The sequence below is a fragment of the Varanus komodoensis genome, unplaced genomic scaffold (genome assembly GCF_004798865.1).
Source record: "Varanus komodoensis strain SLA01 unplaced genomic scaffold, ASM479886v1 scaffold1, whole genome shotgun sequence".
Classification (NCBI taxonomy): domain Eukaryota; kingdom Metazoa; phylum Chordata; class Lepidosauria; order Squamata; family Varanidae; genus Varanus; species Varanus komodoensis.
The window spans coordinates 15,810,128-15,918,650 of record NW_025335268.1 but is presented as its reverse complement, the minus strand read 5'-3'; the positions used below and the strand labels follow the sequence as shown (position 1 = coordinate 15,918,650).

At 45.1% G+C, this 108,523-nt stretch overlaps 3 protein-coding genes across 6 annotated transcripts in view; all 3 read left to right on the top strand.

Annotated features, from left to right (window-relative positions):
- CAPN11 (calpain 11) overlaps nt 1–11,573 on the top strand; it is a 42,500-nt gene extending 30,927 nt beyond the window's left edge. Inside the window, exons 15-22 of the mRNA XM_044445723.1 lie at nt 65–130; nt 769–826; nt 977–1,041; nt 2,437–2,505; nt 2,640–2,718; nt 4,637–4,753; nt 6,410–6,468; nt 8,777–11,573. Of these exons, the coding sequence (XP_044301658.1) occupies nt 65–130; nt 769–826; nt 977–1,041; nt 2,437–2,505; nt 2,640–2,718; nt 4,637–4,753; nt 6,410–6,468; nt 8,777–8,803 (540 nt within the window). The 3' untranslated portion in view covers nt 8,804–11,573. The remainder of the gene's footprint in view (nt 1–64; nt 131–768; nt 827–976; nt 1,042–2,436; nt 2,506–2,639; nt 2,719–4,636; nt 4,754–6,409; nt 6,469–8,776) is intronic.
- Nucleotides 11,574–35,031: 23,458 nt separating this feature from the next.
- On the top strand, nt 35,032–90,811 carry LOC123030759. 3 transcript variants are annotated; one of them, XM_044445050.1, is made up of 32 exons: nt 35,032–36,343; nt 40,011–40,115; nt 47,694–47,855; nt 49,516–49,647; nt 49,879–50,067; nt 52,405–52,488; nt 52,634–52,752; nt 53,064–53,178; nt 53,956–54,042; nt 54,975–55,090; nt 58,247–58,370; nt 60,039–60,139; nt 61,069–61,123; nt 63,383–63,520; nt 64,406–64,662; nt 65,052–65,175; nt 66,896–67,123; nt 68,122–68,277; nt 69,094–69,311; nt 70,973–71,150; nt 72,796–72,942; nt 73,983–74,390; nt 75,012–75,128; nt 77,804–79,570; nt 80,186–80,266; nt 82,537–82,623; nt 83,692–83,783; nt 84,094–84,179; nt 84,730–84,796; nt 85,920–86,083; nt 88,062–88,217; nt 89,669–90,811. In XM_044445050.1, exons 1-32 carry the CDS (start codon nt 35,927–35,929, stop codon nt 89,905–89,907), a joined length of 6,516 nt encoding a protein of 2,171 aa, XP_044300985.1. In that variant the 5' UTR covers nt 35,032–35,926; the 3' UTR covers nt 89,908–90,811. The 3 variants fall into 3 exon arrangements, with proteins under 3 accessions (XP_044300985.1, XP_044300895.1, XP_044301070.1); XM_044444960.1 differs by having other exon boundaries at nt 61,069–61,159; XM_044445135.1 differs by lacking the exon at nt 75,012–75,128 and having other exon boundaries at nt 61,069–61,159.
- Nucleotides 90,812–103,657: 12,846 nt separating this feature from the next.
- The window catches only part of SLC29A1 (solute carrier family 29 member 1 (Augustine blood group)), an 81,579-nt gene continuing 76,713 nt past the window's right edge, over nt 103,658–108,523 (top strand). The window contains exon 1 of one of the 2 annotated variants that reach the window (XM_044445586.1): nt 103,658–103,762. The gene's annotated coding sequence lies outside the window, so the exon portion shown is untranslated. Of the gene's footprint in view, nt 103,763–103,970; nt 104,171–108,523 lie in introns of those variants that run through there. The other variant, XM_044445254.1, reaches the window with a different exon arrangement.

Below are 108,523 nucleotides of genomic sequence, written 5' to 3'. Positions count from 1 at the left end.
GAGTTTGAGACCCCTGAGTTAGAGTAATGTCTCAGCCTGGTCCTCTTGGTTTGTGTTTTCCCAGGAAGAAATGACCGAGGATGACGTAGATGAAAACTTCAAGAACATGTTCCGGCAGCTTGCAGGAGAGGTAGGCTCTGTAACTCGACATTCCTGAGACTTCTTCCTCCTCCAGTTGTTGTGCTAAGCGAGCAGGCAAAATAGTGGCTGATAATGAGGAAGTGAGCAAATGACCAGAAATTGGTTCTTTAGATCCACTTTGGGGCACTGCACTCTTCCCCAGCCTGGTGCAACATGACCAGTGGTCAGGAGTGTTGGGAACTGTAATCCAAAACAACTGAGGATTGCCCCCAAGTCCACTCACCTCAAAGGGCCATTGTGCAGAGAAAATAAGAGGAGCGAGACCCACCACCAAGAAGTTAGAAAGTAGAGGAAGAACTGGATTGCATGCAATAAATTCATATCATGGAATAGCTATGCATATATCAGCAGGAATCATTTGGTTTCTGAAAATAATGTCACCAGTTAATTGGAAGAAGGCCTTCAGACTGGAGTGTTCTTTAGAGAGAATTCTTATGGTTGCACAACAGTGGTATGGCCTTCCTCAGTGTTGTCCAGAGCTGTCCCTTAGTGTCCTTTTTCAGGCTGTCCAAGAAGCCAGTACCTGAGAAGTTATACATATCCTACTTTTGCAAGATGATGTCATCCTTGACCTCTTTAGCCAGTTAGAAGTGACAGTGACTAATAACCTGCTCTCTCTTTTTCCAGGACATGGAAATCAGTGTCTTTGAGCTCAGGACTATCCTGAACAGAGTCATCGCAAGGCGTGAGTGCTTCTTATTCAACCATCCGGCCTTCACTGTGGGGAGTTTCACCTTTCCAACTTCCTTCTGCACACACACACAGGCCACCATGGAAATGTCAGTTTGGGAAGGGCTTCCTGAGTAACCATGCCCCTCTTTCCTCCCTCTGCCAGACAAAGACCTGAAGACTGATGGCTTCAGCATGGATTCTTGCCGCAACATGATCAACCTGATGGATGTATCCTTTGGGCTGGGCATGGGTCCCTGGAAGAATGGATGGGACTTCCTGGTCAAAAGGAAGCAGAAGGGGATCATTCTGTTCAGCGGGTAGAATTTCCAGCCTAGGCAGTGGCGAGACAGGAGGATGGCCTGGTGCCCTTTAAAGCCTAATACTTTGCATGCACCACAACTTTCCAAAGGGCATCTCCCGAGGCAACTGCATCTTCCTTTTAGTGCCAGGGCTCGGCTGCTGCTGGCTCTCATACAGAATCTGTGTGCGTGTGAGACATGCAATGATCTATAATGATACAGTCCTGGCTCCAAAGCAAGCCAGTAGTGCTTTGGAAGCTGAGGCTGTTGGCTGGCGAAGGGAGCCAGTCTCTATCAGAGATCATGTGTGCTCCTTAGCTGACTCTTGATCGAGCTGCTCACTAAAGCGACTGTATTTTGAGGTGATGTCCTGTGTCTTGTGTGTGAGACCTGCCTGGTTCTGTCCTGAACCCCTTGTTCCTTTTCAGGGCAGCTGATACTTTCAGCCCAAACCTTTTTGTAATGTTGTTGTTGCAGTAACACGCAGCAGTGGAAGAAACCAGGCAAAGTGAGCACAGCATGCTGCCCTCAGGAGTGAGGCTCAGCCAAGAGGAGGTGGTGGCAAAGCCCACTGATCTGAGACACGATGTGTTTTTATTTACCCCCCTTCTGCTTCCAGAGGTGCCTTGCTGCAGCACAAAGAATTCAGGAGGCATCACATGCAGGGCAGTGAAATTGAGCCATGAGCTGAAGCCCGGAGTGTGATTCCTCTGCCGTGAGGTGCTTCAGGGCTTACAGTCAGGAACTGCCCAGATCTTGACAGCACCAACATGATCTCACGTCAGAAGACTCCATAGCAGCGCAGTGTGTTGTTCTAATGCTTCACTTAAAGGGAGCGGCTGTCTCCCTTATGCCCGTCTGCAGAAAGTTTTTAAAAGCTACTGTTAATTCAGCGCAGCTCGTAAGGGTTTCAGTGATTTGTCATGTCAGAGCAGCTGCGTGTCTGCAGCTGTGTGTACATTTTATTAAAGTTGTGTACATTTTATTAAAAGTACACAACTTTTAAAAAAATATGGCTACCTTGTTTCTGGCTGTTGCTGCTGAGAGGGAGGTGTGGAGGGATGAACCCAGGAGCCTGGAAGCCAGCAAACACCGGTAGGGCTGCCCATGTTCCTCATCATTGGCCATGATGGCTGGGTCTGATGGGAGAGGGAAGGCCAAGGCATCTGGAGGGTGCTGTGTTGAGGAAGGCAGCTACGCATGCCGTGACATCTTCAGCAAGGCCGAGGCAGGGCTCCGCTTCCCTCATCTGCCCACTGTCTTGGGCTTTCAGATTGCAGACCTCTCTTGGTGTGAATCTCTCCTTGACGTTTCTGCCGATTAGAAAGATGGCAGTGCTCGTCTAGGCCTTTTGGAGTTTCAGACATTGTGGAACAAGATCAGGAACTGGCTGGTAAGAGGAACGAGCTTGGTGCGAGTGCTTGTGTGTGTTCAACACCACTTTTTTGGTGCTGGGGGAATAGAGAGGACGTAGTACTCAGGGGAAAGGAAGCCGTCTTCTCACAGTCTTCTCTTCTCTTGTGGCAGACTGTCTTTCGCCAGCATGACCTGGATAAGTCAGGTACAATGAGTGCCTACGAGATGCGTCTGGCTTTGGAATCAGCTGGTAAGACTGGAAGGAGAAATTACAAAATGTTGTGATGCTGGTGGGTTGCGGAATTCCCTGTCAGTGGATGTGGCTTGCTCATCGGCTCTGCTGAATGCTTTCAGTCTACGCCTGTCTAGCACAGTGGCCCTAATCTCCACCCAGGACCAAGCGTGGGAGCAGGGCAGTCTGTGAATAGGCTCAAGGCCCACTCTTACAATCTGAGGGCAGAGACAGTCAGCAAAGTCATCTGAGGGAGCAACTGTCCTGCATCCTGGATGAGCCCCATGAAGAAGTAGGGTTGGAATCTCTGGTTCCAGTTCCACCTCCACGCTTTGCATAGAGCACATTGCATTTAAGAGAATTCATGGGAACGGCTGTCCATACTGCAGCCAGAAAATATATTCTGCTGTCATCCAGTGATTCAGATACCAGGGGCAGTCTCTCCCCTGCCCAGCAGGAGGCAGGATCATTTTTAATTGCAGAAGACTAACCTGAAGAGCTGAGCTAGAGGGCACCTCCCTCACTTTAAGGCTAGTTTTCTCTTACCTTCATAGTGTTTGCTGCTGGGCCTGCCCTTCAGAGCATACCTGAAGGAAGTGCACCTTTCTGGCGGATGGGGGTCTTCTCCCTTTCATCCTGTCTTCTACCTCCACAGAGGCTTTGTCCTTAACGCTTGTTGAAGAGACAGGCTGTAAGGACAGCCTTGGTTGCCATGGGTTTGTTATAGTTGCAGAGCTCCAGAGTTCTGCAAGCAACTGCTAGGCTAACTTGCATAGTAGAAGCATCGAAGAGTCCCATCAGACAAAGGGAGTGATTGATTTCCTTCCTTCCTTTGTTCCTTACAATTCAGTGTTACCCAATAGCCAAAGCTCCTGGGTAGCTCACAACACAATATGTCATAATACCTTTAACAGACAAAATAAAAACAATTGAAATGAGTTAAAAGCAATTTACCAGGGCTCCACATGGCTGAAATTAAGAAGCTCCATCAAGTGCCATCTGGGAGTAGAGAAGTCTTACTGGATACCAGAAAGATGACAAAGGTGGTCCTGGGAAGACTTCACTGGGAAGAGTGTCGGGGATCAGGTTTCCTCAAAGGGGTTAAGGGAGGCAGCTGGGATAGTTCAAAGGCTTTCATCGTGGAGAGTGGCAAGTCTCCATTCAGGCTCTGAGAAACAGAGAGAACTGATCACCCAGGACCTTGGGCTGCATGGCAGTACTGCTATCTTGGCCCAGAGGTCCGATGATTCCCAAAGAAGGTGCTGCCTACCAGAAGAAAGCATGAGCTTGCAGCCTAATGCAGGAATTGTGATCCCTTGCAGTCGGAGACCTACAAGTGACTATTCAGCAGAACCTGTCTAGGTGAAGATACCTTACCTGGTTTATCTGACAATTCCCAAATTGTTCCACCCTGTGGTATGACCAGTATGGAGTTATTGGCAGGGTCAGGATTAGGCCAGATGAAGTAAGAATGATTGCTTAGACAGTAGTTTTTGTCCTTAGGGCGGAAGTGTGAGATGCCTGCTAGCTCAGTTCTTTAGTCTTTGATTTAAAAGACCCTGCCTTCTCCTGGATGAATGTCTGACTGACTGTTGATGGACAGGTAGAAGAAAAATGCACAGATTAAAAAAATCTGTTCAGTGACTTGGGATGATGTCCCTTCAGATGATCCTTTTTTGATCTGGACATTTAGCAATGTAAATCTAAATCCTAATCCAAGTAGCTGATAACAGGGCAGATTGGACTACAAGGAGATCACATCTGACAGTCTTGTAACCCTACGCTGCTGTGTTCCTCCAAGCTTAAACCATTTTTTTCTGGTCTGTTCTGGTCCTCGCATTTCTTTTGAATTGCATTAAAGTAGAGGCCTCCACCTTTGTACTGGTTTTCATTCTGGCAGGCTCAGTGATGATGTCTGTTCTTTCCTACTTTTCAGGCTTCAAACTGGACAACAAGTTGCATCAGGTGGTGGTGGCACGCTATGCTGACGATTCACTGGGTGTGGACTTTGATAACTTTGTCTGCTGTTTAGTCAAGTTGGAGACAATGTTCAGTAAGTGCTTCTGTAGCAGAACCCAAGGAGGCAGCTATCTCCAGGCATGGTTAGGGAATCTCACACCATTGTGGGGACGGGGTCTAGATAAGCTTGATGACCAGTTAAATTATATTCTGTTGGATCATATTCTTCTCCATAAGAGAAAAAGAAAGGAAAAGGTCCATTTTTCCTAGGCTACTGCTGTGTAGGAATATCAGGCTTTTAAGTTCCATCCAAAAGTTGTCCCCATCCTTTGACAATACTGGGATGGGCCCTAAGAGGAGACCATTTTCCTGCTTGACTGGCCAGAATTTCTGCAATGACTCTTTTGAAGGGCATCTGTAAACAGTGCAAATTAACTTAATGTTTGCTTAACTCTTTTAAGCTAACTGCACATAAAAACAAAAAGAGTATTGTTCAGAAAGGCACAGGAAAGGGGCAACTAAAATGATCAAGGGGCTGGAGCAGCTCCCTTATGAAGAAAGGCTACAGCATCTGGGACTGTTTAGCTTAGAAAAATGATGAGTAAGGGGAGAATGGATAGTATGTTAATACTGGAAGGCCTTCAGTAGCACATAGGACTGTCTGAGGCTTCTAGCCTTGATGGTTATGCGCTACCTCCAGGATTGGAGACAGTATGGTTGGGTGCACGAGTTGGGAAACAGGGATGGGGAGGGATGAGTTGCTGCAGCCATCTCAGCTCGTGGGTCTCCTGTGGACAGCTGGCTGGCCACTGTGTGAGCAGAAGCCAGGCTAGAAAGTCCTTCAGGTTGATTAATTATGGTGCCTTTAAGTTGCAAATGAATAGGTATTGCAGTTAAGTGTAGATCATTTTCTAGTTGTGGGGGTCGTTCCTTATTTAGCCCAGAGCTGATATTTGGGCAGGATCTCCAGCTTGCCTAGTGAAGGTTTCTTTATCAGCTCTTGCATATGCATTGAGCAATACAAGGCTGCAATCCTATGTACACTTTGGTGAGCATAGGCCCTGTTGAACATAGTGGGATTTCCTTCAGAGTAAATGTTCCCAAGCATATGCTGTAAAGAGTTTAGAAGACAATAAGGAGAAAGGCCCCAGATTTTGAGGGAAGAGTTTCCCTTTGGCAGAGATTAGGAGATATCTTCCATTTGATGCCAAGACCAAAGCAATATCTAGCTTAGAGCTATATTTTTCCCTTTCCTCATGGCAAGTAGGAAATCTGCCATGATCAGCAGGCTGCAAACTATTCAGCCCAGACGAATGAGGTTCAGTATGAAGGGAGCTCTTTTGAGAAGGAAATTGTTCTAGATTATGCCCAGAACTCATAACTAAGCTCAGTTCAGTGTTTACATTTAGATGCTGAAGCCCTACTCCAGGTGCTGCTACCTTTGGAGACAAGTTAGGTAACTATCAAGGCTAAACCATTTCTGTGATGGTGATCTAGCTCTGTTCCTTCCCAAGAGCCCCAGCTGAATCAAACCAAAGGTCTGTCTATTCCAGCAGTTTGTTCATACAGTGGCCAACCAAATGCCCATGGAAAGCCTACAAATAGGGCATGCCTACTTTATTACCTTTCAGACATCAGGCTAAAAAGAATCTTATTCTTCTGAGCTTGAATTGATATGCCCTTTTGGTAATCATATTGATAGGGAATGGTGGACTAACTGGATCGCCTGTCTTTTCTTGAAACTTTGCAGGATTCTTCCGTAGCATGGATCCGGAAGAGACAGGGACTGCTGTGATGAACCTCAGTCAGGTAAGAAAGCTCAGATAGGACCTGAAGGAGGTGAGAGAAGGCGTATTTGATTAAAAGCCTCTCCTGATCCAGAAGACAATAAGTAGATGAAAAGAGACAGATGTCTTCTCCTCTGTTAGGAGCTTCTTTATGAGACTGTCCCCTGTGACAGCTCCCATGGACAGGTATCAATAGGCATTGATCTTTCTTTGATATGTTCTTTGTCCTAGTCTCATGGGGAAAATGCAGGTGAACCAGGTCCCACCACTGCTGCTTTCTTTCTGTGTTAGCTGGAGAAACAGTGAGAAACATAGAAACAGCCAAGTCAGAAGGGGTCTCCCGGGCCATCTAGTCTGACCCCTGGCTCCAGCCGGCTCCACTCATGACATGCCCACCATATGCATGTCTAGCCTATCCTTGAACACCCTCACCGATGGGGCCTCACCAGCTCTCGTGGAAGCCCATTCCACACGCTCAGGGTCCTAACTGTCAGGAAGTACCTCCTGGCATCTAAGTGGAACCTTGGTTCCCTGAGCTTTGCTCTGTTGGTGCGCATCCTGAACTCTGCAGACAACAAGGACAGTATGGACTTGAGGGAACTAACTTGTGTATCACCCGGAGTGGAGGATCCTTGAATCTTCAGACCATTTAGTAATCCTAAATATCAATCGAAACAGAAATGCCATTGGAATAGTTGGAGAATTTCTAGGATAGAGAGAGAGCGCGAGAGCACACTGGAAGTCTGTGTAGAGGTGGTGCTGAAAGCCAGGAGACTGGGTGCCATTCGGGGTGGCATGAAGATGGAAAATTGCAGAAGGCTACAAACTGATCCCAACAGAGGGCAGGGAAGAAAAGTCAAATGCTAACTTTTAGATAGGAGCACTAGCCAGGGCATGTGGTGACGGGTTGTAAGAGTTTTAAATAAATAAATAGCTAAGGATAGTGCCACCTTGTGAGCCATTTGTTTGTACTCTAATAGCAGTATTAAGCTCCCTGCACAGAAACATGGGAGAAGCATCCTCCATGAGATCTGATCACTCAAATGAGTGGCAAGCTACTTTGCAGCATGTCCTGGAACATGGTTAGGCTCTCCAGATGTTGTTGGATTGCAAGTCTCACCTTTCCTCAACATTGACTCTACTGGGGTAGGGCTTATGGAGGTTGCCATCCAACATCTGAATGGTCACATGTTCCCCACGCCTGTTCTAGAATGTACCATAAGAAAAGCAGTTGGCATAAACTTACCCTTGATGACACGATTATAACAAACCTTGACCCATCTTCAGAATACTGCTGCAGAACTGAGTTTCTACTGTGCTACATCCTGGGAATGCTGTTCACTTCTGAGGAGTATGAGAGAGGTCTTTGTGCTCCATGCGCATGTGTGTTCCTTTGGCTTCACCATTGCTTTTCAGATTTTGCAAAATATTTTAACTAAGTTTTAAATTTAATAATAAGTGCAATGACATGAGTGCAGTGAGTAAACAATTCTCAACAAGATGCTTCTTGCACATGGGACTATTTGTATTAAGTGGCAAAGAGAAACACTCCCAGCGCAGCGTAGTGGTTAGAGTACTGAGCTGGAGGTCAGGAGATCTTGGTTCTCATTCCTACGCAGCTCTGAAGCTCATGGAGTAACTTTGAGCCAGTCAAAGACTCGCAGCCTTCCCTACCTCATAGGGTTGTTATGAGGATAAAATAAGGGGAGGAGCACTGTGGAAGCCACATTGGGTTCCTTGCAAAAAGAGGAAAGGTGGGGCAAAATATAATGTGGTGAGGATGATGCTGCTGCAGGGAGACAGCAGCTCTGAAAATAAGCCTGTGATATCGGTGGGCTGAGGTCACAAACCCCACCCTTGCCCCCAGCTCACATATGCTAAGAACATAAAGCAAAATCCCCTAAATTGGCTATGTTTACTTAAAGTCCTCTGGCCAACTTGCTCTGGTGAATCAGTTTTTCTGACAGGCCATTTGATAAATCCTGGCATGCCACCCCTGAAGTTTGGAGCTGGCTGTCCAATGTCTTGCAATCTTCCTACAAGCAGCAGTGAGCAAAAAAAGAGTGCAGCTTCTTTGTAACCCTGCTTGTGAGTGCAACCTCTCTTTCAAACACCTTTAGTTCCTTCTCTGGGGGAGAGGATGAAAAAACAAAGACAAGACTGGGAAGCCAGTCCTGTCCTCTCCAGCTTGCTCCCATGCCAGAATGTGGCAATCTTTTTCATGTGAATTCAAGACTTGGCTCTTAAATTCAAACTGGAGGGTTGGGAGTGAGAACAGATTATAGCTCAGTGCCTCCTTTGCTTTAACTCTTCCTTTCATTCCTCCACAGTGGCTGATGTTAACCATGTGCGGCTAGAGCTGAGGTGCAACTTCACTGAGAAGAGCCGGTTGGACTCAAGTGCCTCCGTCATGTCTGACTAAAGACCTGGGATGGCCATGCCACCTCCCTCCCTCCCTTACCACCCTGTTGCTGAGCCCCAAGCCCACCTTCCTTTTCCTCTTGGCCACACACACAGCTAGAGTTCCCCTTGATTTAAGCTCTCTCGCTTCCTGGGATCAAAGCTCCTGCTGGACAGAAGGGGAGGTGGCTCTTTTCCAAGAAGAATGCAGCGTGTGTTGCCACTTTGAGGAGCTGAGGAAAAGCAAGAGAGGCATGAATGCATGTTGGATCACCGCATGTAGGTTTAGCCTAGCCCCTTATCTAGAGGGACATCCTTTGGAGTTACCCAAGAGGGGGTCGGTGGGATTGTGCTTGTTCTCTGAAAGGTTGGCCTGTTCCTTCTTCACTGGCTGCAGCTGCTCTTGACTTAACCTTACAAACCACCCTTGCCTTCTCTCTCTTCTGAGCACTGGGCATCAACTGGCTTTTTCTCTAGTAAATGCAGTGCATCCTACCACTTTTCTGAATTAATGGAGTTCCTTCTGCCCCAAAGATGGTGAAGTCACGCATTCTCCTAGACCACTAAATGAGTTCACCTTCTCGTGCTGCTCACCCTCTCACTTGCAGAGCAGGGGTGGGCATCCAAGAAGCTGTGCAAGAGGCATCTCGCTTTGCACACCTGCCTTTGCCAGATTTATGGGATACTCTGAGGTGCCTTTGCAGAAGCTGTCCTCAATTCCTGGAGACTGAGCTCATGGCCTTGGCACCAAGAATGGGATGCCGCACATCTGGATTGCTGTGCTCTCCTCTCAAAACAGGAGGGGCTAGCCTAGAGAGAGAATGCAGAAGTTGTCCTGTTAGGTTGGGGATGTTGGATAGGCAACCTATTCTTTACTAGGAAACACACTGCTAAAAAAGGACTACTTCAGGTCCTAAAGTAAAAGAATTCTGGCATAATGAACACCAAATACATTATTTAGGGTGCAATCCTATGCATGTTTCATGGGCGGGGAGGGGAAATCCTACAGCTTCCAGTGTGTTGGCTGTGGAATGTGAGAGGTTTTTTCTGTTTAGGCATTCAAAGGAGTGTATCTTTAGCCTTTTGAGAAACATTTAAAAGTAATCACAACAGGAAAGCAGAATAACTCTGGCATGCTTTCTCATAGTTGCTTGTTAACTCTACAAGAGTTTGGGGAAGAACCCTGTGCTATTTTTTATTTTTAAGTGAAATTGTTCACTTTATTTTTTTTAAGGCCATGGAAATGCTTTCAAGATTCAATTAGGGTCCTGTGGAGGCTGCCTAGAGTGTTTCATAAACTGTAAGCTTCACACAGCCTAAATTATCTTCTCTAGTCTCCTGCATTCTAGATGTTAAGAATGAGGTCTCCTGGTTTTGGATATTTCTGATCCCCTTGCAACTGATGCCAGAGCTTTTTGTTGGGTTCATTAGATAGGCTCTTTGCATCTCTTAAGCTATAATGAACTGATCATGGCAAGCATCATGGAAAACACTCTTGGAAGAACAGGATAAATGCACTATAAATAAGCAGGCAAGGATAACCAAAGAATAAAGTTTCTTTCTGTGTACTGTTCCCAGCCTTAGCCCTGACTCGCTCTGTGGCCTTGGCTAATTCTTTTTTCTGAATTTGGCTTTTCCATTCTGCGGATTTCTGAATGGAAAAAAAATAAATTGGGGAGTGCATTGCTCATGGAGCACTTTTTAATTCTACTGAATTGGCGCAGTATCACTGCCCTGCTGTGCCTCTCCATGCCTGTAGATTTAGTAGAATCAAGGCAAAAATCCCAACTTAGCTGCAATTTCAGCTTTCTGCAAGAATCCCTCCTTGTTCCTTAGGCATCTTGTGCAGGCATGGCTTTTTTTGAGAAAGAAATCTGGAACATAACCTCATTTTGGATACATTCACTCTGGCAGGAATCAGGATTTTCACACCACCTTTCAATGTGGCTTTGGGAACACCTCTGTCTCTGGCTAAGCTAAATAAAGACAAAAGGGAGAATCAGGGTGCAGTCCTACATATCTCTACTCAGAAGTAAGTCCCTTGAAGGGTTGCATCCTTCAAGCCTTTTGAGTCATTAGCCTATTTAGGGAAATCACAGTTGCCTCCTGTACTTTCAGAGGTAAAGTCTGGTGCCACAGGGGGAGCAGAGATTCATTTTATTAGCTATTCTAGGTGCCACATCACCACTCTGTAATCTTGTCCTCACTCAAAAACTGTGTTTGCAGTGGTGAACTAAACTGTACAAATAAGGAAATACAAACCTGCTTTGCATAACCTGTTCCTGAGGTTCAGGTTTTCAGAGGCTGACAGCAGAATAGAAGTCAAGGGCTGTCCGGTCATGAATGTGCCACTTGAGTAGCTGTAGCAGAAGTGGATGTGCAAAAGGGAACCACAGTGGATCAGATTCGGCTGCTCTCTTTCTCGCTTTTCCTTCCTCTCCCTTTTTTCTCCCATGAGGACATTCCAAGGCCTGGAGAAGAGTCTCTCTCCACTGCTTTCCTGCTTCAGCAGCCTTGGGATACCCCCCTGCCCTGCAACAGCCCCAGCAGCCCCCATGCCCTCTGTCTGTGCCCCAGCCGGCCCTGGCCTGAGTGCTTTGTTACAGGGATCCACATCTCGCTGCCTTGGAATGCTTGCAGAACATAACCACTTCAGCTCAGAGAGCAGAGCTGCCTCCTCAGCCCAATTTGCAACATATGTGAAGTAATAAATGCAGATATATCTAATTCTTCCTCTGCAGTGTGTGTGTGTGTGTGTGTGCAGAAGAGAGCGTGTGTTCACATACTTATGGTATAGTTAGCACCCTTGGGGCAAATTTGCTTATTACAAACCATTTGTTTATTAAGGCGGTCTTCAAGTATCTTGTACAGGATACTTTAAAAATACAGTATTGTGTAAAACTGTTGAAATACACATTACTAATGAAAAATTGTTTGGTGCTGAGCTGTAGCAATAACCACGTTACCATGTGGATACCTGTGGATATGTTCCAGCTGAGGTTTGAGGTGTGAGCTTTACTCCATTTAGCAGAAGGGGAAGGATGGGGGGATATGGAGGCAGGACAAAGCAACCTTAAGGTAGGTGGGGCACCCTGTTTTTTCTTGCTTTTTGCTTTTTGGGGGGGGGTTACTTCCATGCACCTCAGTATTATATTTAACCCAAATTCACGGTTGGTCAATACCTTTACAGTGGTACCTCGGTTCCCAAACTTAATTCATTCCACGATTCTGGTCACAAACCGAATTGGTCACGAACCGAGTCAAATTTCCCCATAAGGTTCAATGTAAATAAGGTTACTCCATTCTGAACCATATGTAATTTTTTTTAACCACAAAAATATGAAAGTACAGTACAGTAATGAAGAGAGAGAACACTAACCTTGCTTGAGGCGATTTCTGGCATGGAGGACAGGAAGGTGGGTGGGGAGGAGGTTATTGTTTGGAGGGAGAGTCTGTGACCTCAATCCCGACTAGAGGAAGCCGCAACCATGTGTCAGAGCGGGGAAGATGGTTGTGATTGTGTTCGTCACCCAATGTGGAGTTCACGAACGGAAGCAAAATTTTGCCAAACTTCCCGTTCGCGAACAGAAGCGTTTGTGAACCGAGATATTACTGTATTGGGACTGACAGAAATGGCCCAGAATCGTGAACAGACTTTCAAGTTCTCAAAAATTTTCACCAGGCTTGACATTAATGGTGGGGGAAGGAGCATGGGGAGTGTGGAAGAGAGTAAAAGCTGGTTTGGCGTTGCTGCCATAAGCCTATCCCGTTATTATCCCCTAGTTTACATCTTAAGACTGTGATCAAAACAAACTTAGTGGGATTAAACTCTCCTAGCTGCTGTACAGGGTTCGAGTCACAACGAAGTATGCTGGCCTAGAAACCACACCATGACCAATTATTTTTTTAAATCTCAAATTGCCCAAGTCTGGCTCCAAATTTTATCCAGAATCAACTCTCCGGATAATCTCTTCTTTCCATTAACCACTAGATGGCAGGGCAGCTCTTTGCCTGCAGGCTGCTGGGCCACCATCCCAGCCTCCTCTTGCCTGCTACCTGGCAGTTGTACCAGGGCCCCTGAAGTGCCAACAGGCTGGATTCCAGCAAAGTTGTCCTGCTGGCTAAAACTCTGGAAGAAGCGTGTATTGGAGCTAGTGGAGGCGGCGTCAGTGGCTGACTTAAGACAGCAGGGAAGCAGTTGCTGGAATGAGCATCATCTGTCTCCCTCTCAAGCTTTTTGCAGCCTCGATGCCATGCTGTTTGGTCATCTATACAGCCCTGAAGAATACCAGGAAGGGGGAAAAGGGGACTAAACAAGCAGAGTTCCTTGGTTACCTTTTAATATCCCCCCTTTTAATCTCAAAAAGTTTGGAAGATAATTATCTGTCTTAACATATTGGTCCAATAGAAAAATTGCTAGTGTTTTCCAAAGTCAGGTGTGCTGCAGTTTTTTAAAGCCGCCCTAAACTCAGGCATCTCAAAGGGGTTGAAGTCTCTCTATTTTTAAGAGATTGCATCTTATAATGCAGGGAGTTGGATCCAATGACCTTATTTGGCCCCTTCCAACAATTAGGATTCTATGGTTTTACTTTAGGCAGCTCAGTTAATGCTCTCCTTTGTAGGGCAGGTAACAATTCTGCTCTGGCAAATGGAGACAGGAATGGCATATAGATTATTTCTATTAAACAAGAGGGACTATTTTCTTTCAGCTTTACTATGACACAAACCTCAACTCAGTTTTGGGGTGGAGGAAATGTTATACAATCAGTTCTTAAGGTTCACAGTTAAAACATTGTGGTATGAATCAGGAGAGTCTTTGCTAGAATTGCAACTTTGCCATGAATTTCTTTGCCACTCTTCTTTCTGCCTCAGCTTCCACTTATGCAGTAGAAGAAATGATACTGACTTACTTTACACAGTGGGCGTTAGGAGTAGAACTACATAACACAGCCTTCCCCAACCTGGTGCCCTCCAAATTGGCCATATTGGCTGGAAATTATGGGAGTGGAAGGTACTAAGATGGAGAAGGCTGAGACAATGCATCTGAAGTGTTTTGGAAGCTTTAAAGTGCAAGACAATTTTTAATTGTACTACACCCTATAGTTCCCCACAAAGTCTATAGAATAGTGAATTGCTTTCATGAGGCTTCTGGTCAAGGCACTCTCACTTGGATTACAAACTTTATTTTAAAAATGTAAAATTCTCAAATTGAGTTAGCGGGGGCAAGAATGCCTAAGTGTGAAAGTGCACTTTTCCATCTTAAAAATTAGTGCGTCTTATATTGTTTTAATAAAATTTATATCATGCCTTTCCACCCTAGGCAGCTCACCATAGATAACAGCAAAACACAATAGGCAACACAATTTTTAAAAAGGATTTTAAAGAATCAAAATGCTTGCCTTTGAAGAGGGCAACTTCTCCCCCTAAAAAAGAGCTTGTGGATTAGGCCAACTGATGACCAAGCTTATCAAATGTCTCCTTGGGCAGAAGGCTGCCCAACACTGAATAACTTCCTACCTGTGGATAGTACTAAAGATATGGATTGAGCTTGCTGATAGCTGGCTTGATTTATGCTTCCCAAGGCATCCCTCCTTTTACTTGCACATTCCCAAACGGTGCAGCTCAATGGCTTGTGTTCGGTTGTGGGTGTGAACTTGTTTCACACTGTCACTTACAGGCACTCAAGGCAGCCACGCTGAAGCATACAGCTGTGTCTTGCAGCTGTACCAGGTGCACTTCCAGGGGTTAATTTTGGCTATTCTAGCATAGCCTGAACCATAATTTTGGTTTGAGTAGAGAGATCCCAGGAGAAGGCATGTACATAGTTGCCAAGCCTCGGGAAAGCTTTTGTCTGACAATGCAATCTAGAACACTTGATCGTATCTGGCCCAGCAGGAGATCTAAAGGGGAGATGGCTTTCTCTTGTACATCAGGAACCAGCACCACAATGGGTGCTGGTTCTGGTCCAGAAGTGTGAATTAAAAATGCAGTCCAAAAGCCCTCGCTTGATAAAGATTGAAAGAAATTAGCTGTTAATGTTCACCCCAAGCATTTCTTCTCATGAAGAATGATCTCACATGGAATGCTGTTCCGGCTGGAATGTTTATAAGCCCTTGTAGGTCACCAGAAAACACTTTCTGTGTTCCTTTGGCAGCAAACACTGATCTGACTAGGCAGGCCCAAGCAAGAAAACCTGTGCCAAAGTTCCAACAAAAGTAGATGTTGTTCTTTTCCACCTGGCCGTCGCCTCTTTTCGGTTCTGCAGGCAGGGTGTTGTTTGATGATGGCTAATGGAGGCTCTGGGAAAAATCAAGAGTTTTCTCAAAAACCACAAGATTAACAAGGAGGGAGTAGAGAAATCCCTGTGCTTCCAGCATGCAAGACGTGAGAGGCTGGACCACACAAGGCACTCACCCTTGGGTAGGCCTTGGAGGGGAGGGGAGTTCTTTTCCTGTGTTGTTAGGCTGACTGTGTCTCACAGCTGGATATAAAAAGCTTCCAGGAAATTTGCAGAATGCTACAAATGAAGACGGCGGAGCTTTGCATTGCTCACCAAACATAATTTTGTGTTTGGTTAAATCATGTTACTCTGTGCCTGATTTTTTGTACCGAGAGCTTTGAACCATCCTGAATGTGAGCTTTTGATGGAGGGAGAGATCCATCAAGGTGCTGTCAGAGCAGGATAGGGGGCTAAAGAATCAAGTGTACTAATCAGAAGGAGACGGGTCCCCAGGCTCACCCATCTCACCACATTTTGAATTAATGAAATAATACATATGGCCATTGAAGTGTATTTGGGTGCAAAACCAGAGTCTAAAATTACTGAACTCTACCACTGTGGGCAGAAGAACAGTTCAGAGAGCCTCCCAGAAGAAGCCACTCTGCATACACCCCGATAAAACAGAAAGCAGGAGTGAGACTGGCTGTGATACTTCAGAAAGCCAGTTCTTATGGAAAGTTTACCATGTGAAGCTGCATTTTAAGAATCCCCACCCAGCAATAATACATGAAGAAATCAGCCCTTCGGGGAATGTCTAGTTTAGCAGCTAGCTATTTTAGACACTTTCTAAATAATAAGAAGAGGAAATGTAAGTCTTCATTTTGGAAAAGAAGAGAAAGCCCGTTCCATTTGTTTCTGAGCCCCTGAGCTTTTTTTACACAAGGAACTAATTGTGTATTTATCAGCCCCTACTCACAGATGTCATTGTGATTCTCTAGCTTAGCTTCTATTTTAAAGAGCACTTTCAGATAGATTTCTTAGAGCAAAGAAAATGCAGTATTATTCCTAAAAGCGTTTGTTGTTGTTGGGGGTGGGGTGGGGGACTGTGCAATTTCACTGTCCCATTATACCACAGTGCCACCTAGAGGTTAGGTCAGAGACCAGAAGGAAAGAAAATGCTCTGCATAGATTTTGCATCGCAATTCTGTGATGAAATTAAAAGCATATACAAGCAGTCCCCAGGTTACGAGCGAGTCCCAGTCTTGAGAAAACAGAATTTTGTCCTCAAGTCGCATATAGTTGGCCCTCCATATTTATAGGAGTTAGGGGGTGCAGCACCCCCATGAAAGTGGACAAACCCCACCTCATAACACAGTCAAAATTGTGGACCTGAAATACGATCAAAGCTGCTTATTACTGCTGCCTTCCTACCCTGATGTGCTTCAAGTGGGTTGGGTGGCAGCTTCCAACTAGAATAGCCCTGGATCATGACTGGGGATGAGAGATGTCTCCAAGCCATCAAAAGGGGCCCAAGCTGTGTGAGTCTAATTGGACATTTGTCATTGTTCCCAAGACAGTCTACATAAATTAAAGCAACATGCACTTAGAATAATCCAATGCAAATTAATTAGAGAAATCTACCCACACTTAGTTTACCTTAAACAAACTAATGCTTCAGCCCCCTTTCTTTAAAATACTAGAGGGGTTCTTCCCTCATATAGATTCTATTTGTGGTAGCAAAAAAAAAAAAAAAAAAAAGCTCAGCCTGTGGGGGATGGGGCAGGATGGGCTTTGAGGAGAAAGGGGGAGTGACTGGGGCAGGTTTGGTTTAGAGCTGACTTGGAAGACTCAGAGGCTGAAGGCCAACATCCATGCTTCCTCTGAGACAGGGCTGCTTGCCAGAAGACATCCATCAACAGCAGCACTGAGCTCTGGGATGGCCCCAGCTGAACTCAACCCCTAGGCACAGGGATGTGAGGAAAAATAGGTTGGTTCAATTTGTAGCACTCATAGTTTGATCTTGACTGGCCATGCTTTGTTCTTGTTATTGCAATGCTGGACACAATGGGTAAGATCTCACAACACAAGAAACCAGGATGAAATCTTACTATTGTTGGGTCTGTTGTGTCATCCAGACCCAGTTCAGCGGTTCCAACATGGTAGGATTAGTTTTTTTTAAACCATAGAGAGAATCAACAGCCTGCTCTAACATTTCTATGCTTCACTATGGCTTCTCTGGTTATCTAGCCCCAGGATTGCCATTTTATTATTCTTGATGCCAGCACACCATAGAGTTCTCTGGCAAGACTGGCCATGGAACAGTCCGCTTTTAGCCTCTGAGTTCTATTGCACTTAACTCCATAGCAACGGATGTGCCATTGTTCAGTTTACTCCCTTTGTTCAAATAATGTGTCCATCTTCCTGTTTACTATTGGTAACTGGGAGACAGTGCATAAATATACAAAGGGAAAAGGAGAAATAAGGACAAAACTGAATTTTATTTTCACTTGACAGAAACCTCTCTGATAGGCTGGAGCTCCTGGAAGCACCTCAGACACATAGATACATTCAGGAAGTGGAAAGAGGGATCCTGCCTCAAAACTGCACCAGAAGGAGGCTGCTGTGGTCCATAGGCAAGAAAGGGAAATGGCAGGGATTTCACTCACAGGGGCTGCTGGGGTGCATGGCAAGGCCAGGAGGACAGGGCAGGGAACATGGAAATTGTACCACCTGGGTAATTAGATGATAGTCTGATGGGTAAACTTGGGCAAAAATCCATGCACTGTGGAAACAGTGTTGTGTGAACCCAGCCAAAGTTTCAGACCAGTAGCCATCAGGGAATGAGATTTTTTTAGAAGGGCTATCTCTGTGAAAACAACCATGATCTAATTCTTCTCATGCACCCTGAAAAGCTCCATGTCTGGGTCAGGCACCTCTTCCTCAGAGTACAATGGCATATGAGCAAAAGCCTGGAAAAGAACTCGTTTGTGGCTGAAGTCAAAGCCTAGAAGCCCACAAGAGAGAAATCAGGAACTCACACTGCAATGCTTCGGAGGAGTAGCAAGGCAGCTCAGAACCTGTGTGCTTGTGTGTGAGTGCAGTCTGGTATTACTTCTTCAGTGAATAATGCAGTCAATCAATTTACTAGGATAGATCATGGGGAAGTTTGCCACACATTAGAATGCATAGTAAGATAAACTCACATTTTTCAGCCAAGTGCAAGCATGGTAGAAAAATTTGCACAGGTGTGAGCAACATACAGTCCATAAGTGACATGCATTCATACCCTAGTTTCCCCCAGAGTGACCACCCAGCCCTCAGCTGCTACAGAAATGTGTGGTGGTGACAAAAAATTGGCAGCACATCACTACCGAAGGCTACAATGGCCAAATGTAACTTGTTTTCAACTAAATCTGGCCACTGTACCAGTTTACAGTTTGATGCTGAAAATTGGCCAGAAGTGGTTTTGTGTCTGCCAACAGGAGTGTGGTCTGTGCATGGTGGTAGTGGGAAGCCTGAGGGGGCAAAAATGGCCCCTGGGTCTCCGAGAGTTGCTCATCCATCCACCACTTGGTAACGTGATTTTTCTGCACTGGACCCATACGGAGGTATGATCAACATTTTTCAAAGGACAGGAAAAGTTGGATTGATAGGAATTTTTGTTTAGTTTGTTTTTGTTGGGTTTGGTTTTACTGTCAAAGAATGTTGAATTCTGAGCAAATTCAAGTTATGATTATGAGTTTTTCAATCCACCCTTTTTGCATCCATTAGTCACTTTGGGTCTGATCATTTTTTAAAACTCATCTATTTTAGAACTCTTGCTTATATCTGCTCCATTGAAACCACTGGCATTTAAATACACTTTCTGAACCATACCTTTTAAAGCATTATTGCTAGGAAAAGAAACCCACAATCTCACTTCTCAGTCAAAAGTTGTACAGTCCAATCTGCTGTTAAATGTGCAATGACAGATTTGGTCAAATGGGCCAAAATGTATAACAAGATGGGCAGTAAATCTTACTGCAAACCAATATCTAGCAATTTGCATGGAGATATTTCATGATTTGGAACTGATTTTTCCTGTGCTTAAGTACAAGTGAGAAATAAATGTTTTTCAGAATTCTATACCCATGATATTTAATGCCACAAAATGCCTCCTTCCCTGCCATTTGGCTCCCTGTGGGCCATCAGCCCCCTTTCTTGCCACTTCAATCCGACCATGTTTCTGGTCTTTAAAATCCAGCTGCTTTGCTAGATCCCCCACCATTTGCTTCCCCTCCCAAGCAACTGCTTGCATAGCTCCCAAGTTTCTCCGGGACCAGTTAGCAGCTTCTGAGCACAGAGGGAGGGTGAGGGGGAAATCCACACAGCCTGTGCCCACCTGTTCATGCCAGCTGCTGCTGCCCATTGCACGCAAGCCCACAGAAGCTCCCGCTGCCCCCCCCCCCAAACATCAGATGTGGGTTTTCCCTTCCCCTCCCAATCCTACTGCTGCAGGAATTCCAAACATGCTGGCACAAAGGGCCTTTTGTATGGAGTAAGGTTGGGCAGGGACTGGGTGAGGCACCCAGGATGCTAAAGCTGGGGTGGTTTCAAATTTGGGACTCTTGCAAACGGGTCCTGGCTTTTTGGACTGGCTTTTTGGCTTTTTGGACTGGGCAAAGAGTCAAGGAAGACACCATGGTAGGAACAGCCTGAGTGTGGTGGCAAACTTGGGGGTCCCGGTGCCTTGGCTTTCGCTCAGGGATAACTGAGCCTTGTAGTCCAAGTCTCTTTCTACCTCTTGTGTGCCTCTTTCTACTGAATATATACTGTAGTTGCCAAAATTCTCATCTCTCTGGCCAGAAACACGAGCTAGAGCAGAGGGCTCCCCAACATGCTTCTGGAGGAGCCTCTAATGTTAGCTGTGAAGGCGTCTTTGGCATGGTGCCTGCAGAGATCCATTGGTCAGAGCAAGGCATAATGGCAGCAATCTTTGCTGCTACCTCACTTCCCCCCATGGCTTTCTAGATAAAGCATAAGCAAGGGAAAGGGAAGGAGGCTGGGACCCCAGTGGCCCAGGGACTGCCTCCCTTCCTGTTTCCTAGTCATCATGACCCTTTTCCTTCTCTCCAAGGTGCATTCGAATGGTGCTGTTCTGTTGGCACCAGCTGTGAGAAGGTGGATCAGGGGCTTGGCTTTCGGAGTCTTAGCAATAGGGTCACAGGATCCAGGAGCTGGTGCTTTGAAAAATCCTGTGCCCCTCCCAACAATGTCAGGAGGCCATGGGTTGCCCCCCTCCAATGTAATAAATAAATAAATAAATAAATAAATAAATAAATAAATAAATAAAACAGTACATTTTGTAATCAATTTCTTTTGCTAAATGTAAATGCCAGATCAACACCCCTGAGCAGTGAACTGTACGAGCTGAATCATTCACCCATATTGACAATGCACCATTCTGTCATGTATAAATTTTGAGAATGAAATCAACTGTCTCCTCTTGCACAGGCTGATTTCTGTGGTTGCCAAGTGCAGAGAACTCAGTAGAACTAGACTGTCCGCAGGCCTCCAAAGGGTGATCTCTGTAGAATTCATCACTTGCTATTATTGTGTGTCTAATTGTACTTTGATGGATTTTATCTTCACGCCACTTTAGAAGCCTTTTTTAAAAGTCTGAACAGAAATTCAGAAATGCATTAAATACATTCACAAATAGAGAACCCCTTCAGACCATCCTATTCTATTTGGTTTCCATTACCCAATGAGAGCAAAAGTCAACACTTGGAGAGGGAAAAAAATATTGTATGAATGCATCTATTGCTTCCATTCACCACCTGTTCCACTCCAGAGACCCAAGAGTGTTATCTGGCTAGTTTCCTGAGCAGTTTAGCTCAGTAGCAACTGTCTGTTAGATTTATATTTGAGTGTGCTTTTAAGCAGATTAAAGAAATCTGTGATTTGTTCTGTTCTGATGTTACCAACCAAATCAAATAACGGATAGATGGCTAGTTTTCAGGAGGTGCTTCTGTGTGGTGTGTATGGGTCATAAAGATGTTGGCATGATCTGGCCAGACTGGAACAGAGCAAGATGTGAAAAGGCACACTTTTCAACATCTCGTTCCAGGCCTCAGAAGGGGAGCATCAATTCCTGCTTTGAGGATGACATTAGGCTTAGTCCACAGAACCTTGGGAAGATAAGATGGAAGACCCACAGCTTGCTACCACCACCTGCCTCAAACAACTGCCATTTTAGAACTGGCAAAGTGAGCAAAGCACAGGACTTATTTATTTGGGCTATTTATAGTCCCTTAAAAATGAACAATAGACCATATTGTCCTTCCACAGGCATGGAAAGGGTGCGATTTCATCTGTCATGAGCTTGCCATACTTACCCCATCCCGGTTACAAAGCTATGGATGCCTGCTATGCAGCTGCTCTCAGTCATACCATGTAAGGGACACCTCCTTGATGCAAGGGAAATTTGGATACTGCTAGGAACCAGTGACTTCTATAGCTGTCTCACCAAAGGTTATTGTATTTGTCACTGGAGGGCAATGTACCTCTGAAAAGCTTCAACTTGCTTTGCCAGAGGTACCACCCATATTGGAGAGGACTCCCTGATTTGATCTGTCATTCTTAAGAGTAATAGAAAATGGTAACTCTTGCTGGCTGGCTGCCCATCATGGAGCCCAAGAAACACTTTGCCCTAGAGTTTGGCATGATACTGCCACTTTAAGAAGTTTGGTTGGCATCCAGTATAAAGATGTGCCTGGAAGGCTTGCATTTCCAGCTGAATAGGCAAGGAATCCTGCAAACATTCATGTAGTTATGTCATTAACAACTGGATGTATATTCAGGTAGAGTTTTGTTTCATTTCATGTACTGCAATTTCATACCACCCAATAGCCAAACCTTCTGGGTGGTCCACAATAATTACAAGACAGAAATGCAAGCACAGCATAAACAATATATAACAGCGTAACATGCAGCATTTTAAAATAATTTAAAACATTGATAGATCATAAGTGATACTGTTCAGGACTGCTGTGAGATATGAGTGTTGTCAAATTACTGCACTGCTATCCAATTTAATATTAAGTGGCAAATTGCCAAAGAAGTCCAACACAAATAACTTCAAACATAGAGACTTCTCTAAAATCAGAGAGTTGGTGGAAAAGGAAGGAAGGAAGGAAGGAGAAAAGGGGAGTCAAGAAGTTCAACTATGGAATTCATTTCCATGAAATGCTCTGCTGCCCACCAGTTTGGAAGATTTTAAAAGAGAATTGGACAAATTCATGGAGGAAGAGGCTAGCAATGGCTGCTAGTCCTGATGGCTGTATGATACTTCTTCTACCAACAGCAATCAGCCTACATACAACAGTTGTTCTGCAACATGGGCAGAAAGATGCTGCAGCAGATGTGTCCTACTGAGGGGTTCCTGTGGACAACTGGTTGGCCGCTGTGTGGGCAGCATGCCAGATTCCATGGACTCTCAGTCTGGTCCAGCATGGTTCTTCTTGTGTTTTTATGCTGTGCATTATGCAGATTTGTGATTAAGATAGGGCTGAGGGACATGATTTAAGCAGTTAGTCAACCCCCCACCCCTTTGTTATGGTGTTTTCAGATGAACGGTTCAAGTTTTCCCTGACTGCTTGATTCCAGACTGCTGCTTGCCTGCATTTATGTGATCGGAAATGCTCTGTGCGACATCAAAACCTCTTGCAGAGATTCTTATCAAGGGCTCATGAAGGTAATTAATTTCAACATCTATACACTGTCTCTGTACAACTGCTCCTCCTCTCTTAGCACATAAGTCCTTCAGCGACACCATTTGTGCATCTGGGTGATGTCATGAGGCAAAAGTCCCTGGGCTCCCTTGAACCATCTATTTCTCCCTGATTCTGTGCACCCATCTGGTCTACCTCCACTTTTGACTGCAGGGCAGGTTACACTTCATTTGGAGGTATTGTAGAAGATGGGTAAGAGGTCCATGGCACAGGTCTAAAACAGGCTGCAAATGACTATAGTGTAGCCTATCCTCCCCCAACCTTGTGCTCTCCAGATATGTTAGACTACAACTCCCAGAATCCCCCAGTCGTCGTGCCCAGTGGCCAGGAATTCAGAGAGCTGTAGTCCCTTTCTCTACAAAAGGGGCTGTCTCCACCCTCAGAGAGGTTTGCACTGCTTGTAGGCCAAGCAACAAGAATGCCAGACATTACCTAACTGGCCTGCTCCTTCACCTTGAAAACAAACCACTGGGTGATGAATTCACACCTTTCTCCTCTGACCCTCCTTGTTATACACTGTCTCCTTCCTGAACCAGTGCAAACTAAGGACTCATATGAGTTTAAATTTCTGAGACTCCAACTTGTGGATTCCACAGCAGACAAGCTTCATATAACTTCAAGTCACATGAATTTCATGAACCTTTTTACCTTTTTAAATTTTACATAGTTTGATGCACATTTAGTAGTAGACATGATTTAATAAAAATAAAATAAACAGCAGACTTACAATAATTAACCCAATGCAATTCATTTCCTTGTTGCAGTGTACTGACTTTTGAGCTTTGAAATATCAATAATCCAGAGACATTTCATTTACGCATATACAAAACAAATTAAATCTAGTCAAATAGCACTTTTTCAGACTTCAGGAAATCCCTGTTGCAAAGATAAAATGGAAGACCTGTGTGATATTTTTGTCTTGTCTCATGTTTATGAAAGCAATAAAAAATCTTAAAATAAATCACATGGAAGTGGCTCATGTGACCACTGTTGTAATAAGACTATTTACTGCAGTCCATTTCAGTTTCTTAATCTGGACACTGGATTGATCCAATTTCCTCAGGATGGAAAAGTGATGTACAAAGGAACTGAACTGAGCCAAAGAAATCTGAATGCTGAGTTTGGGATTTGTTCTTTGAAGCTCTTCCCTGAGACCTTTCCTTAATCATTTTTTCTCTAGGCTAAATATACGCTTCTCCTCCTTCAGCCTTTCTGAACATATTTTCCTTCTAGAATCTAGATTCTTTATCTTCTTGCTGGTTTTGATGTTTTGTTCTCTTTTCCTATTATGTAGGTTGTTCACTACAATCTCTTAAATTCTTTTGCATACTACAACCATTGCTGTGTGCACGCACATACACATTTGTGCCTCCATGTTACAACATTTTGCATTCTTTCTTGTAAAAGTCCACTCATTTCCACCCCAGCTCTCCAGCCGATTTGAATTATTTTGAATGTTTAGTTTATACCCTCCAAATGTTTATTTTTCTCAGCTTTTGCCTGATCTGCAACTCTGATAGATGCTTGACCCATTCTCCAAGTACTTCGTGAAGATCTTGAACAGCATTGGTCCCAGGAATGCCAAACAATGCATCTTTCCACTCTGAAGCCCATCTATTACCCTCCTTTATATAACCTACACAATTAGGAAACTCTTTCTCTTCAACTTTTCCCAAGCTTCCTAAAAAGAATTTCTCATAGGTCTTATTCAAAATAAGTACTGAAGTCTAAATAGATTGTGTTGACTAAAGCAAGCACTTTATCCAAGAAGAAGGCTATGTTTCGAGAGGGCCATGGCTGGGACTAACAGATACTTGGCTCCTTTCCCAGAATGCCTCCCACAATAGCCAGCAAACTAGTGGTCAGTGCATAACCATTATGTAAGCACTGGTATCTGACATGCCTTCTTTTTCTCTTCACACCTCATCCCCTTTTCTTCCTGAATCATGTCTATTCATTTGTAAGCCAGCATGAGTGCCATGCAGCCCTCCAGATGCTTCCCATCAGCTGTAGCCAACATCACCCTGGTGATGAAAATAATGGGAATTGTAGCTCAAAATATGTGGAGAACCACAAGTTGCACACCCCTTTTGTATGCCGTTCCAACAGAAAGTCCGTCTATTATCTTCTTTATACAGCATGTAGGAATATTTTGACACAGCTGCTATTGCTGCTACTGCTAATAGATTTGTTCTTAAACATTCTTGCTGTCAAGGAATTCAGCTGTTGCATGCTGTGGGCTCTCTCATGCTGACTCGATTCTTCACTGATTCATGTTGGTGCCGTACCAACCTCAGATGAGTATTATCTGCATGATCAAAATGACACTCAGTATATAGTAAGTGTGCAGAGGAAAAGGAGGGAACGATGAGTTCTTCAGCAGCTTTAAAGAATCAAGCGAGGCAGGGGGCAGCTAGAAGAGGAGCCCCACGGGACTTACGTCACTGATGACCCTTGTAGCTTTCTTGCTAATAAGAGAACTGCTGAGTGACTGTTTCTGGTTTTGGAGCATGATGTTGCTGTGCTGGGGCCAGGCCAGTCCCTCGGGTTGCTTTCTGCTTCCCCAAGAGAAAGCTGCAAAGGCTGGGAAAGGTCATCCCAAGCTGAGCTCATTGCTTCAGCCTTCAAAGGGCAAAGGATGGGTCACATAGTCAAGATCAGTCTGGAAGATGGAAAGAAGGGGATGATCTTTGATCTCTGTACAAACTTCCTCCACATGGAAGCAAATGAAGTGGGCTGCTTATACGTTCCCAGTCTTTTTTCTTATTTTGCTGCAGTTTCCCACCTTCATAATTATTCTCCAATGAAATCTTGAATGAGCTAATGGCAAAGCATCGTCCGAAGGATCCGTTTCCCAGCTCTGGGAATGTGGGCATGGCTTTGGTTCATGCTGCCATAAATAAGTTCCAGCTGGAAGCAATATATTAAATTCATTGTCCATTTTTCTCATTATTAACCCTATCTATAATGCAGTTAAAGCAGAATACTTGGATTTAAGCCAGGTAAGTCCCATTGGCTTCGAGAAATCTAAATCCAGTTGAATGTACACTGGTAAGAGAGGGGCCAATAAGTTCTTGCTGTTGTTGTTACATTGCATTTACATCCCACCTTTCTTCCTCTTGTGAGGGACCCAAGGCAGGTTACATAGCTCCAATTGACTGCATGCTTGGTGTGGATGGAAGGAGACAAGTCACCTAGCCTCAAATTCCTGCTCATCCCTAAATCACACTACTCTCTCTCAGCACAATGGGCAGCCCATGGCTCCTGTGCAGTAAGAATTCCGAACATGCTCCTGCAATGCTCCTCAAAAACCCAAGGATGGTTCTGGTTAGGAGTCAGTCAGATAAGTAGGAAAACCTCTCTGATGTTCACCCCATCATTTGCTCATAGGTAAAGACCTCAGATAAGACTAAAGCTGAAATCACACATCATCACCTTGGAGGCATCATTGCTGCTTTCCCCACTGATCAGCCTCCACATCAACACTGCAGACCTAAGCAGATTGACTTCAGTCCAGCAAATCCCATTGAGCTCAATGGAGCGTACACCCAAAGTGTGTTTAAGATGGCAGCCTTCATCAGTGAAACGCTGCTAGTGTTCTGGATCACTTGGGCAAAGGAGATTTGGAGAAACGTTTGGAATTACACAAAGACTTCCTCTTGCATGACCCAAATATCCCCCTGCAAATATTTCTCACAGCACTAGATGCTGATTCATGTGAGAAGTCCCTTATGCTCAGCCCTGTCTGCATGGTTGTGGTATTCCCAAATGTACATTTCTGCATAGGATTGTGCTGGCGGAAACTGAATCCCATGCAGCTGCATGTGGGGGTGGATGGGGCCTTGGCATGTAGGGAACTGGTTGCATTCTTTTGGCATTGCTCAGCCACCTTGCAATTCAGTCCATATTTCCTACCCCACCCCAATTTCAGTGGTATTGCGATATTTAGATCAGGCTTCCCCACCCTGGCACCCTCCTGATGGCAGGGAGTGTGGCCATAATTTCTCTGATCACAACGAGGCAGTCTTTGATAAGTAGATTGCTTTATAGCTAGGCACAGAGTGAAGCTATCTCACTTACCAGTGTGCTAAATCCAACCTGAATCCATTTAACCATCCACCATGCCACTTTTCCCCATAACTTTCCAGTTCTAGGATTACTGGCTGTCAGGTAAAATAGGATAATAAATGGCTTAGAAACTGATCCACCATAGAGAGTTAAATAGCTTTGAAGGGTACTTTCTATCAAAGGTTATCTATCCCTAGGTTAAAAAAATGAGTTCTGTAAAAGCAGAATTTATTTTAAAAATGGGTAAGTTTTATTTTAAAACTTTTATTTATTTTTAAAAATGGGTAAGGAGGAACATAGGAAGTTTCCTTAGATCAAACTGTTCTTCTGTCTAGTCCACAATTGTCCATGCAGATTGAGAGGAACTCTCCAAAGTGTCAAGCACTGAGATTTCCTCATACTGACTTCCTGAAGTTTTCAACTGGAGATGGCAAATAAAGCAGCTGAGCTATGGGCCCTTTCCTAAATAACACCAGAGTGGGTATACTTTGACTGAATGTATTTATAGTATATATAAGCCACCTTTCCTATTAAAATTGCCCAGTGATTCTCAGACCTCCTGAATAGCTAACTGAACTAAAATACAAGAGGACGATCAAATTACGCTTGCCAAACATGGGGGCATAAGCAGTTGTGCAACTGGTTGTTTATTATGGCTGCACAACCAGTCATGCATTAAGCTTTACATGTGCAAATGTAATGCGCAATCACTTGGGCAATGAAAAGAATTGTCAGAGCTCTGCTAGCACCGTTTACAGAATGACACTGCTGGAGGCTGCCTCATGATCACAACTGCATGATGGCGTATCCCCCTCAGTCGGAGCAAGCCGGTGAGTGGGCAGATGGCAACATACTTGCTCCCATACTCCCTTGTTACCAAGAACATGTTTAAAACCCAAGTAGCTCTGGTAAGTGAACTGGACCATGTAGAGACAAATGGCTTTACCATAAGATGCACATTGAAGAGGGAGTTACATGCCATCACATCTCCCTAAAGCATGTAGTTGCATCATATACATATTTATAAACATGTGTCTGTAACATGCACACATTATATTTTGTAGGTACACGCTTAAAACATCTAAGGTATGAAGCTAAAAATGAGATGAGTGAATTGCTCCCGATTCATTTCTTTGATCCATTGTCCCCAGTATCCCACTGCCTCCATTTCCTTCTGAAAGTGGGAACTATTAGTGGGTAACCTACAGACCCATCTCTTTCCACTGACAATGCAACATGTGTCTGTGTTATTCAGTCCCTTGAGGGAAACAGTTGTCAGTCATTAGCAAAGATAACAGTTGTGGGGCTGTCTTTTGAAGTTGGCTGCCTGTTCAGGGTTCAGTGGGGCCTTTCAACAGATGCTGCTTCTGCCAGATCATGAAATTGTGCAGCTCAGAAGCTCTGATCCCTAACCCCCACCCCTTTCCCCAGTTAACTCCCTCTGCATGTTCCAGAAGCCATCCCAACAGATGGAACCATGGGATTGGCAGCTATCACTTACGTGGAGCACGTGTCTCCTCACCATCCTTGTTTGCAGTAGGGGGAGAGGCAAAGCTGGGTGTAGGTACAGAGCTTAAAGGACAGCTGACGAGGAGGAGTCTTCGTTTATTATTAATGTGCCTTATTGTCTGGGCATATGTTTTCTCCTGATGCTGTAAGGACGTCGTTTTGTCCAAAGTGGCACAGAGAAGGGAGTGTGGCTGCTCTTGAAAACACAGGACCTTCCTGTAATTTTGGAAGAGAAGACCAAGTCAGGAGCCCAAAGACAGTAAGAGATGCTCTGGTTTCACACTTGTCTTCTGAGAATGACACTGGTCAGGGATATGTTCCATGGCAGAGATGAACTTGGGGAGTGGGAGCCACCTGCAGCATCAGAACTTCCTGTTTTATGTCATATGGAGAACACAGAAACAGAAAAAGACTAGTCATACAGTCCTCGTTGGTCATTCTAGTCTCAAGCAGAACTGGCTTTCTTCTCTAATCTCAAGTATGTGTAAAATTATGTATAAAAAGATTTAATCCTAGAACTAGCCTACTTCCATTGAGATCAGGGCTAATGTAAGCCTGACTGATCTGAATGTTTTTACTTTTGTAAAAGTAAATGTGATGCTTACTTTTAGTATCACTAAGTCTAGATCCATCCCAAAGTTTTTGGCACTGAGATGCCAAGATGGAGCACATGTAACACTACTGGGCTCCCATTGAGAACTATGGCCAGTTCTGGCTTCAGTCTGTGACATGAATTTCAAGCTGCCTATGACTCCAGTCTTCTTCTGTCTCTCTATGAAAGATCTCATGAAGATACTGAAGGGTGGGGGAAGGAAAATTGCTGGGAGCATAAGTGAAGAAGTACAATTTCTATTTCTTTCTCTTAACTTTAGTTATCTTTTAATCTTCTGTTAAGGTGCATTCTGAAACTGGATGCTTTCCTTCTGTTTTGATAAAGCCTTTGCTTGAGGTTGAAGGAAGCCACAGGTAAAAGGATGGGGCAGGGAAAGATATTTAGGGCTACTATTAAATGATAGCTTAAAAAGGGGTTGCTGCATATAAAGTGTAAATCTGAAAGCATTCCTAAACAGAATGATTACTTTCCTCCAATACTGCATGTAGTCTATACAATAATCACGTTTGATTTCAGACTTGCCTCTACAAAAGTGTAATTGGTGTTTGTGTCACTGCAGTAAACTATAAACATATTTTGATTCAGCAATGTCTCTGAAATGAATTACATGGGTTGTTTAAACAAGGAAGATCAGTATCATCATCAAATGTTCACAAATTAGTTGCATGAATTTATTGTCAGGATCCAACAGGACACTACCACTAGTGTCACTGTCATTGCACTAGCAGAAACTAGTGATTGTGCAGTATCAATAGCTCTTAGTGGCACAATAAGGATCTCTGCAAACATATCATGCTCAGGACTGTTAGTTTCCACTAGTGCAAGATCAACAGAGCTACTAGGTCCTTCCCATAATGTTTTAATAGGTTGATTAATTTGTTAACAGTTAAAGGACAAACCACAAATTTACTTTTAGGCGAGACATTGAAAACCCCAACATACCATTACTGAGATGACTCTCCAGGTTGCAATTTGGTGATGGATCAAAATGTTTATTAAAAGCATTTAAGAGCCTCTGGTGGCAATGAATGTACCTAACAGATTGCCAGAAATTTACATTTGACCTTTACCCAATTATAATTGCAATAGGACTACTGGTGATAATAATTTTGGCCCTAAATTTCCATCTGATACTGATGCCAATTTGTATCCTACCATCTGGCAGATGTTTTATAATACTTCCCCCACTGTTTTCCTGGATATATTCTTGAAACCAAGAAGCGCAACACTTCCTATTGAAGTAAGAAATTGCTATTAGACTTCTGGAAAGAGATACATGCTCTCCCACAGAATTGGCAAAATGTTGCAGTTAAGTAACTAGGGAAAGAGAAGAGAGTTGGTGTTTCATGCAATCAAACCTTTACTCATAAATCATAGCTTATTAACAAGCAGAGGGTTTTACAGAGCAATTCTATGCATGTGTCTTTGGATGGTAAAACCTTTGAACTCAGTGGAGCTCAGTCCTAGTTCTGTGGCTACAGGACAAGCACACACAAGGGTAGGAAAAGGAAGCTATCATTGCTTATTTTTCCTGCTGCTCATAAGAACCTGGTGAGCAAATAAGCTTGGATCAAACATATGGACCATCCGTTTATGATCCGAGTTCTCTTTTCCAGTTGTACGCTTTTTAGCCATTCAACCCCATTTGATAAATAGCTCTTCACTGAGCATTCCTTCAGGAATTAGTTAAGAAAAGTATATTTAGAATGAAAAAATATCATAATAACCCCCATAAAATGAATGTTCCTAGCTACATGTAAGTGCCATTCCCTGCAATTCTAATGAGTCTCCCACCTTATGGCTTTTCCCTCTAATTGCTTCCTGGGTAGCACTGCCATGGACTGACTAATTTTCCCTTAACTGGCCCTTAAACAGTCCAATTCCTCTTGCTGATGGGGGGTTAATTCCATGTTCTCCCATTGACATTTTTCATTTATTGTACAACTGCTTTTTACAACAAAAAAGGAAAATATTAATGCCTCCCCTCAGTAGTAAGTATCTGTATGTTCCCATCCTCCTTCCCCGCCCCAACAAAAATGAAATACTTAAAAGACACTAAAGATGCAATTAATCAATGGCAGCCAGCCATACTTGGACAGGAAGCAATTAAAGGCAGAACCCTAACTGAAAGGATAATAGCCTTGAATAACCTGGATAGTAGTTTGTTAGCCAGAGTTAGATAAATACAGTTGTATCATTTATGATATTCAGAATTATTAAGAGCAGCAGCAGCAGTGGCTTTAAAACTGCCTTTCAGGAAGCACTTCCTCACAAGGCAACTTAAAATATTACTCCAAAAATGTGCATATAATTACAGTTAAATACAAATACATACACACAAGACTGGAATATATGTAACTTTGTGGGGGTGGGGGTTCTGTTTTAGCCAGTAGTGATTAGCCATGTGCACTCCATGTGAATGGAGTTCTAAAAGGTTAAATGGCAAACAAATTACCACAATCAGGTCTAAATAAAGGTAGGAGGACAACATCGAAAACACTGGCCTATCATCTGGATTCTATGTAAAAAGCAAGTGAACAATTCCAGACTTCATGGAGAATGTGGAAGCAACTAGTCTCCTTTTCTCATGGAAGTATACAGTTTTTGATGGTGAGGATGCTGCACTGTGTAAAAAAATAATCTACAGTCCTGTTCACATACACAGAAATATATTGGTACTAATATGGCTCCAAATAGGTTTAGAATTCTGCTGGTATTCTGTTTACTGGCTTTATGTGTAATATACCAAGAATATAAACTGAAAACTAGTCTATCTACAGGGCAACACATTTAGGGTGTCAGAAACCCAATGGTTTCAAAATAATTTGATATTATGCGAGGAAGATTATGGTACAACAAAAAAATCCCAAATTTTTGTTTATCATAAGTAGGGCATCAGTCAGAATTTTTATACAACTCTCTACTAATTTCCATACTCACAGCCAAAACATCTAGATCTATCAATCTCACTATGTAATGTTTATTAAAATAGTAAATTGGCTACTGACATGTCAAAGAGCTGAAAACCTTGGCTGTATTCCATACCCTCAATGGGTTTGCTATTGAGTATAAATAGGATAGGATGCCTCAATCTTAGACACTTCTGCTCAGATGAAGGAATTGCCTTTCTTCTGTCTCCATCGTCCTGAAGTTTGAATCATGTGTTTATGCAGCAGAGGATGACCATTTTTTTCTCACTTTTAGAGGCAATTTACCACTTTCCCCAGTATGGATGTGATCGTTGCAACATAACAGCCTGTCTCAGAGGTTGATGTGTATTACTTCCTGTCCATTCTTGACTCAGCCACATATTCCTGTACACAAACAACCCAAACATTTGGGGGGTAAGCAATTCGAAGCCTTTCAGATGTTTAGCATACACTTTTCATCAGCTTTAGCCAGCATATTTGATGGAGAAGAATGATGGGAGCTGTAGGACAAAACATCTGGAGGCCAACCTCGTGTCGGGATTGATGTGTAACTGGTCTACAAATGGCCACATAGGGCAATAAGGCAGTTGCACACACAGTGCTTAATGTGCAGGCAATGCAACCTGTGCCAACTGGTCCTCCTACCCTGCTCAGCACATTTGACCAAACTTGTGAAAAAATCCCATATATGTACAAGTGCAAATATGGCATTGGACTGTTACCCCCCCCCACACACACACACAATCTACATGTGTTTGGAATAAAGTCAGGACAGTCCTCCATGATGACCTGCATGCAAGCTGTCAGTCAACTTCAACTGGTACAAAAGAGAGCAGCCGGACTATTGAAAGGGACTGGCATACATGACACCAGTCCTGTCCCATCTGCACTGGATACCAGTTCAAGTCTGGGTCCAATTTAAGGTGTTGACAACAACATATAAACCCCTAAATGGTTTCGGGCCTGCTTATAACAACTCATTCTGTACACACTTGCCTAGATGTTAAGATCTTCTACGGAGGTCCTTTTCCAAAAGCCCTCCTTGGAGGGTCACTACAAGAAGCACCTTCTCAGTGGTGGAGATTGGGGAATATGGTGCTGCCTCTATATTCTTTCCAGGCCTTTTTACTTAACCAGTATTTTAATTGTTAATTTTAATTATGTATCTGATTTAATTCTATTTTAATCAAGTACTGTTACTTGTTTTGGCATTTTATTGTAAACTGGTTAGAGATTTCCTAAGGAAATATATATGGTATAGAAAATAAATAAATAAATAAAATTCATTCACATTGGTGTCCTCGCTGTAGGGCGCTTCTAACGTGCGAAGCTGCTAAAAGCACCTCCTGGAGAGGACGGGCTTCAAGGAGAGCATTTTCTAAAGACGCAGTCGCACAGCAAAGCCTGCATTTGGCGGCAGGCTCTAAACGGGGCCTGTTCTGCTTCAGGACGCAAAGCTGAAATTCCAGGCCCTAAAACCACATTACTTTGAAGGTGCGCCTAACAGCTTTCCTTGCATTTCGCTTCTGCTCCAGAGTAGCTGCAAGGGCCCAATCCAGATCTTTACAACGCTCCATCCCGGGACTCGATCTGGATCGAGGCCCTTGCGTCTGCCGAGAGTAAAAATGAGCGGGGCAAGGGACGAGGGGCAGCTGCTGGAAACGCATGTGCAGTAACGTCTGTGTGGCGCTCGGCAAAGCAGGGGGAAGACGGCACGCGACGAGTCCCGAGGATGAGCCCGGGTCTCCGGCCTTCGGCGTTCTGGCGCCGCCTCCTCTGCCCAGAGGCCGCAGTCTGTCCCCTCCGTTGCCATAGCGCCTGGAGAAGTTTCCTTCCCGAGTCCGCGAGTGTTTTGAGCCTATCCTTGTGGAATTCAATTGCATCATCGCCTCCGACGCGCTCCGTTGCTAGGACGACTCCGGGCACTTGGGGAGAAAGTTGCACCCGCCCGTAGCCGACGTCCGCCTTCTCCAGATGCCGGCGGGAGTGAGAATCCGTAGCTCTGGCTTGGAAAGCCTCCCCGGATGCTCCGTGTGGGCGGGAGGAGGAAAGACCGCAGGGAACCTGTCGCTGCGTGCAGCCCTTCTCCTGTCTTACAGCCCCGTCCTCGAGCAACGGGCTGGGTGGCGGCGCCAGGCGTGACAAAACTTCCATGCCACTCGATAAGGCTTTCCGTTCAGATGTCTCCACACGCATTTTTGAACTCTTCCCCATTCCTGTACGGAAAAAACACCCGTGAGGTTGCAAAAAGTTTGGCCCGCCTCTTTTCGGCTTGCAGGTGCCTAAAAGTCTCTCTTTCCCTCTGTAACACACACACCCCCACACAAACATGCGCCGCCCTTTGGCCGCATTCGAAGAAATCCAACTCAGAATGCAAACTGGGGCTGGGGCTGGGCTCCCAACGACACCAGAAATGCAGCGCGCTAAGTAATTCTCGCAACGGAGAACGGGAGAAGAAAAGGCTTCACCCATCGAACTTCTCTCGTGTAGCTGCTAAAATCGCAGGAGCCCTGGCGGGAGTTGCACGCGGCGTGTTTGTTCTCCTTGCGCGCCCATCCCGTCTTTCTCTGCCTCCGCTTCCCCGATTTCCCTCCTCCAACCGCCCCAGACTCCAGTAGATGGTGGCGATGCCCTGGAGCGGAGGAGCCCACTGCCCTCCCCTTGCCCCGGTGGCATCGTGGAAGGCTACACGTTTTTTTGGAAGCCGTCTTTTTCCCCCTCTGCCCAAGCCGCATTACCTCATGCTAAAGAACTCCCTGCGTGAAGGGCTGGGCTAAATATAGGAACTGGGAGCGGGAGAAAGAGTTTAGGCTGTGCAAGGAGGGAAGGCTGCACCGGGCGGGAGGCGGGCAGGGCGGGATGCGCCCGCCCGCGCTGCTAACGCCGAGCACGAGGATGTACCCGCTCGCGGCTTCTGACCCCCCTGTGTGTCTCTGTGCCTCCCCCCCGCAGATTCCCGCCCGGCGCAGCATGCCCGCCCCGCTGCTCGCCCTCCTGCTCCTGCGCACCCTCCTGACCCGCTTGCTGCTTGTGGCTCGCAAGCGCCTCCTGCCGCTGCTTCGTCGCCTGGGGGCCCGCCTGACTTCCCGGCAGTCGCGCGAGGCCGTGCTCACCTGCCTGCTCTGCGTGCTCAACCTGCGCAAAAAGGTGGACGACGACTGAGGAGCCACGCTCTGGAGACGGAGAAGCGGGTCACCCAAGAAGAGGGCGCCGTTCAGGACTCGGCCTCCCGCAACTGAGCCTCACTGCCAGCCTTGCAAGTAGGTAGCACTGGCCACAACATCTGTCACCTGGAGCGCCCTTGGACGGGAGAGAGGAGGCGGTCACTCTGCAGAAGGCTCTTCTCAGGCAGGAGGGACTGAACTTCTCCGGAGAAGAAAGCATTCTGCCCGCCCAAGGAAGAGGGGAGACCGGGGAGTATTCTGCAGCTGCAAGGCTCTGGGGAGATTTCATTTCTGATCTCATCTCTCAAGGTCCACCCCCAGGCAAGCTCTGCCAGCTTCAAGGCGCTTAGAATGATTTTCTCCTCCTGGCTTTGAAGCCAAGACCAAACTCCCACCCTCAATCCTGCTCTTGCTGCCTTTTGTTTTCTGCCTATACTTTCCGGCAAGCTGTTGCCCAGAGGCCTGGAATGGTGGCAGTTCTTCTGTTCGGAAACCAAGGGGGATTGGAAGCCCGCTTCCTTAGGACATCTCACAACAAGCATCATATCCGAGAAGGCTCCTAAGCAAGGCCTTTCGAGAAGTCGCACCGGACAGGATCTGTGGGGCAAACTCCATGCATGTTTGTGGGGGCGCAAAACTGGCTGAACTGAAACCTCATCTCTGAGAACTTGGCCCTGCATTTTATCATCTGCTGCTAAAGTTCTTTTCTCTTCTGCTGCTTACAGCCGAGCCGTGCAGATTGTCAAGACTTGTGTGACCCCCACAGTCTCCTGTGGACCCTGCAGGGCCAATGCTAGGAGAACAATGTCCGGCAGCACAGCAAGGAAAGTCCAGCCATTCACAATTAGCACCAAACTTTCCCTGCCAAAGTGCTCCCTGGACTTCCCAGGGGATGGTTCCCCCAGTATGCCTATAAGCGCACTGGATAACCGGGACTTGCACCCAAACCTCAATGAACGCATGTCACTATATTTGGCGCATGCTTCTCCAGTGTCCCCTGGGGGTAGATGTGACAGCCCCAGCCCTGTTGAAGAGATGGACATCACTGAAGATGGTCTCAACCGCAATTCACTGTCCCGCTCCATCAAGAAGATCACCCTGTCCAATTGGCACAGAGTACCTGGTCCAGGTGAGGCAGGAATGAATCGAGGACCTTTCCACAACCCCTCTGAGAGGAACTGCAACAACAACAACTCCAGAACAGGAAAGGCACAATTCAAGGTAAGAACTTTAATATCCCCTCCTATTTGCTATAGGCTGCCATTCTGCATTCCACCTTTCTGAATTACATGGTCAGGACAGCTCTGGGTTCTTTTTGTCTTCATGTATTCCTTTATTTATAATTACACGTATATCCTGCTTTTTCCAAGGAGCCTAAGTCAGCTTATGTATCCTCATCTTCAATTTCTTCTCACAACAACCTTGTGAGGTAGGTTAGGGCCATTTTGTCTCCTCCATCATGTGAGAAGACTTCAGAAGTAGCTCTAGGGGTGGTTCTGGGGCCAGCCTGTGTTCTGGGAGGTTCTTGTAGTTCAGTATTTCCCTCATATTTTCGGAGAGGAAGACAAACCTCTTGAGAACTTCGATTGCACAAAACTAAAAAAAAAAACATTTCCCAAATCTTAGCAAAGGTAACTGAGCAAGGGACAGTTGGTAACCATGAGGTCCTTTTTTCTACAGTGCTAAAACAAAGCATTTGCTCATTCCTACGTGCAGCAAAGTTGCATTTGTACCATAATGCATTGTAGTGTCTGACAGTATTTTTTTGCAAATGGATTGGTAGAATCACTGCCACTTTCTGTGTCAGATGTAGTCATAGGCCCTATTTTGATAATAATGATCCCCATACAGCTCTTCCAAAAACTGAGCACCCAAGATGGGGATTTCTGGTTCTACCTTCACTTCTATAATATCATTTCTATTGCATTTTTTGTCTCCTGGGTTCATCTGTCTTTTTTTGCAAGGGAATGGGAATGAAGGTTGTTTGTAGTTAGAAAGCCGCTAACTGAGCTTGGTGAAATAATAATAGGAACACTTTTTATAGTAGCATCTCATTGCTGGGCAGGATTTATAAGAAAGTGATGTGTAGAATGATGCTGGTATGGACTGGAAGGAGCTGAAATAATTTCTGTAGAATGTGGTGCTGGTTCCTAGACTTGAATGTAACAGGGAACTGCGTACTGACTTAGGCTTCTATTTTTCTAATCCTGAAGTCTCCTCACTGAACTGTGTAACTGTCCTGAGAGTTTGAACTATTGTGCAGGATAGAAATAGACTTTATAATACTGATGCAATACTAATGATCTAAAAAACTCAGAGTTGCCTTCTGCTGCTGCTTAGTTTTTTTCTACATACCTAGTGCTACCCTACATTTCTGCTACACCTGTCCCAGGCTTGTTTTGTGGAGCATCGGAAAGCCAGTCCAGTAGCACTTCTGCCTAATTGTGTTTTTTTATGTTTAAGTAAAAGCCTTTCTTTTGTGTAGGAAAGGAGACTGGCTTATCTCTAAAAATAAGTGATTATCAAACAAATTCTCTGGCACCAAAATGTTCAGATAGATGTCACAGGATGACAGCAGAGCTATTTGCCCATTACGCAGGTGCATCGCTCCTGCAGCTTTCGAGCCTCTTTGGCACACAAATTTTACACGCTCAGGTTGTCATACGAGCACTCATTTCCATGCAATTAATAAGATACCCCAATAGGGTTAATAGAAGCCACAGCACTCATTTCAGGTTTGAGAGAAGTCAAAATTTTGTTGAGTTTCTCTGTAATGAATGGCAAAGGCATTACCTCATCATGCTATCTCATAGGCTCCAGGGAAAGTATCCTCTAAATTGACCTTGAAATCTTAGCCAAGAATCTGTCCATAAGGCCTTATGTGTTGCCTTGGCACTGAGCCCCTTAGGAGCCAGACTGTCCCTCCTTTGGGCAGATTAGTTTGCCCATCCCAACCCTCATTTGTGTGGTTTCCCACCAGCGAAGGTTTCTGTCCGTCCCTTCTCTGCTGCAACCTCCCACCTTCCAGAGCAATAGAAAGACTAACTCGTTTCTTGTTTTCTCATGTGCTCCCGGCTGCTGCTTGTTGGATGGGATGAGATAGCTGGGGGAGAGAGCCCTGCCTCCGCAATCCGAGCGAGCGGAGCAGCTCTGCAGGAAGGATGAGATCATCTTGTGCTGACAGCCTTGTTTTCCTGCAGCTGATGGACTGAGGGGGCTTCCAATGTAAATAAAGCACTTATGTCACCTGCAAGCTTATCTCCCATTACTGAGTTCTGGCTGGGGAAAGAGCCAACTGGGTCTGTGGTAGGGAAAATAGGTGAACAGGATTTAATGGTGAGCATCTCCAATCACAGGGCACATGCCTAAGGGGTAACGGCCATCCAGTGTTTCTAACAACCAGCTGTTCCATAAACAGGATAGGAGTAATGGATTATCTTATGGTCCTGTAGGCATTTGGCTTGAAAGGAAGTCTCCTTTCTCAGGTGTTAAGGTTTCAAGTCCTTTAAGTCTTAGTTAGACAATAAAATACACCAAACTTTCCCAGTAGCGTACTTGTCTTCAACCTCTAATTCAAGGCTGCAATATTTGCATTCACATGCAATTTGGAGAGGACTCACTTTGCTTCAAGGCACTAGCCTACATTCCCTGATTTTTATTTTTCTAATCAGCACCACCCTGATCTCAGACACATACTCGAACAATAGAGGCGATGGACAACCTTCAAAGAAATTGTGAAATGGTGATTCATACATTTAAAGAATACTTCCCCCCACCCACCGCCCACTAACTAAAGATCTTCTGAGCAACAAACAGCTTGTCATAAGCTACTTTTTCCTGTCAATGACCCCAAATTTACAAGGTCTGTTAGAAATCCCAGGGATTTGAGGGCTCCTTGAAACTGAGCCATTCAAGGTAATTTAATTTGTCCTGAACAAACCATTTCACAGAAAAAAATGGCATTTTGGCTGTAGCATAATTTATTTCATACCATTTGAAAGTAAGCCCAGTGGAACTTATTTCCAAGTAAACATGCTTAGGTTTGCACTGTTGGAAGCCCAAGAATAATAAAAGAAGTGAAAGTTTATTTAGAAGAGTACAAAATATTGGGTGTTGGAAAATATATAAATAAACAATGCAAAGTGTACATAAAGTACAATTTCTGCATAAGATGTGGTTGTGCATGAGTGCACTAAAGCATGAGCTGAAGCTGTACTTTTTGTTTAAGGTCCTGAGCCATATTCTGCCAGAATTCTAATATGTTTGGTTTAGGAGTCAGTGTTCATTGGATGCAATGCTGCAGCACCAGTCCCCAGCCTTAGGTCATTTCTCAGGAATGAGCTCGCCTTTCCACTGATACCCACATAGAGAATGTGTCAGTATAGGCAACGCGGTTTGGGGTAGGGGGGCTGACTCCCACAGAAGTGTGCAGCATTCTGTTTAGTGCTATGTTCTTGTATCTCTTAACAGAGTTTCTATTCCTAGAGCTAGTGCTTGTGTGCAAGCTGGGAAAGCACCTTTATCCTTTAATACGAAAGGAATGCAAAATATTCTGTGGTGCTCTCCTCTTTAGCCTTCCTGGTTACATTCAACCGTTTGTCATTGTGTGAGATCTGCTCATTTCTGTTTCACCTTGCAGGTAAAAATGAGGACTGGTGAGCTGCTGTGAGGAAGAGGAGGAAGAGGGAAAATCAAACTTCTGTTAATGTGACATTGCATTTAACTTAATATGTTATAGCCATATAAATAAAGCATTGGGGGTTGTAAGACTTGAGAAACTGGAGCAGTTGGTGGAGAATCCTTCCTGGCAGTGTGCAGCTCATCTCAAAGCCTTCTTTAGAGTTGGGTGATGCTGAATCTTCACTTTTTCCTTAATTTTCCTTTCTAGGTCTTCCTCAAAAAAGAAGTAAGAATTGGGGAAGAAAAGCAAGAAGCAAGTAAGCCCCAGGCTGGTTGCCATGCTTCAGTGGGCAGAGTGGCTCCTGGTCACATGGTATGTTTCTTTTTATCCTTTACTTTGGCCATGCTATCTAGGTTTGATGCAAGTCATAGTCCAGCACATTTGGACGGAACCAGGATGGGAAAGGCTGCTCTGATATTGACAGCCAGTGTGGTGTAGTGGTTAAGAGTGCTGGTCTAGGTTCCGGTCCCCACTCAGCCATGGAGCCAACTGGGTGATTTTGGGCCCCACTCTCAGCCCAGCTCGCCTCAAGACTGAGAGCAGGAGGAGCAGAATGACGTAAGCTGCTGGTAGAATGTTTTGGTTAGCTTGATGACATGTGAGGGTGACAGGAGGAAGTTCATCCTGGAGGGAAATCTTTTGCCTATGAAAGTGAATCTGAGCAATCTGTACCTGCAGGTAGCCTTTGGTGAATGTTTATATGCTCTTCCTCCCTGCCTATCTCTCAAGAAGTGGGAACCTTTTTTCAGCACCAGGTTAAGACCTTTTTATTTAATCAATATTTTAATAAGTTTTAATATTACATTTTATTACCATATTTTAAAGCAGTCAGAGTGGGTTGTCAATTTATTTATATTATATAGTTTATGTACTTAGGAATTTTATTTGTGTAAGCTGTCCTGAGGCTCTTGCAAAGGACGGCATGCAAAAATCTTAAAGAAAGAAAGAACGAACGAACGAACGAACGAACCTGGTAGGGATGGTAGATTAGACATTGAGGTGCTACTTGAATTTGTCTTAGTGGGCCTTTCAAACACCCATAGACTCCAATCTGGTGTTTGAGAGCTTGTTGGTTGCTGGCACTAGCCATGAAACCTGGATATCCATGAGATGTCCACCAAACAAAGAGAGAACACTTCCGGTATTTCTCTTGCATACAACTCCAATGGACTCCCAGCTCCGGCCATTCTTTTCATTTAACCCACAGCTGTGTTTTCAAGGAGTAGCATTGCCAGTGAAGCCCTTCTCCAAGTATCTGATTTATCAGCAGTGTGTTTATCTAGAACAAAGAAGAGGGTGTTTTCTGTAGTGACAGCCAAACTTTGGAAAGACCTTCCTAACAGAGGTTTGCTTGGCATCTGTTGTGAACTGTTTGGCTCTAAGCGTTTAACTTTTAATTCATAAACTTTCATTTGTTCTATTATTTTATCTGTTTTTGTATGGAATTATACTTTTTGGTACACCAGCCTGGAATCCTGAACAAGGCAGAGGACAGTATATAAAGGCTTTACAAAAAATAAATTAAAATAAAATAAAATATATTTTTAAATGCTAGTAAATGGTGGTGGAAGGTTACCTATGATATTAATTTACTCAGTCTTCTCTGTTGCACATGTATTGGGGTCCAGCTGGAAGGACCATGGGCTTTGGCTACATAGCATCTGTGTGACAAGGACCAATAAAATCTCTAGTTGGGTGCTGCTTCTTTGAAAAAATCTGAACTCTTGCATGTAGAAAGAAACCATGACTAACCAGCCTTTTTAGCTCTAGTGATCTTAATGATGATTTAGTGCAGTCTTTCCCAGTCTGAGGCCCTCCAGATCTTTTGAGCATCAACTGCCATCACTTCCAACCAGCACTGTACAAGAATTGCATTCATTTTTAAATATGCACTTATGCTAAAGTGGCCAGATTCCCCCAGAAGTAAAAACTGACCTGCAAGATAATGGAATCCATGCGACGCAAAAAAACTGGTCCACCTTGGAATCTTCAAGTCAAAATTAGAGAATCCCAGTATCATTTGAAACCATTGCAGATATCTCTGACCTACCTACCACCCACCATTAGTACTTCTATCTTGGCTGAGCTTCACTTTCTTGGCCCACATTTTATCCATTGCTGCATCATCAAGGTATAAAATACTATGCTCAGAAATGCTCATATTATGCAATAGCAGGAAAAGGACTGCTTAGAGGAAAGTAAGTGGGGTGTGGCAGGTTTGTGACAAAATCTGAGATTTTTAAAAAAATAAATAAACCTTCATATCTAGGGAAACTTTCATGAAAGGTAAATGCACCTATAGAAGACAGGTTGCATGTTCTCTTTTTTTGATTTCACTGAACTCTGATCTTACAGAGTTCTGTCATGATTATGCAATTAACACTTACCAATGGATGGTGGTATTCCATGTTTTTAGTGGTTAGCTAAAGAACCAAAAGAAGCACATGACCTTCTAGAAAAGCAAGGTTTCCTCTGTAGTCCGGCTATGCATATACATCTATAGAAATGGGTGGGCAAGTATACTTGTGGGATACGCTCCTTATTTTGAGAGTTCTCTTGGCTCTGTTAATGCCTACACCAACAATAACTTTGAAACTAGAAGTACTTTCTACTACTATGCAAGCCATATAATAGCTGCTTTGTATATGATGTGGAAGTGGTAGTAGAATGGAAACTCACAGTCCAACTGTATGCATGTTTGCATCCTAGGAAGTGCATTTCACTGAGTTCAATGGAACTTAGCCTTTCCAAGCTTCTGTAGACAGAGCTCTCACATACCGCCTGTGGGCAAATGTGTGCACTTCTGTAGCCAGTGCAGCATCTCAACATATAATCTGGGAGACGGTTAAGAAAGAGCGCATGCTGTTGAAGATCTGCCCCCAGGATAAAGAACGAAGGCACTACCTTCTGCTAGTTACTCGCCTAAGCAAGTTTTCCCAACCTGGTACCTTCCAGAGCTGTTGTGCTGCAACTCCCCTGGGCCCTGGGAATTGTAGTTCAACATACATGGAACACACATATTGGAGAAGGTTATTCATTCCTTGGGTCCCCATATACCTCTCTGAAGGCACAAGCTTAATCGAAAATGTCAGGGTACTTCTTCTGTCTCCCTTTCCTCAAAAGCTGTTCCCCATGATTACCTCCTTTTTGTGTGTCCCTGTGCAAACTGTCATCCTTGTTTACTTCCAGCCTCCTTCCCTCTCTTCTGCCAAGCAGTGATGCAAATCAGAAAATTCTGGGGGAAAAGTAATGGGAGGAAATTAGGTTACACCTGAGACAAGTTCAGCAGTCTGTCTCAGTGCAAAAATAAGCAGGACACAGCACAGGAAAATACAACAAAAGCGGATCATCAAGGCACCCAGGCACCTGTGTAATCTCTTATCTTTTAATGGCAGCACTTCCTGTACTTGGATTCAGTATGGGACTATTCTTGCTTTCTAAATTGTACCTAATAATGACTCAGTTATTGAAGTTTGGGACTGTCTCCAGTCTCTTAGGAGTCACTTTTCCACTGCAGAGAGATGGCCTTACTGACAATCCTATACCACTTGCTGTTTTCTGTAAAGCATTTTGTTTCATTCTCTCCAGTTCTGGCCCACCTTTGCATTCTCATGCTCCCCATCTCAGGCCTCTGATTTCATTTAGGGCTCACATGTGGACACATTTATAGTACAGCCGGTATGTTTTGCGAAGGTGTTGAGAATTTTCTGCTAGCTATTTTGTGCTGTTTCCCACTTGAATTCACAAATACCTTGCGAGAATTGTAATCTTGAGAGATCTTCAGAGATTCCAGGGAGCTGAAATTGAACAAGAAACTGGATTGGAACCAGCTTAACGTTTGAGTATAGATGTGCTCTTAGCATGAACGTGTTTTCACAGAATCGCAACTGCTTTGGGACAAATAGCCACATGTTCAGACTTCTGAGTCTTGTATCTTAACTTTGGTTTTTGCTCAGTTTGTGCCTTCACTCCTTGATGGGTTGAAGTCATATTTCGCAAAAGCTCTTGTGGTATGCTTGCTGTCAGTATTCTGCACATAGTAGCATTAAGCTTCATGTTCCATATTCTCACCATTTAAGAGCAGCCGGTATTGACCTCCCTTCCTGCAGTGGAATTTCAGATACCATGTTTACAAATTTAGCCCTCCATGGTAGTTTGCAGCTGGACCTTGGGCTGAGCTTGGAAGGAAGCCACTTCTGTAGCTGGCTGACCTTAGCTGTCTTGGAGCGCTGACAGAGCATTGCATCATTGCTGACCGCAAGAACAAAGCTTGGAAGAAATTCAGCATTTCTCCCATTTGATGAGTTACTTAAAATAAGTGTCTTTAGTCTGCCATTGAGGAAGAGGGTCTGAGCTCATTTGCAAGGGAGGCCGTCAAAAAGTCACTTTTGTTTTAAGGGTCCTTTTATTTGAGGGCTAGAAGTTTGGTGAAATTTCTTCTGGGCCTGAGGGAGGGGTAGAAGAACAAGATAGCAGCATGAAATGACGTAGGACCTCTCCTCTTCTGGAGTGTGGGCTGATTATATAATGTCTTGGGCTTGCTCTCCAACATCTTGAAACAAGGGATCTTCTAGAGTGTTTTCTTTGCATCCTTGCCACCAGTCATGCCTGTATGTACTGAGCCAGATGGACCATTCACTTCTTATAAGCCAGATGGTTGTAGTGAATGGACAATGCAAAAAGACTGGGATTTCAGTGGAGCCAAGTTATTTGAATGGACCATCTGATGGCAGAATAAATTGAGTTCAAGATTGGCCAGGGAGCCTATATGGGCCACATTCTTCTGCAGTGATGCAAGAGACAGATACTGTCATGGAACAGAAACTTGCCAAGAAGCAGGAGAGACACTGAATGAATAGGGCGGTCTTTAGGATGGCAATGGGGAACTCAGCCGTTTTGTGCTGGGAACATAATTCCTAAAGGGCAAACAACATGAAGAGGGAAGCTACCTTTGTTTCTTCATATTCAGCCCTATTTGCATATAAACCAGATGTGGCAGGGCTCCTTTTTACACTTAAAAGTTGCAGGGGATGTGCTGAATCCTCTTTTGCCTTGTCTTGCCTTACTATGCATTGCAGTCGAGGCTCTTTCCCTCCAACCCTGCTTGCTTCAGAGGTTCCAGAACAAGATCAATTCTGCTCACATGGACAACTTTTGATGTAAATCGTAGGTAGAAGGCAGTAAGCTGAGAAGTGGCTGAAAGCATGGAAATGCCAACAGCACAGTGTTAAGATACATGGTGTGTAAAGTAGCCCTCACCATGAAAAAGGTACTATGAGTCTGTCCCTAATTCTTTTCTTGCTGATTCTCTTGCTGATGTAGTACTAGTTTGTTTATTTGATATTCAAGCCATCTCATCCCAAACTGTGGGTAACTCCCTCAACCTGGCGTGGCATGGGAGAACCTTGTGGCATGGTAGTTAGAATGTTGCTCTGGGGACCTGGGAAATCCAGGTTCTGGTCCCCGCTCTGCCCAGAAGTTCATCGAGTGACTTTGAGCCAGTCATGGACTCTCGGCCTAACCTACCTCACAGGACTGTTGTTGTGAGGATAAAAAATAAGTGGAGGACAGTTAAGGAACCCACTGTAGATGCCTCACAAAAGGAAGAAAGGTGGGATATAAATGCAATCATCATCAACCTGCCTCTCCCAGAATCATTAATGATGGAAAGCCAATTATAATCAAGACATATTGCATTGTTTCTGTAAGGTGCTTTGCCTTGGCTTCCTCTTGGAAGGTTTTTAGACTGTCAGGGTAGCCACTGAAAAGTCCTTTCTGAGTGTCACATTCAGTATGGATTAGATTTAGATTTGAGCAAAGGCAACAGAGTTGAAGGAAGCTAATTTCCCCATCCCCTCTTTCCAATGATAGCACTCCCAACTCCCTGAAAATACTGCTCAGAGCATCAAAGCACCCTGCTGGATGGGAATGAACTGTGGTATGAAGAGGATGAGAATTGTGGAACATTTTCATCAGTGGAAGGCAGATCTTGAATCTAAACCATTAAATCTAAATGGACACCTGTCAGTTCTTTGGGATCATGGTAGATGTGATGGAAGAGTGGAAGAGGGCCAAAACAAACATCATCTTACCTCTGTATCTAGCAACTATTTTTTCCCATTTCTTGAGTAGGTGCAGACACCAATCCAGATAAGATACTAGTTTGCTGATGGGGGACCTTTTAGGATACAAATTGAGACTCCTGTGTGCAAAGTGCAGCTGCTAGACACATTTAAAATAATGTCTGTTTTGGCCCTGAGGTGTATTAGGCCATAGGCATTTGGGGCTGTGAGCAGCATCTGAGCTGGAAGGCAACTGGGAGCCACAGAGTTATTTTGCTGGCCTTCCAAATTGCAGACCAGAAGAGCTGTGAAAATAGATCTTCTGTGTATAATGCTTCATGCTAAGGCAGCAATAATTCAAGGACTATGGATAAGTGCAGATTGACCAAACACCTGTGAGACCCAGATCTGCAGATGTTATTAATTGTGGTGGCTTTCTGCAGGGAAGTATGGAGCGGGGGGAGGGGGGTGAGAAAGCCTATTAAACCCTCTACTGATAGAAAAAAGTCTTTTTTGATCCAGTTTTAAATGTACTCCAGGAAAGCTATACAAGAAAATGCTTGTTGGACCATTATTTGAAAATGGTTTAGTGCATAAACCATTTGCAAGTAAAATAAAGTTGTACTTCATTGAAAATTTTTCCCTTCCAGTTGCATATAAGTCACCAGGGTCAATAATACCACACAATGTAAAGTATATAAATCTACAAGAACAGTGTGTGGAGTCTGAAAGTACAGTTTTTAAAATAATATAACCTATTGCCCCATCAACATAAAACTGTTCTAACTATGTTTTGCGTATAAGCACAATAGTACAGTTATCATTAGTAAATTACTTGTAACTGCAAATCTCACAGACCTTGCAACCATAGCCCATGCTATTTGAGCAGCCGATCCACAACTGCTGCATCTCACAACTGCACAGTTATAGGACAGACAGTTACACAAAGCACTTTGTTGCTTCATTTTGCTTCAACCAAAGAGATGACACTTGCCCCTTTTGTCACTTGCCCCCTTGTCCAGTTCTGAGGCTGTCTTCATCTCCCAGGCAAATTGAAAAGGTTTTTAGACTCATTGCAGAGCTTCATCAGTTGCAGTCTGCTCCTGAAGATCAACTCCAGATCTATTAAGAAGATATATTTTGGGGAGACTGAATGCATTATTCAGTTTCTAATCAGTGTAGGGGTTTAAATAGGCAGTGATTTGAAGCACATGTAACACTAGCAAATGGTTTATTTAACCTATGGTGCATCCATGGTTTGTTGCCCTACCCAGGGTTTGTCTGGTGGATGATCGAACAAACCATGACTTGTTTTCTCAGTTCATGGGGTTATTGTTGAATTGGGCAAAGGTAGAGCTGGAAATAACTCTCTCAAGATGCTTCCAGACAAATGGTTCCTAGAGCTACTGATCTGAAGCCATCCTGCAGCAGTCGTGCTTAGCTTTCTTAACAGGTTTTCTGTGATAAGAAAAAAAGAATGGGATAACTATGAGTTACTGTAATCCTGAAAAGTTATGTGAATAAGGCAGAGTGATTGCTGTAAAAGCCTCATCTGGAAGCAGCTCAAATACCCCCCTACAAATATATCACATTTAGCAGGATAGTATACTATTAGCTTGTACTAATTGTGTTAGATTGGTATGGCAGTCTTACTCTAATTTGAATTTCCACAGCAACACATAGCTTTAGGATTGGACACTGAAGGATCAGTTGTGCTATTTTATACCCCAAGGCAGGTTTGGTTTTGGAGCTCAAGATCCATTAGGACATTGCTGTTCCCCTCTAATCTGACTCAGGATGAAGTGACCTGTCATTCTGTCTCCTCCAGATTGCAGGTTGTGCTGCTCCAGTTCACTGGAAGGAGGGTAGCAAGAACACACAAGCCAATGTCTTTATGGACCTGAAACCTGGCATCCAGAGCAACAGAGGACCAGCAGACCTCCACAAGCAGAGCCCTTTCAAAGCTCAGTTCAACTGTGACATTGTGCAGGTAGAGAAAAGCTTGGCAAAGGAGGATATTGGCTTCAGCATCTTTGTGAGGCAGAACTGTTGAAGACCATGGTCTGTTCTTCTTTCCAGAATTGCATGAAGGAGGAAGGGAGAGCAGTATTTTTGTTGCCAAGGTCTTTCCTCTGTTAGATGAAAAGAGGATGTGCAGACGGAAGGAGACAAGGTTCTTTGGCTAGAAGGAGGCATGAGGTCATCCTTGGCAAACTCTCTGTAGGACAAAAGTCCAGAGGACAGTGGGTTAGTCCACAGAGATCTGATTTCTTTCCCATCCTTTGTGGGAAAAGGGGCACAAACAGCCTCATGTTGGGCAGTGGTTCTTGAAATATAGGTGGGCAGATAAACATATGCCGTCTTTTGTTGTGTGACTTAGCAACGCTGTGAGTTAGATGACTATTATTCCTTTAGGTCAGGTATAGAATCACTTTCAGATGTGAGGTGGGATTGTCTCCACCACCAGGCCCACCATGTGAGATATGGAGAGCCAGTGTGGTGTAGTGGTGAAGAGCATGGGACTGGGACTCAGATGATCTGGGTTCTAGTCCCCGCTCAGCCATGGAGCCAACTGGGTGACTTTGGGCCAGTCACCGACTCTCAGCCCAACCTACCTCACAGGGTTGTTGTTGTGGGGATAAGATGGAGGAGGAGATGTAAGCTGCCTTGAGCCCTTTGTAGGAAAAAGGCAGGATATAAATCGAAAAATAAATAAATAAATAAATATAGCCCTGCCCTGATGCCATGTCACTGCCCTGTCATTTGTTTGTTTGCTTGTTTGTTATTCCTCTGGAGTCCAGTGTCTCCATACAGATGGAGCACCTGCACCTTCCAATGCCAGCCAAGTCCTTGGCTGCCCATGGTAACTTGGTCTGTGGGAGGATCCACAGGCCATATTAAGGAGCCTAGTGAGCCAGGGACTATGCTGGAGTCTGGAGTCAGGGATTTTAGCAATGGGACTCAGCCACTTTCCCCTTGCACTGCCGTGGTAGCTTGCCTTGGTAGTCAGAGCTGCTGGCTTTCTTCCTGCCGCCAACTCAGCATGAGTCAGGTGGCGTAACAGCCTAGCTGTGCTTCCCCTGCTCCTGTAACATTGCCAATTCTTGCCTAGCTCTTCAGCCTGAGTAATGCAAAGGTCAGGCACAGATTCAGCTTCTAGACTGGTTGCTTTTCTTGCCTGCTCTGCTTCTCAGCTCTTGCTGATCCTGGTAGCTCTGGCTGAAGATGCACATGGCCAGAGCATGTCTGGAGGTAGCCATTTAAGTGAGCAGCAAAGCCATGAGCTCCACAGGTGAAGAGCCACATAGATTAATAATCCATGTGAAGAGGAGTTTCAAGGTTGAGGTTAGGTCTGTCACTTCTCAGTGATCCAGGACTGACCATCTCACACAGCACTGTCTATTCTGACTGGCTGTGGCTTTCCAGGCATTTCCTCATCACCAGCAGCCTGATCATTTTAACCTGATATGTCAGCAGTTGAATTGGGGACCTGCTGCCTGCAAAGCACACGCTTTGGAAGCTCCACTGCCAGCACCCCTAATTAAAATGATCAGGTTGCAGATGATGGGGGAAAGCTGTGCTTGAGGCTGCAGCGCTTTTCCCAGCTGTTTGTCCCTTTTCCATCATCTTGATATTTTTCTGCATTTCAGGCTGAGAAGTGGGTGCAAGGAAAACTCCGAGACCTGAAGGATGGTTGCAGCATTCCAGAATGGGAGCGGGTAGCTCAAACCTTACAGAGAGACATGAAGGACTTTGAGAACGCCATGATCAAATTGAACCAGGTACAGTGACATGTCTGGACAGCACTTTAGCCCTGTAGGGAGCATACAGATGCAAAGAGACTGAATTCTGCTCACTACCTTGCTCCCTTTTCCATAGCCAAGTATATAGGGCTGCCTTTAGAAATCTCTTCATTTCTTCTGAGTTGTTTCCAGTGCAGTCAGTGCAGCAGCAAGATGAGATGGTCATAGATCCAACTTCTTCAGTATATTTCTTTTATATCCATGCTACAGATGGGTGAGGAACTCCTGGTCCAGCCGAACCCTGACGCAGAGATAGCCAGACGCCTGCAGACCCTGCGAGAACAATGGCAACTATTGAAACAGGCAGCAGCAAAGCAGAGCAAAGCAGTGGGTGGACTCAGGAGTCTACAAGAGTTCAACCAAAAAGCAGAGCAACTAGAGGCTTGGATCAGGCGGAAGGTACACGTCAGGGATGAGCAGGGCCAAGGCCAGACAGTGAAGGTCCCAAGTGGCTTTTCCTGTGCCCTGGCTAAGCTTCTGAAGACATGAATGGTACACTGATGCCTTATGACTCACTAGGATGCGGGTGAGCAGCATCGTATGGGCCAAGGGCCAGATGTACCACACATGTACACACTCTGACCTCTGGTGGGAAGAAGCCTTACCTTCACTGGAAAGATGGCGTGAGGGCGTGATTCTCTCTGTGCTCCCTCTTTCCCCGCGTGCTGGGAAAACAGCTGTTTGGAGAGCTAGTGGGGGCCTGGTTCTTCTGGGAAACGGAGCACATAGAGAAGCTCATCTTAACATACCTGTTTTCCAGCAGAAGCCTCTTCCACCAACAGTTAAGCTTGCAAAGTGTGCCTGAGGCCGCACTGGTTAGGTGCTCTGCTGCAGTTTAGCAGCAAGGTGGGCCACCCATAGTGGGCTGCCAGTAGGTCCTCTGGGGCCTTATGTGGGCTGTGTATTGCCTGCCCCAGCCGTAGGATCGGGGGGAGTCTGTCCCTTCATTACCATTACCTTCCTACCTTAGTTTTCCCAACTTTGGACAGTCCTTGGGCCAACATAGCAAAATGCAAGGGGTCTTCAAAAAGTTTCTGCACTTTTATATTTTATAAATTAATTTTTTTATTATTATTTTGCTGATGGCATTAAAGAGTTGGTACAGAGCTGGGAAAATGCAGCACAAAGGAAAGTGACTATGTAGAAAAGTGATGTCATTTGTTTTTGAAATTCTTAATAAATAGAGTTTTTAAATGTGTGGAAACTTTTTGAAGAACCCTAGTATGTATGTATGTATGTATGTATGTATAAATAAATAAATATTAGATTAATTTATTTGGTTTTGGGGATTTTTAGGAGGTAACCACATTTGGGGCCAATAAATAAATAAATATTAGATTAATTTATTTGGTTTTGGGGATTTTCAGGAGGTAACCACATTTGGGGCCAAGGAGGATCCCCCTGCCCTCACTTTGCTTGTAGTGAAAAGTTTGGTTAATCACCCTGGGTTACATCAACTGGTATCTAGGAAGGCATCTTCCAGAGATCTCTGCTTGTTGCCTGCGACAGTCTATCTTACCTGTGTCAGCCTGTGAGTAGCTGTGACTAGTTGTCTGGTTCTGCCTTTGTGCAGAGTGTTGGACCAGATGCCCTTTCACTCTTTTGGGTTCTGCAGCTCTTTCTTCTAACAGTTCTTACACTTAGCATCACTGGTACGTCAAGCAGGTTTGTTTTCCACAGGATGTAGGAACCACCCCTGGATTTGTTCACCCTTAGTTCCCACTCCAAACAGAATGCAGAAGCTTATAATGAGGGCAAGTTTCTGAGCATAGCAATATGAAACAGGAATTCACCTTTGGCACAGCCTTCCTGCTGATGTTGGAAGATAGACAGATTTGGTGCCCAGGGTCAATTTCTCCCCAGATCTAAACATAGTTATGTAGTAGGGTCTGCTGAAAATCTACAAGCTCAGCAGAGCTTGGTGAACAGGAGCTTTCATTGAACAGAAAGTGCTTTTTATTCATTTGTGATTGTGAAGAAAAAGTTGGAAGGATACTGAGAGCAACTGTTGAAGATTCAGAAAACAGAGTGGGAGCTGCAAAGGCCTTTTGGTGATCAGAGGGTATAGCATTAATGCCCTTCCCTTGCATCTCTCCTGCTTTATTTAATAATCAAACAACAATCTCTTGCTCTCTGTCCTTTCCTCATGTTACATTCCTTGACAGAAATTCTGAATTCCTCAGAATCTTGGGGTAGGGGAGAAAAGAAAACAATCCCCAGCACACACATACAGGCAAGCTTGTTTGATATGTGTACTTTCTATTGATTTCAGAATATGGGTTTCCTTGATCTATAAGATGGGTGTCAAACCTCAGGCCCCCAGGTTAAATCGAGCCCATTTGGGTTCCCAGTTTGACCTTTCAGGTTCCCCAGATGAGCCTGCCCTTTCCCCTGCCTTACTGATCATTTTGTAGTTTCCCAGATTTTGCATCTATTTCACATTCCATAAGTTTGAAATACCTCTCCTAAAGCAGCATTATTATCAGTAAGAACTTTAAGATAAAATATGCTGGTATTTTTAATAGCCCTGTTCCTTTGGCTTTCAGTACTACCCGCTTTTGTCCCAAGAGATCTTCCTGAAATTGAATTTCATGGGCTGAAAGAGGTTTGACACCCCCGATCTACAAATTCAGTTCTCATGTATTTTGAAGCAATACTTGCATCCTTTTGCAGGTGATCGTGATATTGCAGGCACTGGATCTCTCTTATTCTAATCATCTTTGTTCTCACCTCTAGGAAGAGAAACCATTGATAGACACCCTGCTACAAGAAAATGCAGACAAGATTCAGCTTACCCGGCGCATCCTTGACTTAAAACAGGTGAATAACTTTCTGACAAGCTTCATCCTGCTGGGAGTCAGGGGACATGCCAATAGGGGCCAATCTCTCATGAAGTCAAGGCTTTTATGAAAAGTCAATTTATGCTGTTTTTCTTTCCCTCTTTTTTCCCCCTCATTCTACCCAGGAAGAGCAGCAATTCCAGGTTCTTCTGGAGGAAATGAACAGCCTGGCTCACAAGCTTGAGAAGCAGGGGAAGAGTGAAAGTAGAAGCATCACGACTCGGCGAAAGCACCTCAATAAAATGTAAGACGGGGCAATAAAATGTAAGAGCAGTGGGCGCATGGGGTGCATCTAGTGACTGGCAGTGGCTCTCCTGGATTTTGGGCGGGATTTTTTCCTGCCCTGCCCAGAGATGCTGCAGATTGAATGTGGGACCTTCTGCACATAGAGTTGTTCCTCTGCCACTGATTTGCAGCCCCTCTTTGTGGGGCATGGATGGCATGAGGGTAGGTGGGAGCATCGTCTGACTTCATCTCCTTGACTTAAGATGTTGAAGATGCAGAGACCAAACTGCTTTGCCTGTTCCTAAGTCCCTGGGGCCCTTCTCCTTCCAGGTGGCTGCAGCTCCAGGGGACACTGAAGGAACATCACGAGACCCTGCAGCTGGCTCTGGAGGCAGCTGCTTTCCTCCAGCAAGCTGATGTTCTACTTGGGGCCATCCACGCAAAGGTACCGTGGACTGAGATTGTAGTCCAAGCCACCTTCTCCATGTTAACAGATTTAAAATAAGTAAACATGGCACTAGGTAACCCGGGAGAGTGTGCTTTGTTCAGCGAGATGCATCAGGCCGTGTTGACATTCTCTGCCCCCTGCTGTGTAGCACTGGCTGCTGTCACTCCACATCCAGTATGCCGGTCTTTGCAGAACCGCAGAGCACCGTCCATAGCCAAAGGAAGGCAGCCCCTCCCCTACTGATGACCAATTTCTGAGCTTGCCGTCCAGAGCTGATAGTTCTACCTTACAAAGGAGATTGGGTGACTCTTGCTAAGGGTGCGGGGTCAGCTATATTGTGGAATATGTACCAGGCTGTAGAATGTATTGCTGTGCAATACGAAGTTGTACAGTGATGTCACCAGCTCAGTTTTAGAGAAATCCAGAAATCTTGATCCAAGATAGGTATTTTTCAAAATGTACAGCACTAAGGAAAATTAAGTTTTGCTGATATTTTTATTACTGCAAAATCATGGTGCTTCTCCTATGATATATTTATTTAAAATATTTATAGACTACCTTCATTACCAAATCACAAGAAGTATACACAATTCATTACAGCAATTAAAATAAAATTATTAAAATGCAAAAATACAAACTAGAGTACCTCAAATACCTGGAGCCGGAATACTTTAGAGTTTCTTAGAGTGTGCAGCAGATGCTGCCAGGAGCAGAAAGTGATACTCCTTCTCATCTCTCAGGGTGGGGGCTTAAATTCTGTCATTTCTGTTGCAGTGGCGGTGTCTCAGTAGAGTGGAGAAACAGAGGGAACATGAGCCCAGCCCGGATGTAGATGTCAGGGATCTTGCCAGCCAGGTTATGGTAAGTGATGGGCATTGCCCGAGGATGATGTTTGAAGAGGATAGAGGGTTTTCAAACAGTGTTAGGCCTTTTTGTTCCTCTCCAATTTAGAGCTGCCTTCTTTAGCCTGGAGCTCTCCAGATGTGTCAGACTAGAATGCCAGTCATCTCCAGCCAGTACTGCCAGTGGCTTGAGTTGATAGAAGCTGTAGTCCAACAGCTCTTGAAAGTACTCGGTTATGGGAAGCAAGAGAAATGTGTCAGCCTTTAAGCACCAGCTAAGCAGGATGACCTGGGCACCAGCTGCAGTGCCAGCAGCTGGTGTCTGTCCTGCCCCTCAGCTGCCAGAGTCAGGTGCTCTTTGTGGAAGGCTGGAGGAAAGTGCTTCCAGCAGAAGTTCCCAAGTTCCGTGCACTGATCATACAGAAGAAAGCTGCGCCCCTTGCTCACTTGCACTCCCACATAAAGCACCAATCCAGCACTTTCCTGTGGAGAGGTTCTAGGGCAGCCATGTACATTAAGTCTGGGATGGGCATCTTCATGCCCATGGGTACCAATGCCCCATGACACCTTTCTCAGTGCCTTCCAAAGAGTGCTACCCCTTCCACTTTTTTTCCTTTTTAAATCAATACATTTCCTTACTGGGAGGTGGAGTTTCTGTGAAATAGGTTTCGGTTGCTGCTGAAAGCTGTGCTTCAAAAGAATTGCTTAGTGTGCTGGGACTTAGACCCCACTCTACCTTGGCCTGTCTTTAGGGCAGGTTATTTATTCTTCCCCATGCATCCATTGGCATCCATTTTGTGGTGGCATGAAGAACAGTACTTCAAATTGCCAGAAGTGCCAGTGGCCCAAGGCACATTAAGCTACATGGTGCAGTTTGGCAAGATGGGTCAAGGTGTGATGGCCTGGTCTAGGTCAGGGGTTGCTCAGGCTGTGCCTTTTGTGTCACTCCAGATGCTGGATGTGAGTGTGTCCCAGCTCACAAGCCTCCATCCCAGCTTGGTGGCACGACTCTCTCTCAAGCACCAAGATGTCAAGGAGAGCTGGACCCAGCTCCAGCAGCTGCTGAGGTATTTACCACCTCCCTCCCTCCCCATCTGCAGGATCTGGTCCTGGGCTGGCTAAGAATTAGATTTGTCAAGTGTTTGCAAGAAGAGGCCCCTTGGGGTTACTAGAGTTTACCTGCTTGTTTTTCCTGTGCTTCAACCAGGAACATGACATGCTGGAATTATTTGTGTATTTTTTTATTTAATTCAATTTATATGCCACCCCACTAGCCATAGGCTCTCTGGGAGGATTATATCATGATAAAATCCTAGACAGGATAAAAACAATGCAACACACAGCACAACACAGTTACAAAGACCAATATTAAAGCCATTAAATAAACAAAAAGAACAAAATAGAAATAGTAGAGCAATAAATAAAATATTTAAAATTCTAAACACAAAACAAATCAATTGTTGTTTATATCAATAGTTAGCTTTTAAAACATATCGGCAGCAGCATATATTAGCATAAACTTTTAAAACATTATTAAAAGTCAAGAATTCACCTGTTAAAATAACTGTGGATAAATATGTCTTAAGTAATGTTTTTGCTGAGATCAAAAAAAGCCTAACTTGCTACATTTGTGTATTATTATTATTATTATTATTATTATTATTATTATTATTATTATTAGAACATTTCTATGCCGCCCCTTGTCGAAGCCTCGGGGCAGCTTACAACACAATAAAATACAATACAATACAAAAATAACAATATAAAATTAAAATTAATAATATAAAATAAATAAATAAATAAATAAATATAAACGATATAAAAGAAGTTATAAAAGAAAAGAAAAGAAGAAAAGGAAAGGAAAGAAGTCGCCCTGGCCAGATGAATAAGTGAATATTGTTAACAATTAAAATGACGTTTAAATAAAAAGGTCTTCACCTGGCGCCAAAAAACAAATAACGACGGCGCCAGGCGGACCTCTCTGGGGAGCACATTCCATAGACTGGGCACCACCGCAGAAAAAGCCCTCCTCCGAGTACCTACCCTCCTAATTTCTTTCACGGAGGGTTCCCGGAGAAGGGCCTCTCCCGCAGATCTCAAGGGGCGGTCGGGCATATATGGATGTAAGTGTTCCTTCAGGTAACCAGGCCCCAAGCCATTTAGGGCTTTATAGCTCATAACCAACACCTTGAATTGGGCCCGGACTTCAATGGGAAGCCAGTGAAGCTGTTGAAGGACTGGAGTCATGTGAACATAACGCCCTGTCCCCGTCAGCAACCTGGCAGCTCTATTTTGAACCAACTGAAGTATCCGGACCGTCTTCAAGGGAAGCCCCACGTAAAGCACGTTACAGAAGTCAAGGCGGGAAGTCACCAGCCCAAGAGCCATGCATATTAAGAAAAATTTAATATTAATAATAAATATTAATAAAGGCCCAAGAGCCATGCATATTAAGAAAAATTCAGAAATGTGGTATAAAATGTTATTTAAATGTTCATGCCTTTTATAGTTAAATCTTTTGGAACACAAAACATAAATTTACCATACTATCTCTGAGATTTTAACCCTTATAGAAGTCTTTCATTCAGTGATATTTTCCCCTGATTGTGTATTTTATACGTGCAAGTTAAAAAGAGTAGTTTCTTTCCCTCTTTGCTGGTCAGACAAAACCAGCATGGGAAGTGCAGGAAGCTTAGCTGTTCACTGGCATGCAGAACTGAGATAATATTACACCTGTCCTGAAAAAACTGCACCAGTTGCCAAGCTTCTTTTCAAAGCCCTAAAGGACGTAGGGCCTGCCTATCTAAGGGAATGTCTGTTTCACTGTGAACCTGCCTGATTACTGAGATCTGCAGGAGAGGCCTCTTTGAGGTCACCGTTACTTGCAGAGGCCCATCTGTCAGGCAACTGTGAGAGGGCTTCCCCCCATGTTGCTCCCAAAACCACGGAATGCGTTCTTCCAAGAACTACGATTGCTCTTGGTCTTTAGCAAGGTGTTAGACCTATCTTTCCACTTAACCTTTTAATACGTGCAGTTTCACTGTTTTAATTGCTTTAAGTTGTTATCTACCTCCATGGTGGCTTTTTCACAAGTAAGAAAGCTGATAATAAGAAATTACCACAGGCACTTAACAGTCTTCATTGCTGTGTATGACTTAAGAAAGCTCTCAACCAAATGCTGGTGTTGACTCTGGAGTCTCATGGGCTCTCCTCCAGGTACAAGGCCCAGCCAGTAATTCAGGAACTGTGCCCAAGACAGCCACTTCTTGGAGAGAACATCCAATTGACCAGCAGCAGAATGGATTCAAAATAAGTTGATAGGAGTGAGGTGAAAGCGTGGTTTGGTTGATAAGCCGGAGGCTCTCCACCCCTGAACTAGCACAGGGTGCTGAGCTTCACTATGAACTAGTTGCTTTGTTCTTCCTCCCTCTGAATCCCCCTTTTATTTTGAGTTTGTGTGTGTGTTTTTCTTTTCTTTTAGATAGTAAGCCTGAGAGCAGGGACTGCATTACTGATCTTTCTAAGCAGATCAGGAAGGTTTTTTGGCTGGAGAACAGGATAAAACATGCTGCAAAGAAAGAAAAATAATCATTTACAACAGGGGTCCTCAAACTTTTTGAACAGGGGGCCAGTTGACAGGTGCCAGTGGTGGCCGCTGGCCACCAAGGCAGTGCCGGCAGGGAGGTGCAGGCTGGTGTGGGGGGGGGGGGTGTGCATGCATCCGCACACACGCGGGGCGGGGCAGAGATGAGGCGGAGGGGAGGGACGTGCGGGGCGAGGTGCTGGCTTGCTGGAGCGAGTCCAAAACGACCTCCTTGCAAGCAAGCTGCTGCCGGGCGCGTGCACAGCAAGGCACTGGCTTGCTCATGAGGAGATCATTTTCTCTGATCTAGTCCAAAATGATCTCCTCGCAAGAAAGCTGCCACCGGGCGCCAACTTGCTCATGAGGAGATCATTTTCTCCAAGGATTTCCAAAATTACCTCTTTGTGAGCAAGCCATGCATGCACCCAGCAATTGCAAAACCTGTGTGGTGGGCCGGTTAAAAGGGCATGGCGGGCTGGATCCGACCCATGGGCCTTAGCTTGAGGACCCATGATTTACAACATTGTTCAGAGAGCTAGGATAGCTGAGTGATGATCTGTACTTCCGTTCCTTTCTCAACTCTGTCCTAATCATTTTTGTTCTTTTTTTTTTATCATTCGCACCCATTCTCATCTCTTAGGAATGAAAAGCCCCCACTGCTGGCTTTGACAAGAAGAATGAGGAATTCCCCAAGTCCTGATCAGGCACTGACTACCACTACAAGCAATGCAGGGAGAGAGATGGGAGAAAACCCAGCATGGGGGGTAAGCAAAGTGTGTAGGACCACCCTTCTACTTCCAAATCTCCTAGGTGCATTGCAGTTACATTATCAGTCTGATTAAATATGTCTCCCCAGTTGCAAGGAACAGCTCATGGTTAACACAACCCTGAAATAAATGTATGATTCGGGAAACAATGCATGACAACAAACTCAATTTTCCTCTTGATTGCACGCTTGGCTTACTGCAGTACAATTTATTTATTTATTACATTTGTGTACTACCCTATAGCCCACAGGGCCCTCTGCTGTACAATATAAAACTTATACAGAACAATAAAAATCCAACAATAAAACAGTACAATAAAAACCACTAGAAGCAGTAAAAACCCAACAATAAATAACTACAACAGTCCATAAACTAACCCCAGGCACAGTAGCAATGATAAACAAGTCTAAAATGGTTATAATAAAATATTAATAAATTTAATTCTTAAAATGTCTGCTAAACAAAAAGTATTTTGCCTGGTGTCTAAAAGAAAACATCTGGAACTGACTTTGGAAAGCATCCAAGCACTACAGCTGATCCAAAGTAGGGCAACAAGACTGTTAAGGACTGGCTGATTTCAACATTTTAGACCAGTGCTGTAGCAACTTCACTGGCCGCCAGTCCATTTTCAGGCCCAATTTGAAGTCTTGGCATTAACCTGAAAAACCCTAACTGGTTTGGGGGCAGGTCATCAAGATCACCTCCTTGGAAATACATCTGCCCAGATCCTGAGATCATCCTTAGAGGTCCTTTTCTGCATACCCATGCCAAACAAGGTGAAGCGAGGGGCTGCTAAGGAGAGGGGCTTTTCTGTGGTCACATCTCAGTTGTGGAATGCTTGCTTGGTGCGTGCATTTTGGTCTCCCTTTGGTGCTAAATGAAGACCTTTTTGTCCTCCAGGTTAAAAACACAGGCTTGGGGTTTTTATGCTTATTGCATGACTACTGTTTTTTGTCTTGGTTTTTACTTTGGTTCTATTCTGTTTTAAACCTGTGGCTTTAATACTATATTTTACTATTTTATTTAAGTGTTCAGGTTTTGCTTTGTGAGCCAAAGAATTTTGGCTGCTCAGTCGATCTTATTTTAGATGGCCATGCTGGCCTCCCCTTGTTGGGCCAGAACCAGTGTCTAGGGTGCCACCACAGACAAGGTGGGCCTGAACTGCTGCAACCTTCTGTTGATAACTTGCTGGAGCAAAAAGCCGCAAGACAGCATATGATTTTTTTTTCTGGTGAAGACATGTGTTTTGTACTTGTTCTCCTTGCACTGCTTTTGCTCACCCAGAAGCTGTGAAGTAGAGCATGGATGATTGCTGAGCAATTGCCTAATTGCTTTCCCCATCTCCCAGACCATGATAACACTGGACTTTTGGCCTCAAGTAAACTTTATTGTGGGAAGAAGATTACAACTGGTGCAGGAAGGGGAGAGAAGAACTGGAGGATGAGAGGCAGCCTTCTTCCCTTCCTATGACTTTCTTCTACTAGATGTCATTGAGCCTTTGTGGAACATCCATAGTTTGTTTGTTCAAAGTGAATCACCGGAAATAGATTCCATACTGTTCGAGTCACAGCAGCCCTCCCTGGTGTGCTTGCAGACCTCATTGCACTCAGTGGCAGGATTTTGAGAAGTGGCTTTTTTTCTTTTTCTTTTTTCTTTTTGTCCTAGGCGCAGAAGGACATCCCGGAAAGTACGGCAGAGCATATGAGGGCCCAGGGGGGCAATTCAAGCTCACCAGGAAGGGAGGCCATCTCCAGCAACGGCAGGAGGTACTGGCAACCACAGTGCTCTTCTGAAGGACGAGCACTGTGTGGGAAGAGAAAAAAGGGGGCAGTGGGAATGTCCAGGCAGAGTCCATGGTGGAAACTGCTTGGTTGCCTAGCGACAAGTCCTGGTGGGTGAGAATCTTGCTCAGGTTCCCTGCAAAGGCTCTGCTCCCTGTAGGTAGATGAGCCTGGGGAGTCCTGGGGGTCTTGGTACTGCCAGGGACTCTCACCCTGACTGGCTATTCAATAAAGTATAATTTGATATCAGCACCAAGCCCAGGCCCTGATGGGTACCTTTTGGGAGTGCCGTATAGAAAAGCAGTGACGCCATGAGGTTGTGCTCCATCACTCAGTGGATTCTAGCTGAGCACAAGTGGAGCCTGCAACAAATACCACAATGTGGAGTGCGTTCCTGTTTGGGATGCTAGCCAGTCAGCTGTGCCCCTATTCAGGATATTCCATTACGATCCATTTCCCCCAGTTATCTTTTTTCCAGCAGCCAGTATTCCATGACCAGTGAGCATGGCACCTCCAGTTTTCCCCTTTTCAAGAAGTGCACTTCTGCAAACTTCGGGTTCCCCAAGTTTGTTGGTACCTCCTCCTCCTCCTTCATAGTTGGTCCCTTTTTAGTTATGTAAAAATCCACACTTATAGAAAGACTTCTCTGTTGGAAGTTGACCCAGGATTGTGGAAGTTGTAGTCCAACATCTCTAGAGGGTGCCAGATGGAGGAAGTCTGCAGTATAGAATGTGAACAAACACTATTACAGAGTTAAAGGCAATCTCAAATAATACGAATGTATTTTCTCCCATCCACACACATGTTCTTTATTTAATATGTAATAGCTGCTTCATAAACGTGCACTTTGTGTGGCAGTTATCAATAGATGAAAAGGCATGCTTGACCTCATCCAAATTCTCTGCTTCCTGTAGGAGGAGGAGGCTTCTGCGGCAAGCAAATACTTTGAAGGATCCACTCCAGCCAGAGGTCCAGCGTCGGGACTTGGGCCAGGTTGCTGGTGGGGTAATGTCACTCTGCGAACTTCATGGGTTTTGCAGGCCCCTCTCAATCTGCAGCCCTTCTGGATTCTCTTCCTGTGGTGGTACCACTAGCTTTCCTTAGGCCACTGGTAGGATTCCATCTGCAGCGAATAAGAGGCCTGGTCCACCTATGCAACAGACGAGACAGTGGAAGCCTGAGATAGGAGATTGAACTATCCCATTTCAGAATGGAAGTGGCGGTCTCACTTCCAAATGCAATTACTGTACCTTGCAAATAAAATATCAGTGCGTAAAGGGGGAAAGCCTATTCCCTGCTGTGCTAGCATTTTGGTTGCCGGGATTTCTCACTTCCCACTCCTGTAATGGAAACATTTGAAAATGAGATTTCCATTCCACAGGCACACTCACCTGTGGTCTGACATTACACTGCTTGTTCATCCAGCTCAAAAAACTGCTGCTTTCTTGCCACTTTACTCTGTTGCATATCTAGAGCAGGCCTTAGGGGGGGACTAGACTAGATATAATAGTGGTAGCTTCTCTGTAAGTGTTCAACTGCCAGTATTCAGGCAAAGGCCTCTCAAAGAGGTTTCCATAGAATACTGAAAGCTTCCATCTCATAGGAAGAGTAGTCTGGGGTCTGATTTAAGACTAAAAGAATTCACAACTACTCCTAAGAGTTCAGGAATAGGGAGCTTCTAAGTCAGACCATCCAGCCTATGGCCTCAGGTGAGCCCCTTGCCTTCTGCAAGGCCTCATCTTCTCCGATGGGGCTGGGGAGCATTCACATGGGGAGAGCACAGGGGGAATGAGCCCCACTGGGGAAACCTTGACACTGTGAGGCAAGTTCTTTGGCCAAAAGAGTTTTGGCACTTGCTTCAGCTAAGGATCTGAAGATGCTTGGGGGCAGCCCCCTCCCGTGCCACTGATGGGGCCACATCCCTGACATCAGCCAGCTCACTACATGGTCTGAGAAGCGTTGTAGGCCCCAAACCTCAAACCATTCCCACTCCCTAAGTTCTCCCTAATTTTTGAACAAGTCTGAATTCTTTCAAAATTCAACTTCTGACTCTCTCTGTACAAAGTAGGATTTTTAAGCACATGCAACTGCTGTCATCACATCTTGTTCTACCTCTCTGAATTATTATATTACTTACGTTTGTTTTAAGATACTTAGACCTTGCCTTTTCTGCTAGGCTTCACGTTGGATAGGAGCATGAGTTATTATTGTAATCCTCCTCATCACCATTTAAAACTATTTAAAATGCATATTTTCATGAAAAAGTGAAGATGCTTTTCAGAGAAGTTGGGGGCATCCCCTGACATTATCCAGCTTCTTGGATTGTTCCATAGGGACACTCCGTTCCCTGGAGCCAAAAGGTTTCTACCTCTGCTTAGGGTGTAACTATAGGGCTGACTGGGGGAAGGCATGCAGTGTGTGCAGGAGAATCACTGCTGCGATCTAATGTTCCTAGTGAAGGAAAATGGGCCTGGGAGGAAACCTCTGCAGGCCAGATAAGAATGTTTCATGCTGGCCAGAAGTTTCCAATCCCTCCTGTAGGCAGACTGGCCATTAAATGGGACAGAAGTTAAAGAAGCTGGGCCAGAAAGCTACCCTCACAAACTACCTGGAATTCAAAAGTAAAATGTTGCAGCAAGTTATTTGTGGCTGTTGGGTTAATGATGCAAATTGTGAGATTCAGGCATCCAGATATTTAAGAAGAATTTAAGTGCTTTTCGGTTGGCCAAGTTCCATTGGGAGGACTCTTACGGGTGGTAGGAGGAAGAAGATGGATGTGGGAAGGCCCATGTGCAGCCAGCTCCCACTTTCTGGTCAAGCTGCCAAAGCCATTCTCTGAATATTTTAAAGTGATTAGCCCATTAATGCTGCAGAAGAAGAGCTCCCTATTCAGGGGAATTACTTCTTCTCCTAGGATATATCTGAGAAAGGAAGAAAAAGGGCAGGAGCTTTGCATTCAGAAGACCCAAGGTTCAGCTCCAGGTAACCAAGTAGGGGAAAGAGCTCAGCCTCAGACCCTGAGGAGCTGTTGTACAACACTATGGATTGCAACATCCACCATTCTCACACAGATGAGTGCTTGATGGGGGTGGTAGTCCCACTGTTACCAGGAGGGTACCAGGTTGGGGAAGGCTGCTGCATTGACCAGACTGGATGAGACAGTCTCATAAGTTCATATGTGAGTTTCATATACCTTAGTGGTGTCTGTATGTTGTGCTTACCCTTTAGGAACTACAGCAGTTGCTGCGTGCTGACCACAGGTGGAGTCCCCAAATGGAGGATGCTCTGGAAGAGCTGGAGGACCTCTGGGCAGAGTTAAAAAGAAGGCACCAAGAGAATGGTGCAGCCCTCAGGGAGATTGACACAGTGAGTAGCAGGCACCACCGAAAGCAGAGTCTTGTTCTCCCCTTCCCTTTCCATGCAGCCCAATTTCCCTCTTTTGGACTGTGACACTGTATGTTTTCCCCCTTCCCGCTGGCAGCCGCCATTGATGTGGGATAGGGGCAGTGAAGTATACAATGTTGTAATGCAAGACAAATTTGCTTGCTGTTGTTGCAAAGCATGGGAGCGGTAGAATGAGGCGTTGGTGCTGGTTCCAAGCGACCCTTGGCAAGAAAATGGGCCCTCCCACGTTGCTGTTGCCACCGCTGCTGCTGCTGCTGCTGCTGCTCTCCTCTTCCTCATCACTGCTACCACTTGCTTGCTTGACAGGCAGGCAGGCAGCCAGTGAGAGAGCCAGCAGTGGTGCCTCCTGCACCTCCTCCTCACCTCCTCCCTTGTCTGGGCCAAACAAGAGGTGGAAAAACACGGTTCTAAAGAGGAGCGACTCCAGGGGACTCTTGTCCATGGGCCCCTGCTAGGGTGCAGGCCCTTGGCAGGTTCCCAGCCATACTCACCATGGGCGCTGGGGTGCTGTGTGTCTCCAGTGACATAGTTCCAGCCATGGTAATAGGCCCAAATGATTCGAAGACCTGGACTTCACTGCCTGTGAATTCTGTCCCTGAGATGAGTTGCGTTCCAATCTGCTAGTGTGTGTGCTCTGAAAGAATGTTTTTAAAAACCCAGATCAGTTTGTTTCTGGTCTATAGTTTCATTTTCTTCCACAATTAGAAACCTGGACCTTGGGATTAGGTGCTTAACTGCTTTCCTCCTGCACAGCCATCACAATTGCCAGAGCAGACCTGTAGCACTCTCTGTCGTGCCAGCCTGTACAAAAACCATCTTGGTCAAGCTGCCTCTTTCTGTTTGTAGGCTCTGCGCCTGGTTGGGGAGCTAGAAGAGGCTGAGTGCTGGCTTGGATCAGTGGTGGGGTTGCTTTCTGAGCCAAGAGCAACAAAGAGCCTTGATGACCTCCGTAGGGACCTGCAGAAGATTGGCACCCTGGAAAACCAGACTGGGGCCTGGAGGATCAAGCTTCGGCAACTGCAGGAAGAAATGCGAATGGAGCCATGCACAGAACACACCACAAGCACCATGATTCAGAGAAAGATGGAACGAGTGAAGGAGAAGTGAGTGCTTTTTGCATGGAAAATGGGCAAGAGCCTGGTCCCTGCAAAAGATAGAAAAAGAGAAACATTTCTTTAAGGATGAATAATTTGGAAGGAATGGCTCTGGGCACCAAGTAAGAGAAGCTGAAGTGGAGAGCCAGGGCAGTTTCAATCAATTTCCCCTCATTGCTGCAATACAGCCTTCTCTGTGTTTTGGATTATAACCCCCCAGCATTCCTGAGCATTGGCCATGCTGGGGCTGGAAGGAACTGAGATCCAAAACATCTGGAGGGCACCAGGTTGGGGAAGGCCACTGGGATGGGCTTCTCTTGCATCACTAAATCAGCTGAGCACATTTCTCCGGGGCTGTGGGATATATTTCTACCTAAATGTCCTGATTTTCTTTCCAGGCTGGTGAGTGTGCAGGAGGCCCTCCAGCGCCGAGCATCAGACATGCGTGATTCCCTGATTTTAACAGAGTTTTTGCAGGATGTGGAGCTGGAAGAGATGCTTAGTCAGAGGAACCTGAAGCAGGTGAGAAAGGAAAAAAAGATGGGCTGTAGAAGAAGGAATGGGAGGGAGTGGAAGAAGAAGTGCAGTCTGAATGCCTGCCTTCCTGTCAGTGTCTTCTTGTCAATATATTGTTGTCTTAATAGCTAGCTTTTGCTTGGACAGTGGGAGAACATGGCACATCCCAGTTCAAAATTAGTCCCAGCGTGCATGCTTCTGGCCGTGCTTCCTTAGCTTCAGGAGACCCAACAGCAGCATTCTGCCCTTGCTTGGGATTCATTGCCTAGCTCAGACCTCAGAAGCGTCAGAGCAATACAACAGTGGAACTAGTTTCCAGGAGAGGTGGTGGGCTCTCCCTCACTAGAGACATTGAAGGCAAAACTGGACAGCCATCTGAGAGGGATGTTATAATTTAGCATCCTCACCAGCAGGGGGTTGGACCTGATGGCCTTCTTGGCTCCTTCCAATTCTACTATCCTATAAATCTATAGAAAATGTGATGGCTGACAATATAAGAACCACTGTGACACATGGTAGCAATCTTAGAGAGGTTCACAGGCAAGAATCTTTCCCTTCAGTAAAAAATGGCTTCCCATATAGCCCTATCCAGGAATTAAGATGCATGCCTGGGGCATTTGCTTTCAATATTATCAGTGTTAAGATACCTGATGAGTAAAGTGTGAGGGATGGAGCCTTTTCTGTAGCGGTGCAGTGATGCTGGTAGGGATTGGGCCTATTCCTACAAAAGAGCCTTTAAAAGATGTAGGAACAGATGCCTGGTCAGAAAAGGAGAAGAGCTTAGAATTTGGAGCTGAAATGCCAAGGCCAGTGGACCCAAGATAAGCCAGGCTCATGCTGAGAATGTCAGTTTCACATACTGTGGGAAGCTTAATGAGAATCCTAATAAGAAGGAGGATGGTGCAAGCATGATTAATCCTAGAGAACGGCATCAGGCAAAGAGGGCAGAACAGCTGAGAAGTAACAGCTGCTCCGTGCAAGGGTTCCTTAAGAAGGGGAATCAGCCCGGAAGACATGCTTTAGTCATTTGAGTTTGGAAGAGGGAGAGTTTGGAATCAACTTCCTGTCATTAAGCCTTTTCTCAAATGGCCAGTATTCTAACTTTGTTTGTTGATTTTGTTACTGACTTCTGCAATTCTCTTAATTTGTATTTTAAAACCAGCCTGGCTTGCCAGTGTCAATGTAACAAAGCCTTTTCATTTGAAAGCCATTTTCTGGCTCTTCTTGGAAGGAGGAAGAAAATATGGTGGCAGCATCAAGAATGCCTGCCCAATCAGCACTAGTGTTTGGGCCCCCTCTTTCTGGCTCCTTTGTTAGAAATTGAAGACATTTTTATTTAATACACTTTTAAAAGTGCAGTTTTCTTGCTGCCAGTTTTAATGTGTAACACATTTTACCCTTGCTAATCTTAGGGTTGTTTGTTTTCTTTACACTGTTGGCTATATTACAGTTCCTTGTTTTTACTTTCAGAAATTGGCCATTCTACTTTTATAATTCTATTGCAAGGTTCTATGATTGTGCTGAATATGCTGGAGGTACATTTAGTAGAATAAATGATCATGACGACAATGATGGGGTGGCTTTAGGAAATCATGGTCCTTCGGTGCCAAATTCCTCCCCAACAACTTGGAATAAAGGCAGCTTCCTCCTAAGATTTCTGTACGAGTGAATAGAGTGGTCTGTGCAGATGTGCACCATTATTATTTCTGTGTGTGTCTTTCTTTAGACAGTATCTAAGCAGCTTGGTTCGGAAGCGCCCTTGCATCTCCTCACTGCACCAAGTGCTCAACAGCTGCGCGATGAGGACATCAGCAGGCCACTGGAGGAACTGCAGGAAGCAGTGCAGATGCTGAATGATGTAGCAAAGGAACGGGAGCGGGCCATGGAGGCAGAGACTAAGTTGGAGACTTTGACGGGTGTTGTGCAGGCCTTGAGAGAGGGAAAGGAAAGCAAGGTAAGGAGGGATTAAAATGTGCCATGTGCTGCAAAGCATCCTAGTGGTTGGAAGGGGAACTGCTGGAGGGACACATAGCCCATTAATTGTTTCATTTTTTTGGTTGGGTCTGTGACCACATAAGAAAGACGGACAGACAGACAGACAGACGGACGGACAATTTTTATACTGCCCTATAGCTGAAGACCTCTAAGCAGTTTACAGCAACACATAAAACAATACAAATGAAATATCTCTTGAGGTGTTGTAGAGCTTCCTGGCATTGCACAAGAAGCCAGGTAGAAGATTTGGTTTCTTTCAAAGAGATGAAATGATTGCCTATTGGAGGGTGGGTCTGCGCCAGCACTGCTGTGGTGCAGCCCAGAGCCTGTGGCTTGGTGTGTCCACTACTGCCTTCCACATGCGGCGAGATTTAAAAGATCTTTAGTGGGATAACACGTAAAATGAGATGCAGATTGCACCAGCTGTTCCCCCTAAACCCTGATACCTTTCAGACAAACTGCTGGTGCAGTGATACGCTGACTTTCATGCTAAGAAACCTGCCTTATGGGTGCAACATTATGCTAATGGGTGGGTTTTATACAGATTTAATAAACAAACAAACATTGGAGATGCAGAGAGCACAGAAGAGTTTGGGGTAGTCCAAGGTGCACACCTTGTAAAAATCGGCTTGGATAGAATGCCGAGGTGAAAGTGTCAACAACTTCCGTCTCAACAAGTCAGAGCAGTACGACAATGGAACCTATTACCTGGAGAGGTTGTGGGCTCTCCCTCACTAGAGACGTTGGAAAAGCATTTGGACAGTCATCTAAACGGGATGCTGTAATTAGTGCAACAGCAGGGGGTTGGACCCGGTGGCCTTCTGACCCCTTCCAACTCTATTACTCAGTGAGTGCTTGTATGTTCAGAATTTGGTAAGGGACTAGATCGCACTCTGTCAAGCAGCCTCGAATCCAGTGAACCACTCCTAAGCACTGCTGCCTTCTTTCTGTTTCCAGCTGGCCTGGGTCACCTCCCGGATGGACGCTTTGAGGGACAAGGCGGAGACCCTGGCTCAGGACATCCTCCAGGCAGAGAGGAGCTTTGCCACAGTGAAGAGCGAGCAGGATCTGCTGGAGATGCAGGGTCTGCTGGAACGGCAGAAGGAGGTGGAGGTGAGTTCCAGAGGGGGCTCTGGCTCCTGCAGGGATGAGGACCGGCTCAGCTTATGCTTCACCCTCTCCCACATCCCCTTTAGCTGTGTCTGCTCACTGTATGCTGCTGCGTTTGACACACGGGTGGTCCTCAAGGCAGTCTGGTCTTGAGCTGATCTCAAGAGGCACACCTGGGCTTTTAACATCGGATTGTTCCTGGTATGCAACCTCAGACTTGCTCAGGCCAGTCTGTCAGACTGTGTCTTCAGAGCAAGTGAGTGTCTGTAGTTGGAATATCCTATTCTGGCACTTACGGGGTCATTAAACTGAGAGTTTGAAGTTGTTCATAGGCCAGAGATCTGGGAGTTATGTGAGCTGCCAATAGCAGGCAACAATTGGACATGATTCAAGAGATGAGTGGTGTGAAATGCTTGTCAAATTTGCGCAGATGTAAGGCTGAAAAACTGGATGTGTAGCAGTGCTAGTGTCAGCTGTTCAAGAGCTCTGTGGGGCATAAGCTTTGTTTGATCACGGCAGTTTTGGGAAGCTAAGGTGAAAAGCTGTTCTTCTGCACAGGCACTGTTGTAAATTGTAGATGGGAAATTGTTGTGCAGATTTAGGTGTGGCCATTGATTCTGAGCTCTTTTCTAAAATGAATAAACATAGATCTGATGCTTGATAAACCTACCCTTTTGTGTGTTTGGTTTCCTAAAACTAGTAGAGAGATCCCTGCTTGCTCTTGAGCAGAGGTAATCATTTCTTCTTGGGAATAAATGACTACCTAGTTTATGCCCATGGAAAGTTTCCCTGATCTGAAACTTGTTTTGTGTTCTGTAGCACGATATGGCTGAGCTGGAAGGGGATATGGAAGAGTTGGAGAGAACAGCTACTCAGCTGAAGGAACACTACCCAGTTCAAATTTCTGATGAGCCCAGGAGGATTCTTGAAAGACTAGAGGCTTGGAAGGACCTGCAAAGGCTGGTGCTGAAAAATGCAGTCCTGGGGCAGCAGACAGTTCGCTTGCAGCAGTTTTTTCAAGACTATTTGGCCATGATGTAAGTCAGTGGCCCCTAGAAGTCTTTTCCTATCACTAAAAGGTTTGGTTGCAAGATACCATGAAATAAGATGCATCTCTTAAAAAGCAGATTAATTTCCCTTCTCAGAGAGCATATTACAGCTTTTTAAAGTTGCATACAGCTCGTATCATATATTAGTATAGTGAGCTTTACTTCTTGTGTGTTCTTTTGTACGTCACCAAAATTGTGCCTTGTCCACTGAAAAGTCATCCAGGAAAAGAGGGCAAGGGGATGACGTGGTGAAGGCCAGAATCTTGAAACAGCCCCTTGGAGAAACTTGGCTATCTTAAAAAAAAAAAAAAAAAAAAAAAACAACTTTCCATCTTCCTCCTAGCCTCTAAAATACTTGATCCCTATTACATGCCTGAGAACTATTTTTTCTACTTGGACAGCAGTCCAGCTAGTTTGAGTCTCAGGACTACTTAACTCCTAATGGAATTCTCACCTTCCCTCCCAACAAAAAAATCTTCCCATAGCTAGAGTGTAGACTATCACACTCACTTGGCAATTAGGCATGTATTATTTTGCTGCATGTCCATCTGCTGGGAAGTTGCAGTTGGCTGCAGATTCCTTGGGTTTGTACTCCTCTAGTTTGTGCAGCAAAATACACTCACAAACACACACAGTTTGTCAAACATAGTGATCTATTCATGGTTTATGCACTAACTTTTACATGGAGAGGCTTTGTGTGTAGTCTTTTTGCCTTGCTGGAAACTTACCACTAACTTTAATTCTTTGAGTGGTCATCTGTGCGTTCACATAACCCAACCTCTATCCCCACTTTGGTGTCAAGAAGACCTTATACAGGCGTGTGTGTTTTTTGGCACCGACTTCAGTACCAGCAGTGAATCTGAGAGAAAAAGTGGGAACCTGCTGCTGGTGAACAAGAGGGATTCCTGCCAAAATTCCTTAGCTATGGAAGCTTCCTGAATTGAAACGCGGCGCAGACAGAGTCGTGTGAATACACAGCTTAGGGATGTGTGAGGCATCTGTTCTGCAGGTGAGAGAGAATCTGTTGGATTCCCTGTTCTCAGCTCCCTGGATGCTGGTTTGCCTTGCTGCAGGTGTGAGTTTGCATTCCTGGCAAGCACGCCTAGCCGAGCTCCATGCAGATGCTGCACAAGCAGCATCCCTCTTTCCCATCACATGCAGCAGCCTTCGTTTGTGCCACACGTGATGCAGAAGAAGGCTGCCAGGAGTGCAGCCTTCATTCCATGAGCTTTTGCAGACTTCCCCTTGGCTCAGCTTGCTTTCCAAGAAAGGGCCAAGCATGAGGGGAAGTCCACAAATGCTAGAGGGATGGATTCGGAAGAGCTTCATTGCAACCCTAGATGGCCACTCAAAGACTGTTGCAGGTGAGCAACCTGGCTTTTTACTAAGATGCCTTTCAATGCTGCCTACAAGGTTTGAAGGAAATGGAAGCCATATCAATAGCCATAGAGAGGCTTGAAACAGGATAAGCTTTCATGCCAGCGTAGAAATCCTAGTTTGGTTATTAACTGAAAATATCCTCCAGTGCATAGATATTATGTGTGGCTTTGTTCGAACAATAAAGGATAAAGCTGGGCACTATCTGAAGAGGTGTTGCCATGATTGTTCTAGTTATATTCATAGCTGCTCCTTTTTTCTTGGTTCTCTAGCTCCTGGACAGAGGATACTCGGGCAAAGATCTTCTCAGAGAGTTTCAGCTCCCATGGTCTATCAGAGGCCCAGTGGGGAGAGCTGGAAAATAACATAGAGACTAAGCTCAAGGAGTTTGAGGAGCTGGCAGCAACAGGATGGGAGTTGGTAGCTGAAGGGCACAACTTGAGTGAGACGGTAAGCATGGAAGGCCATGGTACACAATGTCCTGGTAGCAAGGGGGGCCATATCTGGATTGGTGTTCCACATGTGGGCCCTATCCTTTTGTGTGTTGTCAGTTGCTCCTAAATTACAGCTGCCAGATTACCAGTGTATTTTGGCGGCACAGAGAAGAATTAATAGTGTTTTGTTTTAAAACAAGGCATGTGGAGGGGGGAGGCATTTGTTTTAATGCAAGATTGCATTTTCCCAGGACTTCTGAAGTACAATTTTGCATTAAAGCAAAGCTCACATTTTCAGCACATTTTTGTGCTGTTTCCACTGAAAGACAGCAACAATTCAACACGGGGTGTGTGTGTGTATGTGGGAGGGAGGGAGGGAGGGAGAGAGACTTTAATCAGTGGTGGATTCCAGCAGATTGGAATTGCCACCCCTCCAGACTCTCGAAACTTGCCCACCCAATCCCACAGCATCACAGTTCAGCTACCTGGTATGAACCCAAGTGCGGGACAATTGTTTTGCTAAGTAAATGTGTTTGTTAGGCACGTTACCTCTTCTGAATTAATGGCTCAGAGCAGAGGTGCCAAATAGTCCATCCACATTTCTGAGAATTGATGTAGTGAGAAGCAGGACCAGTCCATCAATTTCCGTGAAACTATTGTGGGTTGAACTCTCCACATGGTGCCGATTCCCCCTTCCCTATTGGCCTTTTGGAGAGATGTGTGTGAAATATCTTTGATTTTGGCCTTTTGTTGGCTTTTATTTGTACTGTTTCTTTCTGGATTTCTTCTCTCACTCTCTCTTGCTATGAATGCATTTTATTCCTATTGCATACTAGAGCACTGGAATACTCATGATTTGTTGTTGTTGTTAGTTGCGAAGTCATGTCCGACCCATCGCGACCCCATGGACAACATTCCTCCAGGCCCTCCTGTCCTTCACCATCTCCCAGAGTCCACTTAAGCTCACACCAACTGCTTCAGTGACTCCATCTAGCCACCTCATCCTCTGCCGTCCCCTTCTTCTTTTGCCATCTATTGTTCCCAGCATTAGGCTCTTCTCCAGGGAGTCCTTCCTTCTCATTAGGTGGCCAAAGTATTTGAGTTTCATCTTCAGTATCTGGCCTTCTAAAGAGCAGTCAGGGTTGATCTCCTCTAGAACTGACCGGTTTGATCACCTTGCAGTCCACGGGACTTGCAGGAATCTTCTCCAGCACCACAATTCAAATGCCTCAATTTTTCAGCACTCAGCCTTCCCTATGGTCCAACTTTCACAGCCATACATTGCAACTGGAAAAACCATGGCCTTGACTATATGCACTTTTGTTGGCAGGGTGATGTCTCTGCTTTTTAGTATGCTGTCTAGATTTACCATAGCTTTCCTTCCCAGGAGCAAGTGTCTTTTAATTTCTTGGCTGCAGTCCCCATCTGCAGTGATCTTGGAGCCCAGGAAAATAAAATCTGTCACTAACTCATGATTTAGAAGAGGCCATAGTTGGCCAGGACAAGAGGCAGGGGCACAAGCTGGCTCCAGTGGTAAAGAGGAAGAATTACCCTTAAGCACATCAAAGCCCATATCTAGAAGAAAAAGGAAAGAATGTAATAAATATCATAATGCAGCATCCCTGCTTCTTCTTACTTTCTGACTTTCATTCTGCCCTTAGATAAAGGAACGAATGGAGGAGCTGCAGAGCATGCTGGGATGGGTGATGGTACGGTGGCGAGCACAGAGTTCCCAGAAGGATGCTGGCAGCGAGGATAATGGCAGGGGGTCCAACAGAAGCACCACGAACTTGCCCAAGAACTGCCATGTTAGTATGCAGGTGCTGAGTGGCCTTCCGAGAACGAGGAACAGAGCGTGCAAACTCTCCTGCTATTGTCTTAGTTTTGTTGCTGTGGTAACAGCCATCTCTGAATTACAGAAGGAATGCTGATAAACTTTAAAAAGTTGCTAATCGTATGCACTGTAAGGTCCATAAAAAGCATAGGCGCCCCAGCTTGTCACTGAAAACATCATCTGTCCTTCAAGCTAGCTCATAGCGTATACAGATCTAACCACTCTGTACTCAGAGTTCACACACACAGATCATAGTGACTGACACTCATATAACAGATCTATTCTTTTCAACACCATATGTTACATTCACCCAATAGAAATCTGTGTTCTGGCTCCTAGATTCATTCTGTACAGAAGATAAATTTGAGCATGATGGCCGCACCCAGATGTAATGCTGAGCCATGGTTCAGCACTAGGCGCACGAGCAGAAAGGAGCCTGTGCGAAGCGCCAGTATATCCCCACTGCAGTACAAAGTGCTTTGGAGTGGCTTGGTCCTGAGCATACAACTAAAATTCATGGGGTTTGCCTAACAGGAGAAGCCATGGTGAAATCTTACTGTTGCGGGTCTCTTGTGCCATATGGACCCAGTTCTGGAGTTTCTGCATGGTAGGATTAATTTTCTGAACGCACAGAGAGAATCGGTGCTCTGTCTTCTGATCCTAAGAAATTGCATGCATGCATGTGCACACAGATATGAAATAACACAGGTACCTGCATTTTGGGGCTTTCCCTGGGGGTGTGGCCATGTGGATTATCATGGTAAGTGCCTGCAGTTTCAAATGTAACACAAAACGACTGATGACGGCAGCCTGAGCCACAGAAATCTAGCAGGTGAAGCTATAAATGCATGTTAAGCTTTCCCATAAGGTCAGGGCAATTTTTTAGTTGTCTGAATCAGTCTTTGAATCAGTCTTTGAGTAGATCCCAGTTTAGGGGAAGCACTAGACGAAAGAAAGAATGAAGGCACGTTATCACTGCAGCTCTGTTTTTTACTGTATTTTCCTACTCCCCAGATGCAAGTAGCTCCTGAAACTGGTGTGTCAAAGAAAGATGGTATCCTGAGTGCCAGTTTGTCTGAAGGGCATCCTGTTGCTCTAGGCTCCCTCCAGAATGGTTTGGCAACAGAGCAAGAGAGTGGATCGGTCTCTACTGCAATCCTGTCTACCCTCGATGTTCTCCCAAAACAGAAGTGGCGCCTGGAAGAATCGGAAAACCGTGTGCCCTTTGAGATGGACATGCCCAAGGAGACTCTAGTGCTTGAACCCTCAGAGACCCCAGTGCTGTTGGTGCCACAGCCAGGCCCAAGCAGCCTGGGTGGCACCGTGAACTTGATCTTGAGCCTTGGGAAGAAAGCGGGGAGAGAGGTTCTGGGGAGCCAGGTGGGAGCATCACCAGCAATGGGACAGGAGGCTGTGCACAAGGTAAGGCACAACTACCGTCTGGCTGTAGCATGGGTATAGCTGTGTATCGTCCTCACTATAATAAACAGATTTTCCCTAGAGCAGTGGTAGGGATTGTGTTGGGAGTTGTTAGACTGCAACTCCCATCAGCCTTTGCCAGCATGGCTAACAGTGTTGGATTTTGGGAGGTGCGGTCCAGCAACATCTGGGGGGCATGTATTCCCCATCCTTGCTGTAGATGAACAGGAGGCAAGATTTTCTGTAAGAGTGATCCAAGGGAATTCCAAACTGTTCAGGCAGCAGGACTGTAGTGAGAAGTAGTAGGGTTTTGTCAAGCTTCCTGGCTATGGCTGACGAGTGGAGAACTTGAAAGTTCCCAGCTGCATAGGGGGAAGCTCTTGGACACTCTGGATCAAGGAGACCAGAAGCCTGCTCATGTAAACAGTGGCAGTGTTTACCTGAAGCACATGCTCAAAATTCCAGCACATCTTCCAAGCAGCTCCAGTGCCTTCTTTTAGCACATCCTCTTTCTGTGTCAGGAACTGCCTTTCTTTACCTCCATCCTTTTCCTCCTGGCTGTTTAGGTCATCCTTGCTATTCCATCACTTTTCTGTTTTTGTCTCTTTCTTTTCAAAAATCCAGTACCCTGAAACTAAATCCTCAGCCTGTAAAACTTTCTGGAAGCGTTGCCAGGGGCTTCTAGGAAATACTTTGGGTAGTTTAAAGAGAAAGAAAAGGCCACCCCACCGGGCCAAAGAGGTAAAATTGCTGCAGGAGTGTGGAGTGTGATGCACAGGGATGCATGCTCAGCGGAATGGCTGCATGGTGCAAGGAACCCTTGACTAACCCATACTAGCCGCATTCCAAAGGCAGCTCCTAAATCCACTGCACAGCCATCTCCCAGGTGCTGGAGGTGAGGTCAGGTGCTTTTCCATTATCCCCAGGACAGCAGGGTAGGAAAGCACGAATAATCGGAATATACACTGCAACTTCCAGTGTGGTGTAGTGGTTAAGAGTGCAGATCTGGGACTCAGGCAATCTAGGTTCTAGTCCCCACTCAGCCGTGGAGCCATCTGAGTGACTTTGGGCCAGACTCTCAGCCCAACCTATCTCACAGGGTTGTTTTGGGGATAAGAGTAAGAGCAGCAGAATGATGTAAGCTGCTTTTCGTTCTTTAAAAAAGAAAAAAGCCAGATATAAATCTAATAAATTAATAAACTTTCATCTGAGCTCCTGACATGTCCTTAGTAAAGTCCTTATTGAATTCTCTAGGGTGAACCACAGAGTTGCCACACACAGTATCAAACCAGAACAGAGAATTTCCTCCAGCAGCTTGTCCTGTCATAGTTTCTAAGCAGAGAGAAGCTGCAGCTGCAGAAATTCCTGCTTTTGCACAGCTCTTAAAAGCACAGAGGCTTACTGCCAGCTTCCCAGACTGCCAGACCTGGGCTTTAATATGCATCCAATGCAGCAGGATGTGGAGTGGTGTTCTCCGACACAAGCAATCAGAATCTACTGCAGTGAAGGAAAACAGAAAAGGAGTTTAAGGCATACATGATGCTGAGGGTGGTTACTAGTTTGATACTGAGCTCCTTTTTGAACTTTCCTTTGAAGGAACTGAGAGCTAGGAATGTACTCCAGCACTATAGACGGTTTGAACTAAGTTTGCTGCAGGAAATGGCGTACAGGACCATCTGTCTTTCTATCAATTACTTTGAATTATTCCCATAGCAAGGATGGTTTGGGGATAAGATCAATTATGAGAATACAGAACTATAATATATCTCTTTACTGTCAAGTATCTTTGTAACCATTCTCATATTAGCAATCATAATTTAAAGTCTTTATTTATTAATTATATTTGTATCCTGCTTTTTCTTCCCCAAGCTGGCCTGTTCCTCTTCCAAGGTAGCTCAAATGGCCATTTCATCCTCAAAACCCTTTGAGGTGGGCTAGGCTGAGAGTCAATGAAACTTCATGGCTGAGAGGGGGAAAGAACCTGGATCTCCCTAGTCCCACTGCAAAACTCTAATCGTGCCACCGCGCTTGAGGCAGATGGGCCAGAGGGAAAGGAAGCGGGAATTTTGCTGCTACAACTGAAGCATGTTCTAGTGCAGAGACTGGGCAGCATGTATCCCTCTAGATGTTTATGCGTGTAAGTGCTATGCTGATTAGGGCTGATGGGAGTTGTAGTGCAACAACTTCTGGACAGCCACAAGTTGCTCATTCCTCCAAAACAAGGCCTCTGAGACTGAGCATAGAGGCTGCTGCTAATCACTTTGGAAATGTGGGCCCTGCCTCTGCTGTGCTTAAATTCTAGGCTTCTCCTGCAGCTGTGATGGGACGGAGAACCCTTATCAGGCTAAGGCTTTGGGTGCTTCCAGACAAAGAGCTTCTAGCTCCACCAGCCAAAAGCCAAGATGCAGCTATTCAGTCTTAATGGATTTTTGTGGAAGGACTGCATGATGAAAGTGATGCTAGACATAGACCTGCAACTTTTCATGAAAGAAGCAGGGCAGCTGTATGGCAATATCCTTGCCTGGAAGTACCCGTGGTTGCTAGCGTAGTCCCTGATGTGTCAGGGAGGAGAGCTTCCTGCAGATCCTTTTTCCTGACATGCTAGCTTTCTGTGTTGAGGGAGCTTTTTTAACATGATGGGGAGAGAACACTCAAGCATGCAGCTGCCCATTTGTAGTCCGAGTGATTACAGTGCAGGACTATTCCTGCACATTTGAATGGGCCTTGAGCTGGCCTCTTCTTCGCTATTCTGTTTCCCATTATGCTGGACTCCTCAGCGGCTAGCCTAACACTGCATGCCAGGTTCTGGATCCTCTTTTCCAGTTGCATCATCCTTGCCAAAGTGGCAAGGGGTACACCTAGCGACAGTTGAGCTCCTTGCTCGTTCGTGATGCGCTGCTCTCCTGCTAAGCCTGCTCGTTGTCCCAGGGCAGTGAAATGCAGCGAATCAGAGTGCTTCAGCGTCCTTGAATCTGCCGTGGAGTTTCTGCTCCACTGGGCTTCCAGCATGCATGGGGCTTTCTGTAATGAGTGGGCAGGAAGGAGCAAGGCCCAGGACGTGCCATGCCGAGCCTGAGCCCTGTGGACTCCAGCTGGGCCTTCCCAGGCTGCCCCTTTCTGCTGATGGCCGATCTGCTAAGGCCTTGTTCTTGTCAGCAAGAGCTTTACGTTAAAATATCCTGGTATTTTTGGCTCCACCCCCTTTGCCTCCAGCCACACCCACCAGCAGAATGCAGGACCTGAGAGAGTCTCTGCAGCTGAATTTGGTCCTTGAGCTGAAAGGGGTTCAAGCACCTTGTTGCAAAACAGTAGACATTTGAACACGTGCTTGCAGGAGTGCCATCCAGGATAAGTACATTTGGGCTTAAGCGCCTGTGTGCAGCCAGACCTCACTGTGCCATCCCTCCACTCCACAGGTGAGCACCTATTTGCATGTGACGGAGAAGGATGGAGATAGAGATGGCGGGATGTCCCATGAAAGCTCGACAGCCAGGCAGCAACACGCACCTAAGCAGCATCTGCTCAGAGCTGCCTCTTCCACACATCCCAGTACTGGGTGGGGCCCCTCAGCCTTTCATACTTTGCCCAAGGTCAGCTCTGGCTGCTTCTTGCAGAGCCTGGCTAGAAAAGGTAAAGCGAAGGCAGGAGATGCCGAGCTGCTCACCTTGCAAGGGATCTTGGGACCCGAGCCAAATGCCCTGCAGATGGTATCAGAAGAAAAGCCCAGCACTAGCAGCACCTGGCCTCCGAAGTGCAGCAGGTGGGCACAGCGGCTGCAGGCCCTGAGCCCACCCCACAGAGAGCCTGCGGACTACATGAAGAACCCTTTGGCAGGGGCTATCGATGCCGAATGTGGCTCAGCAGAAGCATCAGGACAGCAAGTGTTTCCAAGGCAGAGTGGGGGTCTCAGCAGTCCCCAGTCACCCCCAGAGAAGGTCCATACATGCCAGCATCTTCCTCTGGGTTCTGTCCTGAGCCTGGAGCTCCCCAAGGACCCCACTGCCTTAAAGAATGTGCATGACGCCATCAGGGTAGCAAGTGATGGGGTGACAGGAAGGAAGGGACAAAGCCAGGCCTTTCACGTGGCTCAGGAGAATGCTGGTGGGGCCAAAGCACAGGCGAATGTGCAGAGGAGGGCCCCAGGAGGGCAGCTAGCCATGCACCAAAGGCCCATCCAGGCAGGGGACAGCCAGCATGCACATCCCAAGAATAAGGAAGGCACATGGTTTGAAGAGGTGAGCCTCAATCCAGGCTACAACAGGCAGAAGGCTCACTTCGTTGCTCCTTGTGAAGAGGATGGGCAGAGCACCAAGAGGCAGAGCAGTTCCAGCGATGACTTTCAGGATTTCAAGCAGAACCGGTTATCCCGTATCAGCGTACTGCATGAGCAGATAGGCTGGGAGTGGGACAAACTCGCTGCCTCGCTGGGGACCACTGGCAGCACTAGCGAGGTGCAGGCAAGAGATCCAGGTGCCAGGGAGGCTGCTTGGGTGAAGCTGAAACCCTCCCCGGTGAAACATTCAGGTGGTGGTGGCGGCACTTCCCCCACTGCTCGGGCAAAGGACCTGCCAATGAGCAAGACACCTGAGGAGGAAGGTCCCCCTTCCTCACTGCCCCCGGGATTCAAATCTCCCACCAAGCTGTCTGTGCTTGAATGTGCACGAGGCCAGCAGGAAAGCATCCCAGGGTCCTCAGGGCTGGGCCCTCTCATCCTGGCTGCAGGAGGGAATGTGGCCGGAGGACCAAAGTTTCAGGACATGGCAGAGGTTTGCCATCCTGCCCATGAGTTGTTTGAAGAAGAGGAAGAGGAGCTGCAGGCCATATGGAGCAATGTGGAGAAGCACAAGAGGAACACAGGTGTCTGTGGTGCTCCAGCGAAGAAAGTGGACAAGGTACAAAGCCCAGACAACTCTGGGGGAAAACTCATCCTGACATCAGCAGATAATTTGTTGGTGGCCAAGTTCAAGCTTCCTTCCTCTGCCCTATTGCTGCAAAGCTCAGAAGGAGAAAGTAGGACCAGCAGTGGACTGGACAGGAAGAGCAGTCCAAATCGTTGCTGGGCATCTATAACTTCATGTGAGGAAGCTTCCAAGGGGGCAGGGCCCTCTCCCATGGTGCCCCTGCAAAGCAGCTGTCCAGTCGACCAGCAAAAGCTCCAAGAGGAGAGCAGAAGTCTTGGCAAGGTCAGAATCACTGGCTATCAAGCTGGGGGGAGGGGGACATTAAGTTCTAGCAGCTTTCTCTTGCCTGAAGTCACATTTTTACTGTTCTTGCTCACTTATTCCCAGATACCTTGAACAAAGAGACTCACAGATAGAAATCCTTTCCTTCCTTACAGAAAGGCCTACGACCTAAAGGCCATCAGCCGTCCTGAATTGACCAGGATACGTTTGCCATTAATCATCATCATACCTGGCTGCTTTTCTGGCATGAATCTTTCAGATATATCTTACAGTTATATATTAGAAATATATTTTTAAGTCTGAAACTTGCATCAGAATATTATCTCATGTCTACTCATAGTATAGCAGCAATTCTGTTTGCTGTCAGTAGCACACTTAACAGAGTAAGCTGTTACTTGTTCAAGCATTAAGTGCACTCATTTGTTACACCTGAACAAATGCAGATATTATTGAACTAACTTCAATAATAGTGCAAAAGGAAGTTCCATTAGAAGAAATATTTCACTCTTTTGAGGAAAGTGGTGTTAACATGTCTACATAAATGGGTCTCTGTTGCTAAGGAATAGTTTTTATGCTTTCAAGGAAGCTTCTTTCTCATTTTCTATTTCTCTCCAGATTCCTCCCAGTAAACTTGAGCTGCAGATGATGGAAGGATCCCTGGAAAGGAAGCATCTGCTACAGCCAGGAGGCAGAAAGGTATTTCAGAGCAGCTTGGCATTATCTGTGAGAGATGCTGCGGGGAGGGGAGTCCTCTTTTCATCTAAACGAATGTGTTTGCCCCCTTGTCCATGTGCACCTTATTTAAGAATTGCTAATAACCATGCAATGGTGAAGCATCACTGGTATTTTCCTGTACTATGTTATCAGGGCCTAGTGATATGCAAGCAGATTGGCTCAGCAGTGAGTTAGAGTTAGACATAATGCTAAACCAGGATCTGATCTTGGATTGCAAAGCAAGTGGTAACCAATAGTTTGCCATTTAAAATGATTTTTTTGAATTTTGTTTCTACAAAACAATGAAAACAAAACCATATAAAAGAGGAAAAGTATAACTACATAAACCTGAATCTATTATTATATCTATTTGTACAATTTCTATACTGCTAAATACTAAGGAAATTCCCTAAGTTTAGTAAAGGCAGAGCAGCTATTCAGGTATGTATTCATTTGGGACTAATGTTTATATGCTATCTGTTCAAACACTGAAAGGGTTGTTAGGTCTTTGGTCTAATATTAGTCTTGTAGCAGTTAATAGGTATAGAAAATCATCTTATCTCGACCATGCATTAACTTCCAGAAAGCAAGTAGATAATTTAAAAGAATGTGTGCATTGGTAAATACTGTTTCAATATAAAGTTTACCAGATTAAAACTTCCTCCCAAAAGGAAGCAACTACTGGACCTTGCCAAGACATATGATTTGAACGAAGAATAGTATCACACCTCCAGCAGTTAGCTTTTTAGACGAATCCTTATTAAAACGATGTGGCATTTGACAGAGGAATTCCATGTATAACATAGACAATTAGAGGTGTAATATTCAACTTAAGTGCATTAACCTTACTCCACACACTCACCCTCAGTGTTGCTCATCTGTCTATTTCCCATGGAATCCCATTAGTCAGTTTGCCTAAGTTGAGCTTAATCATTTGAGATACATTTCTTAGGATAGGCATTCCTATATGAACAATAAGATCTAGGCATCATTGAAATTGCCAATTAGCTAATACAGTATGTGATACATATATTGTCTCCAGTTGGCATCAGTTCACATTTTGACCAATTAATCAAATAACCAGACAAGTCACCAAAAGAATTGGTGCATCAGCTGCATCACAGCTGGAATAGACGCCTGCCTGGATTTGTGAACAAAGCCCAAACAAACAATTAGATCATCCCCATGAAGAATTTTAAATTCTAATCAGTAATGCGCAAAGCCATGAATATAACTATTCTGTCTAATGGGATATGGCAGGGGTTTCAAACATAGATCAGATATCAGTGCAGAAAGTGGACATCCCAATCTGGTAACCTTCCCCTGTGAAAAGAAAGCATAATAAAAAAAGGGCTAGTCATAACTCGTAACTCCAGGGATTGCATATAAAATGTTAGCTATTTTAAAAGTTCACAAAGAAAGCTGAAATAATTCAGTGTAGCAAAAATGAATTTCTAGTGAACTTTTGTTAAAGTCCTTTTCAGCATTTTGGTCTGTTCTGTGTGAGTTTAAAGCTATTAAACATAAAATCCTGTGCAAATTGAGATAGAAGACCTACAACTCCCAGTTTTTTAAATGTATTTTTCCTATTTAGCTAAACTTTTCTCTGTCTAAACTTGCATAGTGTACCCGAGATCAATAGCTAATCTGAGTGATCCCCTCTCTATATTTAATCAATCCCACCTGCTGTGATTGAACCAATGTTGTCATAACTTGTTGCAATCTTATCAGGCTGAACTGCAGTTGATATTTTAATATCTAAATTAATGAAATAGGTTGATGGAGTGACAAATGATGCTTGCTTCAGACCAAGTACGGAGGCAGGAAATTGTCACAAGCATCATACAGGCCCAAACCTCCTCCCTGCTTACTCATGTAATGCAACACCAAGGCTCAGTCCAAACACAACCAGCCACATGGTGCAAGTGTCTAAGGACTTTCTCAGTGGCTACACCCATGTATACCTTAGGGATGCCTTAGTATCTCTTGCAGACTGCAAGTAGAAAGGTACAGTCCCATTACCTTGGCTTTGCATCTGCTGCTGGGGAGAAGCTGATGTTCTCTTCCCATGTGCTGAACCACTGGAAGAAACTCTTGGGCGATAGTATCCTACATTAGCCTTCAGGGAAGGGGACCCCTGTGGAGACAGGCAGATGAAGGACTTCATACATAGTTTCAAGAACCAGCCAAAATGTTCCCTAGCCCTATTCTTCACCTTCATTAGATGTACCTTTTTACTCCTATTCTCCTAGGCAAACTGTCGTTCCTGGAATACATTCCATACAGTGCTGATGAGGCAAACTTTGTGTTTCTACCAGGACAAGAAAGACACTCTAAAGGTAATAGTAGCCAGTGGAACATCCAAAGGTGTGTGTGGGGCATCACGGAGAACGGAGTGTAAAAAGTCCTTTACCTGATGCTCAGCAGGGCTCTTCCTTTTCCTTTCTTGTGTCTGTTTTAATCCCACTCCAATTCCATTGCCATCATTTTAATATCCAATATAATCCTTCATCCAAAGACTTTTCCTTTGAATGTTCAAGATACATAGGGTCATTTTATACTTGGAAGTATTATTTCTAGATTTTATTGTGTTTTTTACTGGGGTTTTTTTCAGTGTGTGGGTTTTTATTATATGTTTTATTGTGGCATGCCACTTTACAAGGGCTTCTGTCCTGAAAAGCAGCCAATAAATATTTTACACACACATTTTTATTTATTTACTGTTAATATACCTATTTATAAGCTACTACAAGCTACAGTCAAATCAGATTTAACAATAGCTGGCAAACCTTAAAACAACAAAAATCAGAATGTCGCCATAGAATAATCTGTAGAAGAGGGAGAAGGAAGCTTAGTATGGGATCTGTACTGAGTGCATTTGTGTTTTGTATGGCTGCCATTTTGAAAATGCAACCCACACACTTGTGAGCATGAGTTATGCAAAGGTTAAACAACTCTTGCATAACCCATGGTCTGTTTAAGACTTACAGAAAGTTTGCTTAACCATCCCATAACCCATGCTTCCCAAGTTCACAAAACAAAAGCACCACCTACTGAGAGTTGCATGATAAATCACAGATGCTGTCTGAAGGCAGTCACTGCATACCATACCTTATTAAAGAAGGGATCACAAAGGAGCAAGTTAAAGTAATTCTTTTCTTTAGATTCCACCACTATGTCTTCTGAAAACATGCATTTAATGCCCCACCTTCAGAGCTCAACAGTCAACCTTTTCTTGTATTAAAACCTGTACCCAGTTTTCTAGCTTAGTAATGACCAGTCAGATCTTGGCATTGCGGCCCTGATCCTGGCTAGGGGAATGCTTGTTCACATGGAAACACAATTCTGCTGGCAAGCAGCCTTTCAGATTCCAAGGACCTGACGATTTGCCTTCCTTTGCTCTGCAGAGCTCTGTGATGGCCTTGCCACTGAACCTGTCTGGAGCTGTTTGCACCCTAGAAACAGAGTATACCAAAAAGAACAACTGTTTCACACTACAGTGAGTAGCCTGTTCTTATATGCATCGTATATGCACAGTCATATATGCATCTGGACACTTCAAAGCACTAACAAGTATGGAATAATAGTTAGTACAGATTTTTAAAGGGGGATGGATACCTTTAGCATGCTGAGACTGGGATGAAGAGACTTAATGAAATGCAGTCCCCTGAACAATCTAATTGGTGTTGCCATACCTCTGAAGGATTCCTCTTTTAGCTGTCCCAAATAGTTGAGCATTTGAGGCTGGTACTGCCCATTCTGTTAAAACCATCACAATACTTTTTGCTGATCTCCTGTCTTACGCCCAGATTAAAGGATGGCTCCAAGTACCTCCTTCGAGCTCCCACCGAGTCACTCATGAAAGAGTGGATTACCAAATTGCAGCAGAACTCTGGTAAGGCTGAAAGGAGGGCACTGGCGGTTCAGTGGGGGAGGAGATGGCAATCTCTCGGCACCAAAGACTGTAGCTTTTAATTTTCTCCCTCAGTACATTCCACCGCAACTGATCCTCATATGGGGTGAGAAGTGGGATTAATGGTCTGCAATATACTGAGATCTGCTGGCCTGTAGGGATTTACACATGGCCAGTTGGGGCTCAGATTCCAGCTTAGCTTACAATGTTTGGTGCAAAACTCTGATCCCCCAGTCCCAGTTTCTTGTGGGTAAACACAAGAATAATAGTTGTCTGTTCAAGGGCTACTTTTTCACATTGGGAACACAACAAAACAGGTACTTAAAATGCACACTTTATTCAAATATCCTCAACAGAAGGTCTGCAGCTCCTTGTGCAGAGAGCACAGCTGTCGGCCAGTGCAGGTTTCCTGCTCTGTAATGTGTGGAAAGACCCATGTTACAGGTTTGGGAGGAGAGCACTTTGCCCATGAAAAGTACTTCGCATGTGTCTCAAAAGCCATCTGCTAATGGCTGATTTCCTATGCTCCAAGGTTTAACTGAAGTGGATTATTTCCAGTCAGCTTCCCAGACAGGCCAAGGGATGACCTCTGCAGTTAGGTAAGTACTACACAAAGGTAGTTTTTTGAGCTCTGTAAGGTTCCCAGTAACAGTAGTCCCACACTCAAACAGATCTTCATAGAAGTAATTCAATGACATTTTGTCATATCTCAGTACAGTAGATAAAAACCAGTATGGAACTTTTTGCTCTGTACAGAGATACACTAAGAACAAGATGCTAGAAAAAATGGCTTTAATCGAAAAAAAGAATTCTTAATTCTAGAAAATGTATCCGCATGCCTGCCAGTTCTTGAATGCATAAGACATCTTCCAGAGTGCTCCGAAGGCTTTCTTAAAGGTACCTAAATATGGCCCCAAAGAAAATCTAGGCTGAAACACGTTGCTTCCACTTAAGAATAACGCAATTTTTCTAGCACCTTGAGACATGTTCTCTCTTTATAGATTTCTAGTCCATGCTTTCTTGGGTATATACACTGTCCATATACAGGCTAAGTTAGGCTTTCAAACCTTCCAAGGAGGTCAAGTTCAGCTTCTCTGTTTTAGAATGCAATAAATGTTAATAGTTACCCTGCAAATTAGTGTGCACTTTTTTCTGTCTTACAAAAATGATTAAAAAGAAAAAGAAGCTTAAGGCTTAGATGTGCATTTAGATGTATATGAGGCAAGGCCATTATTTACCCTGTTTAGGGAAACCTCTGTTTTTCCTTCCCGCCTAACAATTTTGACTTATGTGGCAACACCACCTCCTCCTTTGGGCCACCATCATAATGTTCACATGCATTAACACTCATTTTGCTGGATTTTCTCAGCTGCATAGAAACCTTTAGTGAATCAAATTTCATAGCTGGATATTTACTTACTTACTTACTTACATGTATTTATAGGCTACCTATAATTGCCAAGGCCTTCCTAGGCAGCTTACAATGCATAAAACATATTGAGTAAAAACACATTAAAACCCAATTAAAACATAATAAATTAAATATCTATAAAAGCAATTAAAAAGGGCCACAGCATGCAGGCTAAATGTTAAAAAAAATCCCAAAAAGTTACGCTATGGCAGGGCTCTAAATTCTGTGGCTTCTTTTACTTTGGTGAAGGAGTCAACCTGGAATGTTAGGCTAGCATAGGCGGGATCTGAACCCAGCTCTTTTCTTTTCAGTGTAATCTCTGGCCATGGAGTTTCCTCCCACTTCCTGGGTCTTAATCAGAGCCTTTCAGCCAAGACCCAGGAGGCCCTGCATCTCCCCAGGTCCAGTGTCAGGCTGCAGTTGCCTTACAGGACTCCGGATGACCCACCGGATACAACAACAGCAGCACCAACAGGTAACTGGGCAAGTTCAAAGCTTTTGGGGGATTCCCTTTTGCACCTCCCTCAACATCCCTCAGTATCAGTTGAGTACTGCCAGCCACATGGCGTCAGCTCAGGTGCCGTGGGAATACATTCGCTCTGAAGGTGTTGCTGCAGGAACGAACAGACCGGAGCCCTCTGTGACTTGGTGCTCAATCCGTTCTGTCCCCTTGGATCTCAGGGGAACTGCAAGGGCAGCAGACTCCTTCATGTTTGCTTGACTGTGCTGACAAGGATGTGGAAGGGCGTTTCTTTGGACTGGCGCTTCTTGCATGAGAGAGGAATGGCCGTTAGGATTGACTTTGTAGCTGTGACCATGGAGGTCTCTGTAACACGGAAACACAGAGCTTGCCTGTGGAGCAGGAGTGCTAAACTGCTTTCCATCCTGGGGGGCCACTCAATTTCAAAGAAACCCTTGCGGGGCACATTCTAGTGATGGGTGGAGCTGAAGCCAGAAGCAGGGCGGGGCAAAAATGCCAGTGATTAACATTGAGGAAAGGCACTTTTAGAGTGGGAGGGAAACTCTGTAAAATCCAGAAACCACCAGCATGCCAAGGAAAAGGGGGTCTGGCTATCTGGGAAATGTGGTGTGATGGGTTTGGGACGCCATAGACCAGGGCCATGGACTCAACCCCTCTGCTGCGGAGGAATCCAGAAGCTGTGCTTCTTCTAGACACACCTATGGAAGAACAAGTTTGCAAGACACACAGTTTCCTTTTCCTTTTGGCCTGCCTCTAGTTCTCCAGCCTCTTCCTGGTTTGGTGGTCTCATCCTGCATCAGTTCTGAGACATTAGCAAGACCTATATAATTATCCCACATCATTCTCACGGTGCATGCAAATAATTTCTGGTAACTTGTCTGGGAAGGGAAAGGTAGAATTGGGACTCTCCCCTGTCCTTTTCAAATAAAATTAATTGCAGTGGGATTTTTCCCCTACATTGAGATTTGGGTAGGACGCTGCCATGGGGTTGCCCTACTAGTTGGAATTGTCAGCATGCCTCCCTGCACATTGCTATTAGACTTACCACTTTCCCTCAAACAAGCCCATTAAAATCCAGTGCCTAGACTCACCTGGTCAGGGTAAGTTAAAAAAAAAAACAGTGCTGGTGTCATTTAACCTGATCTAAACATTACAATCAGATTCAAAACCTTTTTGGAAGGAAAGATGAATGCCGTGAATGGCTGTGGCATGTTCAGAAGGTTCCAGGTTCATTCTGCAGCACCTCCAAGTAGCGCTGGGACGGGCCCTTGCCCCAGACTCTGAAGAGCTGCTGGCCCTCAGTAGAGACTAGCTGGACTGGAGCGCTGGTGGACTATGAAGCAGCTTCCTATGTTCACACTTAACAGGACTGATATGAAATCGGAAATCTGCACACATTGCCAGCAGCAACTAAAAGCCAGCAGTCGGTTGAAAAAGTTTTAAGACAGCAGCAAAACATAGATCGAGATGCTGCTGCTGCTGCTACTACTACAATAAGAATAAAAATTTAAAAACTGGCACTTCTGTCTAAAAGAGATGGGGCCAGCTGACTCTTAACTAGGAGAGTGTTTCAGAATGGTGGGAGCACCAGGAAGAAGGGTTGGCCTCTCGTGGCCTGGACTCAGCAAGCAGGAAGCAGAGATGATCATAAAGCCCAGGCCAGCCTGAGTGGGAGTGGACAGTCTGTAAGGCAGCCATTCTCGTGCTGGCTGGACATAGCGGCATATGCCAGCCCAACATGTGCGCAGGGTGCCAGGTTGCGTGAGGAAGGCTGCATTAATGCAACCAGCTCCGACACTGTTCGGAGCTTTGAAGGACGGCCCTTTTGCATCAGTGCCTGTGACACTACACTGTGTTATGGGATAGAACAAAGTCACAGCACAACAGGGGACTCGGCTGCCTCTTTTTAAAGGAAGGAATCCCTGAGCTCAGTCTGTGTTGCAGACTTCATTCGGCTTCTCTCTCCTCGTAGGAAGCAGTCACGGATCCGCTGCTGTTCATACCACAGAGCACGGTCTGAGGCCCTGCTCGCCGGCAGAGTCTACAAGGTCACAAGACTCTTACATCTGCCAGGAAGAGGACGGCGGGCTGGTGACAAACAAGAGGCGATCATATTCCTTCACATCAGGTGCGTACTGCGTGACTCTGCAGTGTCTGCATGCCAAGGCACCTCCAGGCAGCCTTTCTGGCGTTGAGTCACATGCCCTTCTGTTATGCGCAGGGTAAATGTCTGTGACTAAATGCATTTTATTAGGACCATCATGATCTCATTGTGCTACTTTCAGTGCTTGGCTGAGTCCTTTCAGCAATCAGTCAAGGTCCTTTGCAAAGAGACAAGTTCAGTGCTCAGTGCCACCACTAGGGGCCAGCAGAGCACTTCTGAGTCCAATTCACAGTTTTCCTGTGGTGTGTGCAGTGCTCACATGAGAATTGTTTTATGTGCCCATCATTTAGCTCTGAAGGCAGATGTTCAGTAAAGGAAATGTAACTGTTCAGATGTGGCACCTGGATGCTGGCATCCTGAGATTTCTGTACTGAGACTCAAATGTCAGAGAATGGAAACAGACTTGCTTTGGTGGCTACTTTAGGAGGAAAGAAGGCTGGGATGCCGCACAGGCAAACCTGCATATGGCTGAGACTTCCTAGAACAGACTTCCACAACCTCATACCCTCCAGTTGTGTTGCACTACAACTCTCAGTTCCCCAGCAGCCTGAACAATGGTAATGCTGGCATGTGGTCTGACACTTCTGGAGGTGCAGCAGACTGGGGGAAGATGGCCTAGAAGGACTCGGGTTCATTTCATAATTACTAAAATACGAGATTAAGCCTTCTGTCCTAAAGGTTCTTTAATTCCTAGTTTGTGTCCTGCCTTTCTCTTTCACAATGAAGTGCTTAAGGTAGAAACAAGCATTCAAAAATTATTTCTGGAACCAGCAAGGGACTATCAATTTTTTTAAAAATATATCTTTAGGAAATGACAGAAAAAGTAAACACAGAAGGACCATGGATCCTTGGATCACCCAGGGCAGCGAGTTCCACATGCTAGGTGCTATAACTTTTTTTGTTCCTGCCAGCTACAGGCTTTTGGCAGTGGTAGGCTGCAAAGAAACATCTCTCCTAATGAAGGTAATAGGTGACTATTTCATATGAGGGAGCAACTTGTTCTCAGGCCATTTAGGGCTTTAATGCCCAGAACTCTGAACTGTAGCTTGATAGTAGCACATGCTTACTCATGAGAGGAAAGCACTCTTAAACGTGCACAGAGGTGAGGCAGGCAACTACTACTACTGCTGTTGTAGTTTTGTTTTACTAGTACTATTACTACTGCTTCGCATGTTCCGAAGTGAAGCTTTCACACTAGAAACCATTTCTGGGGCAGAGACAAAGCACAGCTCAGTTTAAACAATGCTTTTTCTGAGTCCCCCTGTTAGCAGATGGGATGAAAGTGATATCCTAGAGTTAGAAGACACTGCCTACCATAAAACACCTATCAGCCTCCATCATATCAGAAGAATTCTGCTGCTCGTTATCTGTTCATGTGGTTGGACTTATGCCCAATGTGTTTTTCTCTCCCTCAGCTACATACCAGAAGATCACACCTTTGTCCGTGTCCAAAGAAAACCCGGGGGTTGGCAGCAGCTACTCGGTCACACTGTACATTGGAGAGCAAGCACCTGCTCCCCCCCGACCTCGATGCCATTCTTTTATAGCCTCCCCCAGTGGGGCCTGCGAAGCGTTAGGTGAGAGAAGCCAAGGTGCCTCACCTCGCCAGAAGAACAAGTCCGTCTTCAGAAAGTTCTTTGGGAAGAAAGACTGAGACACCTGATTGTTCCCTTTAAACCAGCACTGAATCTTCCTTTGACTGAGCCTGATGGCTACTAATGAGCTCTGTTACATTTCACCAGCTCTTAAAGTTCGCCCTCTGCATAAAGGGCGGGATGAGCAAGGAGCCAGAGGTCGGCTGTGCTCAGTGAACCAACCTCTTCAGCCTCAGCGCTGTGCTTCACCTGCTCAACCCTCCTAGGGCAGCCATCCACGGCGCACCAGCTGAGTGGGCCAGAAGAGGCAAAGGAAAACCCATTCTTACTGTGGCAGAGTGGTATATGCCAACATCATTTGGGCCTTTCTCTGTGTCGTTAGAGCACGGGCTTGCTTGGACGTGGAAGCCAGCAGAGGAAATCAGGCCAATACATTCCCAGGCACATATGTATTAATACTGTATTTGTATTCAAAGCAGAATGGATGGGGTGTCATGTTTGCTTCACTGCCTTCTTAACATGTTTTCATGATACATGATGGGATCAAAGAAGAAAAGGTTTCCTTAGGCATTTATCCAGGTATGGGGCCAGCCAATTTATATTTTACTTGATCTTGTTCTTCTGCCTTTAATAGACCTGCCCATTTTGCATATATTAAGAAGTAATAATGCTTCTCTTAATGCTGAGAAAAGTTTCCTCTCCTGCTTTCTGCAGGTAGAGCTGCCGAATGAACACAAATGCATAAGCCAGTTTTTTTCTGGTCTGCTGGCAAACCTATTCAGACCCAGGGCCTGAACTAAAAGCCTAAGGAAATATTCCTTGAGTAATCTGTACAGTACTGATTTTGGTTTAGCATCTACCGGAACCAAGCTGGTGGCAAGGTGGCAGAGGTTCTAGGAAGGAATGCTTTTAGAAATCCTGAAAAATAATCTGTGTACTAAACCTTTTACTGCTCAAGAATACAGTGTGGTGTGCTTCCTCTGGTGCAAAGAACCCCGTTGTCCTGCTTCCTTTTCTTCTGCACAGTGATGTCTGGATTCTTTAGTAGCCAGTTGCATTTCCTCAAGAGACATTAACACCACATTAAATTGTTTTGTGTGCCCTGTTTTCAGAGTGAATTGGGGTTAATTGAGTTACACGTTAACTGCCAGTGAACCAGCTGCTGAGCCTAACTCTGATCTAAGGCCCCCTGGCACACGCTGCACTTCGGTTAAAAAATGGAAGCTCCACTAGTGGCTTCCTACATGGACCAAAATAGGAAGTTATTGGCAACTATCTAGAGCAGCTTGGTGTCCTCCAGCACTGCTGTAGTGTAAACTCCCACCAGACCCAGTCAGCATGACCAATTTGGTATTATGGGAGTTGTCCAAAACTTCAGGAGGGTCCCAGGGTGCCTACCCCGAATTCTAGGACAGGAAGGAGGACGTATGTAGGAGGTTATAAGGAAGACGCTTGGGACATAACTGCTGCTAGCCCCTGAGGCCAGGAGGAAAACTCAGCATCTGCCTGCTTGCCACAATACTGCAGGGAGAGGAGAACTCGGTGGGCACTTTCCCTAACATGTTAAAGGCATGCCGCTGTGGCCTGCCTATGTGTTCTGGGGGCCATGGGACTATTCAGAGCCTGGGCTTGCAGGTCCTGAAACAAACCTTAGAGCTGGGACTCTGCAAGGCAAGCACCTGGCCTGTCTCTGCTGCAGCCAGTTCAGAAAGGGCCACACCATTTCCCCGGGTCACAACGGAGCCTCCAAGAGGATGCAAAGGGAAGAGAAGGCTTCTTGCAGCAAGCAGGGGAAGAGGGCAATTCTGTTAGCTGGTGCCATGCATGTGTGGCGCTGACAAACAGAACTGCCCTCCCTAACAGGAGCTTCACATGAGCATGGGACTGACAAAGGGCTGCAGCAGCATGCAAGAGAAGGAGCAAAGCGAAGCACCAGCTTCTCCTTTTCACTGTCCGAGTCCTTTTGACAGCAGTAGCAGTTGGCTGCTTCAGTGCTGGTTTGAAGCGACCCAGTCCCTAGTCTTACTTCCAAGGCCAGAGGGTAAGGCAAGCAGAATGGATTGGCCCCTCTGCCTGGCAGAGGCAAAGGGTGGAAAAAAGCAGAGTCTCTGAGAGCTGTCCAGAAGTGCCGTTTCGCACTCTCCGGTGCTGCACTGCTCTCCACAGTGCTCCAGCAGCAGCACCTGGGACACCTGTGGGAGAACCTGGCAGGGAGGAGAAGGCATCTTACCCTCCACTGTTCCCAGTTGTTGGTCACGGGAATTTTGGGCACAATGCATGGCTAGAATTCCCCAAAGTGCTCCTCTTATCTTCCAAACCCAATCAATAAATATATAATATAAAGATTGCTCCAACTATACAGCATGGTTATAAAACAGAAGAAACTAAACGAGGTAGAATAAATACCTTGCTCAGAAATAGAGATGCACTTACACAGAGGGCAAAATAGGTCTCCATCCAACAGCGAACATGTGGTCCTCCACAATTAGCTGGCACACATTGGTTAACAGGCATGACTCTCCTTTTTGGGCTTCATTTCAGCTCTGACATTAATCTGCTGTTCTCTCTGACTCTTTGTCTTGGATGTTGGCCCAGTGCAGTCACTTGATTTAACAGCAACACCAGGGAGTCAACAGCCACGCTACTAGAATAAGAACAGTTGGAAAGAAGAGCTGTGTACTCTTCAGAAGAAACCTGATGCTCACCATTGCTTCTCACTGCACACACAAACCAAACACCAGCATTATCACTTCCTTTGGGCCACTTCACACAGGACAGAATTTTCTGTGCAGGAGTATAGTCCTGCAATGGAACTTTCACGGGAGTACCACAAGTAGGCCATGTGTGAATGAATGTACTTGTGTCACCATGTGTGTTACAGAAGCAATAAGATCGAGTGAGCAATGAACCAGCAAGCCCCTGTTTCAAAACTGACCTCTGCAACAAGCTCCTCAGGTATCCACAGGCAAGCCACTCAGGCCTCAGTGTGGGATTAACAAGAGCACAAGGAGTCCCAGTGATAAAGTGTCTTGGCCTCAGTGTAGTAACATCAGCCCACAAGTTACCCATATAAGAGAAGGTAAGTGCCATTTCCTTTGCTATTAAATTATCTCAGCTATCACTTAAAGCTAATTTAATTTCATAAATCAACTGAGCTCAAAACAAGGATAGAGTAAAGGGAGCTAAATCCTCAAAGTGTTAACCTGCTACAAACTCATAGATGGAAGCTCAATCTAGCAGGAACTTAACAGTACTTGTAGCCTTACTCTAACAAATTGCTGAGTGGTTATAGAGATTCTTAACCACATACTTGACTCAAGTTTAGAAAGGGATGAATAAATACACATCTATACTGACAAGAGCCTACCTAGGGGAAGGTGCAGCTTATAAACAAAAAGTGTAGCCTAACTTCAGCTTGAGATCAGTGTAGGCTCAAGTTTTAGGTCTGTAGAGTCATTCATAAACTGAAGTTCAGAAATAGACACATCCCAAGTTTGAGAGTTCAGCCTACCATTCAGTTTTAGAAGACACACAAGCCACAGCTCTCTAATGCTCTCCAATCAGATTAGGTGGAATGGCAGCCGGACCGAGCTAGCTAGAACTGTGTAAGGAGACCGACTTGCAGGGGAGACAGCCTTGGAGTTCAAGGAGCCCCAGGGATGATGCACCTCTGCCCCTGTAGCAAAGCATCAGCACTTGTGCAAGCTTAGCAACAGGACGAGAAGGGAATCAACTCGTACCTCCCTTCCCATAGCAACTAACTATAAATAACTATAAATATAAATAGCATATGTAAATTCCCCAACTTGCCCTAGTAGTTTTCTAGATAAACGTCTCAATCTCAATAAAAAGTAAACCGAGTATTGCACTGAGTTCCACATGGACAACTAACTGCTGGCTGGAGAGGCACAGTGGGTGAGTGCTGCTTATAATGAGCTGCTGGATCTCAAGGGGCTTTTTTCCCTTTACAGCCAAGGTTGCTAACCTGGAGAAGCTATGAGGTAGAAAGGTTGGTGGCTGTGACCTCAAGGACTTGATCCCTGGGTGACAGTTCCTCTGCTGTCATGGAGAGGTGGTCGGTAGGGAGCGACTTGGAGGAGGAGGGTATTATTCTGGGGAAAGAGGAAATGATCTCTTAGAGGGCACCGATACCTCAGTTGATGAGCAAATCTCCTCTTGCACCAAGGATGTGCCAGATGGTGGCTTGTTGTAGTGGGCAAATGATCATTAGATACAAAGATAATTTTGTGATGGACATGTAGACCACATGGCAAATAGCCTGCCTTGTGCAAAGGCAGCAGGCATCACACACCACCCAGATAGCTGTGTAAGCAGTGCTGGGGTGGAGTCAGTGGTCTTCATAGATGTTGGTACCAAGGAAGTAGGGAAATGTAGTCATGAGGTCTAGGAAGCAAAATGAAGATTCCTAGGTAGGAGGTTGAAACCCAGGACCATTAAGGTGACTCTCTCTGAAATATTATCTGTTCCATATAAAAGGCCAGCTAGATAAGCCCCAGGATGTCTCAACACATGGATTGGATGGTGGCTCCACTTGAACCAACATGGAACCAGACTGTTGGTGGAAAGCTGTAGTCTCTCTGCAGAAAGCTAAGAGGAACTGAAAGCATCTAGTCCGCATAGGCTAATCCCTATCAGATGATGATTAAAATGTCCCTGGATTGTCCAATTATACACAGGGAAGAAATAGGCCATGAGAAATGGTTAAACATGACAGGCAAAGTGCCAGAGACATCTGGGGAGGGACACTGAATATATATGTTTGTATGCTAACACTAGACACTTCCAAGTCAGAATGGGAGACTTCAAGTGCCTGGTTTTAAAGGAGAACCAAGATATAATGGGCATTGCAGAAGGCTGATGGAATGGAAAGACCTAGTAGGATACAGTCACCTTTGGACACGAGCTCTATAGGAAGGGCAAGGAAGTGCATACCGAAGGAGGTGTTGCCTTGTGTGCCAAAAAGGGCACAGTGTTGAGCAGACTAGAAAAACCTAAAATGGCCAGTCTTTTTCACAGACGTGCTGTGGGTGCCAATTCCAAGCACCACAACTAATCTTGTATTTGCAACATGCTTTCATCCCTCAGATGAAACATTCAGGGTAATCTTGTGATGCAAGAAGCATTCTGAAAAGCACATCTAATCTAAATATATCACAAGCAGGAAATCAGTTTAGGAAACAGCTGAACTAATGAATGATAACAGAATTAAAAGAGAACTAAAAGAAGACAGGGGAGTAGGAGAGAAGCTGAATAAATTATTTCATTGTTTTCATTGCAGAAGACATAGATCTGATCCTATGGCTGAAGTGAGGTTTTCAGGAAGGGAATCCAAGAACCTGAGGCAAGCAGCATTGACAGAAGATGAAATTCTCATCCTCACTGACGAATGTAAAATTAACCAATCACCAGGCCCAGTTGGTATCCATCCTAAGGAACTCATATATGTAACATGTAATATGCCAATAAGATCAGTCTCAATTTGGGAGGACTGAAGAATAGCTAGTAATGCTGATTTTTTAAACAGGATCTGAAGCATCCAAGAAATTAAAGGCTGGTTAGCTTAATATCTGTTCTGAGTAAATCAGCTGACAAGTTGATTAAAAATTAATAAGTATGAGGGGAAACCCAAAACACCAGGTAGTTATTTATAAAAAAATCATGTATTTATTTTTACATTTTGAACTTCAGTCACCTTCAAGGTACTCTCCGTTTAATGCAATACACCTTTTTTCCACTGCTCAAAACAGGTTTTGAACTTGTCAATTTCAATGCCTCTTAGTACTTCTGCTGGTTTTGGTTTCACTTCTTCCACATTGACAAAATGTTTCCCTTTGAGGACTTTTTTCATCAGAAAAAAAACAAAAAAAAAAGTCCCATGGGGGCAAGATCGAGTGACTAGGAACAGCGGGGCAAAAGAGTAATGCTGATTTTGGTGAAAAACTGCTGAACGCTCAGCTGAACAAAATTTCACTGCCACATGTTGTTCATGTAAATCAGCCATCATTAAATAGGCCAACTCATTGAAAGAGTCTCCAAAAACCCCTCAATGGAACGCAATGCCGTCTCTTGCAACAACCCAGCTGGAGACACTGATGCAGATGGGTTCCTAGAACACTCATCTAGTGGGGGAAGCCTGTTCTACATGGGGTCTACCCTCCAGAAGATAATTCCTGTTTTTTTGGCTCCCCCCTCATATATATAAGGACAAGCCCGACTGAAAAAGAATCAGCATAGTTTCCATAAAGGTAAGCCCTATCCCTAACATTTTAGAGTTGAGAGGGTCAGACCAAATGTGGACAGAGTGATTCCATATACATTGTTTACATGGACTTCCAAAAGGCTTTTGAACTTTTGGTTTAAGAACCAAAACTCCTTAAAGTACAGGAAATAGAAAGTAGGAATGAATGATAAATTCTTCCAATGGGGGTGTAAACAATGGGCTCCCTAACATTTTAGAGTTGAGAGGGTCAGACCAAATGTGGACAGTGTGATTCTATATACATTGTTTACATGGACTTCCAAAAGGCTTTTGAACTTTTGGTTTAAGAACCAAAACTCCTTAAAGTACAGGAAGTAGAAAGTAGGAATGAATGATAAATTCTTCCAATGGGGGTGTAAACAATGGGCTCCCACAGGGAACCGTATGCTTTTCAGTTTATTCATAAATGATTCAGTATTGGGAGTGAGCGGCAAAGTGACCAAATTTGCTGATGATGCCAAACCGTTTAGGCTGGCTAAAACAAACATGGATTGTGAGCAGCTTCAAAAGGATCTCTCCAATCTGGGAGAATGGGTATCGAAATGGCAGATGCAGTTCAGCCTAAGCAAGGGTAAAGTAATGCATACTGAGGCAAAAATCCCAACTTCAAGGATAAGATGATGGGAGCTGAGCCAGTGATGACTGGCCAAGAAAGAGATATCGGGGTTGTAGTGGGCAGCTGATGAAAATGTCAACCCAGCATGTGACTGTTGTGGAACAAGTAAGTTTCATGAGAGGCATGAATAGAAAAGAAATTGAAAGTAAAACAATCACACTTAGAGATGCTGAGGCATGTGGCGATGGCATATAAAAGTTTTAAATATAAATAAATAAATAAATAACTAGAACAAAACACTGTGCATAATTCTAGTTACCACATCTAAAAAGGGACAGTATAGAGTTGGAAAAATGCAAGAAAGTGGAACTAAAACAATCATGGGGCTGCTGCAGCTCCCCTATAAATAAAAGTTTCATCTGGGACCTTTTTTTAGAAAAAAAGGACAAGGAAGGGGAGACATGGTAGAAGTTTACAAAAGTGTGCATGGCATGCAGAAGGTGGATAGGGAGTAAATTTTTCTCCCACTCATAACATTAGAGCCCAGGGTCATCCCATGAATAACTGCATGGTGTGAGAATCAGGACAGCTCAAGGGAAGTATTTTTTTCACACACTGCGTAGTGTGGAATTTGCGGCCACATGAAGTAGCTGGGGTCAGCAGTTTGGGTGGCGTTAAAAGAGGATGTGGCACATTCATGGATAAGGCTTTCAATAGCTACTAGTCTTTATGGCTGTGTGTTTCTTCCAGAATCAGGGGCCATATGCCTATGTATGCCAGTGGCTAGGGAACATGCATCCTGCTTGTGGGTTTTTCATGGGCAGCTCTCTGGCCACTGTGTCATGAGCTAAACCTTGGACTGATCCTGCATGACTGTGTTTTGTTCTTAGGTACAGATTGCCTTTCCCAACCATGCAGACAAAATGGGAAAAGTTCAGAGAAGGGCAATGAAGATGACCACGGGACTAGAAACAAAGCCCTATGAGAAGAAATTGAAAGAGCTGGGCATGTTTAGCCTTGAGAAGAGAAGACCTGAGGAGAGACAGGAGAGCACATTACAAGTACTTGAAAGACTGTCACAGAGAGGAAGGACAAAATCTCTTCTCAGTCATCCGAGAGTGCAGGACACAAATAATGGGCTCAAGTTGCAGGAAGCCAGATTCTGGCTGGACATCAGGAATTTTTTTTTTAATGTTAAAGCAGTATAGCAGTGGAACCAATCACTGGAAGCATTCAAGAGGCAGTTGGACAGCCATCTATCAGGGATGCTTTAACTCATGGTCCTGCATTGAGCAGGGGATTGGACTTGATGGCCTTATAGGCCCCTTCCAACTCTACTATTCCATTCTGTGATTCTCTCTGGAGTACCAGATGAAGCTGGCCTTTTCGCAGGCAAGGCCTCTTAGCAGATAAGGTATCTGTGTTCTTCAACATATTAAATACCCAGTAAAGATAGCTCAGTATGTTAAATTTCCTTCTGCAATCTGCCTGAAAAGATGGAGCAGGGGATTGATGGTGACAGATGCAATAGCATCCTGAAGTTGCAGAATTGTGGATTTAGGAGGACTGAAATTCCTGGAGCTTGGCTGCACTTTTCTCAGCATCATTCTTGTGCAGTTCCATCTTTTGCTGCTTGGGTTACTTCTGCCTCACTTGGCCCTTGGTATGATGCCTACCTCCAAGGCAGGCTCACATGCCTCTTCTGAAACGCCCCAGGCCAGACAAGATGTTTAAATGAAAAAGAAAAGCTACAACAACCCTGAAGCTGACACCCATTTTATGTTTGAAAAGCTGCTTTGGAGAAAGGCTAATTGAAAGAAGAATGCAGATGGAAAAATTCTTGCCTTTGCAAGTCATTGCTCTGTGATCATTGCTGTTTCTGTTCTGTCTCGGGGCTATTCTGTTCTTGTCCCCACATGCTTTTGCTGGGCTGAGCATCCTGTTCTGCAGATGTAGGATCTGGCTTAACAGAGAGAAGAGGGCAAGCATTTAGCAACCAGAGAACAGTCACAATCTTCTCTAAAGTACTGCTCATGTAAGACTGTTTGTGTTGTGCTTCTGGGGCAGTGGCTAGACACAAGCTCATGTCCTGAGTAAAGTCCCACAAAATGGTATCCATAAGTCAATTACTTTTATTCTTTTCCTTTTTCTGCTATTATTTACAGTGCAATTCTATACAATACTTGGCAGAATGCCTCTTCCAACTGCAATCTACTCAACCACTATGCTCAATATCTGAGGCCTTTCTCTGAATCCCATTTCCAAGGGAAGTACCTTCTCTGTGGTAGCCTCCAATTATGGAATGCTCGCCTCAGTGAAGCCTGATGGCACCAATTTTACTCTCTTTTCCTTGCCAGGTTAAGACTGCCCATTCTGCTGAAACATTTCACAACTCCAAATAGCACATAATGAGTAATGTTAGTTATTTTTAGCAGGCTTATCATTCTGGACTTAGTTGCTTAAGTTGTTAAAATTTCGTTTAAAATCTTTAGGAAAAGTTCATGATGTTTTTTACTTTATTTATAAGTTATGTTATATTTTACTATATTTTATCAACTCTTGAACATCAGCCAGAAAGATTCAGCTATTGGGGCTATAGAATAAAATTAATAATGATGATGTCTACTTAGAAGTAAGCTCCAGTGCATTCAATGGGACTTACTTTCAGGTAAGTGAGAAGAGGATTGCAGCCTTCCAGTCCATGGAGACTGAAAGTCAAAATCAGTTGTAGTTTCAAGCTTGCACATGATTTGCATTTAATAATATTCAGCCACATAAAGTAATATTTTAACTGATATATTTCAAGTGGTATGTAATTAGGTGAACTCTGTGCTATGATGAGGATACAGATGGCTCTATTGATCTCTTCCTGCTGGTCTATAAAGACAGAATTTAAGGAAGGGAGGACTATAATATTTATGTTTGAACTGTGAGTGCACATGTTTTTTTTCAATCTTTCCTGCTGGTGCGAAAAGCAGCCTGTGCAAACAGAATGCAGGTGGTGGCTGGAGAGGTCATGTTTCCATTACATGGAAAAAGTGTGCAGTACTATATTTAATGTAGGCAACAATCACATGTACTCTTATTAGGAGATAATTGCATTGTAATTATCAGTCCTCCCCCTCTCTTCCTCTTTTGTGTCTGTCTTTCTGTTTTGGGGAGATGGGTTGGGGTGTGGATGGAGTATTACAACTAAGGCTGCAAATATAAATTCACTTGCCAGGGAATATTCCATACAGCATATTTTATTTATTTCATTTCTATACCACTTGATAGCTGAAGGACTCTTAACAGTTTGCAGCAGTTCCTACAAACAACACAAAATGCAGCAAAAAACAACCATGTACTTTCCACACTGCAACATTTTAAAAGGGTTAAAAGTGGATGAACAATTTAGCAACAGGACTGAGTAGATGTATAAACAATCTAACATGAGTGCCCAAATCCAGCCATTACATCAACTTGAAGTATTTTTAAATGCCTTAGCAGAGGATATCCCTCTGTGGGGAGACCATTCCCCAGTCAGGGGGATGCCACTGAGAAGGCCCTCCCCCATGTGGCTGCCCTCTGTGACTCCCTTGGAAGTGGCACTTAGAAGAGGGTCAGTCATCGTGTCCAGGTAGATTGCAGGTGGGAGAGGCATTTTATCAAGTATTGCCATCCAAAGCTGTCCAAGTCTTTATATGTTAAGACCAGCACCTTAAGTCAGGCTCAGAAGCCTATAGGAGACCAATACCAGTTGGCCAGAACTGGTGTTACATGTTCAGACTTTTTGGTCCCACCTATTATTCTGGCTTCTATTTTTTGCACAAGCTGTAGCTTCTGCACAGTTTATAAGAGTGGTCTCATGTAACATCCATCACAGTAATCTAATTTAGAGATTATCAGAACATAGGTTACTGAAATGAGGCTATCCCTGCCCTGGTAGGTTCATAGCTGGGCGAACAGCTAAAGTTGGTAGAAGGTTCTTGGTGTCACTGAGGCTTCATGAGCCTCAATTGACAATAGATAGCTCAAGAACACCCCCAAGCTACAACCCTGCTCCTTCAAGAGGAGTGCAACCCCATCCAAGAGAAGGTAAACACCCTCCATCTGGTCAGGGCACCCGCTACCAGCAGCTCAGTTTTGTCTGGATTGGACTTCAGCTTATTAACTCTTATGCAGTCCACTGCTGCAGCCAGGCATCAGTTTACCACATCCACAGCCTCATCTGATGGAGAAGAGGAGGAGATAAAAAAGAGGAGAGTTGCATGTTATCAGAGTATTGATGGCAACACACTTTAAAACTCCAAATGACCTCTCTCAGCAATTTAATGTAGATATTAAATAACATGAGGATAAAACCCACACCTTAAGAGTGCCATATTGGAGAATCAATGGGGCCAAGTAATATTCTCAAGCACTGCCTTCTGAAGTAGACTATCCAAGTAGAAGAACCATTAAAAAGCAGTACCCCCCACTCTCAGCCACCCCCAAAGAACACTGTGGTCCATGGTGCTGAATGCCAGAGGAGGTCTCCTATCTCTTTCCAGGAATAGTCATCACAGAGGGCAATCAAAGTTGTTCCTGTGCCAAAAGCCAGCCTGAACCCTGGCTGAAATGGAGTCAAATACTCAGTCTCATCCAAGAGTGGTTCAGAGCTGGTTGGCCAGCATCCACTCAAGGACCTGGACCAGAAAAAGCACATTTGCCACTGGCCTAAGGTTGCTGGAATCTTCTGGTTTCACAGAGGCTAAGCTCAGGATGGTGTCACTGCCACCTCTTTCAGGCTGCAGGGGACCAGTCCTTTCCACAAGCAGACATTCCTCACCTCCCTGGCGCAGCCTGGTTTCCTTCCCTGCTTTTATGCACCAGGAGAGGAAAAGATCCAGGACAGAAGTGATGGCATGCATGTGTCAACATCCTTGAGCTGTACCAACTAAAACTCATGTACGCAAAGTTAATACATATAGAATTTGCCGCCCCGAGGCTTCGGCGAATGGGGCAGCATAGAAATTTTCTAAATAAATAAATATAGAATTTGCCAAAGATGCTTTAAACTGCAGAAGTGAGGTCACCCACCAAGTGAAGGGTGGGGGAATGGGGCCTGGTTAGACTACAATCATGCACTTTCAATCTCATCATTCACAATGGAATATTAAAAGTACAGGCTGCTGGGATCCACCAGCAAGGTTGCTGTTGGTTGCTGTAGCATCCTTTAACCCTCTTTTTTGATATAGTCTGGAAGCAATCACCTAGGCATGTAGACGGTTACATTTTTTAATTTGTAACCATTAAAATCAATTTATTTGCTTGGCAATAATAAATACATTAAAATATTACCACATTTCTCAGCCAAAGAGGGTCCTGGAGCTGCTTGGAATTGAACAATAAAAGACAGAGGTCCCTGTCTTTTGGGTTGCACTCTTAAATTAAATGAAAAAGAAAATGGAATAGGGAGGAATGAGGAAAAAGCCATAGGTGCAATCCTTGGGTTTGCAAGGAAGAATGCTGCGTCACAAACTAGGCCTGGGTTGTTCCACTGCCTTCAGGTCCACCTCTGGTGACCTACTGCTGCAAGGTGGAAATTCCCATTTCTAAAAAGCATGAGAAGGCAGCATGCTACATGGAGCACCACATCCTGTTTGCTTGCTGAAAGCAGGAAGTGAAAGGTCATGAGAGAGAGTTTGCTCTTTATTTTTGAACACATCTGGACACAAAGATTTCTCTAGGTTCTTGGTCCAGGATGATCAATTGCCTGCTCCAGACCCTGGTTTAGATGGGATTTTGTCCTCTGTGCAGTCTGACCTAAGGCAGGGGTGGACAACTTGTGGCCCTCCAGTATGTTTCCTTGCTTGCTTTTTGGTGTCACAGTGCTTCACTCACTGCCCATGTTGGCTAGGACCAGTGAGAGGTTCACTCAAAACACGTGGCTGGCTGCATGCTTCCCACCCTTGTCTTAAATGCTACCCTCCTCCCTTTCATTTGAGGGCATGGTGCTACCTTGAAATACACAGTGGTCCGTCCAGGCTTTTCTTGACTACTCCAACAACCACTGCAGTCCAAGAACTCAGCCTTGAACCTTTGGCCATTCTCCTCTTGACATTCTATACCTGGATATAGGAAGGACTGAGCCAGGCATTTTGTGCATGCAAGACATGTGCTCTGCTACTGAGCTATGGATCTTTCTCCGGCAGGGAGAAAGAACAGCAAGACTCATGTTTCCTTGCTTATATATTAATAGGCAAGGGACAAAGCAGGCATGTGTGGATCTCGCGGGGTCTTGCCCCATCGTAATTCCCCTTGGCACTAATTTCGCAAGAGAAGAAATGAGACGATTTGACTGAAGGCAATGCAGCCTGTCCTGGAAGGGACAGTCCTACAGCTTCTTACTTTTACTCCGGAATTAATGCTATTGACACAAGGAGTTGTCTTTTGATAGCAAAGTGTACTTCTTCACCTAGTTCAAAAAGAGGTGTGCCTGCCGTTTTGGAGTCCACATGTCCTGCAGAGCGGCCCTCGCACATCTACTCCAAAGTCCTGCCCGAGCAGCGCCATGCCGAAGTCCTTTTCCGTCTCACCCCTGCGCTGCAGGCTGGCGGCTTATTCTGCACTGACGAGAAGGCCGGTCCACGAATTCAGCCGGCCTGCGCAAACACCTGCTGCGTTTCTGTCTGCTGTGGGGGAGCTGTCAAACGCACAACAAGTCCTGCCCAGGGTGGGCAGAAAAGGCACTCCGCTCAGGGACGCCCCTATCTAAACTGAGGCACGTGTCCCGGAGTTGGGACTTGCTGCTCCAAAAGGTTCATCCCGGGAAGCTAACAGAGGCGAACGCCCTCGGGAGTCGCTGCAGCTGCTGGCAGTTCCCCCAGGGCGGCTTCTGGGAGCACTAGGACCTGGTGAGCGCTCAAGCAGGAGGACGGAGAGGAGAGCCTCGTCGAGAGTCTGCAGCGACAGCGTGGTTGGCACAAGCGGGCGCGGCGGCGGCGCCTCAGCACAGCCGTCCAGCTGCCGTCTGCGTATCGGCAAGGCGCGCCTCCCCGTTTCGCCGGCCCCTTTGCCTTTGGCGGCGCTCCCTTCGGAAGAAGCCTGCAGACAGGTTGTAAACAGAGGGGGCGGGGAAGGCGCCGATGCCTCCGCTCCCCGGCGGAGTCGGTTCTGCCCTGCGCCTGGCTGGGGCGGCCAGGGGCGCAGTTCCCTCTAGCGGCGGGCTGGCCGAGCGCGGATTTCATTGGTCCGAAGTCGCCGCTTGAGGGGCGGAGCCTGGCGCCGGAGCGTTTGCCCTCTTGGCACGTGCCGGGATCCGGACAGTCCGCCGGCGCAGATCGGGCCTGACCGGTCGAGTGGGTGCTTGAAGGGCAGCTCGCTGCTCGGAGAGAGCAGGCGAGGCGCTTCTCCCAGCCTGCTGACTCGCGGGGATTTTCCTGCTCTTCAGCATCCCCTTCCTCAGAGATTTGCTCGGGAAGAAGTTGCGGCGGGCGGGATAGGAGCGATGGTTTGGAACCCGGTTAGTTGTCAAAATGCAAGATCCCTGGAATGAGGACAGTAATTTATGCCATAATTATTGCGGAGCACGGGGACGTGGCCTTGTTTGTGAGATTAGTCAGTGACTAGAATTTAAAAGTGTCAAGTTGCCAGAGCATTGGGCCCTTCCTTATGGGAGGGACTAAGGAATTCTTACTGGGTTTGTCCTGAAGCCCCACAAATAACTTATAGGTGGCGTTGCTAAGGAATTTAATAAGGGCATTAGAGAAAACTGATTCAAGTGGATCCAGATTTTGCTGAATCTGACCTGCAGATTTTGCAGCAGACCAGCTGTTATTTTTTTGTCACAGACTTGCAAACCACTTTTTCACTATTTAATAGAGTTATGTACCACTCTCCATATCCAAAAATGTTTATGATTTACTTGAAAATTAAAAACATTTAAATACAGCATGCTATGCATTACAATACAATTGTAATTACAATTGTAATTGTATTGTAATTATTAATTAGACTCTCCAATTCCTGTACTTGGGACTCGCACACCCATGGAGTGCCTGTCCTGCCAGGATTCAGTCTCAGTTTGTGGTCTCTCATCTGTCTCATTGCTGCATCCAGGCACATGGCCCAACCTCACCTGAGTCAGATGTTTACAGAGAAATAGTGCCTCTTATTCCCAAATTCTGACGGCCCTCACTGGCTTGATAGAAATGTTAAATTGCATGGGGGAATAATACTTTTGTGGGGGACTTACACTAAGGCACATTTGCATTAAAGTGTATTTACCCAAATACATCAGATTTATGGGGGAAATCCAGTTCTGTCAATGAGCAGACAATGGAACAAGAGACACCTGATCAATTGCAAAACACAGATGGAATGGATTCCACAAAATCCCACAAAAAAAGGTTGATACCAGCTGATGTAATAGCATACAGTAGATTGTCCTGATGCTGTGGAAATTCTTGTTTGTTCTTTGAGCTGCTAGGAAGGGAATGTACACTTAATGCTTTTGGATCTCTCGTGTTAGCATGTTGCTGTACAGGAGGAGGCTCTGGTCTTTTCTTACCACTAAGATAAGAAAAAATTCCTTACCTTATTGGTGAATGCTGGTGGGATGGTGTAGTGGAACCAGGTGATGTGGTGGTCAGAGTGCTGGAGTGCAACTTGGGGAATCTGACTTCTAGTCCCCGCTTGGCCATGATGCTCAGTGGGTGACTTTGGGCCTGTCACTGATGTGTAACCTGACCTACTTCACAGGGCTGCTGTGTTGATAAAATGAAGAGTAGGACCATATAAGGTACTCTGGGTTTCTTGGAAGAGGACAAGAAATGGGATACAGATATAATGATAATAACCATAGGCCCTAACATAAGGCTTGGTTTGATTTTCCCTGTGAATTGTTGTAAAATCAGATGGATGCAGTGGCTTGATTCTAATCCATGGCGTAGCTAGACCTGTCAAATAGCAAATGTGAAGAATGTGCTGTTAGGTGCAGCACACCTGTGGCAGGGAGTCAGAGACCTTGCTTGGATTCTGGTACTAATACATTCTTGATGAGGCATCCTTCCTGCTGCCTCTGGCGCTGGCTAAGCAGTGTTTCTTTGCACCTAATCTCTAACCCAGGCTCTCCCAGTCTGGTGCCCTTTAGATGTGTTGGCTGACAACTAGCATTTCTGATTGTTGGCCAGACCTACTGAGGCTGATGGGATCTGAAGTCCCAAACATCTGGTAGGTACCTAGTTGGAGGAACTTGATCTAGACTGTGGTTTAGCTGCACATGTTTTCCAGTGTATCTTTTCCCTAGATCTAAACAAGAAAGGTGGGTCATGTAGGTGAGCAAAGGGCAGAGTTCACTGGTGATTTGTCTTTGGGGTTTCCTGTCTGGAACTGACTCTGTGTATAGTTATGCGTGTTCTCAAGGTCGCATGCAAATCTGTAAAGCACACAGCAGTGTGGCTGCATGCTGGCAGGCTCTCCAATATTATGCTAATCCTCGTTTGCTTTCATCCTTTCTGGAAGAGACAGAAAAGCCCTTGTTGTGCTGGAAAAATGTCTGTATTCCAAGGTCAGTGATAGATACATGTCTAACTCAGAGGTGGGACTGTGCCACCTTTGGTCAGTCAAAAAGTGTGAGAGGCAATCATCAATGGGATGGCTTTGTTGCAACCAAGGGATTATGTGTGTCTTTTGAACAGTCCCATGGGAGCAGAAAGGGACACAATTGCGGCTTCTCTTATCCTGCTGTTCTGCTGGCCTCATCCTCTTTTAAAGTGTTTTAAACCAGTAGGTCAGCCCCTTTCATATTTCATTTGGCCCAGTGTGCAGTAAATAGGCAGATGTGAGTTGTCGGCACAGTTGCGGGAGCTGCAGTTGCCAATTTGCTGCATGACCTTGGGAAGCCCCTTGATATGCCCTCTGCCTAATTCTTCTTCTTCGTGCAGTGAGACTGCTTCCTTCCTACTGCAGCAAGCTGAGAGGCTGTGTGAAGATGCTGGAGGATGCTTGTTGCTAGCGAGGCGCATTATTCTTCAGCTGCCATCTGTTGGGGGACCCGTGCTGAAGAGCTCGCAGCATGATTGGTGCCAATTGTGCACGAAATGAGCCTGGGTGGCAGGAGCCCTGGTGATGACTTTTCTGTGAAAGCACTTGGGAATTTGCCTGTGAGCCTTGCATGTGAATGGCCAGAATGTTCATTTGCAGGACAAAAGCCTCGTGCTGCTTTCTCTTCCTCGGCCTTCCCCAACCTGGTGCTCTCTAGATGCAGGACTGCAACTTCCATAATCTCGATCTACAGTGAGAATTTAGTCCAATGCATTTGAAGGGCACCAGTTGGAGGGAGGTAAAATAAATTACCTCTGAGTTTCTTTCATGTTCTTTCAGCATCAGCCCTGAAAATCTACCCATTGAATAACGGTTAGGTGGAAAGACAGATGTAATTAGCATGCAGTATTGTGTACTCAGTACTTGGAGCAAGATGGGAGGAAATAGCTAGTTGTGCTGGGTTTAGGTTGTCGTTGTTCTGACTGATATTGATATTGAGTGTTTATAGCCAAGAGTCTTGCAACATCAACAAAAATTATTACAGCATAAGCTTTTGTAGATTAAAGTCCACAAAAGAGCTTTTCTCTCCCTAGAGATGAAGCATCTGCTATTTCACCCCAATTCCTAGGAACTAGGATTGATGAAAGGGCCAAGAAGGCCAGCAGGTTCAATACTCTGCTCAGTGCAGGACTCCAGATTGAACCATCTCTCTCAGATGGCTGTCCAGCTGCATTGTCAATGCCTTTCGTGTGAGAAACCCCACAGCCTCTGAAAGTCATTGGTTCCATTGTCGTGCTACTCTAACAATCAGGAATGTTCAGCCAGAACAGGAAGTTCAGCTTGCTGCAATTGGAGCCCATTACTCTTCATCCTGCATGCTAAAACGACTGGGAAGAGATCCTGGCCTTCTTTGTGTGACAACCTTTCAATCAGAGTGCTATCGTATCTCCCCTCAGTCTTCCCCTCTCAAGACTAAGCATGTCCAATTCTGTATCTTCCTCTCAGGGCTTTGTTTCCAATCCCCTACTTGAGCTCCTCTGAACGCTTTCCAGCTTGTCTCCATCTTTCTTAAAACTGGTGCACAGAACTGGATGCAGTGTTCCAGGTGAGGTCTGACCAGTGCTGAGCAGAAAGGAACTAGAAATTCATACCCCTCTCTACGTGTGTCTCCTGTATGGGACAACTGCAGCCTCTGTAAAACAGACTCTCGCAGGACTGCTTCAGCAAGCGATTGCTTGGGCTGCCATCCTTGCCTTGTTGATTGCTGTGCTGGACACTACCAGCCATCTGGGAAAAAGTTCAGTTTATTCAGTGCCTAAAGTATACTTTCCCAACCTGGACCCACCAGATGTGTGAGACTAGAACTCCCATCACTCCAGGAGCAGGGCATGCTAGTAGGGGTAGGCCAGGGGTCGGCAACCTGCGGCTCTGGAGCCGCACGTAGCTCTTCAATGCCTCTGCTGCGGCTCTGTCGCTCGCGTCACAGCCGCCGCCGATCCACAGCCACCGCCGGCCGATCCGCAGCCACTGCCGGCCGGTCTGCAGCCCGTGCTGGCACAGTGCTTGGATAAATCGAAGAAAAGAAAAGTTTCTGAAGAAAACCGAACGTTTAATATACTTGGATAGATTCATTTGCTTTTACTGCTGACGAACTTATGGGGTTTCCTATGGGGTTTAATGCATGGAGCCCTTTAGCACTGACTTTGACTCTTCAGGAAGCTGTTCTCCTATTCAAAATATATGAAAGGAGTCCTACTAGTTTATAATGTAAGATTAAAAATAACAGTTTTAGTGACTGAACAAGAGCTGCAGCTAAATCATAATGAAGATA

Excerpts from the sequence above, each read along its gene's own strand:
- LOC123030759 (XM_044444960.1), top strand. The coding sequence starts at position 35,927 with ATGTCCGGCAGCACAGCAAGGAAAGTCCAGCCATTCACAATTAGCACC. Across the intron at positions 47,856-49,515 it reads TCAACTGTGACATTGTGCAG|GCTGAGAAGTGGGTGCAAGG; the intron begins GTAGAGAAAAGC and ends TCTGCATTTCAG. Across the intron at positions 82,624-83,691 it reads ACAAGAAAGACACTCTAAAG|AGCTCTGTGATGGCCTTGCC; the intron begins GTAATAGTAGCC and ends TTTGCTCTGCAG.